Source organism: Vicia villosa, unplaced genomic scaffold, assembly GCF_029867415.1.
Source record: "Vicia villosa cultivar HV-30 ecotype Madison, WI unplaced genomic scaffold, Vvil1.0 ctg.001104F_1_1, whole genome shotgun sequence".
NCBI classification, from domain to species: Eukaryota; Viridiplantae; Streptophyta; class Magnoliopsida; order Fabales; family Fabaceae; genus Vicia; species Vicia villosa.
In genome coordinates this window covers 4,926-149,104 of record NW_026705481.1, presented here as the reverse complement: position 1 = coordinate 149,104, position 144,179 = coordinate 4,926, and the positions used below count along the sequence as shown (strand labels likewise).

Genomic DNA, 144,179 nt, shown 5'->3' with positions numbered 1-144,179 from the left:
GATCTGAATTGAGTGACTTTGACATTATGAAATACTTCCTTGCATAGAGTTCCATATGTAAGAAATGGGAATGCTGATGCATCAAAGAATATATGCTCTTGAACTATTGAAGAAATGTGATATGGAGCATTGTAATGCTGCCACTACACTGGATGAAGCAAGGTTACAGCTGCCAAAAGTGAAGAGCAGAAGAATGTAGATCCTACTCAATATAGGAGATTGATTAGATCAATATGTTATTTGTGCAATAAGCGGCCAGATTTGGCTTTAAGTGTCGGTATTGCGAGTAGATTCTTGAAGATACCGAAGGTGTCTCACTTGGAAGCAGTCAAGAGAATCCTAAGATACGTCAAATGGTCTATTGGTTGCGGAATTCTCTTTCCCGCAGAGGATACAGGCAGAAAATGCAATTTTGTTGGATTTTACCGATTCCAACTGGTGCGAAGATAAAGATGATCGTAAGTCTACAGTCGGATACATCTTTATGTTTGGATGAGCATCAATCTAATGATGTTCACAGAAGGAACCGTTAGCTACACTCTCTTCTGGTGAGGCCAAATATATTGGTTTGTCGTTATGCACATGCCAAGTCGTGTGGCTAATGAATTTATTCCATGAGATGGGCAGCAATGAAGGTGACGCTGTCATCCTTTTGATCGATAATGTTTCCGCTATTAATCTTGCTAAGAACCCAATTACACCAGGGAGGAGCAAGCATATTGAGATGAGATTTCACTACTTGAGGGATCTAGTGAGTGAAGGTAAGTTAAGATTTTGAAGAAGTGAAGAACAAGTTGTTGATTTGTTGACAAAGGGAGTCACAAATGATATGTTCAATAGATTGAAGATGAACATGAGCATGGAGAACTTGGAGCACTTAAATTAAGATGGTGTGCTAATTAAAAATAAATAATTGAAGTGATGTAACATGTTACTAGAATTAGTGTAACAAGTTACAGGGTCAAATAAGCACTTATGGAAAGCAAATAAGTTGTTTCAATTCAGTGGTAACCGGTTACATAGAATGTGGTAATCGGTTACAGTCGCGGAAAATTGTTTTATCTTTTTTTCTATTTGAGTGGTAACCGGTTACACCAAATGTGGTAACCGGTTATCAGCCCAAAATTTTGTTTTTCCAGGTTGTGTAGTTACTTACTGATGTGAAAAACGATACCAATAACAAAGTATAATAGGGAATTAGGGAAGAGAATAAGAACACAAGAATTGGTTATAACTGCTATTCTTTTACTTTCTCTTAAAACAAGATTACAAGCTTACAAGAATAACAAATAACCTCTCTCACCCTAAATTAGGATTTGCAGCTTAGCAATGATGAGAGACTAGTATGCTATTTATAATAAAACCTAACATACTAACTAATGGGCTTTTTCAGCAAGGCCCATTACACAAGCCAACTTAATAAACAAGCTAACTTAACAAATTAGGGTTTAAACACTAAAACCTAATTTAACATGCTAACAACCCTAGCATCTTCGACATCTGCATGCTAGACCCATCTTCGACTACAGCATGCACACTTCGACATCAGCATATAATCAATCCTTCGACTTCATGCTTAACTCTGTCGAACTGTCGAACCAAGAAGCTACCCTTCGACAATACTAGAGTTCGATCCAATATCTCACAAATCTCCACCTTGGACCTAACTCTACAACGTCAAGGAACAGACTAGCTTTCTTCATGCAGCTTTATCAACTGCATACAGTGGAAAAACTTGCAACTCGGCAATGTCTTGGTGATCATATCAGCAGCATTGTCTTCAGTCGAAACCTTCAGCACTTGGACTTCTCCACGCTCGATTACTCCTCTGACGAAATGCAGCCTCATATCAATGTGCTTAGTTCGCTCATGATAGGCTGAATTCTTCGACAGGTGTATTGCACTTTGACTATCACATTTAACAGTGATACCTCGACCTTGAAGTTTTAGCTCCTTCGCAAAACCTTCAAGCCACAATGCTTCTTTCACAGCTTCAGTTAGGGCAATATACTCTGCTTCAGTGGTTGATAGAGCAACAACCTTCTGAAGTGTTGCTTTCCAACTAATTGTAGTGCCAAACATAGTGAAAACATATCCAGAAATAGATTTTCTGGAATCCATACAACCTGCATAATCAGAGTCGACATATCCTTCTATTACTGCTTTACTATCTTCACCCAAGGCTCCACCATAAATTAGGACTCTATTCAGAGACCCATTTATGTACCTTAAAATCCACTTCAATGCTTGCCAGTGAGCCTTTCCAGGATTCGCCATGTACCTGCTTACAAGACTTACTGCGTATGCTATGTCGGGTCTAGTACAGACCATAGCATACATCAAAGAACCAACTATATTAGCATACGGAATGCTATTCATATAGGCTCTTTCGACATCAGTACTGGGACACTGATCAATACTCAGCTTGAATTGAGGGTTTGTTGGAGTCACAACTGGCTTCGAATTCGACATACCAAACTTTTCAAGAATCTTCCGTAGATATGCCTCTTGAGATAGACATAACTTCGACTTCTTTCTATCTCTTCGAATGTCAATTCCAAGAATCCTGGAAGCAGCTCCCAGATCCTTCATATCGAACTCCTTATTGAGTTCAGCCTTCACCCTCGTCACATCTTCAACATTGTTGCTTGCTATGAGAATATCATCCACATAAAGCAACAAAATAACAAATGAATTACCAGATCGAACTCTGAAGTAAACGCAGTGGTCGAACTGACTTCTAATGAAACTTATGCGTGTCATGAACTTGTCGAATCTCCTATTCCACTGTCGAGGAGATTGTTTCAGCCCATACAAAGATCTCTTTAACTCGCACACATAATCTTCCTTCCCCTTTTCGACATACCCTTCAGGTTGCCTCATCAGGATCGTTTCATCTAAATCACCATACAAGAACGCAGTCTTCACATCCATTTGTTCCAGTTCAAGATCGAACTGTGCCACCATGGCAAGCAACATTCGAATGGACCTATGCTTCACAACAGGATAAAACACATCATTGAAGTCGACACCTTCTTTCTGAGTGAAACCCCTTGCAACTAACCTTGCCTTGTATCTTTTCGACGTCGCTCCTTCAATTCCTTCCTTAACTTTGAAAATCCATTTACAGCTGACTAACCTTGCCCCAGCAGGTTTCTTGATCAGTTCCCAGGTATGATTATCATGAAGAGATTTTATCTCATCATCCATGGCCTTCAGCCATTCAGTCTTATTTCGACTCCTCATAACTTCCTTATAGTCTCTAGGTTCTTCGTCTAGAACCTCACTTGCAGAGATTAAGGCATAGGCTATAAGATCTGCATATCCAAGTCTTTGAGGTGGCTTGATGACTCTTCTCGACCTATCTCTCGACAATAGGTAGTCATCGTCAGTTTCCTCAACTTCAGCATCTTCTGCTTCTTCTTCGACTTCATCTGGGATATGCAATTCAGCATCAACATGCTCCACCTCAACAGGAATCTCTACCTGTTCCAGCTCTTCGTCCGATGTTTCTGTACTTCGACCAACATCATCAGTTTTCTTAAAAGCCATTTCAACTTCATTGAAAACTACATCTCGACTGGTGATACACCTCCTGTGACCTGGCTCTAGGCACCATAGCCTATAAGCTTTGACTCCTTCAGGGTATCCCATGAACATGCATTTCAGAGCTCTAGGTTCGACCTTGTCTTGCCTAATGTGAGCATAGGCTACGCAGCCAAATACTCTCAGTTTGTCGAGATCTGGTGGATGTTCCGACCAAACTTCTTCAGGTGTCTTCATATCTAACGCTGTCGAAGGACATCTGTTTATCAGATATGTTGCTGTCGAAACAGCCTCAGCCCAGAACACCTTTGTTAACCCCGCACTAGTCAACATGCATCTGACTCTCTCCAAAATAGTTCGATTAAACCTTTCAGTCAAACCATTTTGTTGTGGAGTACCTGCAGTAGTTTTATGCCTTGCAATACCAGAGGCAGCACAAAAACTGTCGAATGCTTCATTGCAAAATTCAAGGCCATTGTCGATTCTCAACCTCTTGACCTTTCTGCCAGTCTGATTTTCAACCAGAGTCTTCCAACTTTTGAAATTCTCAAAAGTTTCATCCTTAGTCTTCTGGATGAATACCCATAATTTTCTGGAATAATCATCTACTATGGAAAGAAAATACCTTGCTCCTGAATGTGATGGACACCTTGCAGGCCCCCAAAGATCAGCATGGATGTAATCAAGGGATCCTTGTGTTCTTTGTTTGCCTTTGTTGAACTTCACTCTGCAAGATTTTCCAAGTACACAGGGTTCACAAAACTTCAGCTTTTCGACTTTGTCTCCACCAAGCAGATTTTGTTTCCCTAATTCGACCAGACCCCTTTCACTGACATGGCCCAATCTCATGTGCCAGATTTCTGTTTTCGACAAAGGTTTCGTGGATGCAACATTTGTCGAACCACTTACAACTTCAGCCTCAAGGGTATACAAGCCTTGTTTCTTCACGCCTCTCAAGACTTCCTTCGAACCCTTCATGACTCTTAGGATACTTTTCTCTCCTTGGAAAACATATCCTTTCTTGTCGAATTCACCAAGAGAAAGCAGATTTCTCTTCAAATCAGGAACATACCTGACTTCAGTCAACAACCTTATTGACTCATCATGGAGCTTGAATCTCACAGATCCAACACCTGCAATCTTGCAAGCCTTGTTGTTTCCCAGCAATACTGATCCACCATCTTGATCACATAATTCCTCGAACAAGTCTTTGTTTGGAGTCATGTGCCAAGTGCAACCTGAATCCATAATCCACTCCTTCTTAGAGTCACTGCTTGAAACCACAAGAACATCAGATGATTCGAAATCATCTTGAACAATGGCAGCGTTGCCATTATCCTTACCTCCATGATATTTCAAGCGTTCAGGGCACACCTTTCTTGTGTGACCCTCCTTTTTACAATGGTAGCATCGAATGCCAGATGCTTCGCCACTGTAAGTCTTCGACTGGCTTTTGCCTTTCTTCTTGTCGAACTTACCATCCTTTCGTAAGAGTTTTCCTTTAACGGCCAAACCTTCGCCAACAGTCGAAGGTTTATGCTCCTTTCGTTCATTCAAGTCCTTAGAGTACAAGGCTGATTGAACTTCTTCAAACGTCAGGGACTCCCTTCCATACAAGAGAGTTTCTTTGAAGTGAGCATGTGATCGAGGCAAAGAACACAATAGTAACAGCGCTTGATCTTCATCATCGATCTTCACATCAATATTTTCAAGATCAAGAATCAGCTTGTTGAACATATCCAACTGCTCAGCCAATACTTTGTCTTCAATCATCTTGAATGAATACAAAGCTTGCTTCAGGTAGAGTCGATTTACCAGCGATTTGGTCATATACAAACTTTCAAGTTTCACCCATAACCCCGATGCCGTCGTCTCCTTTGATACCTGCCGGAGAACCTTATCACCAAGGCTCAACAAAATTGCGCTGTGTGCTTTCTCGATCATATTCGTCTTCTCCGCTGCCGTCAATTCTGCATTCATGGCTGCCTTTCCCTTCAACGCTTCCAAACAACCCTGCTGAACCAGTAGGGCTTTCATCTTCAAGCGCCACAGACCGAAATCATTCACTCCGGTGAACTTTTCATTCTCATACTTTGTTGAAGGCATCTTATCCACGCTCACCGCACCAATTTGATGTGAAAAACGATACCAATAACAAAGTATAATAGGGAATTAGGGAAGAGAATAAGAACACAAGAATTGGTTATAACTGCTATTCTTTTACTTTCTCTTAAAACAAGATTACAAGCTTACAAGAATAACAAATAACCTCTCTCACCCTAAATTAGGATTTGCAGCTTAGCAATGATGAGAGACTAGTATGCTATTTATAATAAAACCTAACATACTAACTAATGGGCTTTTTCAGCAAGGCCCATTACACAAGCCAACTTAATAAACAAGCTAACTTAACAAATTAGGGTTTAAACACTAAAACCTAATTTAACATGCTAACAACCCTAGCATCTTCGACATCTGCATGCTAGACCCATCTTCGACTACAGCATGCACACTTCGACATCAGCATATAATCAATCCTTCGACTTCATGCTTAACTCTATCGAACTGTCGAACCAAGAAGCTACCCTTCGACAATACTAGAGTTCGATCCAATATCTCACACTTACTTTAGCTTCCAGTCATTGTAACTTGCTTGTATAAATACTCTTTGTGGTATAATGTGATTAGTAATGAAAATTTGATTTCTCACCCTCAATAATATTCTCTCTCTCTCTCTCCCTCTCCCCCTCTCTCTCTCTCTCTCTAATATTCTCTTACTCTCTCTAATATTATAAAAGAAAATGAATCGAGTATGATTTAATTTTCGTTTTAATAAAATGACTTACAACTTGGAAAAGAATGAACAATAAATTAATTTTTTTTTTAATTTATTAAATAAAAGACAAAACTCATTTAAGATATGTCTTTGGTTTCTATAATCATCGAAGGGAGAAAACATCATCAACTTCATTTTGATTTGCTAAAAGAACTAGAGTTTTAAAATTTGGGCACACATATTAAAACTTAATCAATTTGAGTACACATCTTAAATTTGGATACCAGGTGTCAATGGTTTTTGCTCCTTTTAAATTTCGGCACACATACCAAAATATAATAAAATTTGACAATTTTATCTTTACTCCTTAATGAGTTTTTCAATAAATAAAAGGTAGAACTCTTTTAATGTAAGTTTTTGGTTTTGTAAAGAGTACAAAAATTTAATATTACATATAAATTTTATTTTTTTAAATTTATTAAATAATTAATATATTTAATTTATATATAAATTAGATACATTAATTTTTTAATAAATAAAATTTATTTATAAAAAAATGACTTTAAAAATAACTTTAAAAAATGACTTTAAAAAAAATGACTTTAAAATTTATATATAATGAAAAAGTAGATAGTTTTATAAATTATAAATTGTAAATTTAATATGAGTATTTTATAATAAAGTTAATAAATATAAATTTTTGAAACTTTTATATTTTAGCAAGAGTCAACAAAAGTAAATAATAAAGAATCTTATAATTAAAAATATGTAAACATTTTTAAGATAAGAATAGAATACATGGTATTAAAAATAACAAAAATAGTAAATAAATATGACTATAACTAAGAATACGTAAACCTTTAAGACAAGATGGTACATTTGGCTTAATAATTAATGGTTAGTAAGAGATGGGTTGAAAGAGATTATACTCATATTTAACATGTGATTATTTTTTTACTAACCCTATTATTTAAACCTAACCTTTCTTTGTATCTGAATAAAATTGAAAACATAATTTATCAACCACTACTTTGTCTCTTCTGGAAAAAAAAACTCACTAGTAAACAAAACAACCTCCAAATAATTCAATTTATTCGTTGATTGAAACATGGTATTTTTAAATCTTTAATTTCTTAACTCCTACAGCATTAATCTTTCATTTTCTTGATTGTGATTTGTGAGTGCAAAGCTCCATTCAATGCATAGTTTTTGTTTTAAGTTTAACTCCTATTATCCACAACTTTTTTATAAAGTAATTTAATTTTTACTTTCTATAATATTTTGATATCTAAATTTTCAACAGTCATTCAATATTTTACTATTTATATATATTATTTTAAATTGAGAAAAGGGGTGATGCACTGACAGTGCAAAAAAGTTTTACACTGTCAACCAATCACGACCATGTATCCTACCAAGTCATACTGTTATTTTTAAATTACTGAGATGACATGGCAGAATGATATATTCTCATTGGATGACAGTGTAAAACTTTTTTACACTGTCAGTGCATCACCTTTAAACCCTTTTAAATTATTATATAAACAACTATTCATTTGTTATATTTAGATATTAAATCTCTAAAAATACGATGTTGCGAATTTGAATCATTAAGGTATTCGTAAGTCGATTTGATTTGATTTGATTTTGAGATATTGAATGTTTAAATTTATTAAAATATATAAAATAGTTTGAATTAGATTTGTATATTTTTGCAATAAAGTTCAAACTAAAGTAAATTTGAAAAAATGAATTAATTTGTGTTGGATCTATTAAATACATTAAAAATAAATGTACAAAGATGTTTTAAAAATCAACTAATTTACGTAAATTTATTTCTCTTAGTAATATAAAATATCTTTTTGTTTTTCCATATTGCAACCGACATACATAACATTCTTTTTTTTTTTTATTCTCAAAGTTAAATTTTTTTTAATAGTTTCCTTAATATTATGATATAAATTATGTGAATTACATATGACAAACTCGAGTAGACAGACTCGAATAAAACTTTAAAATATGTTATTCGATTCAATTAACATTATATTTTATTTATTTGATTTAATCCAGATGAAAAAATATGTTGAACCCAAACACCATAATTTAATTTAAATTTTAATTCGGTTAAAAATTTACTCGATTCAATAAACACCTTTACTAATCGTCATTTATACATATGTTTAAATTTGATATAATTAATTTTGACTTTAGATTTTAAATTATTAATTGTGAATTTATTTAGAAATATAAATATAAATAAAATTTTATGATATTGTAAAATAATTTTAAAATATAAATATGATTTGACCAAATATATAATATTTATTAGTTGATAGTATAAAATTACTTTAGGGGATCATTGTATCTCCTATTTTCTCATATAAATATATATATATATTTATTAGAATTAAATATGTTTGTTTGTCCCTATAAATATCTCAATTTTGACTTTTAGTCCCTATAAAAAAATGACTTTTAATGTGTACAAAAGTAATTTTACATAGACTAAAAATCAATATTTTTTTTATAAGAATTAAAAATCATTTTCGATAATTTTATAGGGATAAAAACATATTTAACCATATTTATTATCTTAAAAGATTTTTTTTATAATTAAACAGTTTAAATAAAAGGAAATAAAAATAATAATTGTAGCAGCTTTGTCAGCACAAGAAGATACATGCATCTCAACACCGTCCATCTCTATAAATACCCAAGACACTCCCACCCTCATCTCTCATCCACCTCACTCTTAACACCAAGAAAAGGGGATACAAAAAGAGAGGCAGAAAAAACAAAAAACATCTTTTAAACTCAAAAAAACCAAACAATGCCTTCTTCTTCCCCTACCTTGCTCTCAAAATGTACCATTTTCCCAGACCAAAAATCAACTATTGCCAACCTTAAACTCTCTGTTTCAGACCTACCTATGCTTTCTTGTCACTACATCCAAAAAGGTTGTCTCTTCACCAAACCTTCTATTCCCTTTCATAACTTAATCCCTCTCCTCAAAACCGCTCTCTCTCAAACTCTCTCTATCTTCCCCCCTCTCGCCGGTCGTTTCACCACCGACTCCGACGGTTATGTTTACTTAACCTGCAACGACGCCGGCGTCGATTTCATCCACGCCACTGCAATTGATCTCTCCATCAGTGATCTCCTCTCAACCACCTATGTCCATCACTCCTTCAAAGAGTTTTTCGCTTTCGATCGAAAAGTCAGTTTCACCGGTCATTTCTCTCCGATTATGGCCGTTCAGGTGACTGAACTCGCTGACGGTGTTTTTATCGGCTGCTCCGTTAATCACGCCGTCACTGATGGAACTTCCTTCTGGAATTTCTTCAACACTTTTGCTCAAGTCTGTAGAGGAGCAAACAAATGCATCAGAAACACTCCGAGCTTCCGCCGCGACTCTGTTTTAATCTCCGACGCCGTTCTCCGGTTATCCAAAGAAGGCCCGGCAGTGACATTCAATGCCGACGCGCCGATAAGAGAACGAATCTTTAGCTTCAACCGTGACGCAATTCAGAAACTGAAAGCCAGAGCTAATAACAAACGGTGGCCGGAAACTAACAATTCCGTTGAATTGATGCAGAAAAACATTAACGATCATTATAACAATAACAACAACCAGAAAGAAAACGGAAAAGTAGCCACGTTAATTGAAAACTGGTTCAAAACCAATGTTAACTCAAAACAGCAAACGGTTACCGTCACGGAAACAGAAACAGTAACAGAAACGGTTGAGATTTCGTCATTTCAATCCATATGCGCGTTACTATGGCGTGCAGTCACGCGCGCGAGGAAATTTCCAGCTTCAAAAACGACGACGTTTAGAATGGCGGTTAATTGTCGTCATAGAATAGAACCAAAGCTAGAAGCGTTTTATTTCGGAAACGCGATTCAGAGTGTTCCAACATACGCTTCAGCGGGTGATGTTATGAGTAAAGACTTACGGTGGTGTGCGGAGCAGCTGAATAAAAACGTGAAGGCGCATGATAATGTTATGGTGAGGAAGTACATAGAGGATTGGGAGACCAATCCTAGGTGTTTTCCTTTGGGGAACCCTGACGGTAGTTCGATAACCATGGGCAGTTCTCCGAGGTTTCCGATGTATGATAACGATTTTGGTTGGGGGAAGCCGTTGGCGGTTAGGAGTGGGAAGGCGAATAAATTCGACGGGAAGATTTCGGCGTTTCCGGGGAGAGATGGGAGTGGGACGGTGGATTTGGAGGTGGTTTTGGCGCCAGAAACTATGGCGGGGCTTGAGGCTGATGCGGAGTTTATGGCTTATGCGACGAGGCAGTTGTGATACGTGTCGTGTTTTGGTGTTCATAACGTAACTACTACTACTGATGATGATGTTTTTTTTATTTTATTTTATTTTTTTATAAGCTGATGATGTTGTTGTTGTTGTTATGTTGGTGTTGCAATGGCATGGTTACTTATGTGAGGAGTTTTTGGGAATGTAGGGTCTTTTGTGACATAAGTGTTGTTTTTATGCATTTAGTTTTAATTTAAGTTGTTTTTGTAATGTTGTTGTTGTTGTTGTTGGTGTTTCAACTTGACAATTAATGTTTTTTATTTTGTCTTTTGATAATATCTGTTTCGACTTACAATCCTTAGCACTGATCAAATAAGAAAAATAAATTGGGAAATGTTTGTTGATGATGTAACACTTTTTTTCTTCTTAGATTGTTAATGTATAGCGCTGGATATTCGGTCAGTTTGGATCGGACCGGTTTCGGACTCAACTTAAATCTGGTATAAACTGCTGTTTTGTTTTAATTTTAGATAAAATTTTGGTTTTTGACGGATTCAATTAACTCAATTTGAGGGATAAAGCACATCGATTTAATATTTATTAGATAAATCTACAAAATTAGCTTATCATTTATAAAATTCACTAACATTTAAAACTATCAAAATTTAAGAATAAATTAATGAAAAAGTATTCTGAAAATAATAATAATAATAATAATAATAATAATTATTATTATTATTATTATTATTATTATTATTATTAATATTGTTATTATGTTTATATCATAATATTTTAAATATCATTTAACGTTAATTCGATGATTTTCATATTTTAAATCACAAATAAAATAATGAATTTAAAGAAGATGCATTGACACTATCATCCAATAAAATAATTATTGTAGAAGAATTTTACACTATCATCCAATAAAAATATATCGTTTTGCCATGTCATATAAATAATTAAAAAATTACAGTCTGATTTAGTAGAATTCATGGTCGCAATTGATTGACAATATAAAAATATTTTACGCTATCACTACATCATCCATTTTCTGTTAAATAACATTGTCTTGTTACTACACATTAACACAATTAAATAATGAAAATGATAATGATTTTATACCATTATGAATCTCATTTTTATACCCAGTCAATCATATGATAATAAAAATAAATAAAATACATATTTATTACCTCAGAAAAGTTATGTAACTTATGGAAAATTGATAAAATTCAAATTTTTTAGATGTTTCTTGTGAGAAACTCTACGAAGTTGCTTCTATAGACAAGGCTAATTTCTACTACCGTCCAACTCTTCTCAAATCTCAATCAATCTTCTCTTCAAAGTTAATAGGCTCAACTACATTTCAGCCACCACTGATATTTAGTTTGGATAATTTGAAAGTTATTAACTCATAATATTAGTTATATAATTTTTTTTATTAATAACACTATTGACTTCGAATTTTTAATTTTAATGTTTTTTATGTACATTTTCATGTTCGATTAATTTTTTTATAAATAAATCTGCCATTTTTACATAAATAAAAAGAACAAAATACTTGCTTTTATCCAATTTATAAGAGATAATTTATTTTTTAAATTTATTGAATAATAAATATATATATATATTTGGTCTATTATTAAACTAGATACATTAATTCTTAAATCAATATTAAAAATAAATTCTCTTGTAAATAGAACTTAACAGTATTGAATAAAAATAGATTTGATGCTAATCTTTATTTATAAAGACACACAGATTTAATATAAATCAAAATATAATCATAATTTTCTCTCTCCTAGTTCTATTAAAAGAATTTTTTTATTTTAAAATTCATTGAATAATGAATATATTTGGTTTATACATTATTTAAATTGTTTAGATACATTGATTATTCAATTAATTTAAAAAATAAACTTTTTTATAAATAGAATATGAAGAGAGATAGAGTATAAAATAAAAAACTTAATTTTTAAAATTAATTTTATAGTTCAACACTTATTCTCAAACTAAAGCTTAATAGTTTATTTATGAAATTCATCCAATAATTTAAAAATTTTAACAATTTAAAATTTTTATTCAATAATTTTGTTTACATTAATACATAAATATAAATAGGTATTTCTATAAGATATTGAATCATAACTAATAATTTAAGTTTTTTAAATTTATTTAATTCAGCTAACACGTATCAAGATAATAAAGTATTGGATAATAACTATGAGTTATGATACAAAAGATTAAATATAATCTATATTTTTAGAAGAAAAAAAAGATGGAACTTTAAAATTAATAATATAAGGGATAAGAAAATTGGAGAGGTTAATGAAAATCATCATAAAAGAGTTTCTAATAGAATAATAATTTTCTTTGATGATAAAGAGTATTTAGAAAAAGTTTAATAATTCGACACTCAAGTGAATGAGTATGTTAGTAAGATGAAACTTTAAAAGTGTGAGGATAAATGTACTTTAATTGTGACTTAAAGTTATACTTGTATATAAGAGATAATTAAAATTATTCTTGATTTGTTTGATCTGATGATGCGTAAGCAATTGTTTGATGTAGATCAACAATCTTAATATAAGAAGAATTGCGCTTCTATGTTGTGTTTAAAATTGCAGTTCTATGTATATGTTCAGCAATTGAGGCACATTTGCTAAATGAAGTCTTTGGATTAAATTGATCTTTATGAATGATTGCCCATAAAAAAAATTATATTTGTATAGGCTTCAATTTAATCTAAAATAAATCACAAATCATTTATTAAAGAAATCTACATTTCAATCTACCGAGAACTCATTCAAATAGAATATATCATATCACCTATCTTAAGATAAGTTAGGCTAATTGTGACTCACAGTTTTCTACTAACTATTTCAAGATATCACTTTAGTATGATAACTATAACAACCATATGGAATTTTCATGTTTTCCTAATCTATGATGAGAGTCAATTAAGGGACTGTATTTTGTCTCAACAAAGCAAATACAAGTTCAAAAACAAGAATCAAAGAAGATTCAATTTCTTCCCTTCTATACTCTTTTTAACATAAACACATGCACTTATATCCTTTCAAAGACTCGTGGTGAATTGTGTACTTTTTCTTTACTCTTTTATTTCGATTATGTTAACCTACCATACTACCACTTGATAATATATACCGGTTGTCATATCAGACCTTTATTCATGATTTATATCAACCAAATTCAGATGTACAAAGTTTCGGAACAGAGAACTAGTTTTTCCACTTGCCTCACATGATATTATTTTTAAAACATACGTGTCACGTTTCGTTTTCATGTTGGACTTCGTTGACTTTTATTTATTATGATCTTATTATTAGTGGGCCAGTTGAAATGTATGACTCTGTTTTTTTTTTTTTGAGAGTGTATTTTTTCTGTCCAAAATAATGTATGTTTAGACATTCAAATTATTATGTTGACCTAAAGAAGGCAACTATAGTTAAATAGTTTGTTATACCAAAAGTAGTAAGGTCACCAACATATACTTTTGCCATATTGAGCCACACTGCACCACAAAATATCTATTGCATACTATAATAATTTAATTTAAGAAACTAAAATTTAAATATATATTTGAATTTTGGAAATAATTTTGTTAAAGTTTAATTTTAATAATATTTATTTAGTTTTTATTTGAAAAATTGGAATTGATCATATATATATATATATATATATATATATATATATATATATATATATATATATATATATATATATATATATATATATATATATATATATATATATATATATATATATATATATATATATATATATATATATATATATATATATATATATATATATATATATATATATATGATAAAATTTATATATAAATTTATGATTATTTTGAATTTAAAAAAAATAAGTATTTTTTTTTAAATAAAATAATTTTATTATTTTCAAATTTTCTTATAATATTGAACTTCATATTTAAAAATAATAAAATATGTAAAATTTTAGTGACAAATATTGTATATGTACTATACTTTAAAAAAAAGTTAGATAAAAGAAAAATAATATATATATATATATATATATATATATATATATATATATATATATATATATATATATATATATATATATTATTAGATATGTTTTTTCTAAAAGTAAAATAAATAAAAACAATAAATGAGAGGGGGAGATATAAGTGACTATTAAGATTGCATATTGGATTATTATACTCATATATTACATTTAGGGGGTGGAAATAGGCTAGACTAGTTTTTATAAGGCTTGAGTCAGGTCTATGATAAATTTATAAGGCATGAGTCATGCATATGGTCTATTATAGACTTTTTCCAGTCTGACCAGATCTTTTTAAAAGTCTGGATTGACCTTAAAGCCTATTTAAAAGTCTCTTTCTCATTAAGGTTTTTATTTAATATGTATTACTTAGGAAGTCTTATAAGTCGGTCTATATACGAATATTTAGGTCAGTCTATTTAACTTTTTTTCTAATATATATACATATATAGACCAACCTATTTAGCATTTTTTTATAATGTATATGCATATATAGGCTAACTTATTTAGACTATTTTTAATATATATATGAAAATATAGGTCGGCCTATAATGCTTCATAGGCTTTTTTAATGGCCTAAGTCTGGTTTATATAATTAAATAGGTTTTTAAAAAATTTTAAGTTTGGCTTTTTTAACAAATAGGTATGGTCTGGTCTAACCTTAAATAGGCTAGGCTATAGGCTCTGTAGGCCGACCTGACCTATTCTCATCCCTAATTACAAGTGCGGCATATGCCTACATTGTTATCAATGTGGCTCCGTCCAAAAGAGAAAGTTTGAATGACTAAACCCTAGAACCCTAATATACAAGCCTAATGACTATCTTATATTCAAGTATTTGCTATTCTAACCCGAAAACTTCTAATTACGACTGTCACTAACTTGGGCTTCAAATTGTTTACCTGTAGTTTTCATCGAATCAAAACATTGAGGCATCATAACCTTCAATTAAACAATGTCTGTGGGAAACAATCTTCAACGTTTCTACTCTTTTTGACTCTCATGGTGAATTTTAATGTTGTTACAATCAGAGGTTTATATTTCAAAAAGAGCACATAAGGTTCACTATAACAAATAATACATTTTATGACAAAATATTTCACCTCACCCAACAAATATCCGAAATATAAACCACAGACGCGTCACATTTTTATTTTTTTTAAAGTACCATATGTTCCCTCGATTTTGCTGAAAATCGAGGGGAAAATACCTGATTTCTCCTTTAGAATATAGGCAAAATCGAGTGCACTCAAGTCACTATAAGTTTCTTCATGCCCTAACTTGTCACATCATCATACGTGTTAGAAGAAAGCTACAATCTGTTTCAATGATGGAAATGACACTACGCCAAATTTAAGCTGTAGCAGCGCAACTACTAAAGCGCTTTTAGCAAAAGCGCTCTCGTAGGGCTCGCTAAAAACAAAATTAATAAACAAGGGAAAATGATGCAAAAAAAGCGCTCTGGTAGGGGGGGTTATGAGAGCGCTTTCAAAAAGCGCTCTGGTAGGGGGGGGTATGAGAGCGCTTTTAAAAAGCGCTCTGGTAGGGGGGTTATGAAAGCGCTTTTAAAAGCGCTCTTATAGGGTGGGTGCTACGAAAGCGCTTTTGGGATAAAAGCGCTCTGGTAGGGGGTGTTATTAAAGCGCTTTTGAAAAGCGCTTTGGTAGCCCATTTAAAAAATTATATATTTTACAAACACACGCGTTTTGTTTCAGATCCAAAACACGCGAACCTTCTTCTTCCTTTCGTTGCTCCGCCGTCCTAACTCCCTCTCCGCCGTCCTCACTCCCTCTCCAGCCTTCAACCGACTCCGCCACCGCCTTCCTCACTCCATCGCCACCCTTCAACCGTCTCTTCTCTGTTCAGGTTAGGGTTTTGTGCCGGAAATTTTCCTTCTTTTCATTGTTTGCTTTCAAAAATACAAAATTTTATTTAGGGTTATAGTTAATATTATTGGGGCTTTTTTAATTTATCAGTGATTTAGGTTTTATCAGTGTGATTTAGAGTATTGAAGACAAAGTTTGTTAGGTTTTTATCAGTGATTTAGAGTATTGAAGACAAAGTTTGTTAGGTTTTTATGCAGAAAAAAAAACTCAAGTAATTTGTTTTTGGAATAAAAGTTTCATTAGATCCGTGAAGTTAGTATTTACATCTATAGATGTATTATCTATAGTTTTATACACTTTTTAATTTAGTATGAATTGATTTAAAGGGCCTCCAGGATTGATCGCTTTTTACATGATCTTTTCTGGACATAAAGCATAGGACTTTTTGTTTTATTAGCCACTATTACGAGTTCCAATGTGAAACGTGTTGAGAACATTCATTTCTAGGGAACTTTTGAACTCTTTTAGCTTTCACACTATTTTTTCAACTAACACCAGACATTTTAGTTCTAGCTTATGTCGAACAACATTTTGGAGGACGACTAAAATCGCTAAAGGCTTTCCTGGTCACTTAGTTTTCGACAAAGTCTTGGAAGAAACTGTTCTGGACGCCACAAAGCCACTCCATCCGACCTAAAGTATATAATTAGTTCAAATGGAAAGCAAGGTACACACTCTTTGAACTCCATTTTCACTATACTTATCTTGAATCTTGAGTTGATTTGGGTGTCGAGGTGCTAGCCATGCAGACCCACCCCGCCCCGTTGTAACAAACATCGCCACCATGGTTCAAAAACATCAGTTCATCGACTACACTCATTTTTTATTCAGAAATGCAACAATTATGCTAGAAAACCTTTGTGAAAAGTTATCCCTATCCTCATATCCTCGGTTATAAGCTTGCCTGAGATAAAACTTGATTCTTATTTTCTCAATTACAAGCCTACGTAAGGTGAAAAGTGAAGCCTACCACCTTAATTAATTGCATTCCCGGTGTGAAAAGTGAAAGTTATTCTCATATATTTCTTCGATTCACTTATCGACCGATATGATAAACTGTTGTCCACCTTAATAAACTGTCCAATATAAAATGTGTCAGACTTACTATACTCTATATTAGTCTAAAAGTCAACTGATATAAACCTATTTTTAACCGATGTAATAAGTGTTTTAATTTATAATGTAATTCCATATTTCAATATTTTCAAATAAAAAAAAAACGATACCGAAGGATCAGAAGCCGTGTCCACTATGTGTGCATGTGTGCAGAGAAATAATGACAAATAATAATTAGAACTTGATGAGATACACATTAATAACTTGCATAGGTCCGATTACTAGGGTTGAAAAATATAGCTTAATTAATGCTTAAATATATCACCACCACATATGTATAGATATAGATCCATATAGGCCATAGTAAGAATAGGCCATGCCGACACATATAATTGCATTCACTCACTATCAGTAACATAAAGTTCAGAAAAACTTTAGGTTAATTAATTTAGAGGTATCCCATCAAATGTGATAGCTATCCATGCAATGAACCGTGTGGGTTCATAGAATAGAGGTAATAATAAATCAATATTGGTCCACGAAGTGCATCACTTTGATTGGCATCTGCAATATTCAGCCAATGCAGCTTTCAACTCTCTGAATCACAAATTTAAAACGCAAACGTATCTGCAAAACAATTGGCTGTGATAATTTTCGCATTAGAAATTCTATACCGATAAGACCATACCACAATAAGTATGGTCAATCGTAAGACCAAGGTTCAACAACTTTAATACAAAGAATAGTGGCTCAATAACTTTAATTTTTATTAAAAAAATTATGGACGGTGAGAATATTGAAGTTAGGATATGGCCCAATATTGTATGATCAATACATTTTTATAAAAAGTGAATCAACACCGACCAAACAATTGTGCTCAAGTGATTAATGACTTCCACCATTCGATTCCGGGTGAAATAATGTTTGGCCAGAGTATATTTGTTGGAGGCAATTCGAGGGAGCACTTTAAATTTGGGTGAAAGTTCAAGTTCACTTGTATTCGTTGACTTCCTTCAATTACACTTTGTGAGAGACACGCCACTTGTCTATCTAAAATCTTAAAATGATAGGTGTGTGGGTTCTCTCACTTATAAAGTGTTCATTATTTCTCTTTCTAGCTAATGTGTGACTTCTTCTTCACACTTTTTTTTTCTCAACAATATTTACCTGTTGACCGAATTCTAAATTATTAGTGGAACAATGTTTAATTAGATCATACTTATCTCTTGACCAAACTTTGAATTACTAAGGCCCATGGCCCGTCCTGACTATTGAACAACTAACTTTGAGTTTTGATTTTTCTTTTTTGGAATCAATTTTTAATTATTAAAGAATGATTTATATAAATGTAAAAGCGCATCCGGGCAAAGAATTTAATTACCATGGTTGGTCATGGTAGAACTTGCATTTTTCAATTGCATGGATTTGATTCTATTTGACATTATTTATAAAATTCTCATCATTTCTTCTTTCAAATATTTTGTTGATAGAAGGTTCTTCATCATCTTCATTGTTCCATACATATATTCTCTTTGATGAAGCTTCTTCATTAACAAACGATGATTCTTTGAAATATCATTCATTTAACGAAATTATTCTTTCAAACAAAATCATGAAGTTGATTTTACTATTTATTCAACAAAAAAATCTCTTTGATGACCTTGATAATGAGCTTTTTAAGAACTTCTCATTTCTTACATTTTTTTTGAAAATGACAATCACTTCCATCTTTTGATTTTAGGATTGGATCTGATTTATGATTATAATTCTTAACTCTTAGATATTTGTCGGACATAAAAGTTATAGCATATCTTAAAATATTTAATGATTTTATGAGAATTTTTTTAAAAAATATTAGAAGTTATTTTCAATTATTTTTTATAAATTAAAAAAAATAGTTTTAACATTTAATTAGTTGAATATATATCATTAAAATTTTTAATGTAATTAAAATCACATAAATTTTTTAAAATGGTATATTTACAAAAAAAAAATCTTTTATAAAAAAATTATTTAAAATAACATTAAATTAAAGTGATATTTTAAAATTTTAAAAACATAACAAAATAATAAACTATTAAAAAATGAAAATAAACTACACTTTATTTTTTATAGGATCCTAAATTTCTAAAAGATGATTTTAAATAATTTATAGATTGATTTGTAATTTTAAAACAACCTTTAAATCTTTATAGCCAACTTTATTGTGAAAATAAAACAATTAAATTCTCAAACAAAACTTCCTTAGGCTATGTTTGGGAGTTTGGAGGGGAAGGGAGGGGAGGGCTTTGAAAAATATGAAGAATTTGGTGAAAAGGAAGATTTTGGGTAGAAGGGTTTTGGAGGGTTTGAGTTTATTCATAACACCAAAAACCCCATAAAATGGGGGAACTCAAAAATTGTATTGAAGGAGGGTTTTGAAGGGTTTTGAAGGGCTTACATAAATTTTTCAAATATCTTTTAGGTTGTTATAGTATTCTGAAAATTAAAAATTTAGTAATGATAATGACTCTTTTATCATTCTAAACAAAATTATTTTTTCAAAAAATGTCAAATATTTTCTTATATTTTTTAAAAATTTTGTTTTTGGAAGTCTTCCCCTCCCGTCCCCTCCAAACTCCCAAACATAGCCTAAGGAAATGAACCGAGGATGTTACACTCCATTCATTAATTCATTAATTAATTCAAAATAGCTATCAAACATGCATTATATTTAATATAGCTCAATAAATTTTATAAAGTCCATAAATTCAAATTTTGAGACCTTGATTTTTGTGAGGTTCTAAGCTATGGACACTAAACCTCATTCTAAGGTTGAAGAGATAACATAGCAGCTTCGCTGGGTTATAACGCAACTGTGTTAATGGCTTTAAATTGGTTAGTAATATATTACAGTCAGTAAATGATTTAGTTTATGCTATTGTTAACTTCATAATTTTGTAATTAACTGAAAAAATCATTATGTAATAACTTCATATTACTAAATATATTAATTCCAATTAATTTTATAATATTATAATAATCTGTTTTGCTATTCACAAAAATAAAAATTATATAATAATAAAAATAAAAATAATAATAATAATAAAATTTTAGCTAAAAGGAATTTCTGTATAAAAGAAATTCTTCTATATTACGTAAATTACATAAATATTTTTTTAAAATATAAATTTCATGAGACTATATTAATAAAAATGATTTTTTATAAAACTTTATAATAATAATAATAATAATAATAATAATAATAATAATAATAATAATAATAATAATAATAATAATAATAATAATAATGAACAGAATATCTATGAACTGAAACTAATGAGTAAATTAAAATCTCTAAAAACTATAAAAAAAAATGAATAATAAAAATAGTGAATGGTTAAATAGTGAATGAGAACGTCGAATAGGGGTTGGTGCATCAGAGATTCTCTTGGTAGATTCATCGCTGCAGGTAGAGCTGTCAAAATGGGCTACCCGACCTTAAACGGGCCGGCCCATGCGGGCCTCGGGCTATTCAGGGCCAGACACAAAAAGCCCATTTTTACTACCCAGGCTCAGCTCTGTCTGAGTTGCGGGCTACCCGACCCTAAATGGGCCTCGGCCATAAACGGGCCTATTTCTAAAAAAAAAAAAAATTCTCCTTATTTTTCTAATAACCATCACAAAAACTACAGAACCCAAATTAGTCCTCCACAAAAAAAAGGACCCGGTTTAATCCCTTACAAAATATAACCGGGTCATATTAGTCCTTCTGGGGATATTTTTTTCAAACCGGTTTTTTCTTCTACTTTTAAACCGTGACTGGACCGCCAAGTCGTATTTTATTTTTCATTTTTCATATTTTAAATACTAAATTGATTTTTATTTTTAATTTTGATTTTATTTTTAAACAATTCAGATTTTAAAATACAAAAAAAAAGATAAGATTTGTTCTGAAAAGGAATCGAACTTAAGACATTTAGGTCACATCCTATGCCTTTACCACTATGCCAACGTACACTTGTGACAAATAATTCGCATGACTTATAGTAATATTAAAAATTCTAAATTTAAAATATAAAATATAAAATTTGTACCCATGAGGTCTCAAACTCAAGTTCCTTCAAATTTAATGATAGTCACTTCACTGTACTGTAAATATGAAAAGTGATTTAAGAGCGGGTGAATCAGTTAGATTAATCGGTATTAGTGAATTTTTCTCTATTATGAATGTTAGCAATATTGTTCTAATTTTTTAAAAATTGTTATAATAGTTTCAGAAAAATCAAAACATTGTTAACATTCATTATCGAGAAAAATTCACTAATATCAATTAATCTAATTCATGCAACCCCTCTTAGATTACTTTTCATATTTACAATAAAGTGACTACCATTTAATTTGAAGGGACTTGGGTTTGAGACACCGTAGGTATCAAAATTTATATTTTTTGTTTTAAATTCAGAATTGTTTAATATTACTATAAATCATGTCAATTATTTGTCATCAATGTGTGTTGACATAGTGGTAAAGGCATAGGATGTGACCTAAATGTCTTGAGTTCTATTCCTTCTCAAAACAAATCTTATCTTTTTTTTATATTTTAAAATCTGAATTGTTTAAAAATAAAATCAAAATTAAAAATAAAAATCTATTTAGTATTTAAAAAATAAAAATGAAAAATAAAATACGACTTGGCGGTCCAGTCACGGTTTAAAAGTAGAAGAAAAAACCGGTTTGAAAAAAATATCCCCAGAAGGACTAATATGACCCGGTTATATTTTGTAAGGGATTAAATCGGGTCCTATTTTTTGTGGAGGACTAATTTGGGTTCTGTAGTTTTTGTGAGGGACCAAAATGGGTCTTCACTCTAATAAAAATTAGCTATAAAATATTAATATGATATTGATAAAATAGACATATCTACTCTATAAATTTTAATAATAATTTGAGTCGTTACCTACAGAAGCAGTTGCCCTTCTCCGGATTTACCCGGTGAGGGTGGCGCTTGTGAGTCAAAGTTGAGACTTTCCATGTATATTTGGCATCCTGGGAGAGTAGTCCTAGGTACTGAAGTTACTCCCGGGTAGAGAAAGAAAGTGCTGGCAGAAAGGAACTCTCAAAGCATGGGGTTTCGCCGGGCGAAGCTCCTATCCCCAAAGGCTGTTGTCGGCATTTCCGTTCTTTGCATGTTAGCACTTTTACCTGACCCTTTGTTACTACTTTCTGATCATGTGGATGCCGCTCTTAGAGAATCCGCGAAAGGACACTGTGAGGGGGATGGGTCCTAGCTACTTCTTTCATACCAAGAAAGAGAAGCCTTCATGCTCATATAAAAAGAAATATATTATTAGTATTATTTTATTATTTCATATATTTGATGCACATTTAAAATGACATTAATGGATGTATAATTTTTGTAAAAAAATATGTGTATTTTTTAAATTAACTTTAAATTATTAAATAATAGCATTAAAAAGTTTAAAAATTATAAAATAAACTTAAATAATTTCATAAAAATTTATTAACACTACTAAATAATTTATTTTAATTTCCTTTTATAAATCATAAGTAAATAAGTACTCATATATATTATATGTGTTAAATATGTAAAGACATTATATATGTACATTGCAAAACTATTATTGCGAAATAAATAATTAAAATATATATTCATTTTCCTTTGTTCTTATTATTGCAAAATAAATAACAAAGCTATTATATATGTTAAAGACATTATATATGTAGATGACATGAAACATCACATGTGTTAATAAATATCACCTCCAACGAGGAATCCGACAAGGCGACCCTATGTCCCTGTATCTATTTGTGATGTGCATAGATAAACTCTCACATATGATAAGTCAAACGGTAGATGAAGGAAGATGGAAAGCACTTAAGGCTGGAAGAAATGGGCCGGCGGTTTCTCACTTAATGTTTGCCGACGACTTACTGTTGTTTGGAGAAAGCACCGAGGAGCAGATAACTTGTGTTATTCAGACTCTTGAGCTGTTTTGTAATGCCTCTGGTCAATAAGTAAGTAATGAGAAGACAAGTATTTTGTTCTCGCCAAATACTGACAGAAGAAGTAAAAATTCTATTCTTAGAATCTCTGGGTTTCGCGAAACGAATGCGCTAGGGAAGTATCTAGGTGTTCCTCTCACTGGTAAAGCTCCCAAGCGAAATGACTTTGAATGTGTGGTGAATCAAGTCAAGGCCAAACTCATGAAATGGAAAGACAATCAATTGTCCCTTGCCGGGAGAATAACTCTAACAAATAAAGTTCATAAGATTCATAAGATTCAAAGAAAGTTCATTTGGGGGGATACCGAGTCTCATCGCAAGTACCATGCAGTTGGATGGGAAATGGTTACAGCCCCGAAAATCCATGGCGGACTGGGCATCCGAAGACTGCATGAGATGAACAAGGCCTGCATTCTAAAACTGGTTCGGGGTATGCAGGATCACAACCAGGACATGTGGAGCAACGTTCTTAAAGGCAAGTATCACAGCAACACTAATAATGGAGAACGTATTGCGAGACCGACAGATTCGCATCTATGGAGGAATATTATCAAGCTCAGCACGATGATAGAAGATAATGCTGGCTGGGTTGTTCGGAATGGCAAAACAATAGACATTACTCACGATGTTTGGATTGAACCTAGGTTGCGGTTGGTGGACAAGGATTTAAACATTCCTCATAATTGCATGCATGACAAAGTGTTCAATTATGCTAAGGATGGAAATTGGAATTGGCAGTTGTTATCATCTTGGCTGCCAGCGGACATTTTAGGGAAAATAGGTACAATTCTTCCTCCAGATGACAGCTATGGTGAAGATGAGCAGACTTTGCTGGACTCAAGCATTAGGCAGTCAGTGATCACTGAAATGTACCATGGGCTATGTAACTTTGCGGTGCAAGCGGCGGATAAGTATTGGAAGAAAATATGGCATTTAAAAGTCCAAGAGAGAGTACGTGTCTTTCTATGGTTAGTAAAGCACGATAGATTGCTAACCAATGAAAGAAAGAGTAAAATAAGACTTGGTTCGAATGCGTGTGAATATTGTTATGGTTTTCCGGAAACGACTTTGCATGTGTTGCGAGAGTGTGGTTCCTAGCCCAAACAGATTCAACTTTTTCACTAGCAGTCTAAATATGTGGATTGACATGAATATTGATAATGAGAGACATTATGGCTGGACAGAGAATTGGGATAGGTTTTGTGCAACAGCTTGTCATATGCTATGGTTGTGGAGAAACAAAGAGAATCATGAGAAAGATTTTGTGAGACCCCATTATCAAGTGGAGAAAGTGAAAAAAATGGTAGAATATTATGGACTGACAGAAAAGATACTGAAGGAGAAGTGCATGGGGAGAAGCATGGAAATTCAAGTCCACTTTAAATTTCCTAAAAAGGGATGGATATGCATTAATATGGATGGAGCTTGTAAGAATGGCGTCATTGGTTGTGGAGGAGTCATTCGTGGTGATGTGGGGGAATGGATCTCTGGTTTCGCAAAATTTATTGGTCGAGGAGAACCGTATATGGCGGAACTTTGGGGATTATATGAAGGGATGAAGTTAGCTAAACAGTTAAGGTTCGATAAGGTGGAGCTTCGGGTAGATTCAACTCTTGTCGTGCAAGATGTTCAACGGAAAAGGAATATACAACGCCATGGTAACAATTTGGTGTCAAAGGTTTTAAGTTTATTTGAGTCAGTCTGGGAGGTTAATATCATGCACATTCACCGGGAAGCGAATCAGCTTGCGGATTCTATGGCCAATTATAGTTTCGCTTTGAAGGATGAGTACAAGGAATTTGTGGATTGCCTGATGGAATTTGTGGATGTTTTTACTGCCGATTTAAATGGCATAGGTGTCTCAAGATTTATTGATCAGTAGTTTGTTTTTGTCGAGCGTTTAGCCCTCTTTTCAATAAAAAAAATAAAAATAAATATCACCTCATTAATTAAATAATAATTTTAAAATGAATATATAAATAAAAATCTATAAATAGCAATTTTTTTATAAAAATCCTAATTGCTAAATAAAATAACTATCAATTTTTCTTTATTCTTTTTTTTATGCTTCTTTCTCTTCAATCATTCTCTTTCTTGTTTGATCTTTTGACTAGTTAAAGTATTTGAGATCTTTGTTTTTCTGTAACCATTCTTCTTGCTTTTATCTATTTTTCATTTGGTATGAATATTTTTTTAAAGAATTTTTGTCGAATAGAGGATCTTCGTCTTTTTTTACCCTAATTGTCTCAAAGGTAAATCATATACCATGAATAACAACTAATGAGCTCGGGAATCTAGGGTGTGATTGGTTAAAAAGAAGTGTGGAAAAGAAAGGGAGGAAAAGGGGAATCCTTAAAGGATTCTGGGGCATTACATCCACATTTATTGAAGTCAAAGTAGGAAAAGGGGAATCCCTGAAAGCCGCGGAGGGAGCAGGCGTAAAATTGACTGGGCAATCATTTGTAACATTGTCATCATAAAAGAAGCATTGAAGGAAGATTCATCCAGGGAAGTTTCTCTATGATTTTAAACTATTATACACATTTATGATATTAGATCAGAATAGTTAGTAATGGAAATGTTAGAATTTGAATTAGTAGAGGTTAGTGTTCTAGTGGAGGGAGATAGACGACTACCCCCATAATCACTAGACAGGTTTATGAGGTGATCATTTATATGGGCTATAGCAAAAATAAAGACTGAAAAATGAGAAAACGAGCTTAAGGTGAAGATCTTACATGTAGAGGGTGAAAGCGGGAGAAAAAGGTAAAGATTAAATGCAAAGTGTAAAAGCTTCATTTGAAAAGAAGGAAAGCTCTCAAGCAAAAGCTTCTGAGGAAGTAAAGAAAATTGCTCTCATAGATGGGAAGATGACGTTCAAGGATGACATAAAATTTGCCAAAAGAACCTAGAAACCTTTATATAGAGGAAACAAGTAGCGAGTATAATCAAAAGGAAATTGTAAATCCAAAAATCAATGGTTGAATTTCACCTTGGAAACAAAAGCGAACTCAAGTGTACTCGAATTCCCTAGATATGACTCCCACACCTTAACCTACGAGTCATAGGCTATCTGCTTGAAAAATTGGTAAAACGTCTCATTAATGGGAGATCCATTTAATGTGCTTGTTCCAAACTACATTTGCAACTGCCTCATAGCTTTCTCACTTTTTCAGATGGTCAGCTTTGGTAACAATATGTAGACCACATCTTCGAAAGACTTCCCGACTGATAAAATACCCGACAAGTCTTGGGGACAACTATTTTGGATCGTCCAAAAGCCTCGTACGGGTAAGATTTAGATATCAAGTCCAACAATAAAAATCCCAAATAAAATTATGCTCCATATATAATTGGCATACGTGAAACTTAAGGTACACTTTTTTATATGATAAATTCACTTCCCTCATGTTGAACTATATATCTGACCTGAGTATTGGAGTGCTAACCTTATAAGTTCATCCTCGCACTGTCGTATCTGAGGTTTGTACCACCACATCTAGAGTTTATCATTACCAATCAATCACAATTCTATATATTATTGTATATCATTTTTTTAAATAGTATTTTTTAATTCAAATATAAAAAATATTTAATTAATAGAATAATGCTTTCTAATGGAAAATCTAACAAGCGGAGTTCTCTTTTCAAATAAAAAAATCATACCACAACATGCTACATTATTTTAAAATAAAAAAAAAACAAAAAAAACATGAGTGATAACTCAAGATATCGAACTGTGATTAATTAAAGAACAAAATAACCTTATACTTGGCTTAGCCCTGCTAACATAGTAAATACAAAATTAATTAAACATGGAAAATAATATGCAATTCATAAAACAACTTGATTGATTGATATGATCTTGTTAATAATGAATATATTGTGGTATTTAGAAAGGAAAATATTCAAAAACAAAAATAGTTAGAGAGCGGGGCTCCCCCTTCTCTTTAAAATTAGGGTTTCTTGATATGAATGGGTGCCGCCTCTCCTCTTGTAGGGGTCTCTCCTTCGATAAGGATGCTTCTCTCCTTTGACATGGAGGCCCACTTCTCCTCTATGAAGCTCTCTCCCCCATTGTGGGGTTTTCTCCCTTCTTTCCTATCCCGTTGAATCATTCTCTCTAAAAGATCTTTGACTTACTCCAACTCTAACCTCCATCATGATTTCAATCCTCTCCTCCAATAACTACCGAGACCTTGCAATGCGAAAACTGTCTTCAACAACCAACTGGACAAAATCGCACAGACATGGAAAATGACCTTCTACAAAGCCTCATCCTCCGGAAGATCCAAGAATTATGATATATTGTGTTTCTAATTTCATTATAGTTATTTTTTTCTCTATTTTGTCTCTGTTGTGTGTGTTGGTGTTCTTATGTTTAGGTTATTTTAAGTTTGCTCTCAAGGTGTTTGAATAAATTCCCTAAAGAAGTTTGGATGAAGAAAACGTGTTGATGAGCGAGAATCCAACAGTGGTGGTTGCAAATTGATAAGTTCCAAAATATCGTTATTTCCACTATTGTTTTGTGACACTTATCGATTCTTTTGTATTGTATTCTTTGAATAAATCCCACATTTTTTGTATAATTATGTATAAATTGTATTTAATTGATTTTTTGTGTATTTATGTACCGTTTGATAGTTTTATTTTCATTTTGTAGGTATTGATGTGTATTTTGAGCATGAGAAATAAAGTGTCAAAGACACCGCTTCAGACGCGCGATTTTGAGTAATTCATCAACGAATAAGGCTCAAAACAAATATGAGAAAAATCATCAATTTTGTAAATATTTGGTCATTGTTAGATAGGAAATTGAATAAGATTTCCAATGTCTCGAACCGGACGCAAATCGGAGTTATGGTTCTCAAGCTATGGCTGAAACAAGTTTTCAAGTTGTAGTAGAGTTCGCTTAGCGAGCTTTGCTATCGCTAAGCGAGATCAGCTGGGCAGAAACACGTTAAAAGGGCCAAAATACCGATTTTTAGGTTATGTTTTGGGGTATTTTTCTCAACTTATCACCCTTTATTTGTTGGTCTAGAGAGCTTAGAAAACAACATTTGAGCTTGCATCTGGAAGATCTGAGGTCGAATTTTTCATCGATTGGAGTTGACAAACAAAGAAATATTTGGATTCTCCTCTTCTCTTTGTAATCTCTATTTTTTGGACCTTGCATCTGGAAGATCTGAGGTCGAATTTTACCTTGATTATATGTATATTTATTGCTCATGGTGTTATATGAAACTCATTTTACAAATCGATGTTGATGATTGCTTTCTTTATTTAGGTTTGGGTTGTTGCATAAATGGACGGTTCGAATCTGGATTTAGGATGAACATCTATTGGGTTTTAATTCTAGAGATATATTAAGGCTTAGTATTCACTTGTGTATCAACTCTTAATGCCTATGTGTTGTTCGTGTTGTGCTGAGAAATCGCCGACAAGAGCAAAATGGTTGATTTCCCACTCTGCGTTAGACATAACCTTTGTGTGAGTGGTACATGATAATATTGACAATTGATTTAGGTTGAGTACAACTGAGTAGTAAGTTTAAGTATTTGATAGGGTAGATGAAATTCAAACCCAAGAGTTCTATCCTTTTTGAAGAATGAAATTTTTTTTATGTTCATAAGTTTAATTCTCGCATTGACTATAAACCCATTTTAATCCAAACTCATAAACGCGAGAAATTGTTGAAAGGAAATTCAGTAGCACTAATCTCTATGGAGACGATATGATAAAACTAAATAAATACTTACTTTTTGTTGCCGCTTCAACACAAATCAATCTCTCTTTTTCACTCAACAAACTGTTCCTTCATAGATGGTGATTTAAATCAATCTCGAGAGCCAGAATAATCGAATTGTGCGATCCAAAGCTCCAAAATTATTCGTAACTTGATAGATTTAAAGATTGTAACTCATAAACTCATTGCTCATTTGTGGAAGAAATTTGCTTGGCTATTTGAGTTAAGGAATTGGATTGGTAATACACTAGTGGTTGATATAAATAATCGAGGGAAAAACTAACTAAAGAACATGCTTCAAATCTTCACAATTGTCGTTGATGTTTTTATTTCTTTCATAATCGCTTCATTGTTTTTATTTTATTTTTTATTTAAACATTAAGTCGTCTATTTTTTCGGTTAAATTACAAATCAAGAGGAAAGATAACCCTATTTTGTTCTTAACCTAACTCGTCAACTTCCGCTCCAAACTAATAAACATTATTCTTTGGGATGGATTGCAAGACAGAAAAATATTTTAAGGTTTCTTAGTTAGTTAGAAAATATTTCAAGGTTGTTATTGACATTGTTGTTAGATTCATGCATTGAAGAAACTAATTTAACCAACCTTAAATAATTTTTTTTTTTGCTTTTGTAATCTATCTCACAGAATATTGTCGTCGTTGTTGATTTCATCTCTTGCAATACATTGTTATATTTGGGAATAATTTCTCAATACTGTCATTCAAAAAATAAATGATTTATTGATTTCCTTGCCGGATAATATTGAGAAACATATTCCTAATTATACTAAGAAGATATTTCAATCCAAAAAGGAAGTAGTCAATGATAACAAGTTGTAAATGAAATTCCTTACGGTTCACCATTTTCTTTTTGGGTATATGTAATAGAAGTAATTTATTCTCTCGGTTGGGATGACTACCAAGGGAAAAAGCCCTACGCAATCCAGTTTTTTACATATACTCCCTCCATTCCTATTTATAATTAAATTTTGACTTTTAAAGTTCATTGAATAAATGATGTATTTAGACTATATATAGGTTAGATACATCAATTATTTAATGAATCTAAAAAGTTAAAATTTGCTTATAAATAGGAATGGAGGGAGTAAGTACTATGTTCATTAATCGTTTCCTAAATCTAACTCATCTCCAAAACATCATTTGTCGTGTCTAAGGATGTCAATGGGGCAGAGAATGTTAGGAGGATACTTCCCGCTCCCCGTTCTACCCCTAAATTTATTCCCCATCCCCAATCTCTGTCACGGGGGAATATTGTCCTCCATCCCCATCCCCACATATCCCCACGGAGATCCACATAGATCGAATCTTAAGAAAAGTTTTATAATTTTCGATCAAAACTGAGTATTTCGTTTTTTTTTTCTTTAAAAAAAAAACACATATATTTTGCATCTTTCTTTTTTAAAAATAAAAATACATATATGAAAAACAAATTTAATATGTTTGAGTGTGGCAAATCCATAACTGCTAATTTATTAATTGAATGAAAATCATGTTACTAATGGAAGTAAAGTGAATTTGAAGAGTAATTACCATAATCACAATGAACAAAGGAGAGTGGTTGTTGTGATGATGAGAATAGAGGATATGATAAATGGAGGAGACAAAGATAATTGAGAAAATAAAAAAGAGAAGAGAGTGTGTACATTATATGTATTGGGTGCATTTTTCTAATACATTAATATTTTTTATGTAAAATTATATAATTATATAATTATATAACTTTAGTCCCTATAAATATGGTAACTTTCAATTTTAGTCCCTGCAAAAATTTTCTTCAAACAATGGTCCTCGCAATATTTTCCGTCCCCATTTTTAGTCATTCCCGTTAAATTTCACTAACGGAGGCTTACGTGGCACGCCACGTGTAACGCCACGTCAATTAAAAGTCAATATTAATTAAAAATAGATAGATTGCGGGGGTTTTAAACCCCCTTTAAATAACTTAAAAAAGCAGAAATTTTCAAGAGCAATTAATCAAATGGTTGGTATGAAAATCTTTGTTACCCTCATTCTTCACATTATCAAACCTACAAACCTTGATTACACTCATGAGCCGTAGAAAAGATAGTAACAAAACATAAAAATACAAAAACAATGAACCATTACCAACAAGACCAAATGATGCTCATTTCTCAGCTCTTTCCTGCTAGTGCTCATGCTTACACTGATACAGTTTCTCAACAAGACCAAATGATACAGTTTCACTCTGTCCTAATAGCAAATTAGGAAGGCTTGTTGAGTGAGTGGGTTTTAGTTTTTCTCTTTTTCATGGTTTATTGCAAAACAAACCCGTGTTCATGTTCATGGACAGAAACTATAGACACTATAGATTCACATTTCAAGTAATAATACTAAGAGAAACATCAAGGTTAGTGGAAGAATATTAATATAGAATCTACTAGTATTCATGCAAGAATTAATTATTGGACAAAAGAGTGATGAAATGGATAAAACTCTTACAGTGATTGAATTGTTTTCTGCATTTTCTTGTTTGGTTTTTGTTTATGTTATATTTCTTCAATAGTTTCTATAGAGATAAGATTTCTTCACTCTCTTTTGAACTGAGGGAAGGATATGGTAAGGATGAGAGTGTTGTTGTGGGTTTCCTTGTTGCTGGTATGGAATAATTTATATAACTATTGTAGTTTGTCTTGTATTGTATCTCAGCTCTAGAGTTTATGAAAATTTTAGCATTAACACCATCTAGGACCATGTAGTATAATGAATCCAATAATTATGTTTAATATTTGTTTTGGTTAGATTGTACTAACAATGTTCATAAGCTTGAACAAAGGTGGAAATGAAATATCAGTCTTTCTTTATGATATTTAATGCACTTTGCTGAACTTTGGATGTGAATAAAGTCTAAGTAAGGTTACATGATGTTACTTTGCTGAACATGCTATCTGTGTGGTATCTTTTGTTTTATACTTTTTTTTATCCTTTTAGACATCATATAATAACCAATCTAGAATATCAGCATGCATGAAAATGGAATGTGCCCATAAAAAACCAAAAAACATGAAGAACCAATCTAGAATATCAGCATGCATGAAAATGGACTTAAAATAACCATTTTTCTTTTTCTTTTTAACAATAGAAACATCTGAAGGTAGCATTAGTATTTTATTGATTGATAAAAGATGGAAATGAGGTTAACTCTCTTGTAGGCAAATTTCACAAATAATATGTATCAATGTGTCCATGTTACTACAAATAATATGAACAGTTACAGGAGAGACCAAATCCACTCAAGAAACAATTATTGTTTGATTAATTGTTTGTAAAAAATTATTGCTTGTAAAAATTTATTGTTTTTAAGTTATTTAAAGGGGGTTTAAAACCCCCGCAATCTGTCTCTTTTTCTTTAGTGTTGATTGTTGCTGACATGGCATGACACGTGGCGTGCCACGTAAATTGTTGCTGACATAGCATGACACGTGGCGTGCCACGTAAGCCTCCGTTAGAGTAATCTAACGGTAGGGACCAAAATTCGTGACGGAAAATTTTATGAGGATCAAAATTCGATGAAATTTTTTGTAGGGACTATAAGTGAAAAGTGCCATATTTATAGGGACCACTAACATATTTAACCCTAAATAATATGATCGGAGTCGGGGAATCCACGGGGCGGAGGGTACTTTCCCAATTCCCGCCCCAAAGTGTCATCGGGGGAATTTTTCCCTCCATCCCCATCCTCATCCCCATAGAGATCTCCATTAACATATGCAAATTGACATTCCTAGTTGTGTCAGGTAATGTTGTTGTTGTTGTTTCACTTTCAGAAAACAAGATCTTAAACATTCTGATTTAAAAATTAATGTAAAGTTTCACTTTACCGAGTAAATGAATTTGCTTGAAATTTGACATTAATATTCAAAGACAAAATGTCCAATATAATACAAAATTGAGAAGATATTGCAACCCATAAAAATATAGGTCAATGGTAAAAAAAGAGAAAAAAAAATACATGTTAGTGTTTTCTTTTCAATTTATTTTCATTCGCTAATATAAATTATCTATTACATCAATTGATTAATTCACCGAGAGAGAAAACATGTTTGTCCATTAAATACATTTGTGAGAGTGATGCAAGGGTTCCCGACCCATGAGGTGACACTTGAATGCTACCTTTGCGTAGTATGAGAGTTCACCCTCTTAAGACGACACATGCACAATGGCATTATCTCTTCACTAGTTATGCATACTGAGTCGTACCACGACTTTCTGTATATAGGTAGTCAACAATCTCTCCTAGTATGGGCGATTATTTCCTCTTAGGATTTATCAATTTTTAGGCCCAAGAGCCTCTATAGATACTTCTTCCCTAATGGGAGAAAAAGACAAATCATAACATATACAGAAAAAATTACACCATAAGCATAACGCTTACTTACAGAGCCTCTCACCTCAAGTGATCAAGTCCTCTAAAACCACCACAAACGTCGTAACACCACAATACAAGGCATCTCAGCATCGCGAGCAAGCCCTATACTTTTGACCATTACAATGGTGCTTATAATACCCTAAACCCAAAAACTCTTATTTAAAAGGATCATGCAAATTATTTATTTTAAAATTATCATAGGGTGTCACACATTCCTCATAAAACATTCTTTTCAACTTAAAAATAAGCAGCGGAAATTAAAAACATCAACAACTCAACAAAATATCTCATACTTTTAATAAGCAACTAAGTTCCATCATAAGGAAATAAACCCAACAAAATTCTCAAAAAACATCAAACAACTGAAAACTCCGCTTTGATGTTACATAGCAGAGCAAAATCTAGAAATATTAAGTAAACTCAAAATGATAAATAAAATGAAATAGACATCTACGTCAATCCTTCCACACAACATCAACTAGTACTTTGCATAAGTGGTCTAATCATATTTTTTTTTCTTCATATTATGCTTCTTTAATTTAAGCTGGCATGTAGGTTTTTATTCAAGAATTTGGAAAAATACTTTTGATAGTAAAATCACCATTTTATCCCTTGTCATCAAATTTCATTAATAGACACATAAAACTCCATTTAAATACTCTATAACTACTTCGACTAGGTTACACAATCTTATTGAACACAAATTGCTTAATAAAATCATAAATTACATCTTCTAACAAGTACTACATTGAAAAGTAAATCAAAGATAAAAATAAATTTTCGTTAAAATAATATGGATATAAATTGGAGAAAAATTCACATGTTAAAAGTTATAAACTCAAAAACTATTTTAAATAATTTTCGGTAAAAAATTAAAAGTTAGTAAGATAAAAATTAAAAACTATTTTTATAAAAGCTTAAACTATCGAGAATCATGAGGATGCAGTAAATTGAGTTTCAATATCGTTGTTGCCTTAAGTGGAATTAATAATCATGTTTTAACATCTCGAGATATGTGATTTTACAGTTTGACTTCGAACAACTCAGTTTCTTGTATTTTAAGATTTTCCTATTAGTGTGTATTGCACCACTTTCTGTTTCTTTTCCATTAACTTTTCAAGCTTAACTCTTCACCTTTACAACTCGAAAATAGGATCTTGTTAAACGTGACTTAAGCAAAAATTTGAGAAATTTGTTTTACACTTAGCAACAAATTCTCTAGTTGGAAGTTGGGTTTAATCAAAATGAAGAACAAGGGTTTAATCTTGAAGCACTCAATCGCTCTTGTAACCATTCTGGTAACCGTTTGCTGCATTTTCATAGTTATTGTAACTTTTTCCAACCTTCCAGAGGCTCAAAACAAGAGTAATCAGAAAATGGGGTTTTATCAAATCACCAGATCTAGAAAAGTCTCGATTCAAGATATTAACTTGGGCAGGTTTGGTGAAATGATGATTGAAATGTTGCCTCAAGATCTTGCTTTCACTGTTTTTGTTCCGTCCGAGGAAGCTTTTAAACGTGATCTGCATTTGAGTGTGGATGATAGTTTGAAACAAGACAGGTTTAATGATACTTATGCTATTGTGAGCCGTGTGTTGGGTTTTTCTGCTGTTCCTCGTACGGTTTGGTCGGTTGATTTGAGGTTTGGGGAGGTTGTGAATTATGAGTCTTTGTCTGGGTTTAGTTTGTATGTTTCGAAAGGTGTTGATGGAATGGTGGTTGTTAATAGGGTTAGGTCTGAAATTGTGGATGTTAGAAAAAGGGAGATTGTGGTTCATGTTTTGGATGGGGTTATTATGGATGCTGATTTTGAACAATCGGTTTTATCTGAGGAGGATTGAGTGTATTCAAGTTTTAACATTTCACTCTTGTATATTCATGATGCAAAAGTTGATGCATTATTGTCTTTTTTTTCATTAGGTGGTTAAAAGTACTAAAAGCAAACGGTTTTATTTTATTTTTTTTTACCGTAGAAGATGTTGTTTACTTCTTATGTGTTTGGATTATAGTAGAATTGAGTCGGGTAGAATTGATTTTATCAGAGTTGAGTTTAGTAAAATAGATTTATGTTTAGATACATTTATGTAAAAGTGACTTGAACAATAAATTTCAGTGTAAAAATCTTTCACAATTAATTCTGGAGGCAAAAACTACAAATTCTAGTTTCAAGTAAATTCAATTCTGGAGACAGAATCAATTCTACTTTTACTTAACCAAACATCTTAAAATTACCCAAAATCAATTCTACATCTCTAAAATTAGACATGCACTTCATGGCTATTGTTGGTGTTCTCAATCCTTGCTTAGCTCTTACATGTGATACGTATTGTTAATGATGTTAATCAACAACTTACATGTGATACGCATTGTTAATGAGGTGCAAACGTGATTTTTAAACCAGATTAAAGAATCATTGTGATAATTGGGATTTCCAAAATCAGTTTTATTTAGTTATTTTTTCTACTAAGATAGTATTAAATTAGTGTGGAATTGTAGTTATCAGATTCTGCAGATGTAAGGGATCAACAAAAGCAATGGAAATAAACATCAACTTTGATGTGATACATTTGTGAAAATAGTAAAATTAGAAATTTCCCTTTAACAGTTGAGTGAAGCTACCAGATAATCAAAGACAAAAGAGGAGCAATAGAATTAAAATACATTGTAAATAAACCACAGGCGGAAACAATAACACATCCCTAGGGTTAGTAGATCATTTGCCATATTACATGTATTTCATTAACCCATGCAGGAACACTCGAGAGATACCAAAAAGGCGATGTCTAGGTCCAAGTATTGTGCCTTTCGAACTCCAAGTCTCACAATCCTCTCAAATCTCAACTTCCTGCGGTACTTGGTACAGGCTCTGATTTGGAGTCTTCTTCCCTTTCATGTTCTTTGTTGAGCATCTAAAATGATAATTCAGATGTTATGAAACATAAATTGCATTAATGATTGATTTCAAACTATTCACTTGATAATTATCAATTATGGAACTTCAATTCAATATAAAACAATTCCAAATAAATCAACGCAAATTACTTAACTGAAGCCCAAGAAAAAAGGCATGATAAACACTTATTGAATATGAAATTTCTTAAGAAAACTTGTGTTATTGAAAATGTTGAAAACAACTATTTAAATACATGAGAGATATAATGTAACTAAACAGAAATGCAATCCTATCATAATTCCTAAAGATACAAACAAATCAACCCTAAACAAGGACTAAATTGATTTTTTATTTGACATTTCTAAATTTGTCACTGTAGCAATATAATAACCCCAAAATATAAATTCAAAATCAGAACACAACAATGGCAATACTAGCAGCATGTTTCATTAGTGTAATCTAACCTTGTTGTTAATCAAGTTGTGGAGTGCAATCACACTTCTGATGAGAGACGATAGGTATATTACTAGCATCATATCATTTGTTTTCACTGCACATTGAGGAAAAGGGTCAACAATCTAAAAGGGAGATTGCATAACACTGACATTCATACTTAACATTAATTAAAATTCTTAACCTGCAAAAGCCTTGATCAAATCAGTGACATTGAGATTTGGCAGCAGGTTGAAAACGTCCTAACAAAATAAAACACGACATGTCAACCACATCAACGGAATAAACCCACCAGAAAATACTGTAGAAAGCTAAAATCTGATCATTTCAAGTGATTTTTTTGTAATCGCTAAAGTCAGGTGACTGATTTAAAATCCAGTTTTGAATTAAACTAAGTGAGTCGATAGGCAAAAATCATTCATCAAACTAAATTCCTGGAATATTCGAAACAGCCAGAGATTCAGCGGTTATAACATTTATGGAAACCAACCTGCAAATGGTACAGGATCTCATGGTTTAAGGGAAGCTTTCCATCAATGACAAGGTCAAGGTAACTTCTTATCTCTTTGAGTCTTGCATCCAAACCCTTCAAGGCTGTGAGCTTTGCACTTACCTACATGATAAACAAACACTGTCGATATTTATCCTCGCATCAAAAAAGAACCGTTTAAAATACTTGTCTAAAAAGACACCATTAGAGGCGGAGCTGGACAACAAAACCAAACCCAACTAGAAATGAATCAATGTATAACAAAGTGTGAACAAAAGGCACCTCAGTTGCAAGGGTGCTAATGGTTGTATCCTTCACATCTCTAAGCAAGTGCTCAACTCCTGCACAAAGAAAATAAGAATATAAACTTATAGGATAAATTGTTTAAAGAGAACCGGGTGGATGGATTCAAAGAAACTCAGCATTAATTAAAAAAAAATAAAAATATACAAACGAAAGCAAAAAGAACATGCAGCAGCTCTGCATTCCATTCCATGACATACCTATTTCCTCAACTTCATGAGCAGCAATTTCTGATTGCACATGCACAAAGACCTTTTGGCTTTTCTGAGTGGCATTCTACATTCAAAACATATCATGAATCAGTTCCTACATCTAAAGATTAAGTTTTAAACAAACCTTAACTCCTTCCACCATATAAACCAGAATGGTTGCCATACTAACAAGACACAATATATTAATAAAACCAGTAGTACATATTTTCAAGAAAGATAAAAGGGTATTTCAGTCCAACCTCTTTAACCTCTTCAACAGCATAGTAAGCTTTAGTAGGAATTCCCAGCTCCTTAGGTTCAACATCAATTATAACCAAAACAGGATTTGGAACATAGCTGCAACAATCCATAAATTGATATGAACATTGATAAAAATTATACAAATAACATCTATAACTTTTTGTTCTATCTTGTTCACAACCAATATTAACTTAGTTTAAAAGAAAATGTCGCGTACATGGTCATAATTACTCATTTGAATATAACTATATGTTGGATTCAAGTGTGAGTGGTTAAGTCACACAACGACATATCCACCCAAAACCTTAAGGCAATGTGATTATGAGTCATTTATCTTATATATCCAACATTTCCTCCACTTCTATTCGATGTGAGACTTAACTGCTCACATTTGAATCTAATAATCTCCTTACAAGTGTGATTCACCTACGTCGCTAGCTATGAAGCACAGACTCCGACACGGACACCGGGACACGACACGACACGGACACTCCGACACCGATAATGTTGAAAACATAGGACACCGACACCGCTACATATAAGTTAATATTTGAGTTTCATTTATCCATATATTGATCAAAATTAATGTCTTTAATTCTTTATTGATAACATTGTTTCAATACATGTTTAACCCTTTTTAGATGTGTGTGAGATCTGTCCAAAAATATATATAAATGTGTGTTGAGGCAAAGTAAAAAGATAAATTTTTGTTTGAAACATTTGTCTGAGTTGTCGGACATATGTGGTATGAGTGTCGTACGAGTGTCGGACACTCATTAAAAGAGTGTCGAAGCAAAGAAAAGAACCATTTTTTATGAGACACTTGTCTGACTTTTCCGACACTTATTTGACTTTTCCGACACGTGTCGTACGAGTGTCATACAAGTGTCGGACACCGACGCGTGTCGGACACCGCGACACACCTACTCCTAGAGGTGTCCGTGCTTCATAGGTCGCTAGTCATGACTTAATCACTCACACTTGAATCTAATAATCTCCTCTAAAATGTGATTCACCCACATCACTAGTCATGACTCTGATATAGGGAGCACCAGAAGTGTCAGTGGGCTAAACATTCAGATCCAAGAGACTTAGACACCACATATCCACTCAAACACTTAAGGCAATGAGAATATGGGTCACCTCTCTTATATATCCAACATTCCCTCCCTTTCTAATCCATGTGGGACTTTACCACTCATAATTTATTCCCAATACTATGTTACAGCAGAGGGACCTCACTCGATAAAACTATACTACTCATAGAGTCATAGCTATAAAAAACGAGAAATACACTGAAACATAAGCTCCTAATTGCAGCAATAAACACAAAAAAATAAATACAATTTAGGGCTAAGAAAACATACTCATTGAATAAACCATGAATGTCAAGGTCATTTTCTCGCAATTTCGGTCCAGTACTATACCACCCTACAACATGCTCCTTAGCTGCAAAAAAATAGAAAAAATTCAATAATCCCTATTGTGAACATTTAAATTTAACTACAATAAAAAATTAGCAACAAAAAAGGGAAATAGTTGAAGCAACAAAAATCTTGTATACCATTGATTCTCTTAAACATGGAGAACATTGATTCATGATAATTATGATCGAGAAACCAAATGCTAGGATCCTTATCATCTTCTTCAAAAGGCACTGTTGAAAGAAAACAATTGAGAATCCATTAACAATTGAAAACTGAAATTGAAATTGAAATTGAAAAACTCACCGGCGTAGCTGTTGGTGATATCAACGGTGCCTTTGAAAGAGGAACCGAGCAAGACGCCGACGACGCGTTTGCGAGTGTCTTTGGCGACTCTGTTGTAGTTATCGACTATGCTGAGCAAGACTAGAGGGTGAACTACGACTTTTTCTATGGCTCTCCATGAAATTTGTTGCGTTTTTATCACATCCATTGTTGTTGTAGTAGTGATTTTTCGGTGCTTCAAACCCTAGTTTTTGTTATGATTCAATCGAGGAATGAATAATTGAAATTTTTCTTTGTTTTTTGTTCTTCCTGATTCCGATCTCACCTAAACCCTCTCAACTGAAACTACAACTCCGTCGGTTTTCCTTTTGGGCTTTACTCGCTAAACGATGTCTACAGCCCAATCGATTAGCCCAAATGATATTAGACCTATGAATAGAAAACAGATTATTTTAGGGTATACTCATTACTAGGGGTGTACATGGGCCGGTTTGGATTGGGTTTGGCCAAACCCAAGACCCAATCCATATTAGACACACCGGTTTGGGTGAGGTAAATTAAGCACCCGTTACATCAATGGGTCGGTTTGGGCAAACCCACTAATTTTTGGGTTGGGTTAAGTTGGGTAGTGGGTTGTCCAAATAATTTCTTTGCTTGTTAACATTAAATGATGAGACATCATATTTTTTTTCATAAAAATTACTCAAAATTTATATCTTCTTAAAAAAATTAGATAATCTATTTTTACTATAGTTTAGCATTATATAATAACAAATGATAATATTAACTAATAAAAATTATCATAAAATACTAACAACAAATTAAAGTTGCATGACATAAAATTGTATTAGAATTAAAATAACCAAAAAGTGAAACATTTAAAATTAGTTAAAGTCATGGTTCACTAAAATAGTAAATGTTTAGAGACTAAAATTACAATTTCTAAGTTAATATTCATCAAAATTATTAAAATTGTAATAATAAATATTTGATTAGTGGGTCAATGGGTCTTTTGGGTTTGGGTTGGGTTTTACCCGAAACTCAATTTTTTTAATGGGTTTTTTAGTTTTGAAACCCCATATCCACCCAATTACCCGACCCAACCCACTTTTGTGGAATTTTTTAGGTGGGTTTCACCGGATTTTGTGGGTTGACCCAACCCATGTACACCCGTACTCATTACACTCCATAAGTTACTCATTCACCCTTACAAAATTACAAAACTAATTATCAATTCTGACTCTTAAAATTCGGATGCAGTTAAGATAAAACAAACCAAAATTAGATGTAAAAAATTATGGAGATTGAGCTTTGGAATTCAAAAGCGTTTATCAATTCACATCCATGGGCAACTTTAGGATCGCAAAGTGTTTATGAGCATCATTTGGTAGTGGCAGTTGGGGCCGAGGGTAAGGAGGATGCGGTTTTTGTTGAGTACAACTGCAGTTGTCCTCTGCGTTGTTGGTTCATGTTCTTGGTTGGCACGTCTCTCTTTGTGGACAAAAGTGTAACCTACGTGGACGTGACATACCTTCGGTACTTTATGGATTTAAGTACAGTTCATGAGTGAAACTGGGGGGCCGCCATTCTGGTATATCTATACCAGAAGCTGAATGAAGCATGCAACTGGAGGATCAGACAGTTGATTGGCTCGTGCGCACTCCTCATAGTACATTTATTTTTAATTATATCACATTTAATCTATTATTTGTGAAGTTGTACTAATATATTTTTAATTATCATAGTACATTTATTTTTAATTATATCACATTTAATCTATTATTTGTGAAGTTGTACTAATATATTTTCATCTTTTTCTCAAAGTTGGATCATATCTTACTTCCACCGCATTCATGGCTACGATCATGATCTGTTGTACACCGACGACATGCCTAGGACTGCACGATACGTCCTCAAAAGGAAGAATCAGAAAGTAAGGCCATATTGGGTATACCTCGATCGTAGTGTTCACGATAACATCAACTAGAGGCCCTTCCGTGATTACCATGAGGTTATCCCCTTCGACCGCATCTCGTTATATTCCAGATGATTGGCAGATGATACCTAGGTCTCCATTTGCAGAGCACATTTTGTATGGACTGACCCACACAAGAATTGATAGCACCTAACAGGAATCGAACTCAGGACCTTGAGAGGAGCACACTCTCAAGACCCAATCCTCCACCGCTAGGCCAACCCTTAGGGGGTTTTAATGAGATTATAATTCACAGTTGTTTTTCTCTTGCATATGGTTTGCTAGCTTCCTAACATGTGAAGTATGACTAATTCGTAAACCCGAGGTAGGACTTATTTGTAATGTAGATTAGTAAAGTACTAAAATAATCTTCAACTAAGCATTCCAATGTGAGACATCTCATGAAAGAAATTGAATTATAGAATCCCAAGTCATCTTTATAATCAATATCCAACTACACTCCAACAGAGTATATCACATACTACCAAGTTGAAGAGGCATGTAATGTAAAATTAATCACTAGATAATTAAACATTACTGTTAAAGCTACTTCCATGTTACAGAAGATTGTAACTGTTTTACACAAAGCTCAACCGCAAGTCTAATGGTGGATGCTCATGCTCCATTTGCTCACCCATTGTACATGTGTATGCAAATATTGAACTTTCCATGCTTTCATTTACATGCATACTCAACTTCTCTGATTCTGATTCACCAAAGGAGTTCAATGGAAAAAGCTCAAGAGTCTCAATCACCCTATTAGGCTCTGAGTACATCTCAACAAGTTCTGCAACATATAAGAAAAAGAGTATATATCATCTTTTTATCTCTTAGCTAAACATATATTGGGTCATCATAATGTTTTTGACATAAACTATAAGTACTTACGTTGTGTAGAAGCATGCATGGAGTTGTCTCTATGATGAACAATAACATCCTTCTCAATGTTGTCATCATCAAAAGAAACCTTTCGACGTTTTTGTCTTTCTCTAGCCTTATGATTTTGAAACCAATAGAACACGTTCTTGCTCTCAACCTTACCATAAAAACTGAGTTGATTTGATATCTTTTGAATTTGATCAGTGCTTGGAGTTCTGAGCCCTGCTCTAAAAAGTTGAGTCAGATGTTTAACTTGTTCTGTCGTTGGATTCCAACGTCCACACTTCGTGCCACTGCTAGTACTACTTCCAGATCTCATGCAAAAGCCTGACATATTGATACTATTATCTTCCATATTGAAATTCTAGATGTTTATGATTCTCTGAACTCAACACTTTAACTCTCAGTGCATATATATAATTCAGTAACAGAATAATAATATACACTGTCTCAAATCTCATACTCTACGTTCTGTCTGCTATGAGTTTAGGGAATGTGAGACACTATTATATTAGAGTATACTGGTGCTTTTTTTTTTAATACAAATATACTAAAGATATGGAGATTCGCAAAAGAAGACATTGTTCAACGTTTTGGTTTCACTAATTGAGGTTAAACCATTATTTTATGTGATTTTATGTTATTTAATTTTCTCGAGTTCATGTTCTAAAACACAACACAATGTGTTTTTCAGTAAAGTGTACACTTACTCCCATGATTGTACTATTCTAGATGTCTTTATGTACGTTTGGTGTAATTATTTTTATTGTCTTATGTTTTATGCTAAGTGCTTAGACAGCATACTTATCAGATTGATTCTATTCAATCAAGTCCTGTGAGTTAAGACAAATTTTATTTTTAAAAAACAAGTGGCTGTTCAACTATACAAATGACACAAAGTTTATTTTTTTTTTAAAACTTCCCTCTTATAAAAAAAATTACCTTAAAAAAATATTAGATTTTTTATTTTAATTATAAAATTAATATAGATAACTATTTTGAAAAAAAATATGCGAATACGACACTTTTATGAGATAGAGAGAATACTAAATAGAAAAAGTTAACGAAAAAACAAAAAAATTATCTAAAAAATAAAGTCTCATAGTGTATATAAGATTGATTGCTTTTGTAATGAAGGCTAACTCAATGAAATACAAAGCAGGCAAAACGTACATAGCATTGGTGAATCTCTCTCTCTCTCTCTCTCTCTCTCTCTCTCTCTCTCTCTCTCTCTCTCTCTCTCTCTCTCTCTCTCTCTCTCTCTCTCTCTCTCTCTCTCTCTCTCTCTCTCTCTCTCTCTCTCTCTCTCTCTCTCTCTCTCTCTCTCTCTCTCTCTCTCTCTAGTCGAGTTCACTTTAGAGAAGTTGTGACTTATCTTGGGCTCGTGCTACCATCATCAAATCTCAAGTTTCAAAAAAGCTACTCCTTTCTGCACAACCAGATTCAAGTTACATTGTGAGTTTTAGAGAAACATTAAAGGCGGATCTTGTTCAAACACCTACAGAATGCCCAGTCTTGCTTTGGAATCAACAAGTTGAGGGAGTAATTCTCTCATATACGCTTCACAAAGTGGTTATGTATCCACAAATCCCACCTATGTTCAAGACTGAGCATGATCAAGTTGCCAACATCATCTATTAAAACTATGAAACCTGGATTGTGCAAGATCATGCTCTACTCACATGGTTGCTCTCGACAATTTTTGAAGTTGTTCTACCTCGTCTTTTATCTTGCAAACATACATATGAGATCTAGGACAAGATGCATAAACAATTCAATTCCTAGATGAAAGCTTGAGTGCACCAACTTTGATCTGAACTGAAAACCAACAAGAAAGGTACCGAGAATATTTCTGAATATGTTCTGAGAATTCGTGCCATTGCAGATTCCTTGCTTGCCATTAGAGATCCCATCTCAGAGAGGGGTCAGATAGATGCAATCCTTCAAAGGCTACCAAAGGAATACAATCTCTTCATTATGATGATCTATAGCAAAGGGGAGCCAATGGATATCTATGATGTTGAAGCCCTTCTATATGTCCAAGAAGCTTTGATTGACAAGTATAGGCAAGAGTTAGCCTCCCTCAGAAACACTGTAAATGTAGCTCATGGATTGCTTAACTCAGAAGTTACCAAACATGTTGCACCAAATGCTAATGGTCATCACTTTTATCGTGGAAGAGGTAGGAGCACACATGGCAGAGGTCGGGGTAGGCAAACTTACACTACAAGCAACAAGCCTACATGTCAATTATGTAACATGTATGGCCACTATGTTCTTGAATGTCGGCACGGGTTTAATGAGAGTTTTGAACCTGCTTATCATAAATCTCAACCTCAAGGATTAGCATGCAATGATTCATCTGGTACTCAAAACTCCAAGACACAAGAAACACCTGCTTCGCAAGGAATAACCTACCTAGCTCATTAAAATTCATTGGCTATTCTTTAGGATCTTAAGTCACGGAATGAATTACAGACTCAGGTGCCACTCAACACATAAAATCTATTAGTAGGAATTTATAACATGTTCATTCTTGTGCATGGCTTAACAATGTGGTAATTGGTAATGGACATAGTCTAGAGGTCAAAATAGTTGGTCATTCTCAAATTTTCTCTAATCTTATGCAAAACTATAATTTGTATCTAACATATATACTACATGTGTCATATATTACTAGGAACTTAATGTTTGTTTCCAAACTTGCTACATGTGTCATATATGTGGCTTGTACTGCTTAACCATCCTAACTATGGAACCTCCAAGAAATTACTTGAGTCACAAATCACAAAATTCAGGCCTAATAGTCGATACTAATTTATCTTTTATGTTTGCAATAAAGTCCTGTTTGTAAACACTCTTGTTTATCCCATTATTTGGTCCATGTGACATGTTAGATTAGGACATGCCAACCCTAGAGCTCTAAAGAGCATATCTTAGTTGTGTAACATTCCTATAAGCAATAAAAATGTCTTTGATTTTTATAATTCATGATTTGTTGGGAAACCCCACAAGATATTTGCTCACTTGTCTAATACTAATTACACAAATTTGTTTGAGTTGGTCCATACTAATCTATGGGGACCCTCACTATCAAGTGGTGGTTACAACTATTATATTGTGTTTGTAGATGCATTATCCAGGTATACTTGGATTTATTTTCTAAATTAGAAAAGTGATTCACTTCATGCCTTCCACCTGTTTCAAAGCTATGTTAAGACATAATTTTAAGCCAATATCAAGGTCATACAATCTGACTTTGGAGGAGAGTTCAAGTCCTTCACCAAGCTACTTCGGGAACAAGGCATCATGCATAGGCTAACATGTCCCCACACATAACAACATGGAACAGTTGAGAGGAAGTACAGTCAGATAGTTGAAATGGGCCTAACTCTTCTTGATCATGCTTTATTACCCATCACATTTTGGGATCACTACTTTACTACTGCACTTTACTTACTCAACATGCTACCTACAAGTAGTCTCCCTGAGTATGTGTCTCCATTATTAGTTGTTTACAACAAGCAACCAAACTATCATTCATTGAAAATCTTTGGGTGTGCATACTTTCCACACTTAAGGCATTACAACAAGCATAAATTTGAATTCAGGAGCACTAGGTGTGTCTGCATAGGGATTTCTCCAACACATAAAGATCACAAGTGTATGAATATGGAGGGAAGAATCTTCATCTCCAAGGATGTAGTGTTTAATGAATCTGGCTTTCCTTTCAAAATCGGCTTCCAATCAGTGATCACTCAAGTTCTACATCACAAATTCAACAAGTTATATTTCCTACTAATCTTCTCAAAACCTCAATTATGACCAACACCAATCCTCATACCTCATATCTTCCCGATTCCCTCAATGTTCCTACAACACCTATTACTATTATAGCATTACATGACATAAACTCTACATTTGACATAGAAATAAACCATTTATCCACACAATATTCCTCAACAAGTAACTATACTCATGTATCAGAAACTGATATGTCATCCTACAATTCCCATCAGCTACATGACAATGAAGTCATCAGTTCATCCTCTCTCGTATCCCTCACTGACTTACCTCACTAGGTCTCATATCCTCGGTCCTCTGAGTTAAAGCAACCCTCTTTCATCATGTCTGGTTCAACAAACTCATTGTCTCCCTCATTTCATACTCAAGCCACTCAAGCACCTCTTGTGCATAATGATCATTCAATGCTTACGTGTGCCCAAACAGGTCATTCTAAACCTGTGGTTTTCCTAACTCACACTGAACCAAGTATAGTCAAACAAGCATTATCCCAAGCTCATTGGTTTGAAGCCATGAAGGTTGAATATTGCTCAAGAAAGCCCCATGTGCATGGTATGAAAAGCTACATCAGGCATTAGTTCATTTTGGATTTCTATCTAGTAAATGTGACCATTCTCTCTTTTCCTATAATCACCATAATTTCACTTTGTATGCATTAGTCTTTGAGGACGATATTCTTATAACAGGCTCCTCATCCAAAGTAATCCATAAGCTCATAGACAATCTCCATTCTAAGTTTGCACTCAACAATTTGGGTGTCCCACAATACTTCCTTGGTATTGAAGTACATCATCAAGCCAATGGCACACTTGTACTGACACAAACTAAATGCATCAAATACCTACTATCAAATGTTAATATGGTTGAGGCAAAGGGTGTAGTTACTCCAATGTTAAATCAATTTAAGTTGAGTAAACATGGCATAAACGTAATACTAGATCCTCTTATTTATCATTCCACTGTTGGAGCTTTACTATACTTAACTCTCACACGACCTGACATAGATTTCTCAGTTAATAAAACTTGTCAATTCATGTCCATGCCACTTGAACCCCATTGGTTTGCAGTCAAGTGTATCTTTCGTTACTTATGTGGCACGGCAACGCATGGATTATTACTTGGACCAACCACACATCTTCCAAAATTCTCTCTGCGTGCATATAGTGACTCAGATTGGGCAAGTGACCTTGATGATTGCTGCTTAACCTTGGGATCATGTGTTTTCTTTGGCCCTAACATGGTGGACTAGAGCTCGAAGAAACAAGTATGTTGCATGATCAAGCACAAAAGTTGAATACTGGGCTTTGGCATACACCACTGCATAGTTACTTTGGCTTGAATCTTTGCTTTTTGAGCTACACGTCGAGTATGTCGTGCCAACTCTACTGGGTGATAATCTCAGTGCAGTGTTGCTCTCTCATAACCCAATTCTTCATGCAAGAACAAAGCATATTGAACTCGATATACATTTTGTTCGGAAAAATGTAATGGCTGAACATCTACATATTTAACATGTACAAGCTCATGCACAACTAGCTGATGCACTCTCCAAAATACTAGCAAGTTCAAAGTGGTTTTGCTCAAACCACTTGTGGGAGCATATTAGAAAAAAGTATGTAGATGTATGATGCTACACTATGCATGGGTATGATTAAACTATGTTCATGATAAAATATAAAACAAGTAAAACTTGCATAGCATTGGAGAATATCTCTCTCTTTCTCCATGAGTAATGAATCATTCTAACATTTTCACATTAAAGATTTTGAAAATTTCTTCACCCACCTCCTAACCTTCTTGGCCACCTCTGGTGAATCTACCACAATACCCCTATTTTCGGAAGTTCATTTCCGAAAACGTACTTTTTTTGAAAAAAAGGTGTTTTCAGAAATGTATCTCCGAAAAAGTGTTTTTTTTAATATAAAATATTGATTTCGGAGATGCATCTCCGAAATAAAGTTATTTTTTCAGAAAATGTGGTGTTTTCGGAAGTTCATCTCCGAATTCACCCCCTTGGAGGAATTCGGAAATGCACTTCCGAAAAAAGGTCTGGACAGAAGAAAAATAACAAACAAGAACGATTCGCTTTATTTAATGGGATGAAGACGATGGAGGAGACGCTGCAACAGGTTAGAAAGTCCTGATCCTCTAGAAATCCATACCACATTGTAACTTACCAACATAATAAACAACAACAAAAAACTTATGAGCAAACTATACTTACATCATATTGGTGTAGATCCTTATCAGCCACTCGCAACTGAAAATGATTAGCACGAACTTAAATTTTCCTTCCCTATTGACCGTAACCAGGTCGGTTAGGGAACCTAACCGCCTTCTGAGACGACGGAGCCGACTCTAGAGTAGCCTTCTGTTTAACTTCGGCAGTCAGGCTCTCGATGGAGATCAGAGCCGAACTCAAGGAAGCAATCGGCGCTGCGACAGATGGAACAAACGGCGCTGAAACAGATGGACGAACAACCGGAGCTGCAACAACAGACGGAGGAGAGGTAACCGGGGCCGGAGCATATGACGGAGGAGGTGGATGTCCGGAGGAAGAAGAACCGGAGGTACGTCCACCGCGAGAGCCATGGCCACCACCACCACGGCCTGATCCTGCAGCATTGACGGATGATTGTTGAGAATGTGCAGGAGATGGTTGACTCCGGCGATTTTCGGGATGATTTCCTCCACCGCGGCGAGACATTGTGATGAAAGCAGTAACAAGAGATAGAAAACGTTAAAGCAAAGAAGAAGACTTAGGATCGAAAATGATTTGGGATATTTTGAAAGAAAAATGGGTGAGAAGCTTTTAAATAGGAAAGTGTTTAGAAGTTAACTGTCTGAGAGTGGTGGAGAGAAGGAAAAGGGAACTTCGAAATTTCAAAAGGTTTTTTTATTCTTTTAATAAAAATACGTACTACGTAATGTAAGTAACAAAATGGAATTAGCGCGTGGCTGTGGAGCTTCCCAATTTTTGTTACGTAGGTTTTTAAGTAGGAAAGTGTTACCACATTTCTTAGAAGGTAACCGTCTGAGAGTGGTGGGGGAGAAAGAAAAGGCACTTCGAAATTTCAAATCAGGTTGATTACAATTTTTGTCCTATAATGATTTTCTTACCTGATTGTAAAAAATAAATGAATTTTGATGCATTTCGGAAATGCATCTCCGAAAACATCAATTTTTTGGTGTTTTCGGAGATGCATTTCCGAAATCTAAAAAAATCTAAAAAAAAAAACTTCGGAGATGAATCTCCGAAGCAGGGGTAAGTTGGGAATTTCGCTGGGGTGACCCCCATAGGGAGGTGGGTAAAGAAAAAAATCAAGATTTTATATAGCGTATTGTAAATTAAACTAAATAATTCCAACAATTGACATTCACAAAAAGACAGACCAAATTCTTTTTGGGCACTTTCTACAATTCCCAATGATGTTAAATTATTCACTAACCATTTTGTCTCTTGAAACTTGGCTTGGCGCTAGAGTTTATTTGTCTTGCCTGCTCTAACTTCTACGTCTTTTGGACAAACTGTTGAGTTTATATGTTAACACTTCAGTTTTTAATGTAAGCAATAAAAAATATAAGTTGATGATATGAATATTTATTCTCTTTTTTTAGTTGTTTTTTTGGGTTATTTATACATATAACAAACTAAAAAAATGTAGTATTTATTTGAATTATTTTTTTTCTTATTTATACCATTAACTATTTATTAGTTCATTTAATCTTTTTTTTACAATCAATACTTTATTATGTTATTTATGACAAAATAATAATTAATATTCCATTAAATTTTTCTTATACTCTTTCTGCCACATAAAAAGTCGCCTCTCATCTTCACTTTTTTTTAGTCTAAAATTATTATTCATTTAAAATAGTAATAGAGTTTAATGAAAATGTATTCATAGTGTCACTAGTGCAAAAATTACTTTTTACATCGGGTGAAAAAGACTTTTTACATCGGTCCTGGGCCCGATGTAAAGCCACGCGATGTAATAAGTCTGGGACATTTTACATCGGTTCAAGGCCCGATGTGAGAAATTAACATACCACATCTGTTGAATTAGAAAACTGATGTGAAAAATAATGCAATTTTTTATTAAAAAAATATGCTCCATATTTTACATCGGTTTTCGTCTACACCCGATGTAATAGATTGTTTTTACATCAATTTTCAGCTTTGCCCGATGTAATAGACCTGCTTTTACATCGATTTAAATAATACCCGATGTAATTTGTTTACTGCTTTAAAGTATATACTGGCTGATTTTCCTATTTTAACCTGTAATTTATTTTGTACCTAATTTTTCCATATAAGATTTATTTAAATACCACACAGACCAAGTCACTATTTTGCATATTTTTCCCACAGCACATATTACATTTAATTGCACCAAATAGCTAAGATATATATACATCAAAATATACAAAAAGTATTAATCTAAGATACACAAGTGTACAAAATCTATAAACCAAATGTCTTATTTTTAGTAGTGATTATTACAACAACAAAAGTGAAAACATACAAAAATATCTAACCATTTATAAGTCTTTTCCCACACTTGATATACCAATATGCAATCCACAAGGAGATGAGTTGTAGCTTCAGTAGACAACACCAAAATCACATTTGCTGACAATAAATAATAACACCAATTAACATTAACAGACAATACCAAAGTCAAGAAACTCAATATATATATATATATATATATATATATATATATATATATATATATATATATATATATAAAGAAAGACAAAAAAAATATAAAGAAAGACAAAAAAAAGTTATAAGAACTCACTCTTTTTCTTTTTGGTTATGGTCCCAGCAACGTGCCTACTCTTCATTTTTAGAGTAACCTTCACCAAAAGAATTATCATAAGACGATACATTCACCTTTTTATATTAATAACATTAACACTCATGATTAACACTAATTGATGCTCAAATAATTAAGTGATTGATTATTGATTACTCTCTACAATCAAAAGCAGAGAAAAGAACACAATCAATCACTTTTCAAACATCATAAGATTGTAGCTTTTAAAATCAATTTAAGAATCAATTAAATCAAAAATTGGTCATGGTGAAACCAAACACGTTTACGAAAAATATACCTTTTCATGTGCACTTGAACCTCCATTACCACCACCTGAACCCCCAAATTTTGCTCCACCGGAATCACTGCTGCAATATTTGAAACTTCCTTTAAAGCCCTCGCTTTCAACATCGCAGCCCCTCGCAATGCTACGAAACAAAACCAACAAAAAAACAAAAACATTAGCATAACAAAAAAACAAAAACATTAGCATAAATGTAGACAAAAATCTGCATTATCATAAACCACAATCAAATATACCTGTTGTAGCAGCAGAAGTTAATGTCATGATATCACGAGCCGATCTAACATTCACGGCAGAGGTAACCATGGCAGTAAGATGCTCCCTGTCCGCCCCAAGAGACTCAGCCGCTTCAACGCATTGAACATGTTACAAATTTAGGGAGCACTTATCAATTTAATGCGTAAACATGTTCTATAAATGCTAAACTCCAAATAATAAATGTCAATAAAGCATAACGAAACACAAACATTCAATGAAAAGAACAGTGATTATTGATTTGGACACGAAGATCAATCACCAAATAAGAAAGGACAACAATGCAAATTACCAGAGATAAAAAGTGATGCTTATGTAATGTTTTTCCTCTTTCAACAAGTTGTCTAAATAGACTTCAATTAAAGGACATAAAGACAGATGTGTAAGAAAAAACCAATGAAATCAAATATAATCTAGTTAACAAGTGCAAAATATAGTACCAAAATGGTAGGAGGGCCATGAGGAAATCTTGATAGTAGAGAGGGTCATGCCTTGAAAACAAAATCAAAACACTATGAAGGTGACTTACTGCCTGTACTACAATGAAAACATGTACTAAAAAACCCAGAAAAAAAGCCTAAAAAGAAGACAATTTTTTGCAATTATGTACTCCACTCCAGCATGATGTCATTGTTCTCACTGATAGTAACAGTTTACAGCCATATGCATTTTCATAAAAATCAATAAATGTACAACTAAAAAAATGAAGCCGGTAGCTCAACCGCATCATTCAACTAAAAAACACTTACAGATAACAGTACTCATAAAAATCTACAAACCATTCAGCATATGCATAAATAAAATCATAAAAAAATACAACCAAAAAATTAAAAAAACGAACATCAAATCACCAAAGTATCAGACACATAATCCACTTAGAAGTCATTTAGGTCGATTTGCAAATGATTCAACAGAAATACTCTCTAAGGATAACACCATCAGATTTGTGGCAGTAACTGAACAAAGCACTATTTTCATGAACAAGAAGCATAAGGTTTGAATATAGATATTACCAGTGTCTCAAATAGTTAGCTTCAATCTCTTGTCACCTACTGTAAGAAGCTTGATCTTAAAATCAACACCTACATAACTAGATCAATTCAGAACACACAAATCTTACTAATATATGCATAAGTAAACTTATTAGTTGGAACTATTTCTTAAAAAGATTGCTTGTCTACGACCCCAAATTCACTGTGATGCACGTTTTCTCCGGCTTCCTCCTGAGCTTTGTAAAGCAGTGCACAACCATACTTGTAGTATGTGTGGACACACTCAGAAGCAAGTTCACCATAATGGGCCATTCTGTTGATTAAAACTCATGAGTGTATCAGGTTGGTTTGACGATAATAAAAATTCTTCTGGTAGGATTACAATAAGAAAGTATCAAATTAACTAAATTTTCTATTAGTTCAGTGCAAAACTACATCATACTTCATATCAACCCAAGGTTTTCCTGAAATCTCTATGGACTATGATATCTAAGCATAGTTGACAACGTGACATAAAATGACGTCCATAACACTAACATACATATTTCAAATACTAAGAAAAGGAAACATGATTTCATTCCATCAACTAATATTCTTAAACATTGATAGTGCAGAATTTGACAACCTCCACTGAATAATTGGAAGCTCTTTTGAAAATAAAGATGTCAATAACCAACCAAGCAGAGCTATTGAAGTCAACCAATCATAGCGTAGAGATAATGAAAACCAAACGAGATAGAATCTTAGTGGAGATTTGTTTCGACGTGATGCTTACAAATTCGAGTAGTGTGTGCATAATCCATAAAACACTAAGAACGTCTAGAATCTAACTCTGAGAACGTGAACTTCTAAGCAAGATTGTTTCCAGCTCAATTCTCAATCATTTAACCTAAAGACCAAATCCAAAGCTTATGAACACCTAAATCAGCAAAACCGATATCGTAACAGTAATCTACAAAGAAATAAGCAAATTAAAGCGAAACAGCTCAAAAAATAATCTCCTTAGCCTAGGTTAATGCGTAAAGAAATTGAACCTGATCTCGAGAGCATGGCTATAGTTATCAGCTGCCTCACCAAAATCGTTCTCTTTCATGGCCTTGTTTCCCTTATCCATCAACTAAACCGCCATGTCCAGAGACTTTTGACCATCGCTACCGGTCGCTAGAACAGAAGTTTCCGACCCCGCAGTGGACTCCACGGCAACATTGACAGTGATTCCATTCTTGTCACCATGGATTAGGGTTTCATCAACGACAACATTGACAGTGATTCTGTTCTAATCAACATCCAATTAATATAAGTATTATTAATACTCTATAAGGGAAAGAAATATTTGCTTAAAATAGGTTAATGGCCTGCTTCAAAAGATGTGTGTAACACTTATACCTGCAAGTTAGAGAAACATCATTAAACTCATGAAATCTGAAACCTTTAATCTCACGACATCAATCACTCACCCAACCTTTATATGCCTGCAAGTTAGACTCCTAATGTGTGTAACACTTATTATCACAATACTCTAAGAATAAATGCCTTCAATGTTGGTTACAAGAAAGACGAATTGTTGCTGAAATAGAAAAGCCAACATTACCTAGAAAAGCCAACTTGTTCTTTTTCTCTCACTTCTAATGTTCTGCATCAACATCCAATGGTAAAAATCAAAGTTTTTTCATTCATCTCAATCTCAAAACAACATAGAACACACAAGCTCAATATGAAGTAGATTCGAAATCTTACCGGCGACGGGATCAGGAATGAGGTTCGATGGAAAAGCACTGTCGAGATTGTCCGGCGAAGATCTGCGAAGTGCGGCGGACTGGGAGGCGAATCGGCGCGAAGTTAGGGTCGGCGAACTGCGGAGGTTGTCGAAGTAGGAAGGCGAACGGAGGAGAATGGGTGGTGACGAAAAGTATGGTGGCGGCAAGTATGGTTTTGACGGAGGAGAATGGTTTCGGCAGAAAAAAAAGTTTTAGGAAATAAGAAGATGCGTGTGTAAAGATGGAATAGGGTTTTAGGAAAAAGTTGTCTTAACATTTCCCATCGGTGGAATATTAGCCTGAAGTAAAGACCCAATATGTTTAGTTTTTCCCATCGGTTATTACAAGAACCGATTGAAAGGCCCACTTGCGTAATATTTCTCACATCATTTAATATCTGGGCCTGATGTAAAATCCATAATAACAAGAATTTCATTTTAATTACAATTTTGCCACCGCCTATATTTTTTCATTTTATTTACAATAGTGCCACTAGTTATACATTTTTCAGTTTTTCCTATATTTTTTATGTCATTGGAAATAATTACCTGATGTAAAATCTTTTGACAAACATTTTTCACATCTTATATATTAATACCTGATGTAAAATTCTTTTCTGAAAAGTCATTTTGTCTCTTGAAACTTGGCTTGGCGCTAGAGTTTATTTGTCTTGCCTGCTCTAACTTCTACGTCTTTTGGACAAACTGTTGAGTTTATATGTTAACACTTCAGTTTTTAATGTAAGCAATAAAAAATATAAGTTGATGATATGAATATTTATTCTCTTTTTTTAGTTGTTTTTTTGGGTTATTTATACATATAACAAACTAAAAAAATGTAGTATTTATTTGAATTATTTTTTTTCTTATTTATACCATTAACTATTTATTAGTTCATTTAATCTTTTTTTTACAATCAATACTTTATTATGTTATTTATGACAAAATAATAATTAATATTCCATTAAATTTTTCTTATACTCTTTCTGCCACATAAAAAGTCGCCTCTCATCTTCACTTTTTTTTAGTCTAAAATTATTATTCATTTAAAATAGTAATAGAGTTTAATGAAAATGTATTCATAGTGTAAAAATTTAAAAATTTAATGAGATTATATTATTCTTCCATGTCATACAAGTAATTTAAAAATTTCAGTCTAACTTGACGGGATATATTGATTGACTGTGTAAAACTAATTTATTTTGTCATGGTATCATTCATTTTCTCATATTAATATAATACTTATTAATATAAATTAATGTTTACTATATTCAATTATTTGAATAGTTATAATTAATAAGAGTATTTTAGTAAATAATATTAATTTTATTATTAAAATTAACACATTTATTTTTAAAAAATCATAGATAATTTTAATGAGATATTTTTTATGAAACTGAAAATAATATTTTAGACTACATTAAACTTAAAAATGACAATTAAATATGATTTTTTTTTTACAAAAGTGACAACTGACAAGTAGAAAAGATGGAGTTTGAGTAAAAATCAATTAATTTAATAATAGAGTTAATAGTCATTTGCCCCCTGCAATAGTAGCGATATTCGGTTTACCCCCTTTTAAAAAAAAAATTGTTTTACCCCCCTATAATATTAAAATTGTAAGTCTTTTGCCCCCCAAGAGAGAAAATTACCCCCTGTAAAATATATTTTTTTGATTTTACTCCCTGGTTTTTACACGTTTAGGGGTACCCAAATATTACAGGGGGGTAAAACAAAATTTTTTTTTAAAAGGGGGGTAAACCGAATATCGCTACTATTGCAGGGGGGCAAATGACTATTAACCCTTAATAATATTATTTCTAATATTTTTTATTAAATTTACCTTTAGTTTTCAAAGAATTCTTTATTCTTATGAAAGAAGTTCTTATGAAAGATGTTTTGGAGAATAATTATTTTTTTAATAATAGTTATATAGGGAAAGAAGGCCAAAGGGTGTCATGATGGCCTAGGCAGCCTAGGAGACGCCATCATTGCCTACACCCCAAAGACGGCCCCCTCCACGAAAAGCTGCCACGCGTCCCAAGGATCTTGAGAACTCCAAAAGACGCCGTCTACTTTCATCCCTAGAAACGGCGCAATAATGATTACTGCCTGTACAGCTGACACCTGTCAATCACGCTAATGAGTGACAACTAATAAGGTTAAAAACCAAGACAACGGGCGACCGACCTAAACCCTCGAGGAGCCCATGATCTGGAACCGTGCTCGGCTAAACCTCCTCGTTAAAGTCATCACCCTTATTAGGCTAATGACTTGGGGGGCTCCTGTTCTGGTCTGGGCCGAGCAGGCCCAACCCTTGATTACCAGCCGAGCAGGCCCGCTTCCCTTGGGCCCAATTACTGAACAGATAGGAGCTGCCAGTCGCGAGGACCCTGGCCGAGCAGGCCCAAACTTTTGGGCCTGCGTACTAGATAACCGTCAAGGAGTTATCCACGCACGAAGATCACGCGTCACGTCCCAGCGAAGGATTCGGTCAACCATCTCCGAACCCTACGCTTTGTGCATCCAGAACGTGAGTCTCCTGCTGACTCAGCCCTAGCATGGGACGTTCTGGCAGTTCCCTAGCATGTGGGCCTCCAGTTGGATTTGGCCCAATTAGGGAACCTTGGCCCAGCGCTGGGGGCTATAAATACCCTCTTTCACTAGAGGGTCAGGTATTTTATTCTCAACTCTAAACCTCATTCTCTGATAGCTACTGACTTAAGCATCGGAGAACCTTGCAGGTACCCCCCCCCCATCTTGCTCTTCAAGCCAGACATTACGCCTTGACGATTCTTCTGATCAGGTACGATCAATAATAGCTAGGAAATTTAATAAGATTTTTCACTATTCTTAATAACCATGAATTTGTTGGTGCTCTTATATTCAAAGAGGCAGCTATCCACAAAAGATAATTTAGATAAATAGATTAAAATTATGGGTTTGTTTGAGTAAATAGTCTATAGCATAAGTGTTTTCAAAATAAGTTACATAAATTATTTTTATAGCAAAAATAAAACAAAATAAATTTATTTTTCATATGCTATAAACTATTCTGAAAAAATTAAAAAATTATCATAATATTTTTTAAAAAGCATAACAAAATTTATGTCAATAAATAAACAAGGTCAAATAACAGAATTAAGGTATATGAATGATTTGAAGGACAAAACTAAGGGTTTTAACAAAAGTGTCTTGACTTTAGCTAGCTTCCCTTGTCTTTTTGTATTTGTCCAAGTATCTAAGAAGTACTACTACCTACTGTTTGTTCCATGAAAAGAAGTAATTGAAACAAAAGAATAGAGAAAGGTGTTTTGGTGTGCAACTTTATCATAGGATAGTGATTAAGAAGTGTCCAATGCCAGAAAGGGAATGAAAAAAAGAACCACTCTTCTCCTTATCTTCCGTGTCTTTTACTACTTTCTTGTCTCCACCACTTTTGTCGCTGCTTTTTTAAGAATACTCCCTACTATGCGGAAGTTTAATGACTTAAAATAATACGTATATTGGCATGCTCTTGGGTTATTGGTATTTGGTATCACTTTGCAATTTGCACATTGGCTATTGCATGCACTATCATATATTCCTAGAGTTAGATACAACAAACAAACACAATACGATGCTTATATTATGGATGTGCTTTTTTAGTTTTGAGTCATGACAAAAACACAGAATAACAGTGATAGTTTGATTTATGTATGCAGAATAGTGCCATTAGCAACAGTCAAACATTCCGTCTAGGTTTTGACTTATTGGTGTCTAGGGCTAGTTGGAATATAGTTAGCTTTAGCAAGTCTATTCTATGTTTGAATATTACAAAATTAACAGGAGTATCGGTGAGAAATGAAAAATAATGAAATAAATATGTCATTTTATAGTTTCGATATTTCATAACGAAATAGAATACAAAAGATATGAAAAATGACGGAACAAGAGTCACATTTAACACATTGAGAATTCTGATTACAAATGCATACAAACATTAAAAAAAATATGAGGACTTTTTCTAATAATGATTTGAATTTGAATTTATTATGTTATAGATGATTAACATCTACTAAACCATATCACGAGCCTCACGAGGTACTTGTAGAGATATCCTCCCTCTTGTGGTGTGGACTTAGTATTTGTGGATTATTAGTAGATGTGAAGTTATTGGTGAGAACTACTTCAAAACATTGTTAGTGTTGAAATGTAGAGATAAAATGCTCTTGGATAGGAGATCCATTCGTGTTGATAATTTGTATCTTTCTTGTGTCCAGATACAGAGAGGTGTAACTAACTTCTAAAGTAAAACAAAGCTAGTCCATAACTTTTCTAGACCACTGTCCCATAGCTTCATGCGTTCTCTGATTGATAAAAAAAATTCCTGAGCTCACACAAGCAGGATCCAAGAATTAAGACATTGGATGCGTTTGATTCGTAAAAAGGTAAGTACTTGACAGAACAATACAAACCTTTAAAACATTCGACAAAATTTTCATAACAATTACAAATTTTGTCCCAAAAAGTACCAAGTAATTAAATCAAGATCATACCCCAGCATATCCCCTCTAAAGACCCTCCTTCCTTATAGATTATCGTTCACGTGTTGCATAATTCATAAAAGCACGTATAGTAGGAAGGATTTAATAGCATTGCATAACCAAAGGTTGCGAACAAAAGGATTCCTATAACCAAAATTTTCAAAGATGACATATTACACAAGTGAAGTATGATATGAACCACTACAATGCTACCACAGAACAAAAAACAAAATTACCTACGCAATAAAAAGTGCATAATGTTAGTATTGAAAAGATTACAAAATACCGATATTCCAAGTTTTGGGAAATATCATAAAATGGTAACTTCCCTAAGCAAAATTGCATTTGTTGAGGACGCAATCAGAGAATCTGAGCAGCCGTGTTCAACTTTTCGGCCAGGCTGAGCTGTGTCCTTGTGATGCTAGATAAATATAGCATGAGCAAGTGATCCTGAAAACCATGAGAAACTCTAGTCAGCCCAAAAACCCTGAGAAGATGTGTTCATAAACTAAGAAATTTGCAAACTGTTCTGACGGCTAAAAGAATCATTTCATAATGGTTAAACAAAGAAAAGAAGTCCCCTACAAATTCTTAATTTGTTTAATGATCATAGTAGTCCACTATACTACAACATAACCCAAAACCTAATCTTACCTGCAAGCTCTCGTTCACAAGCTTATCAAAAGTTGAGGAAGGAATTTTGGGAAGGGAACCTACAACATCTGAAATACATTTCCCAATTTTGTTGTCTGGAACAACACGCCCTTCCACGACATCATCAACGTATTTGTAGGTGTCATCAATCAAGGCTAATAGATGTGTCATTGATGCTTCCATCCCTTCTAAATCAGATGGGATTTTGTCAACAGCAGTTGCCTTCAGATTATCAACTGTCAATGGCAGAAGTTAACATACAATCAGGTTTTTAATCATTAAAGTCAAATCACATTCTTGTTCCATTATAGGCATCTCATAGCCACAAATTATACTGAAAAACATCGCTGATAGTAGCCTTCTTCCATGATAATACGGTATATAAATATAAATCAATTAATTAAAAAACTAGATTGTAGATATGATATTGATCTGCCTCCTGTTCTGCGTGAACTCGACCACTTTCTCAAGAGACATTCCTCTGAAGACCTATAACAGTTTCTTTCTATAAAGGAAACAAAATTAACACATAACAGAGAGGAAATGCGGCTATGAAATCATCCTTAAAATAAAACAAGTGGAAACAAATAAAGTCGTGAATATAGAAAAGCAACCCAATCCCTTAAAACCCCTTTAAAAGAGACCACAAGTCTTACTCTTAGACCATCTGGAAGCCAAACACCTAATATTATTCTAAAGGAACTTTTATTAGAAACAATGACCCAACGCACCAAATTGTAACAAACATTGCAAAGTCATAAAAATTTGGAATCATTTCAAATGTAATTAAACTAAGTCATCAATAACTGGTTCAAGAACTTGAGAACAACCCAAAAATATTAATCATGATATGACCTGTCTGATTTTAACATTACTTCACCGCATGCAGTCCAAAAATAAAGGCAGCAGATGATCCAAGTCACATTATTCACAATAAAATGAAATTCCTGATTTTCAGGAAATCATCATTTCACACAAGATAAGGCAAATATCATACCAGTTTTCCCAAATACAAACGGGACACAAATCACTTTTCGGTCATGATCAAGATGCAAACTTTATAAGTCGCGATGAAAAAAAGATTGAACAATGACACTTTACTATATTGTGATTGGCATTGCCTCATTAATCATTCTTTTTGTAAATGTCAACCATATATCTTTTCACAGAAAAATGAATTATCATTTTTAGCAGCAATTTCCATAAAAATATCAGAGGGAAGAAAATTTAAAAAATTATGATGTATAAGAGCATTCAGTTTTAGTTGTTTTCACAAAGTATAGCGATATCTATATTATATATACAAGAGCTAAAATCAATTCATTATGTCCAAATACTTCTGATTCGGAAAGATTCTCTTTCAAACCTAACCGAAAGCAACATCACCCAATGGTCAATTAAAATAAAACTTGAAGAACTACTCTGCATATGTATCCATGAATTGATGAAAGCAAGCATATAATTTTGTTGCAAGTACTTTATAGAAGAAAAATATAGCCATGACAAAGAAAAAAAGGGGGTAAAATGAATATAAAATATGAAATCCAATCAATACATACATCCAATACGCTCAGCTTCAACCATACGAAGATCCAAAGGGATTTCTTGAAACTGTGCAGCAATTTGATGGTCTCCTAGGGACAAATTGTTTGAAACATATGCTTTTATGGAGCCCTCTCCATTTGCAAATCCTGTATCAACAGTCAAATGTATAGGGTTGGATACTTCTCGAGAATAAAATTCATGAATTAAAGCACTGCCCCCAGTTACTCCAAGACCAGTTGAATACCTGCATAAAGTAACCAAACTTATCCTCACAGAACTTCAAAATTTTAACTTAGGTTCAAAAGAACTGAACTTACCATCCAACTATAACTTCCTTGGGATTCACTTTTTGGTGGGATAGCAACATGTTATGGTGGTACTCAATATCCAAAGCAACCTATAAGGAAAAATAAATGAATATTAGAACAAAGAGTTTTTTCACCTTTTTATTTGAATTGTCCGTAAATTCTAACTCTATTGGCAAAAAGCCGATATTATTAGGTTTGACGTCATCACCACAGTCAGAACTCTGGGAGTGAGTGAGAGTTGTGTGTCTGAGTTTCTAATAGTTATTACCATTTTGTCTACGGAACAGAAAAAACTGCTATTTGAAATGTCATTTCTCTGACTTAGGATATAGCTTAGTTTCAAACAATGAACAATCATCTACAATGAAACATTGACAAATTTGCAGAAATCAATATACTTTCAAAAGGATGGCATATGGAGAATGTGGAAGACCTGGTCAACGGACTCATTGTGAGGAACAGCGTATGAATTTCGGATATCGACGGTTCCGTCGGGGAGAACGGAGCCGAGTAGCGTTCCGATGACGCGCTCCGCTTGGTCAGGACGACGGACATAGCAATCACAGATGTTGAAGATGACGAGAGGATGAACCTTCCCCGACAAACTCTGCGTAGAAGAGAACTGCAACACGGAACGCTTGCTCGACGCCATGATCGGAGCTTCGATTCAGCAGGTGCGAGGAAGAAACCGTGATAATCAATCTCGTCATTCGCGGGTGAACAAATTTGCTAGGGTTTTGTATATGGGCCTAGGTAGGCCCAGGCAAGTAGCCACTGGGCCTGTCACATAAAATGTCTGATATTACTTTTCACACACTCACTTTCTAGTTACTGGTTACTACACATGGAGTACCTTTTAGTAAAATAGAAGATAAAGTGTCTAAATAGCTTGACTGATTGGTTGAAATATAAAATAATATAGACAATAATATAGTGGTAACAACAAAAATAGTGCTTTACTCGACTATTTATGTGTGAAGTGCATGATTTTTCCTGTCATTTGGGGGGTCGTGGCGCCCATTGTTTGCATGTTTTCTTGTATTCCCAACATATTTTGTTGGTCATGTTCCCATGTGCATGAATTCATTAGCTTATGGTTCCACCATTCTCACATTTTCTAATTATTGCACTACGCTAAAAAAGGAAAAAGAAGGCGCTTTTTTTGGCCTTTAACAGCGCTTAAAAGCGCTGCCTATGGTAGCGCTATTGTAGGTTTAGACAGCGTGTTTTTTATGCAAAAGCGATGCCTTATGTATACTTTAGGCAGTGTTTTCCTTGAAAAACGCTTTTTAAAGTAGGTTTGTAACAGCGCTTTATCCTGAAAAAGCGCTTTCTAAAGTAGATCTTTAGCAGCGCTTTGTCTAGCCTTTTATGCTTTCTGTTGGCGTCTTTAGGCAGCGCTTTTTCAGGAAAAAGCGCGTTCAATTGTGTACTATTGGCATCGCTTTTTCGAAAAAGCGCTTTCTTTGCTTCTCGTAAAAAATGACATTTTAAGCGTTTTTTATGTAGAAGTGCTGCCTATTCTTTCTTTTTTAGCGTATTTTTGGAAATAATCCCATAAACCTGTAATTCAAGCCTTACATTTCAACAAGCCTTTATTTCAACAAAGAAGTTGTTATATACAAAAAAAAAGGCATTATATATAGAGCTGTCAAATCAGCCCAATTTTTCAAAACCCCAATTTTTTGGCCCCACTAAAGCCCCACTTTACTAAGCCCTCTCTATATGAAAAAATTTTAAGGCCCAATAATTTTAGGCCCCTTAATTAATGTGTTATTTTTGGGCCCTATTGAAGGGGCCTTATTCTATTTCAAAATTTTCACCTATGCACTAATTTTTTTACTGTTTTCTTCCTTTTTAGTGAGACAAATTGACCAGGTGATGCATCAATAAAGCTTTTTTATTTTCTTTCAGATAGTAATTGTTATATATAAAAAATGTTGTTTACGGTTATGGAATTTGACAATTGTGAGACAATTAATTGTGTGTTGCAAAACAATAGCAGTTTCTCTAAATTCCACTATGACGCTATAGTAGTAATACAAGCTGAAAGAACATTTTTACTAGCAGTTTCTCTAAACTCAACTTGTCACAAACATTCTCTAAGTAATAATAAAAAACTGGAATTTTATATACGCTCTCATGCTTTTCATATTAATTTCATTAGTACATTTTTAGTTTGGAAAATGCAAGTGTTCCTAGAATCTATGTCCACAAGTTTAATGGATGAGTTGTATTTAATGAAGGAAATAAAAGTGATAATTTATATGAATAGAATTGTATTTACTGTAGGAAATAAAAGAGATAATCTATATGAATAGAAGTCATTCATTCATAATGTACTAATTGACCTAAATATATAGAGTATCTTCCATATAAAGAGATGATTTATATAAATAAAGGTAATCCATCTAATTTATAAAAAAAAACAATTTTTTTTTTATTTTTAAATATTTTTTTATTTTGAGAATATTAAATTTTGATTTTTTTTTTAAGTTATTAATTTTTGATTTAGGGCCCAAGGTCACTTCTAAATTTTTGGGGCCTTATATTTTTGGGGCCTATATGTTTAGGGGCTCATTATTCTTAGATATTTTTAGGCCCCCTCACTAAGTGGGCTAGGGCTCAAATTTTTTGGCCCCCTAAATTGACACCTCTGATTATATACCATTATAATACTATTATAATACAAAAAAAGACATTATATACCATTATATACAAAAAAAGGTATTATATACAAAAAAGGCATTATATACCATTATAATACAAAAAAGCCTTTATTTCGTACAAACTTTTCGTGTTTTATTTTTTATTTAACTTATAGCAGCGCTTTTGAAAATATGCGCTGCCTAAAGTCATTTTTGACGTAGTGTTGGCATTATAAATATGGAATATATTCATATAGCCAAATTGTCTTATCTTGTGGTGCTTTTGACTAAGTTTGAAGTTAAGACCATGCTACACCTCACTAGACTTGAGAAATATTAGATTGGCTCTCGTTCGGTTGCGTTTGCACTCATATAACTTTACATCATTTGGAGGATCATCAAATATCCTTAAAACAATATTTCATTTTGATCTCATATAACATTTCATTTATATTTAGGTGTATACAAATGTCCATATGTATTTCAATGTTGATTAATCTTGAGGTGTGATATGATGAAGCACAACGAGTGATTATTGTGTGTGAACAATATCATCATTACCCTTTAAAATAGAAAAATCACTCGTTATAAACCTTGTCTTGGCCCACAGAACGCCAATGACCAAAAACACTTGATTTCTATATCTTTCATGTGTTTACTCAACTAATGAATTTGTTTGCATATGAGAAACTCCCTTATATATGACTTAAATTGTTTAGTCTTAAGCCAACAATGTTTTCTTTTCTTTTATAGCTTCACCTTTTGTACTTGAGTCAGACTCCATTTATACAATTAGCCCTAGACCAAGAGTAATACATATTTCTTTTTGAGATAGTATTATGATAGTAAAGCGACACATGCATGCTCAACATATGATCTAAATATTAAGAACCTCATTTTGTTTAACTTTTGATATGATGTTGTGACTCTAGCCAACTTCTTCTAACTCATAAGAGTATTGGGAATACTCAATCAAGCACACTCGTGACACCTAATGTCACCATATTCGTACAAATTAAGAACACAAGTGAAATTTATGGATAACACATCTAATATGCTCTACTACAAATCATTTTAAAAAATAAATTAATTCAAGTAAAACTAGTATTGTTCATCTAAGTTATAAGTGATTGATTCAATTATTTGAGATTTAAATATCTCACACAAATGAAGTTATCACACTCCTCTCACTTGATCCATTACTTGTCCTAAAGTATTGCATAAAAGTTGCATAGAAATATGTTAATCTACTGAACTAATTTTAATAATACAAGCACATTCCATACACTTATATACACCATAAAAACCTATTTGAAATGATGAATAAGTTTAAAATTGAATCATGAAACATTGCAATGAGTTACACACATTCTGACTTTGAAAAAATGCAATGTTTCAGACTGATAGTTTAATACCAATATATGATAGTCAACTACCATTTTCCCAACATTCAATATTTCAAATTTTGAATACTGGTATTCAAATACCAATATATGGTAGTCGACTACAACAACTTTTGAAACTAAAAGAATGCAAAGTTTTATACTGGTAGTCGAGTACCACTTCTTAGTAGTCGACTACCACTTTGCCTTTTACTTAAAAAGGAATGTTTAGTGCATGGCTTCATGAATGCTTATGAATGATGACAGAAGAAAGGTTTGGATGAAGTGAGAGATGATTTTTCTGAGCAATAGAAAGTATTATAGCATAGATTGCAACATGTACCCTAGTTATGTTTTTTTGTCTCAAACTTCACTTGAATTATAATGTTCATACAATCTTGATCACCTTCATTTATGATGCACATGATACTTTTTCTTCTTTTATAATCTTTGTCCTCGTCAAATTTATAACTTTATATAAGATGTATTCTTCATAATCTCCTCCTTTTTATGATGACAAATAACTTGAACTTGTGTTATTGATATGATTTAAAAAATACGCCCCCTAGTGCATGACTCCTCTTTTTATGCCAAAAGTTATAACCATACAATCTCGTAAACCTGCAAATTTGTTTAATCCAAACAACCACAACACATCCAACCTTTCTCCCCCTTTTAACATTATCAAAAAGAAGAAAAAATGGGATCACACACATCTAACATAACATACATTTAACATAACATACATGCCTAAGAATCATATACGCAATTGGAACACAAACACAATAGGCATATATTATGAAACTTAAGTACCAAAGTCTAACAAAGTATGAACATACAGTGAAAAAGAAGCACCATAGTACATGCAAAGAAGCATAATACAAACCACTATGTCAAACAAGCACATAGACAGCGCATTTTTTGCCATAGACAGCGCTTTAAAGCGCTGCCTAAACCAGCGCTACTATAAGTAAAGGCAGCACTTTGGTTTAATGTAAAAGTGATGTTATATGTCCCCTTTAGGCAGCGCTTTGACTTTAAAAGTGCTTTCTTATGCACCCCTTTAGACAACGCTTTGGAAAGTACCCCTTTAGCAGCGCTTTTGGTTATCTTTTATGCATCGCTTTAGACAGCGGTTTTCTTTAAAAGCGTTGTCTATTGTCCACTTTAGGCAGCTCTTTCCCACTTTAGGCAACGCTTATCCCCATTTCAGACAACGGTTTTCTCTTTAAGCGTTGTCAAATGTTCACAAAATTTTTTAAATATAAGACTTATTTTATCTTACAAAAAGCGTTGTCCAATATGTACAATAAATTTTCGCCATATTTTGCACCAGGTTTTCACCATATTTTGCACCAAATTTGGTTGCTTCAATCCAACAAATATGCACAAAATTTGCATATACAAAAAATCTACATATATATAATTGATGATATATACAACAACAGCTTGAAAATTGATGATACAACTTGAAAATTCTAAAATGCTAAATTGATGTTAAATCTACATATTTCTATCTTCGAGAATTTCTAAAAAAACAATAACAATGAACTTTTTAGCTCTATCTTCTACATTTGCACCTATAACCTGAAACAAAACCAAAAAATCGAAATTCATACCATGATAAATCAAAACTTTATTCGAATTTATACTCAAAACTCAAAAGTTATACTCAAAACTCTCATCAATGAAAGAAAGACAATATACCTTTTAAAATTCTCAACTCCATAATAAATTGACACCATTCCTCCAATTGATCTGGAATGTATATACCATTTTTTACTGATATCCATACTTCTGCCTCTTGTGATTCTAGAAACATTTGCATTCTAATTTTCCAAAAACCATAATGATCACTGGTGAAACATGGTGGTATATTGACAACACCCTTTCCTCTAAAAATGCTTTTGTGGAAGCCATTTTTACCTAGATCTAGGAGCAAGTTATCTAACTATTGCTCTAATGCCAAATGTAAGTATCGTAATCTAAAAGGGAGTGAATTAGTTTTTTTCTACATTTTTCTTGTTTTATACAAAAATTCTTATCTTTTTTTGTCAAAAATATGAGATTGATTGAAACTTTAAATTGAATGTAAATTAAAAGTATAAAAGTAAATGACACACAAGGATTAAACTAGTTTCTCTTATCAACCTAGAGTACATCTAGTCTCTTTACACTTATAGGATTTTTCAATATGGTTAGATCTTTATAGAACTTTTCAGCAAGACCTCCTTACAATCTTTTAATACACAAGCAAAAGAAACCCTACTTTCTTTTACAACACTTTATCACCACAACCTTGATGATTAAAGTTATAACACACACTTTGAATAATTTTGAATAATGTTGGCATTGGCTTAATTCCAAGTTGAATACTTTGATATGTTGTTTCTAAATATCACAATTTAAATTATTGTACTTTAAATGCTCATAATGTATTAAGAAATTTTTGAATGATTTGAAATTGATGCAAAAAAATTGTACACTTAAAAATAATGAACACTTATCAAATTTGTTTGAATTGATATGAAAATGATTTTTACGAAAGAGGTAAGTTGTGTTTCTGATGTGTATACACTTATATGCATCCTAAAACACCCTTTGAAATGATACATAAGTTTAAAATTGAATCATGAAGAATTGCAATGAGTTACACACATTTTGTCTTTGAAAAAATGCAATATTTTAGGTTGATAACCAAATACCAATATATGGTAGTCGACTACCATTTTCCCAACATTCAATTTTTCAAATTTTGAACATTGGTAGTTGAATACCAATTTATGGTAGCTAACTACCATAATTTTGAGAACTAAAAAGTGCAAAATTTTGAACTGGTAGTCGAAGACCACTTCTTGGTACCACTTTACCTTTTTGCTTAAAAATGCATTCTTAGTGTATGGCTTCACGAATGCATATGAATGATGACACAAGAAATGTTTAGATGAAGTGAGAGATGGATTTTCTAAGAAATTTAAAGTGTTATAGCATGGATTGTAGCAGGTACCTTAGTTATATTTTCTTGTCTGAAACTTCACTTGAATTTCAATGTTCATACAATCTTGATGACCTTCATTTATGATGCACATGCTACTTTTTGCTCCTTTTTATTCTTGATAGTATTTTTTCTCATCAAAACTATAACTTTATACAAGATGTATTATTCATATAAAATATAACTCAAAATCTTAATAGGTAAATATAAATCTTATACTAAGAGGATTAAGTTGAGCTAGAGAAGTTTTGAGTGCAACTTGCCCTTTTAAGCGAAAACTTTGTCATAACATGAATGGGAAAAAAAATTAAGTTATCTTATTATATGATCTGGCACCTAGGTTGCATCGGCCATGATTTTCTCCCCTAGGTGCGCTCCAACGGTTGTAAGGTAAACCTTCACACGTCTCCCTTTCTGACACGTGTGAGGGAACCAATGGTTTAAGACAGACTTAGCTTCCCAAGATAGACCTGTCATGAGTATCATTTAATGTTTCACGTGCATACTTAAGTGGGGCTTGAGGGAATCGCCCTAAGCTTCACCCGAGGGACTCCTCCTAAACTTTTCTTGAGGAACTTGCAGAGTCCTTAAGATGGTAGTACACTTGAGTTAAATCACTTCAACTTTTTTAAGACCTCGTGCTTGAGGGGCCGTTGATTGGGATAATATTATTGGGTCTAAAAAGGGGGGTAATCAATGATAAAACGGAATGAATTAAGGGGTGCAAATGTTGGGAGTGTGACCTAAGTATAGTAGGTCGTCCAAATCCATAATAGATCGCACAACTCTATTGGGCTTGGATCGTCCCAACTAAAATCCCTTATCTGTCCCATTTATCACATGTTTCCTTTGAGGTGTACATGGAAAAATAGTCTCTTCCATGATCTGAGGGAGAATGAGTTTGTCTCTTCTCTCACGTTTTTTACCACAGAACTCGTAAAATTGATTGCTAGCTTTCTAGTTCCTCCCCAAGGAGTCTTCTATAAAGATCTCAATCCAATAATTAGGAAGAGGGTCCACAAATTCTAGAGAGAAATACACAAAGTCTCTCACAATCCCACGTGGGCAGATTCTTTCTCTCATCTATTGTACTTTAGCAAATTCATGTGTGTATGCTGAGAACAACAGTGTGTTAACCATGTTCGTCTTAAGTTTTTTTAAGATCTTGTGTAGGTTAGTGACAGCTCAATCATGACAAAATAACTAGGGCCCCATTTAGCATGGTTTGGATGTGACAAATCTATCATGAGGCCGTATTTGGCCACAATTTAACTATGACAAATTTGAGACATTATGATGTAGCCCATGTTGCACACCCTCAAATACAACTCTAGCATTAATTAAGTGGGTGTATGAGTTATCTATTGTGTGTGTGTTCGACTAAATCAACTGGTGCGTTTTGGATATAACTACTAAGTGTGACTCTAAATACTTTCATTTCTATTTTAAATTCTAAGATTTTAAGTTAATTTCTAACTCATGTGTCATTCCAATGCTACTAAATTCTAATCTTGATGAGTGAATTAACATAAGGCGTAAAAAAGTTCTAATCAAAATTATTAAGAGAAAGGAAAATTATCGAGCGTCCAAGAAATTATAACTCATATACTCTAAAGTATTTTTGTTTGAAAATTTTATTTTTATTCAAGATAACATCAAGGGGATGTAGCTCAGATGGTAGAGCGCTCGCTTAGCATGCGAGAGGTACGGGGATCGATACCCCGCATCTCCATTTTTTTTACTCCAATCTATTTTTCATATTACAAACTATTTTGCATAATATATATATATATATATATATATATATATATATATATATATATATATATATATATATATATATATATATATATATATATATATATAGAGAGAGAGAGAGAGAGAGGAGGGTTATATTGACTCCAAGAGTAAGTTATAATAACTTACTCCACATCTTGACCATTAATTCTTTTCAATCTAATGGTTAAAAATAATAAGTTATATATATATATATATATATATATATATATATATATATATATATATAAGGAATAATTTATCGTAAAATAATAATTTTATAGAAAATAATAATTTGTTCAATAAAATATCAAGTATACTTGATTATGAGACTCAATGATCATTAGAGTATTATTTTTAAAGTATTTGTAGCTAAAGTATTACTATATTTTATAAATAACAATATTAATGTTAATTAAGATGATAATATTACAAAAATTATTATGTGACTAGACTAATAAATATAATATATTATAAGTTATAAATATTAGATATGAAGTCTTTATATATGATAAATCATATGAGTGATATTTATATTAACTTAATTTATCATGAGAACGTTGCATAATTATTGTTTAAGTGCTATTAAACATTTGCATGCAACTAAATTGAATAGTCTTTCAACTTGAAGTCTTTGTGATTCCTACATGGAGAATAGTAAACTTTAAGATCATTAAATATTGTATGCAATAGAAAAACATAACAGTTTTTATTCAGTATGCAATAAAGCATGTGGAGGGGGTCTCAATGACATATATAAGATTTGTTCCTCATGCATAACACAAGTTATGTTTTATATCTCTCAATAGAGTGAGAATATAAAAATATGAGGTCATGTTGTTAGAATGGACTAATATATGATATGTATTCTATTTGTATTTATTTGTCAACTTATAAATCGAGAAACAAATAATTAGACATTATAAATATGACAACCACTAAGAGATGTATTCAATTAGATATTTGAACAATGAGAGGATTATTGTACAATAAGTTATGGTCACGGAAAGGTTAAAACTAGGTCATTTATATTTTTATAAATTGAGTAATAATGATGTATTGTTAGATATCACTCATTAATAATATTATTTATTATGAGCTTACCAAATACCTGAGGCCCGATTCCTCTAAAAATTAATCCACTTGACCCAAAGTATAAAAGTCAATTCACATGGAAAGCAAGGTATATTCTCTGACCTCCTCTTTTCACTATACTCATCTTGAATTTTGAACTGACTTAAGCGTTGGAGTGATAACCTTGCAGGCCCACCCCTGTGCCACCATGTTGGAGATCAACAACACCTGGTCAAGATTCCACATCAACTGATTATGTAGTTTTGACTAGAATGAGAGACTCTTCTACTCAAGCTCTACAAGAAATTTCTCATCATCTCAAATGTAGTTTTGACTCAAATAAATCTATTTGTTGTGCTGTTTGTCACAAGGCAAAACAATGTAGAAATTCCTTTCATTTGGATAGTAATAAAGCTAACACATCATTTGATTTGATTCATTGTGATATTTGGGAAAAGTACTATACTGCTACACATAATAAAGCATATTATTTTCTCACAATTATAGTCATAGATGATTGTACTAGATGCACTTAGGTGTATCTAATGAAAAAGAAAATAGAAAGGTTGCATAATAAACAATTCAATAAAACCGTTAAAAAGATTAAGGAGTGACAATGGTACAAAATTTGTCAATTCTAAATTCTTGTCATTTATACCACAAGAGGGAATCATTCACGAAACCACTTGTGTATCAAAACCTCAGCAACATGGAAGAGTAGAATGCAAACATAGACAAATATTGAATGTAGCGAGGGCATTACGTTTTCAAGCAAACCTTCCATTACATTTTTTAGAAGAGTGTGTTTTAACTATAACATATCTAATCAATAGAACATCGATTGTAGCTAATAAAGATATCATTCCACAAGAGCTTCTCTTTGAAAAGGCACCAAACTATGATCACTTAAGAAACTTTGGATGCTTATATAACATGAAAAATGTTTCTAAACCACTTGACAAATTTGAATCAATAGCTAAAAAATACATATTTATTGGATATAGGGACAAAATGGAATGAAAAGTCTATAATTTTCAAAACAATGTATTTTATACACCAAGAGACATATCCTTCTTCGAATAAATTTATCCTTCCAATCAAGAATAACATTAAAAAATAAAAACTACAACACAATTCTTTTATGATGAAGATTCAAACTATTCAAAAATTAAAACAACTCAATCACTTGAAGACATTAATCATTACAATGAACTAGAATCTATTAGGGAAAACTCTAAACTTGGCGTTTAAGATAACAATAGTACATCGATTGACGAGAATGATCATTGAAGTGCTGAAATCAAAATTTTCACCGCTTCCAAACTTTTGGATCCTGATACATTAGACACGATCATAATTCAAAATATTCCATATGACCAATGATGCGTGTGAGGGGGATCACACTGTTACCAATGATAAAGAAAATAATAATGAAGAAATAGTGTTGACACCAAAAGAAAGAAAACAATCTAAACATTTCAAAAATTTCTATCAATATAATGTACATCCTAACATCAATCATAAGGATTTGGAATTAGCATCTAATTAAAATATTAAATACTCTATCTCAAAATTTGTTATCTATGACAATTTCTTATATAAACCACGAAGCTAATCTTACAGTAATAAACAACAATGAAAAGCCTACGTCATATAGTCAAATAGTATAACTAAAAGCATGGAAATCAACTAAACAAGTGATTATTTCTCGTTCCTCTAATGCGACAGAATATAGAGTAATGACACATTCTACAAGTGAAATTATTTTGCTAAGTAACTTGTTAGACACTCTTCATATTCCAGACACTAATCAAGCAGCAATTTTTTTTACAGGAAAAGATTAACTCATCTCATTAATAATAATATTCTGAATACATGCTGGAATATCAAAGAAAATATGAAAACTAGCAAGAGATGGAGCCACCCGTGCAAGAGCATGAGCAACCTCATTAGTTTGTCTTCTGACGACCTTAACATGAGAGTTCCTAAAGAAAAGAGCCATCAACCGGTTACATTCTCCAGTAATAGCTCCAAGATCCGAGTCATCTGGTCTCGGAATGGTCACACTATCCACCACTCGCTTGGCATCTAATTCAAAATCCACATTGTCGTACCCCAAACCATGGACCCAATTTAAAGCTTTCAAAAGACCGAGGGCTTCTCCAATAACAACATCGGTACAAGGCGTAAATCATTCTGTCCAGGCTACAATGCATTTACCCGTATCATCTCTAATGCAAGCACCCAAACCCACCTTATTTTGTGAAAAAGCCGCATCAATATTGCACTTGAACCTGCCCCTCTGAGGTTTTTCCATCTGATATTAACTAACGGGGAATTAATAATCCCATTGTTGGGACGCTGTTGCTGGGCCTCTCTCCAATTGGTCAATAACTGATAAGTCCGCTGACATATAAGCATCAGAGAGTCTTCCACGGTTCCACCTAATTCCAGATATGATTATTTCTCCCTTTCCAGATACTCCATAAGGAGACTGAGAAAAACGCTTTTTGGTCTTGATTGGATACCTGCAAAACGGAGAAAATAACAGACGCAAATGACTCGCCATTACCACTTAGAGGTTGTAACATAGACCATAATCCCACTTTTTTCCAACACTCGATGCTTTTAGGACACTGGAGAAAAAGGTGAAAATTGTTCTCTTCGCCTACTCCACACGCAATACAATTGGGGGGACAACTCACACCTTTATCCAGTAATCTCCTTCTAGTAGGCACACAGTCTCTACACAAACGCCACATAAAATTCTTAACTCTGGGAGGGACCTTGGTATTCCATAACAAATTCCAGCACCCATTAATTCTAAGATGGGAGGTATCAATAGCATCATTGATACAATATCTATAAGCGCTTCAAACTTAGAACTTGCCATTAGATTCATGCTTCCAAAACAATTTATCATTATGAACCGCTGCAAAAAGGGGAGCATTTTGAATCTTTTGAGCTTTTTCTACTCCTACAAGCGCATAAATCAAATTATGGTTCCACTCTTTACCATTAAGAGTCATCAAGTCCGATACTTTTAGATTACTCACCACCAAATTATTAGGCCAAGGATTAGTCAGAGAAGTACCATCAACCAACCAATACTGATCCCAAACCGAAATATTCTCTCCTGACCCTATGCTCCATTTCAATCCTCCCTTAATCACAAATTTTGAGCTCCAGATACTACGCCATACATAGCTAGGGTTATGACCAATATTTGAGCTTAGATAATCGCAATTTCGAAAAATACCTGGCTTTGTTATAGTCGAGATACAAGAGAATTTGTATTGGTCGTAAGCCTACATGCTTGCTTACTTAACATGGCCAGATTGAAAGCATTTAGATTCTTGAAACCCATGCCTCCTTCACCTTTAGGCATAGATAAACGATCCCAGGAGAGTCAATGAATACCTTTGGCTCTATCTCTTTTATGGCCCCACCAGAACAAGTTCAACAACTTCTCAATCTCATCAATCAAGGAAGAAGGAAGAAGGAAAATACTCATGATATAAGTCGGAATGGATTGCAAAACAGATTTAACCATTGTTTCTCTCCCTGCTTGCGACAAGCTTCTGCTACTCCAAGAATTAATTTTCCTCCAAATTCTGTCTTTAATGAAATTAAGCGCTGATTTCTTACTTCTACCAATCATAGAAGGAATACTGAGATAATTTCCGGTGCCCATAACCTGTTGAACCCCTAAACACGTAGCCAACTCTAGACGAGTATCAGGATTAACATTTCTACTGCAATAAAATTCAGATTTTTGGAAATTAATAGCTTGCTCGGATGCTTCCTCATAAGTGGCTAGTATATCCTTCATAACATTAGTTTCTTCCATATTAGCTCTGAAGAAGAGAAAACAATCATCGGCGAACAATAGATGAGATATTATGGGAGCATTTCGACAAAGTTTAACACCATGGATGTCACATCTATTTTCTGCTCTCCTAATAAGAGCATTAAGACCTTCCGCACAAAGAATGAATAAGTACGGAGATAAAGAGTCTCCCTGTCTCAGCCCACGCCCGGGAACTATCGGTCCGACCATGTTTCCATTCATACTTACTGAATACTCCACCGTTCCAACACATAGCATAATCCATCCAATCCATTTTTGGCAAAAACCCATAGTGATAAGAATGTCTTTCAAGTAATCCCAATCAATTCTATCATAAGCTTTACTTATATCAAGCTTAAGAGCTATCTCCCCGACTTTGCATCTAGTTTTGGTCTTCATATGATGAATCACTTCTGTAGCAGCCATAACATTGTCCAGGATAGATCTTTCGGAAACAAAAGCTGACTAATTCTCTTATATGCATTTAAATAAGAGGACATATTCGATTAGAGGTCATCACTACAGTTCATGTACCAACTCAACAATAATAAATCATTAAAGACGAACATTTCATGATTTCATGTCCAAGTTGAATGTTCACACTGATCACCTCCAACTTAAGGGAAGACTATTAGAGATTAGATTTATTTATTACCGAAATAATTAAAAGTTAGTTACTAATTTATTTTTAAAGAGTAATAGCACCGATAATTTTTTCCGAAAATGCATTTTTAGACATAAGAGTAATAGCACTGTAATTGAAAAAGCCAGTTATAAGTGTAGGATGATAGGCTAAATGATCCAATGTGTGTCTTTACAATCTAGTTGGCATATACCACAAAACACGAAATCCATTATTAATGAAGAGGATGGTCCCATTTAGTGTTAGGTAACAACAAAGCCCCCACCCGTCTAAGGCTTTCGAATTTCAAAACCTTAACAAGTGAAATCGAACGAAAAGTACGGATAAAGAATCCCAAACTTGTCACTCGGGAAGATGACAAAAAATTCAGAAATGATGACTCGAGTGTTATTTTAGATTTGGCAAAATACACAATCACACACGAGCTGCAGGACCCATTGCGCTGGATCCATTTTGCAACACACACATGCTACACCTAATAATCATAAATAAATATTACATCTTTACATACAAATTACATAAGACAACATTTCAAACTTAAGAAAAATATCATACATAAGATTATTTCATTTCATGTTGATGAAACAAAATCCAGAAACATGACATGATTGATCAAGAACCGTTTGATTAGATTCAATCACTTAGACTTGAAGGGAATAGCTCTGATTACAACTTGATGGTACAGTGCTGCAAGACCTGCTCCAATAAATGGTCCAACCCAGAAAATCCACTGCCACAATAATAATTAATCAACAAAAATATTTAAAAACAAATAATTTTGCAATGAAAATGGATTATAATTTTTCAACTTACGTGATCATTCCAACCAATTTTCTTGTTGAAGACAATAGCAGCACCAAGACTACGTGCAGGGTTAATACCAGTTCCAGTAATTGGAATAGTTGCCAAATGCACCAAGAACACAGCGAATCCAATTGGCAACGGTGCCAAAATCTACTCATAAAAAAAATTAACCATAAAATTAATTAATTATACTATTTTGTAAAAAATTTAATTATTTATTTTCAGAAGGGTACTCCTACTTACAGGAACATGAGAGTCTCTGGCGCTACGTTTTGCATCAGTGGCTGAGAAAACGGTGTATACAAGAATAAAAGTGCCAACAATTTCAGCACCAAGTCCATCACCTTTGGTGTAACCAGGAGCAACAAAGTTGGCACCACCATTCAGATCTCCAAACCTTTTTTTACCTTCAAAACCTTTCACCACACCAGCACCACAAATAGCACCCAACACTTGCATCACCATGTAGAATATTGCTCTTGGAAACGACAATTTCCTCGCCAAAAATAGCCCAAACGTCACAGCAGGATTTATATGACCCCCTAAACATGATATATTTTCACATAATTAATCATATTTTCCAAAATCAGTACTATTATTTGTTAAGTCAGCTCAGATGATAGTTGTGCAAAAATATTAGATGTAATGACGCAGTTTCAAGAAATATATATACCTGAAATTCCAGCGGTGCAGTAAACGAGAGCGAAGATCATGCCACCAAAAGCCCAAGCGATTCCTTGAATACCAACCGTTTTACACTTGGAACTTTCTCGAACAACGCCCATAACGGTTAAAACGGTTATATAAAGGAAAAGGAAAGTGGCTATGAACTCGGCTATCCCGGCTCGGTAGAAAGACCATGAAGTGAGCTCCGAGAACTCAAAAAGTGGCGCCGGTGGTGGTTCCTGATAGTCCTTTGGCTCGTCTTGGCTCTGAGCCGCAATCCCAAGTGGCTGTCTCTCTGGAAACTTGTTGGCTCCTAAGGACACATCCTGTTCCTTCGCTTCCATGTTTCTTACTCTAGATTGTTCTGGTGAGTGTGAAGGGATAAGAATAAGAAGAGGATTTATAATAGGAATTGGTTTGAGTTAAGAGAAATGGGGGACCTACCATGCGTAATATGTTTCATTTTTCTATTGATAGGGACCAATTATTCATGAATGGTGCTTTATTCTAACTACTTAAGGTAAGTCCCACCATGTTCCGCGAAGTACTGGAACGTGAACTACTTGTTGTGAGAATAAGAAATGCTTTAGGCTCTGTTTGGTAAAACTAGCTGATAGCTGGTAGCTTTTAGCTGATAGCTGGTAGCTTTTAGCTGGTAGCTGGTAGCTGATAGCTAGTAGCTGATATTTGATAAGCTAATGTTACTGTTTGGTAAATTAGCTGTTTCATTAGCTGATAGATACAAAATGACATTAATGGCATTTTAATTAATGAGGTTAATAATATATTTTAGTTAAAATAATAAGGGTATTAATGGAAGAAAAACTCACAAGCTAAAAGCTACAAGCTCAAAAGCTACTTCAAGGCTCTGTTTGGTAAGACATATTTTCGAGCTTATAGCTTATGTCTTATGTCTTATAAGCTTATATGATAATTTAGACCCGTTTGATAACGGTCTTTTCATCACGAGCTTATAGCTTATTTTACTAGCTTATAGCTTATTTTTCAGACGCTATTTCAAATAGCGTTTTAGCTTATGTCTTATAGCTTATTACTTTTTCTTCCTTTTTTATCCTTATTATTTCAATTAAAATCCATTTTTAACCCTTATAATTTATTTTAATTTAAAATAAAATAATTATATATTAAATATCTTTTATGTCATTTTACATTTATAAGTTAATTGAACCGCTAATTTTACCAAACACTTCAATGAGTTTATAATCTATCAGTTTCAACCATCCGCTATAAGCTATAAGTCATCAGTCATCAGCCATCAGTCATAAGCTATAAGCTATCAGCTACCTTATCAGTCAACCGCTATTTTTACCAAACAGACCCCAAATAGCTTTTGAAAAAAAAGCTAAAAGCTACTAAAAAAGCTACAAACTAAAAGCTAAAATAGAGTTACCAAACAGAGCTTTTTTATTAATACGAGTTGAAAAGCTAAAAGCTAAAAGCTAAAAGCTCTTTTTTTGTCTTACCAAACAGACTCTTAGTTTTACATATGAAGGGTAAAAGTGGAAAGGTTGTGAAGAAATTGTGGTCCATTTTCCACGTGTATTTTAAGCTGGGCGGTGGTTATTGTCAAATTGGGATGCTTCTGTGAAGTGACACGTGTCTCTTGAGATTGTCGTGTTGTGCATTGCATTAGCATAGCACACAGGTTAGGTTGGGGGATGCTATTTCTTATTGTAGGCGGTGGCTACTACGGCGATGTGCCGAAAGTGATTTCTCTGTGTTTTTTTTTTGTTTTCTATAAATGGGATAATTGAAAACTCACACGATTTATCTATTATGATGATGATTTTGATATGATGTTAATAACAAGTATTACTTCTAAGTTTATATTGTTTTTTTGCTTAGATTACAATTTACTCAAACTGTATTATATTGATCGATGGAGGTATATAATTGATTGTTTGTGTATGATATATTTGTAAAAATTTTGTATATGTTGATTAATTAGTAAATTAATCAATTCTAACCGGTTGTAAAAAGATGCTCTGATCTATTCTTGTAATTTGAAACAAGTAGCAGCGTATTCTGATTGACTGTTAATAAATAAACAGATGATATTTTGTTTATTGTTCTTACATTGTTCTTATTTGCATAAATATTATACAAAGGGAAATATTCTGAGAAAAAATTCGATGGTTTTGACTTCTAAAAAAAAGTTATTTGGACACGCACTACTAGAAATACACGTATTACCTGCGGAATTTCCTGCGGAATTTTGCTAAATTTCCGCAGGAAACGTGTTTTTTGCGGAATTTCCTGCGGATTTATGTCCCAGCTAAAACCTTCGTGGGTAATATTTTTCGCAGGTAATTCCGCAGGTATTTCCGCAGGTAAATCCGCAGGAAACAATGCGCAGGTAAATCCGCAGGTAAATCCGCAGCTAATTCCGCAGGTAAATTTGCAGGAAATGTCTATCCACAGGTAAATCCGCAGGAAATTTCTTTCTGAAATTAAATAATTTTTTTATTTTAATAAACTTTTGAACCATTATATATATTTAACTATAATATAAAATAAAACTATAATTTTCAATTTAAATTAAACTTGAATTCATAGAACATAATTGGTAAGAAGTACTTACATAGTCATTACTAAAAATGACTCAGAAAATAAAGTTATTACTAATCATTTGTTTGACAGGTTAAAAAGATAATACAATCCAAAAACTAAGTCAAAATGAAAAAAATACAAATCAAAATTCATTACTAAGGTCTTCTTCATCTGTTTCATCGACGACATCTTCATTTGTGTGATCACTTTCATTAATGGGTTGTGGTGGATGAGAAGAAGACCCAACAAATCCTAAATGATTCATTAAAAATGAAATTTTATTATTCGCTTCGGCCATCTTTTCTTCATGTCGATGCAATTGTTGCCTCATCACCATCTTCTCTTGTTCTTGTCTTTGCAACGATGCATTTAAGGCATGGACTTGACTTCTCAAAACATCAACCTCTTGAGAGTCACTTGAAAGACTTGAGGGTTTCTTTGATACAGAAACCAAAGTCTTAGATGCGGTTCCAAGACCAAATACCCTATTCCCTTTCTTCTTTCCAACCGACTCTACCCATATATCCAAATCAGGTGGCATTTCATTAGTTGGTTGACTATCAGCTTCGTCCTCTCCTGGAATAGTTGGATTCTGAGAAGAAATCTCCAACTTTTTCTGTTCAAATTTATCCTAAAAGAAAATTGAAAAAAATAGTAAGGAACTAAATTCAATAAAAGTGATATTTTCTAAAAGACTCGTGTGTAGATTTAAAATTCAATCAAATTAACACTTCCCGAAATACTTACATATGCAGATTCAGCATGAACTCCAACCCAACTTTGATCCTTTTTCCGATGTGTGCGAAAATAGAACTCGGTCAATGATGGATCTGCACCCTTTTCCTTTCTCTACAAATTACAAAAGAAATAGAACCCAATAATTTTATGTATCAAAGTATATGATATTGGTATAGTGATACTTAACATGTCAAATTATACTCATATTCTCCAGTGTCTCTAACCAAAACGAGAACACTGATCAATAATTAAAAACAGAATTGTCTATATCCTATGTACAGTTAGTTAATTCAAAACACCACCTGCAACAACCATCCTGCAAATTGTTGCTACTGGACAAAGAGTATGAAGATTTAATCCATATTATTGATAACTTATTTCAAAATTATATATGAACACACGTTCTATAAATGAAACTGCACCTTCTATAAACCATACACAACAACATTGAAAAATATTCAAAGTTATTGACTTGTTATGGCAACTTTCACACTTCACAAAGAAACAGTTCAATCATGGTTACTTCTAAGTAGAACTCACATCTTATTCCACTTCATATATGTTTCTCTTTTACTATCGTATCAAACTATTAAGTAGATTATGATTCAGTTCATTAACTAAAAGACTATTCGATTATTTAATAACAGTTCGGTTTGATTATGTGATTTCCCTACTAGAACTCACATCTTATTCCACTTCATATATGGATCTCCCTACTAGAAAGATAAACTTACTTTCTCATCCCTTTGGACTCCATTACAAGCAAACAAATATATTTTCAGATTTCTTAAAGGTGATAGTTAATTCTCTTTATTTCATATAAAAAATTAATAGATTTACTAGTTTGCTTCTAATTTAGATAATTGTATTTCTAACTTTTACTCCCTACCAACATTATATGTCTGTTCGATGATAGAGCTTGTGGATTTATAAATGGTCTGGTAGTGTGCCCTGTATGTCACTATACTATAAACTAGATTTTCCTTCTTTGACTATGTTTATAAAAATGCTTTATAAATTCATCTTCCCACAAAGCAAAAGACCAAATCTTTCAGAAGTTAAATCTCTAGACACAATCCCTATAATTGATTTGAGTTACTCTCATGACAACAACCATTCATCCTTGGATACTAAACTTCAAAATTAACAAGTCAGTATATTTTATCTACCGAAATATAATGAAAAACATATAATATATACCATTCTTTTCCAATGCAAACGATGAGGAATAGACCCTCCGGTGTGAAGAGATGCGCCATCCATAGAAGACCGGTTTCTTTTATTCGTCTCAGATGTTTTTTTAAACTTTAACGAATTCCAATGGTCCAATAATTGCTGCCACACATCAGCTCCCATCCAACCCGGTCTATACTCCAAGTCTTTGCGAACATCTTGTAGTAGCTGAGACATCTTTGCTGCACCTCTTCTTTCAAAGTTACGTCGCACCGTAACCTTGTGTTCCGGTGGCCATGAAAACTTTTTCTGTATTAAAAAAACCATGTATTGTGAGCATTGTTTTTGTTTAGTGATCATTCTTATAATTTTTATCAAACCTTGTTCATTGCGTTTATCATCAGATACAAAGACATAAAATTGTGAGCAAAACAGATCAATTTTGAAGCTCAGGTTAGCTGCATCACATAGCCTCAAAAATCATAATGGAGAAAAGAAGATGAAAAAACAGAAAAGACCCTTAAGCACATTAAGGTTTAAGGACATCCCCACACAATTATATAAATGTTTTACAAGACTACTTGAAAAAGTTTCATATTAGATTTAGCATATTCAATTAGGTGAATCTAAAAACACTCATCAATCATAACATTAAATTCACCAATTTATTACATGTCTAGTTTTCTCTATGCTGAATTTGTCCCCACCTAAGGTTACTTCATGGTTCTAATGACTTATTGTTTTTTAAAGGTTTAGTTTTCTAATTTCCTAGAAGAAATTTAGCTTAAGATCTATAAACATATTCAACTATCAAACAATAAAAAAGAACAATCTATAAACATAGGCAACAGTTTAACATACCACAAATTCTTGAAGTAGAAGCTGTAGAATGTTTTCTAGAAAAAGGTTCTCATCTTGGGCCAATTTTGTTTGTTTCTGTTAAATCACAAATCAAAACAAACAAACAAAAATCACAACCTTTAATAATGTCAAATCAAAGTTACTACAAAAGAAACTAAACACTTCAATTCTGCACCAGATTACAGCTGTTATAGATTGATTGGCTTATAATTCTGCACCATATTTGGAGAAGCAAGTAATGTTTAACGAGCACCAGTCATAAGATTATCAAATGCAACATCAGATATTTGTAAAAGCCAATAGGACTAGAGATTTATTTTTGTTTACTTTATTTACTATGAATTAATATTTCCAAAATGTCTAATCAGCTTTCTCAAATATAGGCGTACACACTATCTATACGTTTATATAACTTCAATTAATCGAATTGTGTAAAAAAAAAATTCAATTAATCGAATGAAAAATGTAGAACATAAAATCCAAGATACATGACATATGGTCCTTGTATACGAAGCTATAGTAAAATTTATACCGGCAGTTTCGACCCAAAATTTCTTCTCGTGTGTATTCTGTAAGCTCAAGAAAGCTATCTGATGCAAATATCTGTAAAGAAACCAACAATAATCACTCATAAGGTATGATATCAGCACACATAACAAGTTTCATACTTTATAGTCACATGATATCTAGCATCTTTTGTGAATGTAAGTTAAACTTAAAAGTTTAATATGTATTAGGTGAATAAAAGAAGATGATAAAGTATGCTTCTAAGACAATCAGTTATCATTTTCAAGGAAAGATAGCACCAATTGCTCTAAAAAAAATTAAAAAGAACATTAATTAATCTTACTATAGGACAATCTGGAAGTCTAGAATCAGAAATCACAAAATTCTTTTCTATCCTTTCCAATGTGGTTGCTAAATCAATTCCTTGCCTTATATCCTTTCCAATGTGATTAGAATTTGCATGATTAGAGACATCATTAGGGAAAATAAATTCATCAGCACAACTTGAGGGTAGTTATAAAATCATTACTCACTGCCATACCAAGAGCCTTAAGCCCTTCACCAGTTACAAGACAACAACTTTGAAGCCTAAGACTAAAATCATTTCAACAAACACCTTGTTTACAAAAATCACATAAGTTTATATTCAACCTAACTTAAAATCATCTAATTTCAGAAATGAATAGGAACAAATTTACCACATCAGAAAAACAGGAACAAAACCCTAGCTATGGAAACTGAAACTCTTGTAACATTCATGGTTTCAATTGATTTTTAGCTTAAGCCATAACTTGATAGCACTGGTATTTCTTATTAAAGTGTGAAGATGCGGTGATGGGACTCCGAGGAATGAAATGTATATAATGTTTAGAGAATACCTGAGTTGAAGTGTGAAGATGAAGAAGACCACAACGCGAGAAAAGCTCCGGCGAGATTGTGGCAACAGAACACCGGCGAAGATGCGGTGATGGGCCGGCTACGACTATGGCGAGGTTGCGGCGAAGAACGTTGAGTTTTGAGGTTTAGGTTTTTGAGTTTTACGTTTTTGAGCAGTAACAAGGTTTTTGAGTCTTAACGTTTTTTAGTCTTAGTTTTCATCAAATATAATTTCTTTCCAATTTTTTTTTAGTTTTTTAATTTTATTTTTAAAAAACTTTGATACCTATTGTTTTTATATAGTTTTTTTTATTTTATTTTTTAAAAACTATTATACCAATTATTAAAAATTTGCATACCATTTATTTATTTTATTAAAAATTAAGATTAAAAATAAGATTAAAATTAAGACTAAAATTAAAATTAAAAATTAACTAAAATACATTATAAAAATAATTAATAACATAGAAAAAATTATGATTAAAAATAAAAATTAAACTAAATAAAAAAATTACCATAAAAATAATTAATAAAAGAGAAAAAATAATGATTAATTTTTTTTATAAATTAAAATATTGAAATATGTTAAATCCGCAGGTAATTTCGCAGGAAAGTTACCTGCGGATTTACCTGCGGAATTTGTGTTACAGTTGCGTTTTATTAAAATAGATATTCGCAGGAAATTCCGCAGGTAAGTTTCCTGCGAAATTACCTGCGGAATTTATATTTTTGTTAGATATTTTGTTTAAAATATACATTTCGCAGGAAAATCCGCAGGTATACCTGCGGAATATTTTCCGCAGGAAATTCCGCAGGTAATACGTGTATTTCTAATAGTGACGCAAATTACTAATATCATTTAATTATTTTGAGAGCATACTATTTCTTTATGTGTGTTTATCTGAATATTGTGATTTAAGAATAATTTCGCAAGAAATCTAGTATCTAAAAAAATGTGAAATAGCATGTATCAAAATACTAGGGTTTCTGACTTTGGGGGTATCTTGTTAATGAATGGTGTCATGCCTTATGGGTGTATGAGCTATATGATAGATCTAGTTTTCTCTCCATATTTGACCAAATCTATTGAAACTAGCTAGAAGAATAAGTGACAAGAAGGAAAATAGAAGAATAAGATAAATGAGAAAATGTGTGTATGATAGATTGATGTAGGGGATTCGGAGGATTAAAAATTTAGATTTTTTCTTTACCCACCTTCTTATGGGGGTCACCCCTAGCGAAAATCCCAAAATACCCCTGCTTCGGAAATGAACTTTCGAAGCGTTTTTTTTTTAAAAAAAAATTCCTTAATTCGGAAGTGCATCTCCGAAAACACCTCATGGGGGGTGTCTTCGGAGATGAACTTCCGAAAACACCTCATGGGGGGTGTCTTCGGAGATGAACTTCCGAAAACACCTTTGTTCAGATTTTGGGGGGTTCGGAAGTTCATTTCTGAATTATGCAGAAACTGTGTTTTTTTTTTATGTTTTATCTAAAACAGTCTCGCATTTTAATTAAACGTAAACGCCAAATAAAATAAGCAATAGATAAACTGAAAATACTAATATGATAAATAAACAAAAAAAAAATACTAATCCGATGAAAATAATATATACAAACCGAAAAAAATAAAAATAGTGTGCTAAAGATACAATCCGATAACAAAAAATATATAAACCCGACCACTACTGGGTGTGCCTAAACCTCTCGCCCTGAGACCTCCTCTGCCGCATGTATGTCGCCGCACGGTCCGCATCAGTGACGATCATCACGGCGACTGCCTCTGGACCGCCCCGCTCCACGATACCTCGACCCAACGCGTCCCGCCCAAGCATCGATATCCGCTGGCAGATCGGCATGAGATCAATGGCGTGATCATCCTCGACCTGCTGGTTCTCCAGGATCTCCTCGTGTGCTGGCCTAGGAGCGCCGGGAATGTCGGGTCTCAGAAGAGGATGTGACACCCGGTAGAACCATGTGACGTATCCCTCCTCACTATGCCAGTCCTGGGTGACCCGAGTGAGACGGTATTCCAGCGGTACCACATGATCCTCCCAATGCTCCCATATGGCAGTGAGCTGCACTCGGGTCACAGTGTCGGGAGCAGCCTCAAAGGGTGACCTGGGTATCCGCTGCACGAATCCGAACTGACGCATGCACCGCTCAGGGAGATATCGAACCATGATGCCGGTCCCGCAAGCCAACCAGCCAGAATAAAGTGCAATGCCGTCAAAGGGGACAATCTGAGCGTAGTCGATGAACGGCCTCCAAGTGACGTCGTCGTGCAGAGTGCGGTCCAGGTATCCACGGTATGGTCCCACCGCATCGTTCCCCCTCTGGAGATCGTATCTGACGGCCCTAGCCAAGGCGTCCACGTACGCAGGATCGAGGTGGTAGCCGTGGATGCGGGAGAAGTAGGAGATGATCCAGCTCTGAAACAGAAACAAGATAATGTATTAAAATTAAATACGAAACATATATAAATAAATAAATACGATAATGTATTAAAATAAAACGTACTGTAAGCAGTGTGCAGGATCCGACCAACTACCTCGTCCTCTAGTTGGAGGCCTCATTCAGCTTCTGGTAGAGATATGCCAGAGTAGCTGACCCCCAGTTCCACTGGTGAACGGTATCCAGGTCCATGAAATAGCGGAGGTAGGCCACATCGACGTACCTGGCACTCTTGTCCACAAAGCATGCAGCGCCTACCACATGCATGTACCAGCACCGGAGAGCGCAGCCGCGGTGGTACTCCCTAAATAGGTCTTTACCCTCCTGCTCGGCCTCGGCCGCCGCGTCCAAGTGGAACTCAAAATAGAGGCTCAGTGTGTTGAACCGGACATGACACCCAGAAGTCGAGACGCACTCAAGGTGAGCAACCTCGTGCGGCATGCCCAAATAGTGCATCATCCACTCAATGGCCTCGACCCTCTGGATCCTGGAGTGGTCCAACAGCCACCCCCTGATGGGCAGGTGGAGAAGACACTGGACGTCATGCAAGATGATCGTCAACTCCCCCACCGGCAAGTGGAAAGAAGACGTCTCCTTGTGCCAGTGCTCCACAAATGCCCCCTGCATGCCGGTGCTGATGGTGGTGTACCCGGTCATGCAGAGCCCGCTAAGCCCTGAACCTCGCACATGGTCGTTAAACCACTGAGCTGATGGTTTAAACAGACCGAAAATCTTCCTGGAGTGGTTCACCATTTTCAATGGCTCTCTCTCCTGTTACAAAAAAAAACAAATAAGCGAGAAATAAACGGTAAAATTATAAAAAATGGTGACAAATAAACGGCTAAGTTAAAAAAAATACCTCTCCCTCCCAGATCCGCCGAGCGACATGATCCTGGTAGTGAATCAGCAGGGAAGTGTCAAAAGGCCCTCCCGGATAGCTATCCACCTCCTGCTCCTCCTCCTCCCCGACTGGAGGGTCAACATCCGGTATCACCTCCTCCTCATCCTCATCCTCCTCCTCTCGCTGGCGGGAAGAAGATACCCGAGCCAGCCTACTCCTAGAGCCTAAAGCAGATGAACTCTCCACCAAGTCCTGTGGAACGCGCACACGGCGTCCCCGGCCCCGTCCCTGGGTCGACGCCAGCTGCACCGCCGCCCGCTCGCGTCTAGCCGACGCAGTCTGGGACTCCCTGCCCTGTCTGATGCGTGCTGGCTGGTTGTCTGACATGTTCCTGTAAACAATCGAAATCGATTAATATGCAAGACAAATGAAAAAACAAAAAAAAATGCACTTTTGATACAGTTCGGAAGTTCATTTCCGAAACTGGGATGAAGGTGTTTTCGGAAATGAACTTCCGAAACACCCCTGCGCAGAGCTTTTCTGCAACCTTCAATGGAAGACCCAAAAAACCTAAACCAAAACTACTTTTATGCCTACTAAACATCCTAATATCAGTACTAACCTATCTTAATGTGATTTTTTCAGTTTCTAAACACCCTATTAGAGTTTATTCAAATAGATCTAAAACTTGAAAAAACAATGTAGAACTTACCAATTAGTGTTTGATGATGAGTTTGGAAGAAGACTTGGGAATGCTCTTTGATCTTACACTTGATTTTGGCAGAAAATTTGAAGAGGGGTTGTGTTTTGATTTGAGTTACGGTAAATGAATGGGGGAGGGGGAGTGTTTTGTTAAATCTGCAGAACGCGCATTATTTCGGAAGTTCATTTCCGAAATGCTGTTTTTGGAAATGAACTTCCGAAATAAGACAATTTTTTCAAAAAAAGGCGCTTTCGGAGATGCATCTCCGAAAACACCTTTTTCTTGCATTTCGGAAATGAACTTCCGAAATCAGGGGTAGTTTGGGTTTTTCACCAGAGGTGGGCTAGAGAGTTGGGAGGTTGGCAAAGAAATTTTCAAAATTTAAGGATGTTGAATATCGCATTATTAGAAAAATGGGAGTGAAAAATAAAGAATGATAGGAGGGATATTTGGTATGATGTTTTGGTTAACAAATACGGAATGCATTTAGAGGTTCAAAATTCGGGGCTAACATGAATATCAAATTGGTGGAAGGATATTTGTAGTTTGAACTTAGGGGAGTGTTCCACATTAGACGAATATTTGATAAAGGAGAGTTACAAAAGTTTGGTGGCGAACAAACAACTAATTGATAATCGTCCTTGAATCAAGGTTTAGAATAAGGTGATTCCATCTAAAGTGTCATGTTTGGTTTGGAGAATGCCATAAAATAGAATTCCTACGAAAGATAACATATCTATAAGGGGAGTAATAGAAAAAATGCAGGTAAGATGTGCAGGAAAGTGCTAACCATCAAGGACCCAAGTCACATTGACTACTTAACAATTTTTCATTTGTTTTGTAGGAATGCTTGAAAGCTACAACCAATACGTGACATGTTGATAGTGGATGTTCCAAACACATGACAAAAGGTAAATCAAAATTTTCAACCTTGATTCTAAAGTCTAAAGCATTTGTCATATATGGAGACAAAAATAAAGGGAAATTACTTGGAATTTGAAAAGTAGGCACGCCACTCTTTACTCCTATTGGTGATGTGTTATATGTTGAAGATTTAAAGCATACACTACTTGGTATAAGTAAACTTTGTGATAAAGGCCTTAAAACTAATTTTAATAAAGATTCGTGCATCATAGAAGATGAGATAACTCATGAATTTTAACTTGCTGGAAAAAGTTCCATGATATCTCTCGATGATTTGTCTTCAAAACTTAAATGTCTTATGGTTAATAACAATGATGCATGGCTTTGGCATAGAATAATTACACATATTCATATGGACCATTTGCATTAATTAGTAAAGCATGATCTTCTTGTTGGTTTTCCTAAGATTAAGTAATTAAAGACAAAGTATATGACACATGTCAAAAAGGTAAATAAACTAAAGTATCTTCGTCTCAACTTCTAGACTACTTCAGCTAATTCATAGGGACTTATTGGGTCCTTTGAGAACTAGAATTTTTGGTAGAAATTTATACACATTTGTAATTGTTGACGATTTCTCTAGATTCACTTCGATATTATTATTAGCATATAAACACGGTGCATTTTAAAAAAGTATGTGAAACTAGTTCACAAGGAGAAATCCTTGAAAATTGCTTCAATTCAAAATGATCATAGTGGAGGATTTCAAAATGCTTCATTTGAAAGTTTTTGAAATGAATATGATATCTCTCATAACTTCACAGCAACTAGAACACCGCAATAAAATGGTGTTATTGAAAGAAAGAATAGATCTTTGAAAGAACTAGCAAGAACAATGTTAAATGAAATAGATTTGGCAAAATATTTATGGTGGATGCAGTAAGTGCGACTTGCTATGTAAGTAATCGTATTTTGTTAAGAATTATTCTAAAGAAAACTTCATATGAACTTTATAAAGGTAGAAAACCCAATATTTCTCATCTTCATATTTTTTGGTGCAAATGTTTTGTTTTGAATAAAGGTAAAAATAATATAGGAAAATTTGATGCTAAATTAGCTGAAGGCCTTTTCCTTGGCTATTTCCTCACTAGTAAGACTTATAGAATTTTTAATAAAAAAGAAACCCTTACTATTGAATAATTTGTTCATGTATATTTTGATGAAACTAGCCCCTTCAAGGAGGATAAAATTAGTCATATTGATGAAGATAATGTATATAATTCACCAAAAGATATCAACAATAATTACGAACATAGTGAACAAAAAAAGGTGCAAAATGAAGATAAAGTATCACAATAAAAGAAAATTCATAATGATTTACCTCAAGAATGGAGAACTCATCGGGATCATCAATTTGATAACATCATTGGAGACACAAACAATGGAGTATCTACTAGATTCAATCTTAAATATGCATGTTTATACATGACTTTTGTTTCACAAATAGAACCTTATACAATTAAGGATGCCTTAGAGAATTAAGAATGAATTATAGATAACTAAATCAATTTGAAAGAAATAAAGTTTGGGATTTAGTCCTTAAACCAAAAGATAAGTTTGTTAAAGGGAAATAACTTGAGTTCTTGGGTCAAAGGAGGTTCTTATTACCATGTCTACTACTCAAATAGGTATCTTTCTTGATCTTTCTAGTGAGGGTGCCATAATTCACCCTGACAGAAACTGTGAATGGGGAAGTTTTAACAAAAAATTCCTTTTATTGATCTTTGTGTTGTTTAATCGAGGAATATATTATGAACAAGAAACAGAGGTTGGACCAAGGTGCCTCTAATAACATTAAAAACCTTGTTTATGGTAATATTTTTTTTGGATGATTGCTTAATTATTTTTTGTTTATGTTATTGTGTGTAAAGCCTCTAATTACTCTCAAATAAGTGAATTTAAGCTCTTAATCATTTTTGCACTGAAAAATAACACACCCTTGAATTGGGCATACATTGTGAAGTTTAACATGTTCATATCTAGAGGGAAAATTATTGTTATATCTTATTCTCAGGAAATATCTATGCTTACTCTGTTTTACAATGTTGGTTTGTGGGGAGAAGTAAAATTGAAAATGAATGAATCTAAGAATCTAATTGACAAAGGTATTTTGGGCAAAAATATTAGTGTTTTGGGATGAGGAAAATCAAACATCCATTTACAAGAGTTATCTGATATCACCATTCGCTACTCCTTCTACATTTGTTGGCCCTTTTGGACCTGCTCTTGAACCTCCAATCATCACCAACCAAATGAACACGCTGACCCTTCTGGACATGCTCCCCAACCCTAGAGATTTGATGATTTTTACAATCAATTGGAAATCATCTCCTATAAGTTAGAGAAATTTTAAGGACCTGGAGAGGACTTTGAGGAGTAGATTAAATTACCATGTGTTTTTGTGTTAGCGTTATTTTATTTGCATTTTCTTTAGAACTTTTCGTATGTTTCTTTGTATGCTTTCAGTACTAGTCTTTGAATGTTCGTACTTTTAATGTTTTGGTATTACATTATGGATGCGCCCAATACTATTTACCTATTGAATATATGATGGTTATGTATGTTGGTTGTTTAATGTTGCGTGTATGGATCTATGTATGTTTCTACTATATGTGCCACCTGTTCTTCTTTCTCGTAATGTCAAAAGATGGAGAAACAATTAGGTTATGCTGTATTTTTGTTTCAATCAAACTTGCAGGATCTCGAGATAGCAATGATTACAACATTGAGAAACTAAGGGGAACTTATACAATTAAGAGGAACCTTTTCAATCTTTATAAAAAATATAGAGCAAATTAGTTATCATCATCAAAATGGGGAGATTGTGAAAATTGTATCTTCTAGCTTAGCTTGGTTTTAATGAAGACATATGTATCTCAAAGAAGAAAAAGATGAAGATATTATGAAGAGTGATCAGTGGAAAACAAATTTTATCATTGAAATGAACATCATCTTAAAGGTACATATCACAATTCATTCTATGTATCACTTTGAAAGGTAAGAAATATCATTCAAACTTCATCTAAAATATTTTCAAAGTTTGTGCATAAAACCATTAAAGAAAAACTACCAAAAGTTTTACTTTTCAAACAAAAAGAAAAAAGAACTGGCAGTCGATTACAAGATCATCATAATCAATTACTAGTTCAAAAAATTCAAATATTTTAACATTGAGTAGTGGTAATCAATTACACCTATGTGGTAATCGATTACCACCTGTTAAAAGACTGCTTTTTATGAAACAACATAATTGTAATGCATGACAATGCTTTATGGAACTTTTTCAAAGTACTACATCCTTTCAAAAAGGTTTCTAGGAGTGTATATAAAGCACTTTACATTAGAGAACTAAATTCACCTCTTTCAAATCATTTTTTCACACAATTCAAACAATTTTCAGAGTATTCATCTTTGTTCAAAATGTTTTAAAACTTTGTATACTTTCAAAAATCTTAAGATTTTAAAAACAAATATGAGCATTTAAGTGTCATTATTTTGATTCGTGATATTAGAAAGAGAAGTCCATATTTCAAGTGTGAATTTAGAAATTAAGCCATCAATAAATTCTTCAACATTATCTACAGAGTGTGGTGTATTACTTGTTCATCAAATTGTGTGGTGAAAAGTATTTGTCTATATAAACTTACACCAATGAACTTTGATTTTGCTACATGTCCTTTCTATGTTGGTCAATTATTCTTAATTCATCCTCATATTCGAGTTTCTTTAGCTTCTAGTTCTTTCTTCATTCAGCTTCTTTACTTAGTAATCATTTTTAGCCCATTTCCCTTACATTTGTTGGATAGATTTCTTGTCTTTACTATGTAAAACATATAAAATATTCATGATAACATAATGAATGAGTCTAATGTTGGGGATTATTCATTTTTGGCAATTTATGAAAATCTAGATGTCCCAAATGCTAATACCTTAGAAGTTAACTATCCTAACCCCAATTATATTATACTTAGTGAATTGCCGGTTTGGTAAGGGTTCAATAGAAAGTGGGGATGGACCCATCAATGCTTTTATTGAGGGAAGTACTGATGGATCTTCTAAAGAAGATGGAGAGGGAAATTCTAACAACCTTAATTTGAAGGAGATGTATATATGCATTGCTTCCTCTATCAAGTCTCACACAACTCCATATGTTGTTATATTGGCTAGCGATGAACAATGAGCTCGCTATTTTACCAATACCTTTAGGGAGATACATGATCGGGAACCTAGTGACGTAAAGACTAAATATCGCCTTACCTTTTGTAGCAACAATGTAGCTTATGACTCACATTACCTTTTTCTTGATAGTTGAGAGGACATGGTTCAATAGGGACATACAGGTTTAGCAAAGTCGACATATACTTTCTTATTTTGATAATATTGAGAGAGTAGAGGAAGCTCATATAGAAGTAGGTCCTTCCTCTGGCTGGTTGGTTTCACATCTTGTTATTGGCAAAAGGATTTGTATCTATTTTGATGAATGTTCGATTCCCATCTACGAATGTGTCTTTACTCGGTAGAAACCCAGGTTTCCCTTTAGCGAGTTTGGTAAGATGATCTTGAGGCGTATGGAGATTTTCCCTTCCCAATTACACCCGGAAGCCTAACCATTTATTAATGTCTATCAATACTTGTGTGAATACCGGGACAAAGAATCGTCCCTGGATCTCTTTTTTAATTTAATTTTGTGTTGCAAACCTTGAAGGATCCCCACCGTGGGCATGGGTTTCTCTCTCCGCGTCAGGAATGCAAGATATTTGGCGTTTACATGGACATTTGGAAGAATTTTAAGTAATATAATTTATAGGGTCCCTGAGAGAGAATCTACTCCAACATGTTATTCTGCCTCGACGTCGATCAAGTGTAAAGAGAAGATCTAAAAACACTAGGTCTAGAGCCATTTTAGTCGTTCGTGAGAAATATTTTTTGAGGAAAAAAGTCAGAAAGATGGCTGATGGGCTCCACTATCCTCTTTCCATTCTAGTTTTTGCTTAAGCAAAGGCGACGACACAATAACCCTCTTCAAACATTGAGGTTTTTCCTGCTGCTCATAACCAACTAACTCCCATTGAATAGGGTGAAAAGGGGATCAAAATGTCCGATGATTGTTCTGATGAAATAACTAGTGGGAATAATAAGCGTGGTCAGGATTAAAAAATCTTACGCAGGAAGAAGGTTCAGACAAGAGGTCCAAATCATCTAGTTCTAATGTTGTGGGGGATTACTCGTCACTCCTCCAAAGCTTCCAACCATCTCCTCTTCTTAGATGCCTTGGTCTCCTTAGAAAGCACATGCATGTATCTCAGAATAGGACACTACTTACATCCAAAGCCTTACATCCAAAGCCTTATATCCCAAGCCTCTCTGACACCGATAATATGAAGTTGATGGCGAAAATCGCCTTCCGCGTGTTTCTAGGTGCTTCCTTAATAACTTTGGCAGCTGCTGGTCGGAGGAAAATAATTGCTCCAGGTAACCCCTTTAGAAAGAAATATCAATGGAAGAGTAACTATGGGGATGATAACAATAAGCGGACTCAGGTTCAATAGAATGCATATGAGCTCCGAAATGAGTTGGAGAGCTATAGAGAGAGGTGGAAAAGTTGTCTAGTCTCTAAGAGGAAGTGGACACCCATAATACTCCTTATGATTCGATTGTCAATGTGTCAAGTATGCAAGGGTCTTTGGACAATAAAGAGAAGGCCCTTGAAAATGTGAAGACTTCTAAGGATTATCGATGGTCGCTCTCGATATGGTGGTATAAGTTGCTTGATGCAGTTGCGCTTGGTGAATAAAAAGGAAGTAGAGTGAACTATGAATAGAATCGTATTTCTTTATTGTTCATATGGCGGTTTATATACAATAGATGTCAATTGGGTTTATGTCGTATTAATATGGCCAATCCAAAATAAAAACTAAAAATACTAAAATATATTTTAGAAGTTTTAACTTCTATTTTGAAAATTGATAAGAGAACAAAAACAGAGAAAATTGATACAATTTTCATTGATGCCGAATTTATAATATTATACAAAATTTTAAAATATAACTTTTTATATGAATCATATGATTGTATGAAAATAATGTGTCAAATCACAAATAAATCCGTAAATTCAATACATTTATTTCTTCATATTTCACTATCCTTATATTTTCATTTATTTTGATAAAAAAAACTTTTTATATTGATTATATTTATTTTATGTGTTATTCAATTTGAACATTTTTTAAGAAAAAACTTGTTTACATTTTCAAACTAAAAATAATAAGAGAAGTGTTATATGAATTTTAAAAAAATGAATATAATATTCAATACCGTATAAAATACATAACAAATTAATTTATTTGTCAATGAATTTGAAAAATAGCAATAGTTAAAATATTTATAATGTAGATACAAGTATAAAAACAAGAGAAAAAAGGATATGCACTGACAGTGTAAAATATTTTTACACTGTCAACCAATCACAACCATGTATCTAATTAAAACACAATTTTAATTTAAAAAAACTAATATGACATAGCAAGTGTAAGAATTTTGATTGATTATATATGTAAAGTTAGTTTACACTGTCAATGCACTACCTTTAAACTCTAAAAATAATTGATGTGAAATAGAGTGTATTAAATGTGAATTTATACATGTTTTAATTTTTATCAATAAAAAAAGCAAAACTCATTCAAACAAACAAGCTCTAATTAATTGAAAACTTTAGAATTCTAATGAACTATAAATTTCTTAAATTTTGTTAACGTTGTATGTCCAAATTTAAGTTAAATCTGATCATTTAGTTAAGTAAACAAATAGTATTATTTCATCATATATTGTTTATGCACATTTCCTCATTTTTTTTATAGTAAAATTAGTTGCAAAATATAGTGGTCACAAGGTTATCAACAATTAACTAATCACAATTTGTGCTATTAAATCTCATTGTTTTACAATGAGATAAGTTTGGCATACAAAAAAAAATTGAAAAGAGTAAAAAGACATAAGTGAACGGTTGAGATTGCTTGTTGTATAATGGATCATAGAAGAGAAGACACATAGAATCTTGAATCCATGATTAAATCTAAATACAATTAAGAAAGTACATAAGTTGAATTATAAAATCGTTTTTTTGGGGCAATAGATACAAAAGTTGTTAACCAAAAAGCGAATTAAACCATTTAAGTATTCATGGTTCATCATTATATCAATCATATTATACCTAATGCGCATTAGTTTAGCAACTTGATTAGTATGAATGACTTGTAATGGATAACATTATTAATTAATAAAATCAAACGGTTCCTTATCAATTTAATTAATTAATTGTGAGCCAAATTTTATGGTATCTTTCGTAACATTTCATTGTCATTCTATCGGGCAAAAAACCAGTGGTTAGAGAAGTATCCCCATCCAGGTAGATTTTGGGTGGCAGGGCCCTCGTAAATCTATGTTTTTTTTATGTTTTTGAATTTAAGTTAAGAAACATTTACAAAAATAACTAGGCAGCTCAGAACATCTTTTGTCAATAAGCAATGTGCTTTCCGTTTGAGTGAGCCAATAATTTGATAATTTTTTAGAGGAAATTGCAATTATTTATTTGGGTTAAATACTGTTCACCCCCTGCCAAATTAGCGAGATTCGGTTTTCTCCCTTATTAAAAAAAATTTTAGCCTTTGCCCCTTAACAAATAAAGATTCTCCAGAGGGAAACCTTATTGAGGGAGATTCCATCAGACATGCCTACGTGTAATGGATCTTCTTGCTTATGTGGCTGGTTGTGACACGGTGGCAAGGTCTCCTCATATAATTTGGGATTTAGGGTTCACGATGGTATTCATTCTGATTTTCTTCCATTGTTGCTCCTTCAATTTCTTCGGTTTCAACGTGGGTGGGTTTATTCCCAAATTTTAGGGTTACGCAATCTCTTCTTCGTGATTCCAGATGCTTCATCCTCTCTTCGTTCATACTCTCACCTGTGGAAATGGAATCCAGTAAAAGTATCGGTAGCTGCAATTCCTACATCTCCAACGTGAATTTGAAGATCCCCACATGTGGATGCAGTCGTCCCATGAAGATGTGGGTAACCAAGACATCCAAGAATCACGGACGAAAATTCTGGAAGTGCAAGAATGCAGGAGTAAGGTTTTAGTTATTTCATTTTTTTGTTAAATGGGTTTACTGAAAATTGAATAAGATTGTTGTTTTGTAATTGTTGCAGATGGAGAATAGTTGTGATTTTTTTATTTGGGATGACGAATCAGGGCCTTATTACTGTCCACAAGGCTGAATAACCAGTAATTTCCCTAGCAAAGTCTCCAGGATCATTTTATCACTCGGCTGATAATTGATCATGTCTTCAAAACCGCTATCACGAGGCTGGTAGTCGGTAACCTTTTGTTCTGGTTATATTATTTAAACATGTCTGTCACCATGCTGATAGTCGGTAATATTAACCAAACCTTTGAAACTCTTTTTACCATGTCAAGTCTATCACCATGCTGATACTCGGTAATACAGTTTCATACCTTTCACCTTCGCATTATTAAACAAGTCTATCCCCATGCTGATAGTCGTTAATGTCGATAGGTAAGCTTTTCTTACAAAGCTATCATTCCCCGGTGAAGCATACACTTGCTTTCCCGAAAAGGAAAAAAAATGAATCCTCTTCCTAAAACGGATTGAGGAATCCTTCCCGATCTCTTGTCCCCAGTGGGGTCAGTTCTTGATATCCCCTTGGTAAAGATATCCTTGCATCATTCGCAATTTTGGTATCTTAGGTCCAAAATTCGCGTCTTCTGATATTTAAGTCTCTTCCACCCTATCAAAACGAAGATTTTCAATCTTCATATCTCAGGTTGAAGAAACTTAAATAGGGGCATCTGTCATACCCTAATTTTTGACCTAAGATACCACCTCATATCATTGCATATACATCATTTGCATCACTAACAAATTACATAGCTTGTGTTTGTTATTTGTGACTCAGCAGGATTTAAACAAGAAATCACCCATCAGTACAAGTAACAATCAATTAGAGTTTTGTTCTCCCTTCATCTCAAAGGAACTATCTTCATCAACAATCAACCTTTGGTCCTCAAAGTTTCATTTCAACAAGCTCAAAAGCTATGAATCAACCAGATTAGGGTTTTGACTGAAAACAGTATACTCCTGACTTTTGCTCAGGATTTGACCTAATGACTTGGGACATGACCTCAGGACCCCAAGTACATCATTTTGACCTAATCTACTGACTCAAGACATCTCCTACACAAGGATTGATCAACAGTGGAAGTTCAAATCATCAGATTAGGGTTTTGAATTCTCAGGGACTGAAATCAGGGATTACATTTGGGAAACCCTAAAAATCCCCAGGAAGTCAATCAAAGGTTTCAATCATCTTCAAATAATCCCTATGGCAATATCCAATGGAAATTACATCTTAATTCAAGATCCACAGTCATCAATTTCATCAGGTCGACAATTAGGGTTTTTGACCTAATTCACCCGAACCATTGACTTTTTAATCAGAACATGGTGCCACAACTTAAACAATGGCTCAAGGTCCTCCAATACCTCAATATGATCCATTCATACCACTCATTTGATGAGGATAGCTTGATTCATTTGAAATCTCCAGAAACGCGATTCGTCTGAAAAAGTCAACTGTACAAGATCCCCATTGACTTTTGGGGAATTTTGGTCAACCATGACTTTTGAAGTTTTGAATCATCAATACATGATATATGAAGTCATTTGATCAAGAAAAATCAAGAAAATCAATCAAGAATCAAAAAGTCAAAATTTGACTTTTATACTTAGAAAAATTTTCTAAGTGTTTTTCAATGGTTTTTTCCAAACTTTGGAAGGGAATAACTCAAAATTTCACCTACAAACTGAAAAAAACTTCCAACATGAAAGTTGTAGATTTTGATCCAATAAACAACTTTGTCACATAAAATGATTTTCCAAAAGATCAACCATTTAAGAGATATGGAGCTTCAAAGTTGGTATCTTTTGAAAAATTCACTTAAAATCTCATTTTCTTCAAAGTTCATGGATCTTTTTCACCCATTTCCCTAAAGGTCTTGAAGAAACTTTCAACTAGGGTTTTGAAGTGTGTAATATGAGCTTTCCAAAATGTCCAAGAGCATGAAAAAATATGGAGTGTAGCCATGGTTTTGAATTTTGTCATTAGAGGTCATTATGCATGAAATTTCAAGCCATTTTCACAAAGTTCTTACACTACATGACCTATAATCCAAGTAATGATGCATAGAAGCAATAATTGTGTAGTTGTTGTTGTTTGGCTGTAATTTTTGGTAAAACTAATTGTGGTTCTATCATGTTAAAATCAATGTCATGACATGCTTTCTGTTGTTAAGAAGTCCTTCCTAATGCAGGACTTTACCGGATGTCAAGGCCGATGTCATGACATTAGCAGCTGTCCGCTATTTTCTGTTACTACTTTATGATTGTATGATCTGATAAGACCTTATGCGCTATATTTGGTAATAATGGATTCTGATCTGTTTCAAGCACGCCTTGGATGATTTTTTATGAATTCCTTGTGTAATGGAGATTGGTTCAATTAGGTTTAAATCTGTGTTGTGGATCCAAGGCCCAGTTGCTGTGTTATCTGAAGACTATTTAATCCGTGCAGGTGCTGCTGTTGCCGTCAGGGTTTTTGTGTGTTGAGAAACTGTTTGAGTTCTTTTGATTTAGTTTTCTCGTTGTAGTTTTTCTTGTAAGCCAAACAATCATCATGATGATTGTCTTGGTCTAGGCGTTTTTTGTCTTGAGTTGTAAGAAGTGCTCAAAGCTTTTAAGCAAGAGTACTATTGTACTTGATCAAAGCTTTTAAGCAAGATCAAGTTGTGTCTTTGAAGAGTGTCTTCTGTTATTTTTCGTCTGTTAGTTTTTCATCACTGCTGTGATTGAGGGGGAGTGAGTAGGAGCTCTGGTCTAGCGGTTTAGATTGAAGTTGCATTGGGTAGATATTAAGTGAAAGGCGTAATATTGAGTTGTATTACCTTGAATTAATATTACTTATAGTGGACTTCCTCCCTGGCTTGGTAGCCCCCAGATGTAGGTGTGTTTGCACCGAACTGGGTTAACAATTTCCTGTGTTGTTTTCTGTTTACACTTTGTTCATTTGTTTAAAACATTCAGATCGCGATGTCGTGACATCCTGTAAGACATCACGTGTCTGAGTCCAGAATTTCAATTGGTATCAGAGCAGGCACCCTGCCTGTTTTTACTGGGTGAGATCTAGGGAAAGTATTTTCTGGTTCGATGGACAAAGAAGGTGGTGGATTTATAATGAGACCACCCATTCTGGATGGCTCTAATTATGATTATTGGAAACCTCTCATGGTGGCTTTTCTGAAATCTGTGAACAGCAAAGCATGGAGAGCTGTGAACAAAGGATGGGAACATCCTGTTATTACTGATAAAGATGGCAACAAAACTCTTAAACCAGAGGAAGATTGGGACAAAGATGAAGAGGCATTGGCGCTTGGCAACTCTAAAGCTCTAAATGCTTTATTCAATGGAATTGACAAGAATATATTCAGACTAGTCCACCAGTGTGAACTAGCCAAAGATGTCTGGGATATCCTCAAGACTACTCATGAGGGCACCTCCAAAGTGAAGATGTCAAGACTTCAACTGCTAACTACAAAATTTGAAAATCTAAGGATGAGGGATGATGAAAGTATTAAGGATTTTCATATGAATTTACTTGATATTGCTAATACCTCAGGAGCTTTGGGAGAAAAAATGTCTGATGAAAAGTTGGTGAGGAAAATTCTTAGATCCCTACCTAAGAGATTTGACATGAAAGTTACAGCTATAGAAGAGGCACAGGACATCAGCAGTATGAAGGTAGAAGAGTTAATTGGATCTCTTCAAACCTTTGAGATGGGAATCAATGAAAATTCTGAAAAGAAGAACAAAAGCATAGCCTTTGTGTCCAACTCTCGAGAGGAAGTAGAGGAAAGTAGAGAAGAGAATCTATCTGAATCTATAGCTATGCTTGGCAAACAATTCAACAAAATTATAAGAAGAATGGATCAGAAGCCAAGACCTAATGTCAAGAACATCTCATCTGACATCAGTAGATCTTATGACTCTGGCAGAAAAGATAAACCAGAAGAAAAATACAATCACAGTAAAGGGACTCAATGTCATGGATGTGAAGGGTATGGACATATTAGAGCTGAATGCCCTACCTATCTCAAGAAACAAAAGAAAGGATTGTCAGTCTCCTGGTCTGATGAAGATTCTGAGAGTGATTTTGAAGAAGAATCAGCCAAACATGTCACAGCTCTGACTGGAATTTACAACTCAGATGAAGACTCTAGTGAAGATGAGCTATCCTTTGAAGAACTGGCAACCTCCTACAGAAAGCTCTGTATCAGAAGTGCTGAAGTATGTCAACAAGGTGAAAAGCAGAAGAAATACATAGCCCAGTTGGAAGCTGATAACAAAGAGCTTAATGAAACTATATCTGAACTGAATGATGAAATTATCCTGTTACAATCCAAACTTGATCAGATGTCTAAATCAGTAAAAATGTTGAACAATGGCACGGATATGCTGGAGGAGATCTTGCAGGTTGGAAAAAGTTCAAGAGATATGTCTGGCATAGGATTTGTTAGTGCAAAGAAATATGTCCAAGATAGTAGCAGAACTAAACCTGAAACTGAGATGTCGAAGCCGATGTCAAAACATGTGACTCAACATCACGAGAAAGGTGAAATGAAGAGAAAGTTTCAAAGATGGAGATGTCATTACTGTGGAAGATTTGGACACATTAAGCCTTTTTGCTTCAGACTATATGGATATCCAGATCAAGCTCCTTCTTACAAACCTAAGCAGATCATGCCCATCCAGAAGCAACAATGGAAACCTAAAAGTATGGCTTTAATAGCCCATACATCTCTTAGAGTTTCAGCCAAAGAAGACTGGTATTTTGATAGTGGATGTTCCAGACACATGACTGGACTCAAGAATCTGCTTGTTGATATCAAGAGTCATTCTACTAGTTATGTAACCTTTGGTGATGGAGCTAAAGGAGAAATCAAAGGAGTTGGAAAATTAGAGTGTTCAGGAGTGCCAAATTTAGAAGATGTTCTGTTGGTCAAAGACCTGACTGCCAATCTTATAAGCATCAGTCAACTCTGTGACCAAGGATACCAAGTCAACTTCACTAAAGATGAGTGTGTGGTTACTGATGAAGAAAAGGAAGTAGTAATGAGGGGTGTCAGATCCAAAAATAACTGCTTCTTGTGGGTGTCTCAGGAATCCAGCTATTCTACTATATGCTCTAAAGAAGAAGAAGCAAAGCTATGGCACCAAAAACTTGGTCATCTTTATCTAAGAGACTGGGCAGGCAGTACTGATATCAGAAAAAGAACTTCAGGAGGATGTTCCTTCTTGGGAAGTAGCTGTTCTCAACCTGTTTGGATGAAACAAATGTTAACAGAATACAATGTCACACAAGATGTCATGACATTATATTGTGACAACTTAGGTGCCATCATCATTTCAAAGAATTCCATTCAGCACAGCAGGACCAAGCATAGTGATATTAGGCACCACTACATCAGAGATCTTGTTGAGAACAAAATAATTGGCTTGGAACATGTTGCTACAGACCTTCAACTTGCTGACAGTTTTACAAAAGTCTTAGATGCAAATAAGTCTGAAAATCTAAGAAACAAATTAGGCATTTGTCTTTGTGAAAGATTATGGCAATTAATTGGGAGTGGGGCCAGCACTATTTCTCTCTCCAAATCTTGGATATCATTACACATTAAAGTGTATTTTCCCCCCCTTTTTCAAGTTACCCAAACGGTTTCCATTCCTCCAAAACCTCTCCTCCACACTCCCACTATCTCTCTGTGTTTCTGCATTCATCACTCTTTACCCAGCCTCTCATTTTCTTTCACCATGTCTCAAAGTCCCTCCTCAAAGAAATCTTCTCCGATCTCTGAAATAGCATCAGGTTCTAGGGCACAAAATGTTGTGAGCGATCAAGATGTTGTGCTGGATGTTGTGCCATTGAACTCTGTCCCTCCCTCCGATTCTGCTCGCAGTCAACCAAGGAAGATGCATGCAAGAAAATCAACCGGAGGATCTGTTCCAGAAACTTTTTCTGTCCAGGGAAGAGAGGGCTCGTCCTATGTTCATAATGCGATTGCAAATATTGTCACCAGAATCTTGAGTGAAGGGCACAAGGTTGAAGGAATTTCTGTTCCTCTAGCCCAAATGCCTGCTTCCGATGATGATCAAGGTGAGCAAGATGATGCCAGCAAAGATTCTGATAAAAATGATGAGACATCTGCTGATAAAAATGATGAGACTCCTGGTGTTGCTAAAGATGTTGAAAAAGATGTTGAGACATCTGTTAATAATGATGAGACTCCTGGTGTTGCTAAAGATGTTGAGACATCTGTTAATAATGATGAGACCCTTGTTGCCAAAGATGTTGAAACATCTGAAGCTATCAATGTTGAAGCATCTGGTACCAAAGATGATGAGACTCTTGCTCCTGAGAAAAATGAAGAGGTTCCTGCTGTTCCTGCTAAGAAAGATGAAAACCCTAATGTGCATGATGTGGTGGACCTAGATGAACTTGATGATCCTATTGATATTGCTGATGATGACCTCATCTCCAGCATCTCCAACAGGGTCAAGGCTCGTAAGGGAAAACAAGTTTGTGAACAACAGTCTCTCAAGCCACAGGTTACTCCTCTGAAGACTGTCACTAAAGAAAAGATGAAGAAAGTTCCTACTGGACCCTCAAAGTCTGGAAGCAAAGTTAGTGTGAAGAAGAGGAAGGAAAGAAGCATTTCTGACTCTGAAGCTGATGTCCCAAGTGATGTCCCTGACATTCCCTCCAAGAAGAAAATTGCTGTTACTAAATCTGCTACAAAGGTCCGTGATGTTCCTTTGGATAACATTTATCTGCACTATGCTTCCAATGCAATCCAGTGGAAATTTGTGTATCAAAGAAGGCTGGCCCTTGAAAGAGAGTTAGCAAATGATGCTCTGGAGAATCAAGAGGTAATGCAGCTCATCAAAACTGCAGGTTTGATTAAGACTGTTTCTCAATTCTCTAAATGTTATGAAATGCTTGTGAAAGAGTTTATTGTCAATTTATCCCAAGACTGTGCTGATGGTAGAACATGTGATTTTCATAAAGTTTATGTTAGAAGAAAATGCATAGAGTTTTCCCCTGCTGTTATCAATCACTATCTAGGTAGAAATGCTGAAGCTCAACCTGAGCTTGAAGTAACTGATAATGAAGTTTGCAACACTATCACTGGGGGTAAGGTTAAAAAGTGGCCCATCAAAAGCAAATTGTCTGCTAGTCTCTTGACTGTTAAGTATGCCCTGCTGCATAAAATTGGTTCTGCCAACTGGGTGCCCACAAATCACACCTCTACCATTGCTGTTGGTTTAGGTAGATTCATTTATGCTATAGGGACCAAGACTATGTTTGACTATGGGACCTATATTTTTGACCAGACTATGAGACATGCAGGTACCTCTGCTACTAAGCTTCCTATTGCCTTCCCATCCCTAATATGTGGAATCATCCTAAAGCAATACCCTGGCATCTTGAAAGCTAAAGATTCTGTCTGCAAAAGGGAAAGTGCTTTGACTTTTCACTACAAGCTGCTTCAAAGGACTGATGCCTCAACATCTGCTGGGACATCTCAAACTAGCAAGTCTGTGACCAAAGCCTCTCTTATAGCTGAGCTGAAGGAGACCTGCAAAGAGCTGGAAAATAGGAAGATGAAACTTGAACAGCTTATACAAAGTCTTGAGCAGTCTGCTGATAGTGATGATGATCATGCTGCTGGTGGTGATGGTGAGAAGATGAATGATGATATGGATGCTGATAGTGAGGATGAATACAAGTCTAGTAGCTCCAGTGATGAAGAGATGAGTGAGGAGGATGATGATGGTACTGCTGGCTCTGAAGATTAAATTTTCATTTGTTGTTTGGCTCCTTTTGTGTCTAAAAAGGGGGAGTAGTGTGGTTGTGTGGTTGTGGTTGTGTGGTTGTGGTTTGTTGTTTTGATTGTAATGGTTGTCTTGGTGTTCTGATGATTGGTCTGATGTTTGTTCTGATGATCTTTTGGTTTTTTTTTCTTGGACATGTTTTTTTTTGGTTCCCTTTATTTGGGTGTTCTCTGGTTCTCTCTGACAATGACAAGTGGCTTCTGTAACAATTGATTAAGTAGTTGGTTTTTGGTGTTTAATCAAGTTGAATCAATTTATCTTCAGAATTTATTTTTCTGTTGTTGGCTGCTGTATGCTCTGATATCTGTGTTGCATCTATTAGTGTTTTAGCCAAAAATTCGCCAAAGGGGGAGTTTGTAGTTGTTGTTGATTGGCTGTAATTTTTGGTAAAACTAATTGTGGTTCTATCATGTTAAAATCAATGTCATGACATGCTTTCTGTTGTTAAGAAGTCCTTCCTAATGCAGGACTTTACCGGATGTCAAGGCCGATGTCATGACATTAGCAGCTGTCCGCTATTTTCTGTTACTACTTTATGATTGTATGATCTGATAAGACCTTATGCGCTATATTTGGTAATAATGGATTCTGATCTGTTTCAAGCACGCCTTGGATGATTTTTTATGAATTCCTTGTGTAATGGAGATTGGTTCAATTAGGTTTAAATCTGTGTTGTGGATCCAAGGCCCAGTTGCTGTGTTATCTGAAGACTATTTAATCCGTGCAGGTGCTGCTGTTGCCGTCAGGGTTTTTGTGTGTTGAGAAACTGTTTAAGTTCTTTTGATTTAGTTTTCTCGTTGTAGTTTTTCTTGTAAGCCAAACAATCATCATGATGATTGTCTTGGTCTAGGCGTTTTTTGTCTTGAGTTGTAAGAAGTGCTCAAAGCTTTTAAGCAAGAGTACTATTGTACTTGATCAAAGCTTTTAAGCAAGATCAAGTTGTGTCTTTGAAGAGTGTCTTCTGTTATTTTTCGTCTGTTAGTTTTTCATCACTGCTGTGATTGAGGGGGAGTGAGTAGGAGCTCTGGTCTAGCGGTTTAGATTGAAGTTGCATTGGGTAGATATTAAGTGAAAGGCGTAATATTGAGTTGTATTACCTTGAATTAATATTACTTATAGTGGACTTCCTCCCTGGCTTGGTAGCCCCCAGATGTAGGTGTGTTTGCACCGAACTGGGTTAACAATTTCCTGTGTTGTTTTCTGTTTACACTTTGTTCATTTGTTTAAAACATTCAGATCGCGATGTCGTGACATCCTGTAAGACATCACGTGTCTGAGTCCAGAATTTCAAATTGAAAGATATTTTTTGATTTGAAGATCAGAATGGAAGAGGATAAGAAGCTTGAGATTTAACCATGGTTTAGTCACTTTTAACCATTTGCATTTAATGTGAAAGATTCCATTTTATCTCTTAAGCCAAATCATCATTCTTGGATCAACTTGCAAAGGCTTTGAGTTCAGAATCCTTGGCCTATAAATAGAGGTTCAAATCACTTCCAAAATCACACCAAAACCTCACAATTATAGGTTTTCTCTCTTCTTTCTTGAATTGCAAGTTTCATAGTTTTCAAAGAGGTAGAAAACTCAACCTCCAAATCCTTGAAGTTATGGCCAAAGTGATGGTTCTAACAACTTCTAAACATCATATGTGATGTGTTTGACCCATCCACATACCCCAAAAACACCCAAAACTCAGAATCACTCTTCAACCTCCAAACTTGCACAAAGTGAGCCTTATCATGCTAATTTTCGTTCTAGCTCATTTCAGTCCAAGTTAATCATCCAAACACTATCCATGTACCATATATGAACTATCCCAATCATCATCCCTGACCTGTAACTCCAAAATTACCAAGTTTGATCCTCACTTGAGCCCTACTGCAGATCGAGTACCACAAACTGATCAAGAGGTTTTCAATCCACTCCAAGCGTCCAAACATGTTCCATAAGGTCCACTGAAGGTGTTCAGATCAAGAAACAACATCTGGAACCCCTCATTTGCAGAATTCGATTCTCAGTTGTGCCGTTTTTAAGGTAAGTGCTCATGAACTTCAAACTCTATCATACATGCATCATAAATGGATAATTGCATTACCATCTGGTTTCTGCACCATCACTGAATAATAACCCTCAATCAATTGCATCATATCATGATCATACACAATTTCACAATGATTTGTCATATTAGGGTTCTTCTTGTTCATGCGAAAATTAACCATCTTAGAACAAAAATAAATGAAATTAAAGATCACCATCATGTTCCTTGTGAAAAATCGAGCAAGATAGGCTATTCACTTGATCCAAACAATTCAGTTTTCAGAATTTTCAAATTCAAGTTTGGGTTGTGTTCTTGGCGCCAGATTTTTGAAACTGAAATTAGAAATTGATTCAAAAATATAATTGATTCGTTGAAAATGTTAAACAGACCATGCGCGTGGTCCAGTTGGCAATGTTTTTGAATGGTAAACACAAGGGCGTGGGTTCAAGCCCTTTGGAAGACAAAACCTAATTTTTTAACACTATTTTTCTTATTTTTCTTCACAACTTCATCAATTATTTTAACCTATCAAATTAACTCATTTTTTATTCATTTTTTACACACTTCTTATTTTATATATGTATTTTATGAATATAAAAAAAAATCACAAAAAATATTTATTTAATACATTTTTAATTAAGTTTAAAATGACATATTTTTAAGTGTTTTTAAATACTTTAAATATTGTTTTTCATTTGATTTTTCAAACTTAATCATTTGTAAATATTTTGTGATCAAACCCTAATCATTTAGGTGTTAATTAAGTATAATCTTTGTGTTTATCTTAATTAATTTGATTTCTTTCAAAATTTCAAACCGTTTCAAAACAAACGATCACAGTTTTTTCAAAACGATAAACCTTTTCTTTTTTTGGTTTTCTTTTCAAAAGAAACTATTGATTAAATCTTTTTGGATTGATCAATTGATTTTCAAACATGGGCCTCTCGAATATTAGAGAGTATAAGTCCCTTTCCTTTTCTTTGTACAGTTTTTCTTTAAACAGAAAACTTCTTTCAAAACAAATCTTCAAACTGTTTTCAAAACGACAAACTTTGCAAATCAATTAACCATGTTTTATAAAATAAACAGGGGCCTCCACATAGGTATAAGTCCCATTCCTGTACATGAAATTAGGTATTTCATTGTACACACACCTTTTTGTATATATCTCGTTCAATTTGTTTTTCGAACAACAAATCAAAAAATGAAGGTTTTCTTTAAATCTTCCCAAAAATACCATGGGCCTCCATGTAGGTATAAGTCCCGAGCCCTTTTGTAAATACTTGTTTACATAGCTTTTGAATAAACTCAAGTGGGCCTCTCCCCGAGTATAAGTCCCGAGCCCCCGTGTATACAAATGGATCATGCTTACAGGTATATTTCCTTCATAAACTCCATTATATACACACACCTTGTCATATATATATGTAACTGTTCATACTTGTTCATGTTTGTCCATGTTTGTTCATACTTGTTCATGTGTTTGTTCATGTAATATATGCTTGTTTAACTTAGTACAACACCAGGTTCCCCATAGCCTCCTATTGGGCTTCGTGCAAAGAATCTCCCTTAGTTTAGGTTAGGACATAGAGTATGGTTTCCCGATGAAATCGCTCTAAGAGCTCAAACCAACTATACCACGCCTCCTCTTGGGCTTCGTACAAACGACTTGTCCCTCCCATAGCCTCCTCTTGGGCTTACAATACAAGGACCCTCGATTGTCCCTCCCATAGCCTCCTCTTGGACTTACAATGCAAGGACCCTCGGATAGCCTCCTCTTGGGCTTCGTACAAGGACCCACGGGCTTCTTATAAGCATCCCCAATATCCAAATCAAATATCCTAGGAGATTAGACATTTATCATCTCTATGATAGGAGTACCTCTTCTATATCATCACAAACAATCAATCAAACAATCAATCAATCAAAATTTCTCTTTTGTCATAAGGCTAGCTAATCAATCAAACTTTTTTCCACCATACTGGCTGATTAATCAAAGTTTTTGTCACAAGGCTGACTTCATTGAAACTTTTGCCACAAGGCTGGCTGATTAATCAAAACTTTTTGTCACAAGGCTGACTTCATTGAAAGTTTTTGCCACAAGGCTGGCTAAAAAAACATCTTTATCATTCTAAGCACCATAAGTGGCATGGCCCAGGGCTTATAATGAAAAGATTTTCAAACAAAAACAAACAGATGTATGTGATGATATAGATTAGATACATCGAACATTTAGATGACATTTGTCTCTTATCCTTTGCTTCCACTAGCATAAGTGGGAACTACGATTGCTCTGACTTTCTCAACATCCCTTTGAGAATACGTAGGCACAAGGTCGTATCCTTGGCGAGCAAAACTTCTCCCTCAAACCATTCAAACCTTAGCACCCGTAGACCCCGAGCTACAGATGCTCTGATTCCCTCTAAGGGATATGTATGCAGAGGATCGCGATGATCTTTGCGAGCATAATCAAACAAATACCCTAGGTCCCACCTATCTCACAAGAACCTCTCCATAACATAGAATGAAACAAACATAACAAAAAAGCCTATAGAGTACTATAGATACGTTGGGTGCTAATACCTTCCCTTCGTATAACCAACCCTCTTACCCAAGATCTCTCCCCCACTTTTTAGGTTATTGCAACTTTTTTCCTTTTCCTACTTTGGAAACAATAAAAAGTTTGGTCGAAACAAAAGAAAAATCATTTTTTTGAGCACTCGAGCCCAAAGAAGGCATCAGGTGTCTCATCCCGAAAAAAGATACGATTTTTCCCCGCGACAGAAAAATGGCGACTCCACTGGGGACCATCTTTTTATTGTTTCCAAAGAAAGGGTTAATTTTAATTTTTGTGTTTGTTATTTCATTTTTGTTACATGTTTGGTTCTATGATTCTGCTACATCTGTGGTTCTGTTACAAGTGATACATTATGGACAAATCCTAACCCGGATTAAGAACACATAAGAATTAGGTGGAGGGTATAGTCATGTATGGCATACAAGGAGTTAGTCCTTAAAAAGTCAGCATGAGAATCCTTCCGCTCAGTGGAGGTTCCTTGTTTGTAGTATATGTTTAGCAAGTTCAGTTGCGAAGACATTATTGCTTTCATTGAACTGTAGAAGCTGAGTTGGCTGTAGAACCCATAACCCATCCTGGCCTTATTAGGTTGTGGGGGAGAAACTATTCAGGTGAAGACTTGGATTAGTTGTCATGCGGAGAGCCACACTCAGACGAGTTTTTCTTGAGAATATTGCTAGCTCACAAGTTCAGTTGTGCAAGCCGGTAATATCCGAAAGAAAAATGTAGACTCTGACGTATCAGTAGAACATGTTGTGCAGGTGATTAACCCCTAGTACTATCCCATGTTTGGTTCTCTGACCTCATGCTCGTGACGCTGGACCTTTGAACCTATGTGTACTATGTTTTGAATTACCATGTTTGTAGTACCATGTTTGCATTACCATGTTTGCATCACCGTGATTGCCTTACCATATTTGTATATGTGGCATTCATGCATCCGTGCATTCATACATTCATAAAAATCCATCTTTTTCCAAAAAAACATGATTTTTCCAAAAAAATTTAGAGAATTTTCTTTGCAAACATTATAGGATTAAGTTATGGAAGGGGTAAAAAGGCATACCAAAAAGTACGATTTCAAAATGCCTAATGTGGATAGACTGAAAGAGTTAGCATCTTCTGTTCAAGATCCTTCTGATTTTAGGAAAAGCCATGGAAAGCTTTTGCCTATCTTGAACACTCATGTTGATGAAGGACTTCTCAAAACTCTAGTTCACTTCTATGATCCCGTCTACCGGTGTTTCACCTTTCCAGACTATCAGTTGGTACCAACCTTAGAAGAATATGCCAATCTTGTGGGTATTCCCGTGTCTGACAAAATACCTTTCAATGGTTTGGAAGCCATTCCTAAGTCACCAGTCATTGCAGCAGGTATCCACTTGAAGAAATTTGAAGTAGAGAGTAATTGGACTACCAAAGGAAACCTTCCGGGTTTAACTTCGGAGTTTCTAATAAAGAAAGCCTTTGATTTCATCGAAACTGGTAGCATGATAGCTTTTGAAGCTGTACTAGCCTTGCTCATCTATGGGTTGGTTCTGTTTCCCAACGTCAACGACTTTGTTGATACCAACGCCATAAAGATCTTTCTGATTGGAAATCCTGTTCCGACTTTGCTTGGTGACACGTATTTCTCTATTCATCACAGGAATCGCCAAGAAGGTGGAATCATTGTATGTTGTGCACCTCTTTTGTACAAATGGATTGTTTCACACTTACCTAAGTCTCCTATTTTCACGGAAAACCGAGAAGGTTTGCGTTGGCCTCGAAGACTTATGTCTCTTACTAATAATGATATTCATTGGTATACCTTGGCTCGCTGTGGTACAGAAACCATTGATAGTTGTGGAGAGTTCGACAACGTACCTCTCATTGTCACACAAGGAGGAATTAACTACAATCCGGTCCTAGCCCGACGACAACTCGAGTATGCAAATTCAGCTAAACCCATTGGTCTCGCAGTGGAATGCTACTTTTACCGAGAAGGGGAGGATCCTCAAAGGTTGAAGACAAGAATGGTAAGAGCTTGGTACGACGTCCGAAGAAAAGAAAAAGGTGGGGAAAGAAACTGCATTGCTACAAACGCCTATACCTGTTGGGTGAAGAAAAGAGCAAGGGAGTTTCAAATGCCTTATGATTATGAAAAACCCATGTTCCCTGCGGTGTCTCAACTACCCAACATTCCCATTGACACTACGGAAGAATACCAAGAGATTTTAGCCTAGATGAGGTTAGAAAAAGACGCTTGGGAAGAAAAGTTTCGTAAGACTGATATGGAAAACAGAAAGTTGAAGAAAAGAGTGAAAGATCACGAAGAAACTCTTTATTATCAAGATGGTTGGCTCATGAGTAAAGATGAGAAGATCTGTCAGAAAGATGCTGCAATCAAGAGGTACATCAAAGAAAGCAAGAGAAATCTTGAAGGTTCAACAAGCAACGCTCCGATGCCTGACGACTGGAAAAATGTTGTTGACAAGCTGAGGACCGAAAAGGCCGAATTGAAAGCTCACTATGGGAAAGAAATCCTGAGGCTCAAGCTGCACAACGCATTTGGTTCTTCGTCTGATGAGGATGCTTAGGATTGTTTAGCTTTTTATTTTATCATTTGCTTCTGTAAGGAGCTACGCTCCAATGTTGTAACATTTCCCATTATTTCAATAAAAGAATAGTTTATGTTCAAATGTTTGCAAGAAAATAATCTTTAAAATAATTGGAAAAATCATAAATTTCTTTTTGCATACATCATTCTGCATATCGAGTCTGTGGTATAGAGTCTCATCTTTTGGATCTTTCTCCATTAGATCGTCAAGCTGTCGCGTCTCAAAGTTTCTCGACCGCGCTCGCAATCAGATCACAGATACAATACTCGTTCAAGCAGAAGAAGAGTAATGGAACACTCTGAACAAGAGAATATTGAGCTTCGTGGTACGGTGACCACCCTTCAGGAAAAATTGGAAAGTCTCACTACTCTGGTTGACTCCCTAATGGCCGCACAGAATCAGCAGCCGCCACCCAACAGTCAAGCAACGGTAACATCTAAAGTCACTACTCCAGTTTCTACAGTTGCATTCAGCATTCCATCTTTCTCTATGCCAGAAGGTTGGGGCACGCCGTTCAGCTTTGGTGCAGGTTTCCGCCATAATTTCTCTGGGGTTCAAACAGCTACAACTGAAGCGCCTGCTACGCAAGGTTCGGCGTTTATTCCACATTCAGGGGTAACTTTTTCCCAAATCACTATGGCACTCTCTCAACCCACTATGACAGTTGCGACTCCTATGGTTCACACTGTTCCTTATGATGGCAATGAGTTTTATCATGATCAAGGTGATAGCACAAATCAGCGTAATCTTGTGGAAGATCTCCAAGAACAGTTCAACAAGATTCAGCTGGAAGTCAAAGCTATTCGTGGCAAATATTTGTTTGGAAAGAATGCCCAGGAACTATGTTTAGTTCCCAGTATACAAATACCAGCTAAATTCAAGGTCCCTGACTTTGAGAAGTACAAAGGTAGTTCTTGTCCACAAAACCATCTCGTGATGTATGCCCGGAAGATGTCTACTTATGCAGATAATCATCAGTTGCTTATCCATTACTTTCAAGACAGTTTAACTGGTGCCGCACTGAAGTGGTACACAGGTTTGGATAGCACTAACATTCGAACTTTCAACGACCTAGGTGAGGCCTTTGTCCGACAATACAAATACAACTCGGATATGGCTCCAGACAGAGACCAGCTCCGATCCATGGCTCAGAAAGATCATGAAGCTTTCAAAGAATATGCCCAACGATGGAGAGAAACTGCTGCTCAGATTAATCCACCGTTAAAAGAGAAAGAGATGACAAAGATCTTCTTGAATACTCTCAGTCCGTTTTATTATGAACGAATGATTGCTAGTGCTCCAAGTGATTTCACCGAAATGGTAAACATTGGGATGCGTCTAGAAGAAGGAGTCCGAACCGGACGTCTAACTAAAGAAGGTGGATCTTCAAGCGGAACCAAAAAGTTCGGAAGTGGTTTCCCAAAGAAGAAAGAACAAAGTGTTGACATGGTATCCCAAGGAAAGCCAAGAGGAAACGTCAATCGTCAACAACAGGTCGCTACTATCGCGCCAACCGTTAATACAACACCGAATCCGGGATTTACTCCGCAGTTTCAACAACAACAACCTCGACAACAGGCTCAAGAGTTTAACAACAATCAGAATCGTGTGCAAAGAGCTCCACAGTTTGATCCGATTCCAATGACCTACACAGAGTTGTACCCTGCTTTGATTGAAAGAGGTCTTGTTCAAACTAAAGCACCACCACCAGTACCTGAGAAGCTTCCATGGTGGTACAAAGCTGAGGTCTCATGCCCTTATCATCAAGGAGCACCTGGCCATGATCTTGAGCATTGCATAGCTTTGAAATATGAAGTTCAGAGGTTGGTTAGATCTAATCTTCTCTCTTTCAGAAATTTGAATCCTAATGTGCAAGCAAATCCGCTGCCCAATCATGGAGGGCATGTTGTAAACATGGTGTATGGGTGTCCTGGTCCATATCGAGTCTATAATATCAACTTCTCAAGAGCAGATTTGGTACAAATGCACGCTACTCTCTGTCAAGGGCAGAATTTTCGCCAACATCACTACGGTTCCTGTAGCATATGTTGCATAGATCCTCACGGATGTTCGATTGTGAGAAGAGATCTTCAAGTCTTGCTAGATAATGGTACTATTCAGATCTACAGAAATAGGAATGAAGATGAAGTTAACATGATAGGATGTTATCCGCATGAGCTTTTAGTCTCAGATATCAACTCGGAAATGCCTAAAGTTAACGTCATCGTTCCTCATTTCAACATGCCCGAACGCATAGAAGTTACTTACAACAAGCCAAAGGTTCCTATTGCTCCTTTGATCATTTGTCTACCTGGACCTGTTCCTTATGACTCTGACAAGGCAGTTTCATACAACTACAATGCAACAATGATAAAGGATGGACAAGAAGTTCCTTTACCTACTCTTTCATCTGTCGTGAACATCGCTGATGTGAGTCGAGTAACAAGAAGTGGACGTGTGTATACTCCACTACCTTCAAAGCAGCCTGTTGCTCCTGCAACCGGGCAAAATCCTGTTGATACACCGGTGGGGAATCCTGTGGAAACTCCTGTCAGTAATACAAGCACTGATGTTGGCCAATCCAGTGGAACCAATGTCAATCCTGACTTTGATGAAATTTTGAAGCATATCAAAAGAAGTGAATACAAGATTGTGGATCAGCTTATGCAGACTCCTTCAAAAATCTCAATACTTTCATTGCTTTTAAACTCTGAAGCACACAGGGAAGCCCTGATGAAAGTCTTGGATTAAGCTTTTGTAGATCATGATGTGACTGTTGACCACTTTGATGGGATAATAGCTAACATAACAGCTTGCAACAATTTAAGCTTCTGTGATGAAGAACTCCCAGAGGAAGGTAGAAATCACAACCTTGCTCTACACATGCCAGTCAGATTCTTTGTCTAATGTATTGGTAGACACCAGATCTTCCTTGAATGTGATGCCAAAGACGACTCTTGCTCGTTTATCTTACCAAGGAATGCCTATGAAGTTCAGTGGTGTAGTAGTCAAAGCATTTGATGGATCGCAAAAATCAGTTATCGGCGAAGTCAACCTTCCCATGACAATTGGTCCACATACATTTCAAATCACCTTCCAGGTAATGGACATTCAAGCTGCTTATAGCTGTCTGTTAGGACGACCATGGATCCACGAAGCAAGGGCAGTGACTTCTACGCTCCATCAAAAGTTAAAATTTGTAACAAATGGAAAAGTGGTAACAATAAGTGGGGAACAAGCCTTAATGGTGAGTCATTTATCCAATTTCTCTTTCATTTGTGCTGATGATGTGGAAGGAACTCAGTTCCAAGGTCTCTCTTTAGAAGACGAATCTTCCAAAAATAAAGCATCGATCTCTTCTTACAAAGAGGCAGTAAAAGTAGTGAAAGATGGAACTACCACCGGCTGGGGGCAAGTTGTGATCCCGACCAAGAATGAAACTAGAGCAGGACTCGGATGTTCACCAACGTTCTCAAACTGCACCAAGAAGGATGAAACCCTTCGTCCGATCAAAGAAACGTTCCATAGTGGAGGGTTCCTTAACCCAATTCCTCAAGAGGTTAATGTCCTTATTGAAGAATGCACCGAAGAAGGTCTCTCCGATACTGAAGAAGAATGGAAATGTTATCTCAATGACTCGGGATACATATCTCAGGAAGAACCATATCCTCCTTCAGAGAAAACAAGTGCTAAAGAAATTCCACCTATTCCTGCAGAGATCTGGGACACCTTGGGACAACCAAGTGGAAAATTTGATTATATGGTTAAATATACTGCACCTGAAAGTTCAAAGATTGCGATTGAAGACATCCAACCAACTGGATGGGGAGATCCCTTTGAATATAACAGTCAACCAGAAGAGGCTTATCAGCCCTGTCAGTTTTCTCAGCAGCCTGAAATTACTGAAGATTTCAGCTTCAACGCATCCACCAAGATTTATAATCCTGATGATGGTTATTATCACGTAAATGCCATTTTTGAAGATGAAGGGAAAGATGGCCCCGCAATTGACTCAGAAAGTGTCTCTGACAATGAGTCTCTTCATCCTGAAGACTGGGAAATACATCCTGAAAATTCTGAAGATTGTGACTCATCTTATGCTCTTCAAGAAGTAGAAGAAGACCATTTTAACTCTACAAAGAACAAGGTTGACAAACCAGGACCTTCAAATCCTGCTCGACCAGCGGTCAATGTCAATACTGAAGATAATTCTGAGGAGAATTTTCCTGAATACATAATACACAGAGGAGTTCGTTGCTACTGGAAAGCTGTCGACGTTCCGAATGTTGTTCGCCGCTCAAAGTAATCACCTCGATGTTATTTTGACCTCCTGCCTGGCCCAAAGTAGAGAGATGTTTTATAGGGCTTTGCTTTTAAATGTTCCGCCCAAATAACTTTGTGTATAGGGCTTTGTTTTAAAAGTTTCCCTCTTTGTCCTGCCCAAGACAAATGAGTTTGTGTTTAGGGCTTTGTTTCAAAAATGAATCATAAATAAAGCGTCATTTTGAATTCCCTACATTATGTGTTTTATTTTTTGCTTTTTCTGGAAATGGTAATCCTAAAAAACAAAAAAAACTTTTTCAAAAAAAATCTGCATACACTCTTGCATTCATAAATTTTCTGAAACAAATATAAATCATATGTGCAGATTTACTATTGACAAACCCATTGAACGCAATAACCCTATGCCCTCTCCCAACTTTGAGTTTCCTGTGTTCGAAGCCGAAGAAGAGGAAGAAGAAGAGATCCCGGACGAGATCTCTCGATTACTTAAGCATGAGGAAAGAGTCATTCTGCCCCACAAAGAGCCTTTAGAAAAGATCAACTTGGGTTCTGAAGAAGACAAAAAAGAAGTGACCATTGGATCGCTGCTTGATACTGATATCAAGAGTAAGCTGATAGATCTTCTCAAAGAATATGTTGACGTGTTTGCCTGGTCCTACCAAGACATGCCTGGGTTGGATACCAATATTGTTCAGCATTACTTGCCATTGAAGCCAGAATGTCCACCAGTCAAGCAGAAATTGCGAAGGACTCACCCTGATATGGCTAACAAGATCAAAACAGAAGTTCAAAAGCAACTCGACGCAGGTTTTCTTGTCACCTCAGAATATCCTCAATGGTTGGCCAACATAGTGCCAGTTCCGAAGAAAAATGGCAAAGTCAGAATGTGTGTTGACTACCGTGACTTGAACAAAGCCAATCCAAAAGATGACTTTCCACTACCACATATTGACATGCTGGTTGATAACACCGCTAAGTTCAACGTCTTTTCCTTCATGGACGGGTTCTCCGGTTATAATCAGATCAAGATGGCTCCCGAAGACATGGAGAAGACATATTTCATCACCCCATGGGGTACATTTTGCTACAAAGTGATGCCATTTGGATTAAAGAATGCAGGCGCAACTTACCAAAGGGCAATGACTACTCTCTTTCATGACATGATGCATAAAGAAATTGAAGTTTATGTGGACGACATGATAGCCAAGTCCAGCACAGAAGAAGAACATATTGAATACCTTTTGAAGTTGTTTCAACGACTAAGGAAATATCAGCTTCGCTTGAATCCTAACAAATGTACTTTTGGGGTTAGATCTGGAAAACTCTTAGGTTTCATTGTCAGCCAAAGAGGTACCGAAGTAGATCCCGACAAAGTCAGAGCTATTCAAGAGATGCCTGCACCAAAAACTGAAAAGCAAGTAAGAGGATTTCTCGGACGATTAAACTATATCTCCAGATTTATCTCTCAAATGACTGCTACTTGTGGGCCAATTTTCAAGCTTCTCCGCAAAGATCAAGGGGTTGTATGGACTGAAGATTGCCAGAAAGCGTTCGACAGTATCAAAGAGTACCTGTTAGAACCACCAATATTGATTCCTCCAGTTGAAGGAAGACCACTAATCATGTACCTTACTGTGTTAGAAGAATCCATGGGTTGTATGCTTGGACAACAAGATGAAACCGGTAAGAAGGAGCATGCCATCTATTACCTGAGTAAGAAATTCACAGATTGTGAGTCTCGTTACTCCGTGCTCGAAAAAACATGTTGTGCTTTGGCTTGGGCTTCAAAACGTCTCCGCCAGTACATGATCAACAATACTACTTGGTTAATCTCCAAAATGGATCTGATCAAGTATGTCTTTGAAAAGCCTGCATTAACAGGAAGGATTGCCCGATGGCAAATGCTGTTATCCGAATATGACATTGAATACCGTACTCAAAAAGCAGTCAAAGGAAGCATTCTCGCCGAACATTTGGCGCATCAACCAATTAATGAATATCAATCTCTCAAGTTTGACTTTCCTGACGAAGATGTCATGTACTTGAAGATGAAAGATTGTGACGAACCATTACCTGAAGAAGGTCCTGATCCTGGATCAAGATGGGGCCTAATTTTCGATGGAGTTGTTAACGCTTTTGGCAATGGAATTGGGGCAATCATCATCACTCCCAAAGGTACTCATATCCCGTTCTCTGCCAGATTGCTATTTGATTGTACCAACAACATCGCAGAATATGAAGCTTGTATCATGGGTCTCGAAGAAGCCATTGACTTAAGGATCAAGATCCTCGACATATATGGAGATTCAGCCCTCGTGATCAACCAAATCAAAGACAAGTGGGAAACTTATCACCCTGGTTCGATTCCTTACAGAGATTATGCAAGACGACTGTTGACTTTCTTCAACAAGGTTGAATTGCATCATATACCTCGAGATCATAATCGAATGGCAGACGCCTTGGCTACTCTATCTTCCATGTTCAAAGTCAATCATTGGAACGATATGCCTACAGTCAGAATTACGCGCCTTGAAAGGCCCGCCTATGTGTTTGCAACCGAAGCAGTCATCGATGATAAACCGTGGTTTCACGACATCAAACGCCTCCTTCAAACTCAAGAGTACCCACTTGGGGCATCAAACAAAGATAAGAAAACTCTAAGGAGACTTTCTGGCAGTTTCTTCCTGAACGGAAATATGCTATACAAAAGAAACTTCGACATGGTTTTGCTCAGATGCGTGGATAGACACGAAGCAGACATGTTAATGCATGAAGTGCATGAAGGGTCCTTTGGAACTCATTCAAACGGGCATGCGATGTCCAAGAAAATCTTAAGAGCAGGATACTATTGGTTGACAATGGAATCTGATTGTTGTAAACACGTGAAGAGATGTCACAAGTGCCAGATCTACGCAGATAAGATCCATGTGCCACCGACTCTACTCAACGTTCTCTCATCTCCATGGCCTTTCTCCATGTGGGGTATCGACATGATTGGGATGATCGAACCAAAAGCTTCAAACGGTCATCGTTTCATCTTAGTGGCAATTGATTACTTCACCAAATGGGTCGAAGCAGCATCTTACGCCAATGTTACAAGACAAGTGGTTGTGAGGTTTATCAAGAATAACATCATTTGCCGATATGGTGTTCCCAGCAAGATCATTACTGACAATGGTTCAAACTTGAACAACAAAATGATGAAAGAACTGTGTGAGGAATTCAAGATTGAGCATCATAACTCTTCTCCTTACAGACCAAAAATGAACGGCGCCGTTGAAGCTGCTAACAAGAACATTAAGAAGATTGTCCAGAAAATGGTCGTCACTTACAAAGACTGGCATGAAATGCTGCCATTCGCTTTACATGGGTACCGTACTTCAGTGCGTACTTCAACAGGGGCAACCCCTTTCTCTCTAGTATACGGCATGGAAGTTGTGCTCCCCGTAGAAGTTGAAATCCCATCAATGAGAGTCCTGATGGAGACTAAGTTATCAGAGACTGAATGGTGCCAAAGCAGATATGATCAGTTGAACTTAATCGAAGAGAAACGTATGACTGTTCTATGCCATGGACAGTTATACCAAGCAAGGATGAAACAAGCCTTCAACAAAAAGGTTCGACCTCGTGAATTTCGAGAAGGAGACCTCGTGCTTAAAAAGATCTTGTCTTTTCAGCCAGATTCTAGGGGCAAATGGTCTCCTAATTACGAAGGCCTGTATGTTGTCAAAAGAACATTTTCTGGCGGCGCCATGACTCTTGCAACCATGGATGGTGATGAACTCCCACATCCTGTGAATGCTGATGCAGTCAAGAAATACTTCGTCTAAAAAAATACAAAAGAACAGCTCGGTAAGTTGAAAACCCGCAAAGGGCGACTTAGGCAAAAATGAGCGTCTCGGTGGACTGAAAACCCGAAAGGGCGGTCCAGGCAAAAATTAGAGACAATAAACAGAAAAAAATTCATCCTGGTAGATTGAAAACCTGAAAGGGCAATCTAGGCAAAAATTAGGGATTAATGACAAAGTAACTGCATCAGTCCGTACTTCGTCACCTGAAGAGTCTGTACTTCATCAAAGGATCTTCAAACAAATCATTGCCAATCTGAAGCGACAAGCACAGTTGGAACTCAAAGTTGTTAGGGGGAATAGTGGTTATTGCCTTCAATGTAGCCTTTTCCACATATTTACCATTTCCAAATACTCTATGGAATCACTCCTTTAGCTGATTACCATCCTATTAAATAAATTTGAGCCTTGTGCCCATTTGTTTGCAATTCTTGATTTCTTCTAGCTTGCAAAATGACGCTTTAATTATGTTATTCACTTTTGAAAGAAAAAAAGAAAAAATAAGTTTTAAATGAATTTACTTTTCTTTTTCAAAATAAAAGCGAAATTTTCCTTTGAGTTGTGAACAACAGAAGGAACATCAACAGCTATCTCCATAGGATGAATCAAAGATTATGATAGGAAAAGCTCTTCTATCCCCAGTGAAGAAGGTCTTTTATCCCCAGTGACGAAGATTTTCTATCTCCAGTGAAGGAGTTCTGCCACCTCAATAATAAAAGATGCTTGTCTTCCCCAGAGAAGTTTAAGCACGCAACACCATTCATCAACTGTCATCTACACCGTGTTGAAGAACATTTACCAAGTATCTGGTTGTATTGCGACGTCGGTCCATCTCCAGTACATACTTCATTGTCTTTCAATTTCGTCAGTATGCATGCTACATTCATGACATTCATCATATTTGCATCATTTATGCATTCTTGCATTTTTCAATGTTTGCTTTAAAATCACTTGTTTAGGATATATCTATCCTCAAAAAAAAAAAAAAAAAAAAGAGAAGAAAAGAAAAGAAAAAAAAAGAAGAAAAGAAACAGGTATGGGCGTGTCATCTTTCCAAGTAGGTTGTCACCCATAAGCAGAAAGAACATCTTCTTTCTCCAGTTCCCCACTGAGATCATCCCTCGTGGAAGAAGGTTTCTTTAGTTTTTCCTCTCAAAACAAAGGAGAAAATCCCCAGTTGAGTTCATTCCTCATTGGGTACAAAGTCTTGTTTGACTGTTTCTTTCCAATTCATTCATGGATAGAACCTTGTCTTTACCAGAGATTCAAATTCCGATTCCCCAAATAGAGTCGTGAAAAACAGACAATAAGCAATAGCCTTATCGTCTGAGCAGCTTATGTCTCTTCCAAAAGATTTTTCCTCTCAAGGAAATCAATCATGAAGACCATTTGACAATCAGGGCCTTATTACTGTCCACAAGGCTGAATAACCAGTAATTTCCCTAGCAAAGTCTCCAGGATCATTTTATCACTCGGCTGATAATTGATCATGTCTTCAAAACCGCTATTACGAGGCTGGTAGTCGGTAACCTTTTGTTTTGGTTATATTATTTAAACATGTCTGTCACCATGCTGATAGTCGGTAATATTAACCAAACCTTTGAAACTCTTTTTACCATGTCAAGTCTATCACCATGCTGATAGTCGGTAATACAGTTTCATACCTTTCACCTTCGCATTATTAAACAAGTCTATCCCCATGCTGATAGTCGTTAATGTCGATAGGTAAGCTTTTCTTACAAAGCTATCATTCCCCGGTGAAGCATACACTTGCTTTCCCGAAAAGGAAAAAAAACGAATCCTCTTCCTAAAACAGATTGAGGAATCCTTCCCGATCTCTTGTCCCCAGTGGAGTCAGTTCTTGATATCCCCTTGGTAAAGATATCCTTGCATCATTCGCAATTTTGGTATCTTAGGTCCAAAATTCGCGTCTTCTGATATTTAAGTCTCTTCCACCCTATCAAAACGAAGATTTTCAATCTTCATATCTCAGGTTGAAGAAACTTAAATAGGGGCATCTGTCATACCCTAATTTTTGACCTAAGATACCACCTCATATCATTGCATATACATCATTTGCATCACTAACAAATTACATAGCTTGTGTTTGTTATTTGTGACTCAGCAGGATTTAAACAAGAAATCACCCATCAGTACAAGTAACAATCAATTAGAGTTTTGTTCTCTCTTCATCTCAAAGGAACTATCTTCATCAACAATCAACCTTTGGTCCTCAAAGTTTCATTTCAACAAGCTCAAAAGCTATGAATCAACCAGATTAGGGTTTTGACTGAAAACAGTATACTCCTGACTTTTGCTCAGGATTTGACCTAATGACTTGGGACATGACCTCAGGACCCCAAGTACATCATTTTGACCTAATCTACTGACTCAAGACATCTCCTACACAAGGATTGATCAACAGTGGAAGTTCAAATCATCAGATTAGGGTTTTGAATTCTCAGGGACTGAAATCAGGGATTACATTTGGGAAACCCTAAAAATCCCCAGGAAGTCAATCAAAGGTTTCAATCATCTTCAAATAATCCCTATGGCAATATCCAATGGAAATTACATCTTAATTCAAGATCCACAGTCATCAATTTCATCAGGTCGACAATTAGGGTTTTTGACCTAATTCACCCGAACCATTGACTTTTTAATCAGAACATGGTGCCACAACTTAAACAATGGCTCAAGGTCCTCCAATACCTCAATATGATCCATTCATACCACTCATTTGATGAGGATAGCTTGATTCATTTGAAATCTCCAGAAACGCGATTCGTCTGAAAAAGTCAACTGTACAAGATCCCCATTGACTTTTGGGGAATTTTGGTCAACCATGACTTTTGAAGTTTTGAATCATCAATACATGATATATGAAGTCATTTGATCAAGAAAAATCAAGAAAATCAATCAAGAATCAAAAAGTCAAAATTTGACTTTTATACTTAGAAAAATTTTCTAAGTGTTTTTCAATGGTTTTTTCCAAACTTTGGAAGGGAATAACTCAAAATTTCACCTACAAACTGAAAAAAACTTCCAACATGAAAGTTGTAGATTTTGATCCAATAAACAACTTTGTCACATAAAATGATTTTCCAAAAGATCAACCATTTAAGAGATATGGAGCTTCAAAGTTGGTATCTTTTGAAAAATTCACTTAAAATCTCATTTTCTTCAAAGTTCATGGATCTTTTTCACCCATTTCCCTAAAGGTCTTGAAGAAACTTTCAACTAGGGTTTTGAAGTGTGTAATATGAGCTTTCCAAAATGTCCAAGAGCATGAAAAAATATGGAGTGTAGCCATGGTTTTGAATTTTGTCATTAGAGGTCATTATGCATGAAATTTCAAGCCATTTTCACAAAGTTCTTACACTACATGACCTATAATCCAAGTAATGATGCATAGAAGCAATAATTGAAAGATATTTTCTGATTTGAAGATCAGAATGGAAGAGGATAAGAAGCTTGAGATTTAACCATGGTTTAGTCACTTTTAACCATTTGCATTTAATGTGAAAGATTCCATTTTATCTCTTAAGCCAAATCATCATTCTTGGATCAACTTGCAAAGGCTTTGAGTTCAGAATCCTTGGCCTATAAATAGAGGTTCAAATCACTTCCAAAATCACACCAAAACCTCACAATTATAGGTTTTCTCTCTTCTTTCTTGAATTGCAAGTTTCATAGTTTTCAAAGAGGTAGAAAACTCAACCTCCAAATCCTTGAAGTTATGGCCAAAGTGATGGTTCTAACAACTTCTAAACATCATATGTGATGTGTTTGACCCATCCACATACCCCAAAAACACCCAAAACTCAGAATCACTCTTCAACCTCCAAACTTGCACAAAGTGAGCCTTATCATGCTAATTTTCGTTCTAGCTCATTTCAGTCCAAGTTAATCATCCAAACACTATCCATGTACCATATATGAACTATCCCAATCATCATCCCTGACCTGTAACTCCAAAATTACCAAGTTTGATCCTCACTTGAGCCCTACTGCAGATCGAGTACCACAAACTGATCAAGAGTTTTTCAATCCACTCCAAGCGTCCAAACATGTTCCATAAGGTCCACTGAAGGTGTTCAGATCAAGAAACAACATCTGGAACCCCTCATTTGCAGAATTCGATTCTCAGTTGTGCCGTTTTTAAGGTAAGTGCTCATGAACTTCAAACTCTATCATACATGCATCATAAATGGAAAATTGAGTTACCATCTGGTTTCTGCACCATCACTGAATAATAACCCTCAATCAATTGCATCATATCATGATCATACAAGATTTCACAATGATTTGTCATATTAGGGTTCTTCATGTTCATGCGAAAATTAACCATATTAGAACAAAAATAAATGAAATTAAAGATCACCATCATGTTCCTTGTGAAAAATCGAGCAAGATAGGCTATTCACTTGATCCAAACAATTCAGTTTTCAGAATTTTCAAATTCAAGTTTGGGTTGTGTTCTTGGCGCCAGATTTTTGAAACTGAAATTAGAAATTGATTCAAAAATATAATTGATTCGTTGCAAATGTTAAACAGACCACGCGCGTGGTCCAGTTGGCAATGTTTTTGAATGGTAAACACAAGGGCGTGGGTTCAAGCCCTTTGGAAGACAAAACCTAATTTTTTAACACTATTTTTCTTATTTTTCTTCACAACTTCATCAATTATTTTAACCTATCAAATTAACTCATTTTTTATTCATTTTTTACACACTTCTTATTTTATATATGTATTTTATGAATATCAAAAAAAATCACAAAAAATATTTATTTAATACATTTTTAATTAAGTTTAAAATGACATATTTTTAAGTGTTTTTAAATACTTTAAATATTGTTTTTCATTTGATTTTTCAAACTTAATCATTTGTAAATATTTTGTGATCAAACCCTAATCATTTAGGTGTTAATTAAGTATTTTATCTTTGTGTTTATCTTAATTAATTTGATTTCTTTCAAAATTTCAAACCGTTTCAAAACAAACGATCACAGGTTTTTCAAAACGATAAACCTTTTCTTTTTTTGGTTTTCTTTTCAAAAGAAACTATTGATTAAATCTTTTTGGATTGATCAATTGATTTTCAAACATGGGCCTCTCGAATATTAGAGAGTATAAGTCCCTTTCCTTTTCTTTGTACAGTTTTTCTTTAAACAGAAAACTTCTTTCAAAACAAATCTTCAAACTGTTTTCAAAACGACAAACTTTGCAAATCAATTAACCATGTTTTATAAAATAAACAGGGGCCTCCACATAGGTATAAGTCCCATTCCTGTACATGAAATTAGGTATTTCATTGTACACACACCTTTTTGTATATATCTCGTTCAATTTGTTTTTCGAACAACAAATCAAAAAATGAAGGTTTTCTTTAAATCTTCCCAAAAATACCATGGGCCTCCATGTAGGTATAAGTCCCGAGCCCTTTTGTAAATACTTGTTTACATAGCTTTTGAATAAACTCAAGTGGGCCTCTCCCCGAGTATAAGTCCCGAGCCCCCGTGTATACAAATGGATCATGCTTACAGGTATATTTCCTTCATAAACTCCATTATATAAACACACCTTGTCATATATATATGTAACTGTTCATACTTGTTCATGTTTGTCCATGTTTGTTCATACTTGTTCATGTGTTTGTTCATGTAATATATGCTTGTTTAACTTAGTACAACACCAGGTTCCCCATAGCCTCCTATTGGGCTTCGTGCAAAGAATCTCCCTTAGTTTAGGTTAGGACATAGAGTATGGTTTCCCGGTGAAATCGCTCTAAGAGCTCAAACCAACTATACCACGCCTCCTCTTGAGCTTCGTACAAACGACTTGTCCCTCCCATAGCCTCCTCTTGGGCTTACAATGCAAGGACCCTCGATTGTCCCTCCCATAGCCTCCTCTTGGGCTTACAATGCAAGGACCCTCGAATAGCCTCCTCTTGGGCTTAGTACAAGGACCCACGGGCTTCTTATAAGCATCCCCAATATCCAAATCAAATACCCTAGGAGATTAGACATTTATCATCTCTATGATAGGAGTATCTATTCTATATCATCACAAACAATCAATCAAACAATCAATCAATCAAAATTTCTCTTTTGCCACAAGGCTGGCTAATCAATCAAACTTTTTGCCACCATACTGGCTGATTAATCAAAGTTTTTGTCACAAGGCTGACTTCATTGAAACTTTTGCCACAAGGCTGGCTGATTAATCAAAACTTTTTGTCACAAGGCTGACTTCATTGAAAGTTTTTGCCACATGGCTGGCTAAAAAAACATCTTTATCATTCTAAGCACCATAAGTGGCATGGCCTAGGGCTTATAATGAAAAGATTTTCAAACAAAAACAAACAGATGTATGTGATGATATAGATTAGATACATCGAACATTTAGATGACATTTGTCTCTTATCCTTTGCTTCCACTAGCATAAGTGGGAACTACGATTGCTCTGACTTTCTCAACATCCCTTTGAGAATACGTAGGCACAAGGTCGTATCCTTGGCGAACAAAACTTCTCCCTCAAACCATTCAAACCTTAGCACCCGTAGACCCCGAGCTACAGATGCTCTGATTCCCTCTAAGGGATATGTATGCAGAGGATCGCGATGATCTTTGCGAGCATAATCAAACAAACACCTTAGGTCCCACCTATTTCACAAGAACCTCTCAATAACATGGAATGAAAAACAAAGCAAAGAAACCTATAGAGTACTATAGATACGTTGGGTGATAATACCTTCCCTTCGTATAACCAACCCTCTTACCCAAGATCTCTCCCCCACTTTTTAGGTTATTGCAACTTTTTTCCTTTTCCTACTTTGGAAACAATAAAAAGTTTGGTCGAAACAAAAGAAAAATCATTTTTTTGAGCACTCGAGCCCAAAGAAGGCATCAGGTGTCTCATCCCGAAAAAAGATACGATTTTTCCCCGCGACAATAATGTAGCATAAAATTACTTAACAGACAAAATGGATAACAAATGGACAACCATTGTACCATTGTACCAACATTGTACCAAAATACATCATCATTGTACCATAAAAAAATGACATAAACAAAATATTGAAGTTCACTAGCATTATGCATAACTAGGACTTATACATAATCATGACTTAATACTTCTTCTTCAATTTCTTCTTCCCATGCCTTGACTCATCATTGTTCTCTTCATCAGTCACTGATAATGGTTCTTCAGAGCTAGCACCTGGGTGTCATACCCCAATTTTTGACCTAAGATACCACCTCATATCATTGCATATGCATCATTTGCATCTCTAACAAATTGCATAGCCTGTGTTTGTTACTTGTGACTCAACAGGATTTGATCAGGAAATCACTCATCAGTACAAGTAACAATCAATTAGGGTTTTGTTCTCCCTTCATTTCAAATGAATCATCTTCATCAACAATCAACATTTGGTCCTCAGAGATTCATTTCAACAAGCTCAAAGGCTTTGAATCAACCAGATTAGGGTTTTGACTGAAGATAGCATACCCCTGACTTTTGCTCAGGATTTGACCTAATGACTTGGGACATGACCTCAAGACCCCAAGTGCATCATTTTGACCTAATCCATTGGCTCAGAACATCTCCTACACAAGGATTGATCAACAGTGAAAGTTCAAATCATCAGATTAGGGTTTTGAACTATCAGGGACCAAAATCAGGGATCACATTTGGGAAACCCTAAAAATCCCCAGGAAGTCAATCAAAGGTTTCAATCATCTTCAAATAATCCCTATGACAATATCCAATGGGAATTACATCTCAATTCAAGATCCACAGTCATCAATTTCATCAGGTCGACAATTAGGGTTTTTGACCTAATTCACTGAACAACTGACTTTTTAATCAGGACATGGTGCCACAACTCAAACTATGATTCAATATCCTCCAATACCTCAATATGATCCATTCATACCATTCATTTGATGAGGATAGCCTGTTTCATTTGAAATCTCCAGAAACGCGATTCGTCTGAAAAAGTCAACTGTACAAGATCACCATTGACTTTTGGGGAATTTTTGGTCAACCATGACTTTTGAAGTTTTAAATCATCAATATATGATATGAGAAGTCATTTGATTAAGAATAATCAAGAAAATCAATCAAGAATCAAAAAGTCAAAAGTTTGACTTTCCATACTTAGAAAAATTTCTAAGTGTTTTTCATGGTTTTTTTCAAACTTTGGAAGGGAATAACTCAAAATTTCACCTACAAACTGAAAAAAACTTCCAACATTAAAGTTGTAGATTTTGATCCAATGAACAACTTTGACACAAATAATTTTTTTTCATAAGATCAACCATTTAAGAGATATGGAGCTTCAAAGTTGGTACTTTTTGAAAACTTCACTTAAAACTTCATTTTTCTCAAAGTTCATGGATCTTTTTCACCCACTTCCTTAAAGATCTTGAAGAAACTTTCAACTAGGGTTTTGAAGTGTGTAATATGAGCTTTCCAAAATGTCCAAGAGCATGAAAAAATTTGAAGTGTAGCTATGGTTTTGAATTTTGACATTAGTGAACTTTTCACTTGAAATTTCATGCCATTTTCACTAAGTTATGAGCCAATTTGCCAAATGATCCAAATAATGATGCATAGAGGCAATAATTGGAGATATTTTTCTGATTTGAGATCAGAATGGAAGAGGATAAGAAGCTTGAGTTTTAACCATGGTTTGGTCACTTTAACCATTTTGCATTAAATGTAAAAGATTCCTTTTTATCTCTTAAGCCAAATCACCAATTCTTGATCAACTTGCAAAGGTCTGAGTTCAGAACTCTTGGCCTATAAATAGAGGTGCAAATCACTCTTCAATTCACACCAAAACCTCACAATTATAGGTTTTCTCTCTTCTTTCTTAGAATGCAAGTTTCTTAAGTTTCAAAGAGGTAGAAATGTCAACCTCCAAATCCTTGAAGCTATGGCCAAAATGATGATTCTAGCAAACCATAAACACCATATGGGATGTGTTTGAATCACTCATACACCCAAAAACACCTCAAAACTCAAAATCACTACCTCACTTCCATGTTTGCATATATTGAACCTTATCATGCCAAAATCCATACCAAGCTATATCTGTCCAAACTAACACTTCCAACACCTCATATATATCACATATGAACTATCCCAACACTCATCATCAATCAAAAACTTCAGAATCACCAAGCTCGATTCATACTTGAAGCAACTGCAGATCGGGTTCCACCAACTGATCCAGATGTTTTCAATCCACTCCAAGCATCCAGACACCTTCCATATGGTCCATTGAAGCTATCCAAATCATCAAACAACTTCTGTAACACCTCTATTGCAAAATTCGAATCCCAGCTTGGCCGTTTTTGAAGGTAAGTGCTATGAACTTCAAACTCATACATACATGCATCATAAATGAAAAATTGAGTTGCTATCTTGTTTCTGCACTATCACTGATCAATAGCCCTCAATCAATTTCACAATTCATCAATTATACACAATTTCAGATTGAATCATAAGATTAGGGTTCTTCGTGTTCATCAGAAAACCAATGATCTTAGAGTGAAAATAAATGCAATTAAATGATACCATTGTGTTCCTCGTCCAAAACCGAGCAAGATAGACTATCTACTTGATCAAAACAATCCAGTTTCAAAGATTTTCAAAAATCAGTTGAAGGTGTGTTCTTGGCGCGTTTTTTGGTTTGAAAAATTCAAATGTTTGTTTTCAAATATAATTAAATGAAAGCATGTGATTAACAAGCTGCGTGCGCAGCTCAGTTGGCAAGTGTTTTGAGTTGTGAGAGAGAGGGCGTGGGTTCAAACCCTGGCAGGACCAAAACATTTTTTTGACACTATTTTCTTTCATTTTCTTTAACAACTTCACCAATTAATTTAACCAATCAAAATTCATTATTTTCACTTCATTTTTTGCATACTCTTTGTTTAATATACATATTTTATGAATACCAAAAAAAAATCATCAAAAAAGATTTATTTAATACATTTTTAAATAGGTTTAAAATGACATGTTTTAAGTGTTTTTTAATACTTTAAAATATTGTTTTTCATTTGATTTTTAACCTAATCACTTGTAAATATTTTTTGTGATCAAACCCTAATCACTTAGGTCTTAATTAAGCATTAAAATTTGATTTTTACTTAATTAAGTTGACTTTTGTCAAATTCAAATTGTTTTAAAACAAACGATCATTCTTTTCAAAACAATAAACCATTTCTTTTTGAAACTATTGATTAAATCTTTTTTAATTGATCAATTGATTTTCAAAACGATGTGGGGCCTCTCGAATATTAGAGAGTATAAGACCCACTCCTTTTTTTCCTTTTATACAATTTTTTTTTCTTTGAACAGAAAACTCTTTCAAAACAATACTTTTCAAACTGTTTTCAAAACAACAAACGACGCGTCTGTAAATAAACAATCAACCATGTTTTATAAAATAAAACACGGGCCTCCATGTAGGTATAAGTCCCAAGCCCCTTTTGTACATACCCATTCCAGTACATGAAATTAGGTATTTCATTGTACACACACATTTTTGTACATATCTCAATCTGTTTTTTTAACTTTGAATAACAAACCAAAATGAAGGTTTCTTTAAATCTTCCCAAAAATACCATGGGCCTCCATGTAGGTATAAGTCCCAAGCCCTTTGTAAATACCTGTTTACATAGCTTTGAATAAATTCAAGTGGACCTCTCCTCGAGTATAAGTCCCGAGCCCCCGTGTATACAAATGGATCATGCTTACAGGTATATTTCCTTCATAAACTCCATTATATACACACACTTTGTCATATATATAATTTTTCATACCTGTTCATGTTTGTTCATACTTGTTCATGTTTGTTCATATGTGTGATATATATGCTTGTTCAACTTAGTACAACACTAGGTTCCCCATAGCCTCCTATTGGGCTTCGTGCAAAGAATCTCCCTAGTTTAGGTTAGGACATAGAGTATGGTTTCCCGGTGAAATCGCTCTAAGAGCTCAAACCAGCTATACCATGCCTCCCCTTGGGCTTTGTACAAACGAGTGACCCTCCCATAGCCTCCTCTTGGGCTTACAATGCAAGGACCCTGGATTGTCCCTCCCATAGCCTCCTCTTGGGCTTACAATGCAAGGACCCTCGGATAGCCTCCTCTTGGGCTTCGTACAAGGACCCACGGGCTTCTTATAAGCATCCCCCAATATCCAAATCAAATACCCTAGGAGATTAGACATTTATCATCTCTATGATAGGAGTATCTCTTCTATATCATCACAAACAATCAATCAATCAAACTTTTTTGCCACAAGGCTGGCTAATCAATCAAACTTCTTTTTGCCACAAGGCTGGCTAATCAATCAAACTGTTTTACCACCGTACTGGATGATTAATCAAAGTTTTTGTCACAAGGCTGACTTCATTGAAACTTTTTCCACAAGGCTGGCTGATTAATCAAAACTTTTTGTCACAAGGCTGACTTCATTGAAAGTTTTTGCCACAAGGCTGGTTAAACAACAAAAACATCTTTATCATTCTAAGCACCCTAAGTGGCATGGCCCCGGGCTTATAATGAAAAGATTTTCAAACAAAAACAAACAGATGTATGTGATGATATAGATTAGATACATCGAACATTTAGATGACATTTGTCTCTTTTCCTTTGCTTCCACTAGCATAAGTGGGAACTACGATTGCTCTGACTTTCTCAACATCCCTTTGAGAATACGTAGGCACAAGGTCGATCCTTGGCGAGCAAAACTTCTCCCTCAAACCATTCAAACCTTAGCACCCGTAGACCCCGAGCTACAGATGCTCTGATTCCCTCTAAGGGATATGTATGCAGAGGATCGCGATGATCTTTGCGAGCATAATCAAACAAACACCTTAGGTCCCACCTATTTCACAAGAACCTCTCAATAACATGGAATGAAAAACAAAGCAAAGAAACCTATAGAGTACTATAGATACGTTGGGTGCTAATACCTTCCCTTCGTATAACCAACCCTCTTACCCAAGATCTCTCCCCCCACTTTTAGGTTATTGCATCTTTTTTCCTTTTCCTCTTTTGGAAATAATAAAAAGTTTGGTCGATACAAAAGAAAAATCATTTTTTATGAGCACTCGAGCCCAAAGAAGGCATCAGGTGTCTCATCCCACAAAAAGAGGAACAAAACGATTTTTCGCCCGCGACAGAAAAATGGCGACTTCACTGGGGAACATCTTTTTATTGTTTCCAAAGGAAGGGTTAATTCTATTTGCTTTATTTTTCATTTCATTTTTTGTTATATGTGTGGTTCTGGTTCTGTTACTTGTGTGGTTCTGTTACAAGTGATACATTATGGACAAATCCTAACCCGGATTAAGTACACATAAGAATTAGGTGGAGGGTATAGTCATGTGCAGGCGCACGTGAGAATCCTTCCGCTCAGTGGAGGTTCCTTGTTTGTAATATATGTTTAGCGAGTTAATTGCGAAGACATTATTGCTTTCATTGAACTGTAGAAGCTGAGTTGGCTGTAGAACCCCAACCCATCCTGGCCTTATTAGGTTGTGGTGCAGAAACTATTCAGGTGAAGACTTGGATTAGTTGTCATGCGGAGAACCACACTCAGACGAGTTTTTCTTGAGAATATTGCTGGCTCATGAGTTTAATTGTGGAAAGCCGGTAATATCCGAAAGAAAAATGTAGACTCTGACGTATCAGTAGAACATGTTTTGCAGGTGATTAACTAGAACTATCCCATGTTTGGTTCTCTGACCTCATGCTCGTGACGCTGGACCTTTGAACCTGTGTGTACCATGTTTGTGTTACCATGTTTGTGTTGCCATGTTTACAGTACCATGTTTGCGTTACCATGTTCGCTTTACCATGTTTGAATATATGTGGCATCCATGCATCCATGCATTCATACATCCATAAAAAAATAAAAAAAATCTTTTTCCATAAAAACATGATTTTTTCCAAACAATTAGAGAATTTTCTTTGCAAACATTATAGGATTAGGTTATGGAGTGGGTAAAAAGGCATACCAAGAGGTACGGTTTCAAAGAGCCTAATGTGGAAAGACTGAAAGAGTTAGCGTCTTTTGTACAAGATCCTTCTGATTTTAGGAAAAGCCATGGAAAGCTTTTGCCTATCTTGAACACTCATGTTGATGAAGGACTTCTCAAAACTCTGGTTCAGTTTTATGATCCCGTCTACCGGTGTTTTACCTTTCCAGACTATCAGTTGGTACCAACCTTGGAAGAATATGCCAATCTTTTAGGTATTCCTGTGTCTGACAAGATACCTTTCAATGGTTTGGAAGCCATTCCTAAGTCACCAGTCATTGCAACAGGTACCCACTTGAAGAAATCTGAAATAGAGAGTAATTGGACTACCAAAGGAAACCTTCCAGGTTTGCCTTCACAGTTTCTAATAAAGAGAGCCTTTGATTTCATTGAGACTGGTAGCATGATAGCTTTTGAAGCTGTACTAGCCTTGCTCATCTATGGGTTGGTTCTGTTTCCCAATATCGACGACTTTGTTGATATCAATGCCATAAAGGTCTTTTTGAATGGAAATCCCGTTCCGACTCTGCTTGGTGACATGTATTTCTCTGTCCATCATAGGAATCACCAAGGTGGTGGAATTATTGTATGTTGTGCACCTCTGTTATTTAAATGGATTGTTTCACACTTACCTAAGTCTCCCATTTTCACGGAAAACCGGGAAGGTTTACGTTGGTCTCAAAGACTTATGTCTCTTACTAATAATGATATTCAGTGGTATACCTTGGCTCGCTGCGGTACAGAAACCATTGAAAGTTGTGGAGAATTCGCCAACGTACCCCTCATTGGTACACAAGGAGGAATTAACTACAATCCGGTCCTAGCCCGACGACAATTCGGGTATGCAAATTCAACTAAACCCATTGGCCCTACAGTGGAAAGCTACTTCTATCAGGAAGGAAATGATCCTCAAGGGTTGAAAACAAAAATGGTGAAAGCCTGGTACGACATCCGATGGAAAGAAAAAGGCGAGATAAGGAACTGTATCGCTACAAACGCCTACATCTGTTGGGTAAAGAAAAGAGCAAAGGATTTTCAAATGCCTTATGATTATGAAAAACCCATGTTCCCTGTGGTACCTCAACGACCCAACATTCCCGCTATGGAGGAATACCAAGACATTTTGACCAAGATGAGGATAGAAAAAGACGCTTGGAAAGAAAAGTTTCGAAGAACCGATGTGGAAAATAGAAAGTTGAAGAAAAGAGTGAAAGAACATGAAGAAACTCTCTATTATCAGGATGGATGGCTCATGAACAAAGATGAGAAGATCCGTCGGAAAGATGCCGCAATCAGAAGATACATCAAAGAAAGCAAGAAAAATCTTGAAGCCTCGACAAGCAACGCTCCGATGCCTGACAATTGGAAGAATGTTGTTGACAAGCTGAGAGCTGAAAAGGCCGAGTTGAAAGCTTACTATGGGAAAGAAATCATGAAGCTCAAGCTGCACAATGCATTTGGTTCTTCGTCTGATGAAGATGTTTAGGATTTGTTTAGATTTTCATGTATCATTTGATTCTGTAAGGAGCTACGCTCCAATGTTGTAACATTTCCCATTATTTCAATAAAAGAATTGTTTGTGTTCAAATGTTTGCAAGGAAATAATCTTTAAAATAATTGGAAAAAATCATAAATTTCTTTTTGCATACATCAGTCTGCATATCGAGTCTGTTGTATAGAGTCTTATCTTTTGGATCTTTCTCCAATAGATCGTCAAGCTGTCGCGTCTCAAAGTTTCTCGACCGCGCTCGCAATCAGATCACAGATACAATACTCGTTCAAATAGAAGAAGAGTAATGGAACACTCTGAACAAGAGAATATTGAGCTCCGTGGTACAGTGACCACCCTTCAGGAAAAGTTGGAAAGTCTCACTACTCTGGTTGACTCCTTGATGGCCGCACAGAATCAGCCGCCACCACCCAACAGTCAAGCAACGGTAACATCTGAAGTCACTACTCCAGTTTCTACAGTTGCATTCAGCATTCCATCTTTCTCTATGCCAGAAGGTTGGGGCCCGCCTTTCAGCTTTGGTACAGGTTTCCGCCATAATTTCTCTGGGGTTCAAACAGCTACAACTGAAGCGCCTGCTGCACAAGGTTCGGCGTTTATTCCAAATCAGGGGGTAACTTTTTCCCAAATCACTATGGCACTTTCTCAACCCACTATGACAGTTCCGACCCCTACGATTCACACTGTTCCTTATGATGGCAATGAGATTTATCATGATCAAGGTGATAGCACAAATCCGCGTAATCTTGTGGAAGATCTCCAAGAACAGTTCAACAAGATGCAGTTGGAAGTTAAAGCTATCCGTGGAAAAGATTTGTTTGGAAAGAATGCCCAGGAGCTATGTTTGGTTCCCAGTGTACAAATATCGGCTAAGTTCAAGGTCCCTGACTTTGAGAAGTACAAAGGTAGTTCTTGTCCACAAAGTCATCTTGTGATGTATGCCAGAAAAATGTCTACTTATGCAGATAATCATCAGTTGCTCATCCATTACTTTCAAGACAGTTTGACTGGTGCCGCACTGAAGTGGTACACAGGCTTGGATAGCACTAATATTCGAACATTCAATGACCTAGGTGAGGCCTTTGTCCGACAATACAAGTATAACTCGGATATGGCTCCAGACAGAGATCAGCTTCGATCCATGGCTCAGAAAGACCATGAAGCTTTCAAAGAATATGCCCAACGATGGAGAGAAACTACTGCTCAGATTAATCCACCGTTAAAAGAGAAAGAGATGACAAAGATCTTCTTGAATACTCTCAGTCCATTTTATTATGAACGCATGATTGCTAGTGCTCCAAGAGATTTCACCGAAATGGTAAACATGGGGATGCGTCTAGAAGAAGGAGTCCGAACCGGACGTCTGACTAAAGAAGGTGGATCTTCGAGTGGAACCAAAAAGTTCGGAGGTGGTTTCCAAAAGAAGAAAGAACAAAGTGTTGACATGGTATCCCAAGGGAAGCCAAGAGGAAACGTCAATCGACAACGACAGATTGCTGCTGTCACACCAGTCGTTAATACAGCACCAAATCCGGGATTTACCCCGCAGTTTCAACAACAACAGCCTCGACAACAGGCTCAGCAGTTCAACAATAATCAGAATCGTGTGCAAAGAGCTCCACAGTTCGATCCGATTCCAATGACCTACACAGAGTTGTACCCTGCTTTGATTGAAAGAGGTCTCGTTCAAACTAGAGCACCACCACCAGTACCTGAGAAACTCCCATGGTGGTACAAAGCTGAGGTCTCATACCCTTATCATCAAGGAGCGCCTGGCCATGATCTTGAGCATTGCATAGCTTTGAAATATGAAGTTCAGAGGTTGGTTAGATCTAATCTTCTCTCTTTCAGAAATTTGAATCCTAATGTGCAAGCAAATCCGCTGCCCAATCATGGAGGGCATGTTGTAAACATGGTGTATGGATGTCCTGGTCCATACCGAGTCTATAATATCAATTACTCAAGAGCCGATTTGGTACAAATGCACGCCACTCTCTGTCGAGGGCCGAGTTTTCGCCAGCATCAATACGGTTCCTGTAGCATATGTTGTGTAGATCCTCACGGATGTTCGATTGTGAGAAGAGATCTCCAAGTTCTGTTGGATAATGGTACTATTCAGATCTACCGAAATAGGGATGAAAATGAAGTTAACATGATAGGATGTTATCCGCATGAGCTTTTAGTCTCAGATATCAACTCGGAAATGCCTAAAGTTAACGTCATCGTTCCTCATTTCAACATGCCTGAGCGCATGGAAGTTACTTACAACAAGCCAAAGGTTCCTATTGCTCCTTTGATCATTTGTCTACCTGGACCTGTTCCCTATGACTCTGACAAGGCAGTTCCATACAACTACAATGCAACAATGATAAAGAATGGACAAGAAGTCCCTTTACCAACTCTCTCATCTGTCGTGAACATCGCTGATGTGAGTCGAGTAACAAGAAGTGGACGTGTGTATACTCCACTACCTCCAAAGCAGCCTGTTGCTCCTGCAGCCGGACAAAATCCTGTCAATACACCAGTGGGGAATCCTGTGGAAACTCCTGTCAGTAATACAAACACTGATATTGATCAGTCCAGTGGAACCAATGTCAATCCTGATTTTGATGAAATTTTGAAGCTTATCAAAAGAAGTGAATATAAGATTGTGGATCAGCTTATGCAGACTCCTTCAAAGATCTCAATACTTTCATTGCTTTTAAACTCTGAAGCCCACAGGGAAGCCCTGATGAGATTATTAGATCAAGCTTTTGTGGATCATGATGTGACTGTTGATCACTTTGATGGGATAATAGCTAACATAACAGCTTGCAACAATTTAAGCTTCTGTGATGAAGAACTCCCCGAGGAGGGTAAAAATCACAATCTTGCTTTGCACATTTCTATGAACTGTCAGTCAGACTCTTTGTCCAATGTGTTGGTAGACACCGGATCTTCCTTGAATGTGATGCCAAAGACAACTCTTGCTCGCTTGTCTTACCAAGGAATGCCTATGAAGTTCAGTGGTGTAGTTGTCAAAGCATTTGATGGATCGCGAAAATCTGTTATCGGCGAAGTCAACCTTCCCATGACAATTGGTCCGCATACATTTCAAATCACCTTCCAGGTCATGGACATTCAAGCTGCTTATAGCTGTCTGTTGGGACGACCATGGATCCATGAAGCAGGGGCAGTAACTTCTACGTTCCATCAAAAGTTAAAATTTGTAACAAATAGAAAATTGGTAACGATAAGTGGAGAACAAGCCTTGATGGTGAGCCATTTGTCCAATTTCTCTTGCATAAGTGCCGATGATGTGGAAGGAACTCAGTTCCAAGGTCTCTCTTTAGAAGACGAATCTTCCAAAAAGAAAGCATCAATCTCTTCTTATAAAGAGGCAGTAAAAGTAGTGAAAGATGGAACTACCACTGGCTGGGGGCAAGTTGTGATCCCGACCAAGAATGAAACTAGAGCAGGACTCGGATGTTCACCAACATTCTCAAACTGCACCAAGAAGGATGAAACCCTTCGACCGATCAAAGAAACATTCATTAGTGGAGGATTCCTTAACCCAATTCCTCAAGAGGTTAATGTCCTTATCGAAGAATGTATCGAAGAAGGTCTACCTGATCCTGAAGAAGAATGGAAATGTTATCTCAATGACTCGGGATATATATCTCAGGAAGAACCATATCCTCCTTCGGAGAAACCCAAAGGCAAAGAAACTGAGCCTGTTCCTGCAGAGATCTGGGACACCTTGGGACAACCAAGTGGAAAATATGATTATGTGGTGATGTGGACCGTCCTTTCGGGCCATACCCCTCCGTGGGCGGGATACGTGAACTGACTCTTTTTTGTCGATCGGACGCTTTCGCGTCACTTTTGAAAAAGTTTACAGAGTCGCCACCGACCTTTTATTTTATCCAATGAAGGAAAGGTTTATAAAAGAAACAGAAAAAAGACCTTTGAGAGATTCTGGGTAAGGGGGTAGGTTATACAAAGGGAAGGTGTTAGCACCCTTTGTATCCATGGTTATCCATGGGCTCTTTAGTTTGCTTAGCTCATTTGCTTTACTTTTCAATTGATTCGGAATGCTTTACCTGTGTTTTTGAAATACCTTTGCAAATAGAATTTGTAATGATCCTTGTGCGGATATATACAAATGCTTGTTTATCTTTCGAAAGATGTTTTGAAAAGATCGTTAATTTTGTAATGATCCGTGTTTGGATGTATACAAAATATTGTCTTTTGGAAAATTTGTTTTGAAAAACAACAGTGTATGAGAATTTTGTTTGTTTTGATTTAAGCAAACTAGGAGGTCTACCCTGAGTTGTAAGGTCTTTATCCTTGTTCCCTTTAAAAATCTATCCATTCGTCGGATATAAACAAAAGGTTCGATTTTGTACTCGAAACAGTAGAGATGTAACTTTGATTTTGAAAAGAGTGAAAAGGGGTTACCCTAGGAGGTGCAAATGTGATTGTGATTTAATTCAGATATTTATCTTTGAAGTTAGTGATCTGATGGTTCAGTTTTATCTTTGACATACACGCAGTTTATATGGGTGCTGGAAATTAAAATGCGGAAATGTAAAGTGCAGAAAGTAAATCTACGCTATTACATCGATTGTGCGGGAAATGTAAACTAGCCTATTTACATGAATTTGACATCCTATACATTGATCTAGGAATTTAAATTGCAAGAAATAAAAGGCATATTTTTGGATTTTTTATGATTTATTTTAAATATAATTAATATGTGATTAATTAATTTAAAATAAAGAAAAGATGAAAATATGATTAAACCTAGAAATCAAGTTTAAAATATGTACAAAACACTTGTTAATTAATTTTAGAACAAAACTATTTTTTTTGTAATTTTTGAAATTGTTTTTGGATTTTTTTTTTTTTAAGTTAATTAAAACATAATTATGCAAATAATTACACAAATAATTAAAACTTAATAATAAAATTATCCTAAATATGTACAAAATTAGTTTATGATATATAAACAATATTTAACACAAAGAACAATTTTTTTTATGATTTTTTGATGGGTTAGAATAATTAAAAAGCAAATATATAAATATATACTAATTAATTATGTAAAATATTGAAATTATGAAGAAAAATAAAATATTTTTATTTCAGAAAATAATATATATTTTTAGAAGTCTAAAATATTTTTTGTGGAATTTTTTGGATTTTTTTAACTATTTTTAATTAATTTTGCAATAAAATTAAAATCAAAGTAGAAAATATAAAAAGGATATGATCTGGTGTGGTATGGCTGAGAGTCCATGGTGTGCAGGCGTGTTGTGATGCGTTGGATGAGATTTAAATGAAATCAGATGGCTCTGGTTGTGAGGGGCATGGGATTCAGTGGACCTGCAACACACGTGATTAGAGAAAGATTTAAAAAACGCGCGCGCTTGGCTGGCCAACCAGAGCTTGCCACGCATCATCTTCTTCGTTCAAATCTCTGCAACCGTAGGTAAAACCTTTACCTACAGTCATTTTTCGTCACTAAAGCTCCTGCAAATTAAAAATCATGAAATATGCAAGATGAATATAATATGAGACCATGGATCAACTGCAAATGATCCACTGAACACAACTATGGCCTTATTTTCTTCTGATTTTGCCTTAAAAGGAAACCCCCGTTTTGAAGTCGTGAAACCCTAAAATGGTAACTTCATGTGTAAGCATCTAAAACTCAATTAAAGTTCCAGAAATGATCTACACACCACACCAAGTTCAAATATAGGTCTACATCGTGTTAGATATGCGTGTGTTATGAGATTTTGACAAGTTTTACTTTGAATGAATCGTGACCTGTAGTGCTTGATTCAAGTAGTTTCAGAGCTTGCAATTGATTGAGATAGCTTTAGTGATGTTCAAGGATGATATTTGAATGCTTAGTTTGTATTAAAATGGACTGAAATTAAAAATTCGAATTTGAAATTTCTTTGAAATTTTTCAAGTGTTTACAAGTGTGTTATGAGCTAAGCTTTGCCTCTGAACTTCTCTCTTTTATTACTGAACTAAGATAGCCTATTTATAAGCTTTGTGTGCTTAGAAATAAAGCTAATATATGCTATAGTTGCCTTTGTTGAAACTTGGCTTTTTTAATATTAAAAAAGCTTGAATTCTTGACCAAGTCACCTTGCCTTCAATGCACCTGCCTTGCCCTTCAATTCTCTGCAGAAAGATGAAGATTCCTTGAGGTGAGTTATGCTTGGAGATCAAGCAACCATTATCCATGCATTTTCCTTTTAATTTTAATCTTAAAGTAAGATAAAATCATGCAAAAAATGGACAATAAAGGTATGGGCTTAATCTTGGTCGTGGGAGGTCCATAGTAACATGGCAAAGATGTTTGGACCATAAAAACTTGGCATCTTTTGGAAAAAAAACATTTTTGAGCAATGTTGATTTCATGCATTTTCCCAAAATTTAGCCAACTTCAACAAGGTGTAAATCCTTCAATTTTTGTCATATGAAGGAGATCTTGCACTTTTTAGAAACCTCAAAGAGTCCTCTAACCAATGTCTTTGGTCTCATGTCAAAATGATTTTTGAAGCTCCTTGTGTGTCCTTTTGAAAAAAGTGTCTTTTTGTTGACTTTGAAAATGACCTGTAATGTCTTTGGTCATATTTTTCAAATGGTGAATCCAATGACCATGGGATCAATGGCATTTGAAAGATAATTGAATTTCCTTCAAAACAAGCTTTGGTTTGAATTTTTTGGATGAAGGATGAGAGAGTTATGATCAGTCAAAGTTGAGTTGACTTTTCAGGCAAAAACCCTAATTTTGAATCTTAGGGTTTTGTTGATTTTTGATCTTTCCTTGATGAATTATGATCATCCAATGATCAAATGTTGAATCCTTTGACAAAATATGGACTTTGACAAAAAATTTCATTTTTGACTGTCAGTTGACTTTTTTGGTCAAACGGGTCGTCTGTTGACTGTTTGAGCTGCTGACGGTGCGTCTGAGTGAATTGAAGTTTGAAAATTTGTATGATGGTACTTTGAGATGTATGGATGTATATGAAATCCATTTGAGCTCTCAAAACTTGTTGCTCCTGTTAAAACAAAAAAACCCTGATTAGGGACTGTCTGTATAGGAGGCAGTTAAGCGTACCTGATTTTTGTGCAGTGTTGAGTTTCTGCTAATCATGTGATATTCAGAATACTTCTAACACAAAAATCTTGGAAATTTGAATTGTGAATGATTGATTTGATTGATTGTACAAATCACTGTGAATTGTACTGTCTGCAGTTTGTCTGTCAACTGACTGTTCGTGTACTGAAGCAGCAGTTAAAGTGAAAAAAAAATCAACTGTCAAAGTTAATTTTCTTTTTTTTGTTGTTATTTTTGTTTTTGTTATATGTGAAGCATGAAAAATTTATTTACATGACTTGTTAGAAAACAGAAACATAATAACAGATATTTACAGTATGCGGGTAAAATTACCGATAATAACCTGAAAATTGTTAAATGCACAGAAATAGAAATATTTGACTGGCAGAAACACACAAAATATTATCTTAGTAATTAAGCAATATTATGACAAATAGTACAACATTTAATACTGACAGTATAAATATTACATACTATTGAACAGTACGACGAATAGACGGTACGTTTAAAAAAATAAGAAACACGGCAAACTTTAAAAATGACGGTTGATGAACCATGCTATGATCAATAACATGTAGAGGATTGGGAATGCAACCATTGCAGGTCCACACTTCTCAGGACTGTGTAGGCAGAAGAAAGTCATGATCACCGTAGCAATGGTGATGACTGTAAGAAACAGTGTCTCTATCCACTTTGCCATTCTTGTCAGGGAAGAAGAGAAAATAGATATGAGGTAGGAATTTGAAAGATGAATTGGAATTTGATGTGAGATTTTATGAAAGAAAATGAGAGGTATTTATAGAATGGAAAGAAGGAAAGAGACGTTGGGGAATGATGCGATTCCGTACAAAAGGAAATTTGAGTGGAAGTGAGATTTGAAAGAAAGTGTATGATATTGTTGGGAAAAGAGAGATGTGTAGAATAAAGTTGAGATTTGAATTGGAAAGAAGAGATTTGAAAAGATTTTGAAAATAATGGAATATAGTACAAAAGTTAGTGGGAAACCAAAAACAATTGTTACCAGTACAGTGTGAGTTTCCTGCTTTTGCGCCTGCAAAAAAGATTTAACCCTGCATGAACTGTGTTAGTACTATTTATCTGTAAAATAAATAAATAGTATTTGTGGTGTAATGAACAGCATTTGGCGTTTGCGTAAGAACAAATTCCACTGTTAGCCAAGTTACTGTGTAAGAGAAATTCTGAAATTTAAGCACTTCATATGTTTTAGGATATTTGAAATAAAAATCCATGTTTATATGAAACTCTTAATTTTCAGATTGAAGTTTTCTTAAAAAAAGATGTGGGCAAATTTTGGGGTATAACAGTTGCCCCTATTCAATCTTCTTAAACCTGAAGAGATTGTCTGAAATCTGAAGGTAGAAGATGATTGAATAAATAGATGCCCTGAAAATTTGCACTTACCTTGATCAGCAGAGATGTTGGAAGTTGCATTTGAATGTTGTCTGTGAAATGTTGTTGGCAGATTGAAACATTACCTGAGATGGGCTTTCGGATGCCACCTGGAAAATGTGTTGATGGTTTGTTCATCGGAATGAATCCGTTGATTATATCTTGATGAAGGATTTGAAAGTTGATCATTGTGGAACCGTCTGAGGTATCACTTTAGATCTGCAATGTTAGATCGTTCTGGAACCGTCGGAGGTTTTGCCTTAGATCTGAAATGCTAGATCGTTCTGGAACCGTCGGAGGTATCGCCTTAGATCTGAAATGCTAGATCGTTCTGGAAC

The 144,179-nt window shown here is 34.9% G+C and overlaps 7 protein-coding genes and 1 non-coding gene across 10 annotated transcripts; 3 read left to right on the top strand and 5 right to left on the bottom strand.

Moving 5' to 3' along the window:
• The first annotated feature begins 9,069 nt into the window (after nt 1-9,069).
• Nucleotides 9,070-10,922, top strand: LOC131633273 (protein ENHANCED PSEUDOMONAS SUSCEPTIBILITY 1-like). Its single transcript, XM_058903984.1, has one exon. The coding sequence runs from the start codon at nt 9,153-9,155 to the stop codon at nt 10,632-10,634; it is 1,482 nt and encodes a 493-aa protein (XP_058759967.1). The 5' UTR covers nt 9,070-9,152; the 3' UTR covers nt 10,635-10,922.
• Nucleotides 10,923-34,852: 23,930 nt separating this feature from the next.
• On the top strand, nt 34,853-35,712 carry LOC131633287 (uncharacterized). The gene has a single exon (XM_058904000.1). It carries the CDS (start codon nt 35,000-35,002, stop codon nt 35,594-35,596), a length of 597 nt encoding a protein of 198 aa, XP_058759983.1. The 5' UTR covers nt 34,853-34,999; the 3' UTR covers nt 35,597-35,712.
• Nucleotides 35,713-36,290: 578 nt separating this feature from the next.
• LOC131633275 (26S proteasome non-ATPase regulatory subunit 7 homolog A) lies at nt 36,291-40,411 on the bottom strand. Its single transcript, XM_058903988.1, has 10 exons — nt 40,077-40,411; nt 39,911-40,003; nt 39,714-39,795; nt 38,346-38,442; nt 38,095-38,170; nt 37,874-37,932; nt 37,592-37,714; nt 37,286-37,343; nt 37,113-37,198; nt 36,291-36,664 (listed from the first exon to the last, which is right to left on the bottom strand). The coding sequence occupies exons 1-10, from the start codon at nt 40,261-40,263 to the stop codon at nt 36,593-36,595; spliced, it is 933 nt and encodes a 310-aa protein (XP_058759971.1). The 5' UTR covers nt 40,264-40,411; the 3' UTR covers nt 36,291-36,592.
• Nucleotides 40,412-42,461: 2,050 nt separating this feature from the next.
• LOC131633290 (WUSCHEL-related homeobox 7-like) lies at nt 42,462-43,359 on the bottom strand. Its single transcript, XM_058904004.1, has 2 exons — nt 42,919-43,359; nt 42,462-42,817 (listed from the first exon to the last, which is right to left on the bottom strand). The coding sequence occupies exons 1-2, from the start codon at nt 43,262-43,264 to the stop codon at nt 42,609-42,611; spliced, it is 555 nt and encodes a 184-aa protein (XP_058759987.1). The 5' UTR covers nt 43,265-43,359; the 3' UTR covers nt 42,462-42,608.
• A 16,136-nt stretch (nt 43,360-59,495) lies between these two features.
• Nucleotides 59,496-62,593, bottom strand: LOC131633303 (eukaryotic translation initiation factor 3 subunit F-like). Its single transcript, XM_058904017.1, has 5 exons — nt 62,310-62,593; nt 61,886-61,965; nt 61,583-61,812; nt 60,024-60,259; nt 59,496-59,819 (listed from the first exon to the last, which is right to left on the bottom strand). The coding sequence occupies exons 1-5, from the start codon at nt 62,526-62,528 to the stop codon at nt 59,730-59,732; spliced, it is 855 nt and encodes a 284-aa protein (XP_058760000.1). The 5' UTR covers nt 62,529-62,593; the 3' UTR covers nt 59,496-59,729.
• A 7,967-nt stretch (nt 62,594-70,560) lies between these two features.
• On the top strand, nt 70,561-70,633 carry TRNAA-AGC (transfer RNA alanine (anticodon AGC)). The gene has a single exon. It is a non-coding gene; the product is annotated as a tRNA-Ala (tRNA).
• Nucleotides 70,634-76,609: 5,976 nt separating this feature from the next.
• Nucleotides 76,610-78,103, bottom strand: LOC131633304 (probable aquaporin PIP-type 7a). Its single transcript, XM_058904018.1, has 4 exons — nt 77,722-78,103; nt 77,292-77,590; nt 77,058-77,198; nt 76,610-76,974 (listed from the first exon to the last, which is right to left on the bottom strand). The coding sequence occupies exons 1-4, from the start codon at nt 78,056-78,058 to the stop codon at nt 76,882-76,884; spliced, it is 870 nt and encodes a 289-aa protein (XP_058760001.1). The 5' UTR covers nt 78,059-78,103; the 3' UTR covers nt 76,610-76,881.
• A 2,181-nt stretch (nt 78,104-80,284) lies between these two features.
• On the bottom strand, nt 80,285-84,655 carry LOC131633274 (uncharacterized). 3 transcript variants are annotated; one of them, XM_058903986.1, is made up of 6 exons: nt 84,443-84,655; nt 83,590-83,660; nt 83,058-83,132; nt 82,224-82,505; nt 81,033-81,134; nt 80,287-80,916 (listed from the first exon to the last, which is right to left on the bottom strand). In XM_058903986.1, exons 4-6 carry the CDS (start codon nt 82,431-82,433, stop codon nt 80,428-80,430), a joined length of 801 nt encoding a protein of 266 aa, XP_058759969.1. In that variant the 5' UTR covers nt 82,434-82,505; nt 83,058-83,132; nt 83,590-83,660; nt 84,443-84,655; the 3' UTR covers nt 80,287-80,427. The 3 variants fall into 3 exon arrangements, with proteins under 3 accessions (XP_058759968.1, XP_058759969.1, XP_058759970.1); XM_058903987.1 differs by lacking the exon at nt 84,443-84,655 and adding an exon at nt 83,908-84,323; XM_058903985.1 differs by lacking the exons at nt 83,058-83,132; nt 83,590-83,660; nt 84,443-84,655 and having other exon boundaries at nt 80,285-80,916; nt 82,224-82,735.
• Nucleotides 84,656-144,179: the final 59,524 nt, after the last annotated feature.

Excerpts from the sequence above, each read along its gene's own strand:
- LOC131633273 (XM_058903984.1), top strand. The coding sequence starts at position 9,153 with ATGCCTTCTTCTTCCCCTACCTTGCTCTCAAAATGTACCATTTTCCCA.
- LOC131633287 (XM_058904000.1), top strand. The coding sequence starts at position 35,000 with ATGAAGAACAAGGGTTTAATCTTGAAGCACTCAATCGCTCTTGTAACC.
- LOC131633275 (XM_058903988.1), bottom strand. The coding sequence starts at position 40,263 with ATGGATGTGATAAAAACGCAACAAATTTCATGGAGAGCCATAGAAAAA. Across the intron at positions 38,443-39,713 it reads ATTCATGGTTTATTCAATGA|CTATGTTCCAAATCCTGTTT; the intron begins GTATGTTTTCTT and ends GGATTGTTGCAG. Across the intron at positions 37,344-37,591 it reads AGATCCTGTACCATTTGCAG|GACGTTTTCAACCTGCTGCC; the intron begins GTTGGTTTCCAT and ends TTATTTTGTTAG.
- LOC131633290 (XM_058904004.1), bottom strand. The coding sequence starts at position 43,264 with ATGGAAGATAATAGTATCAATATGTCAGGCTTTTGCATGAGATCTGGA. Across the intron at positions 42,818-42,918 it reads CATGCATGCTTCTACACAAC|AACTTGTTGAGATGTACTCA; the intron begins GTAAGTACTTAT and ends TATATGTTGCAG.
- LOC131633303 (XM_058904017.1), bottom strand. The coding sequence starts at position 62,528 with ATGGCGTCGAGCAAGCGTTCCGTGTTGCAGTTCTCTTCTACGCAGAGT. Across the intron at positions 61,966-62,309 it reads ACAATGAGTCCGTTGACCAG|GTTGCTTTGGATATTGAGTA; the intron begins GTCTTCCACATT and ends TTTTCCTTATAG. Across the intron at positions 61,813-61,885 it reads AAGGAAGTTATAGTTGGATG|GTATTCAACTGGTCTTGGAG; the intron begins GTAAGTTCAGTT and ends TACTTTATGCAG.
- LOC131633304 (XM_058904018.1), bottom strand. The coding sequence starts at position 78,058 with ATGGAAGCGAAGGAACAGGATGTGTCCTTAGGAGCCAACAAGTTTCCA. Across the intron at positions 77,591-77,721 it reads CTGCACCGCTGGAATTTCAG|GGGGTCATATAAATCCTGCT; the intron begins GTATATATATTT and ends TATCATGTTTAG. Across the intron at positions 77,199-77,291 it reads CCAGAGACTCTCATGTTCCT|ATTTTGGCACCGTTGCCAAT; the intron begins GTAAGTAGGAGT and ends TTTTATGAGTAG.
- LOC131633274 (XM_058903985.1), bottom strand. The coding sequence starts at position 82,556 with ATGATCACTAAACAAAAACAATGCTCACAATACATGGTTTTTTTAATA. Across the intron at positions 81,135-82,223 it reads GTTTGCATTGGAAAAGAATG|AGAAAGGAAAAGGGTGCAGA; the intron begins GTATATATTATA and ends TGTAATTTGTAG. Across the intron at positions 80,917-81,032 it reads TTCATGCTGAATCTGCATAT|GATAAATTTGAACAGAAAAA; the intron begins GTAAGTATTTCG and ends ATTTTCTTTTAG.